The following is a 122,678-nucleotide window of genomic DNA, read 5'->3' on the forward strand; positions in this document are numbered from 1 at the left end:
TTTCCTATAAAAAAACAGCCGTGTAGTTTAGGAAAGTGCCAGGATGGCAGTTGAAAAGGAAAAGGCTTAAAAATGGCAACTTATGATAATTGTCTTAAAAGTAACCGGGGTATAGCTGGGAATGGGCACCGTATTTTAACAACATATGTGCATTGATTGGACATAAACTTGAAACGCCCACTGCTCCAGCAGTTGGTTGAACGGTGCATCCAGAACCCTCAGGACCAGCGTGCTCCAGGAGAAGACCCCAGTACTGTGTAAAAAGCCAAGTCAAGATGGCGGAACAAAACAGAGCCAGGCAGAACCAAGTAATTATAAAGATAGGCTATTTTATTGCAGACAGAATTCAAGCTATACACAACCATGTGCTATTTACAATTAAGTGAGGACTTTACATGGGGTTGCATTAGTAGTCTTACAGTGGCTTTTAAGAGAGAATCATCACTGTTCTGGCTCAAGGCGATTCAGGTAGGCTGGCTCAGACAACTGCAATGCCCTGGAGGGCGGGGCCAAGAAGGGTGACATCATCCATGGAACGGTAAAAAAAGCACCGGCGCCTCCACCCCTCCGGACTGCCGTGTTAAGAACAACTGCTGAATCACGTACTCCCTACATGATGTCTTGATCTTTAAAAATGTAAATATATAGATATACTCATTGATTAAAGTGTAAATCTAGGGTTCTAGGGTCTGGCCGACGCCCTCTGGGCGGGTCCTAGGAGGAGCTGGTCGTGCCCATGTCAGGCTGTCGGATGTCCGTCACGCTCTCGGGCACCCGCGCTGTCATCCCCTCCAAGGACTTGGTCAGGCAGATCTGGCAACCCAGACGAGATCTGCGGGACAAAAACGGGCAGATTCATGAAAACCACAACCCACTGGAAACACGGAAAACAACCACGTAAACTTTCACACAAACTGCCTGCATGAACAGTAATAATAAAAGATTCACACAGCTCTTCTTGTACAGAGCAGCTAAAATAAATGCAGAAAACATAAGCAGTTGGGAAGATGTTAATAAAAATATTTTATTATTTATCATTTAATCATTTATTTAGATATAAAAATACATTTATGAAAATTTGCTCTGTATTCTTTTCTATTGTACTCTATTCACTGTAAGAAAGTTTATGAAGTAAGTAAAAGTACACAGGCGTGAAATCCAGGGAGTATGCACAGCCATGAGGTTATTCAGCAAGGTTTTCCACAGTTTAGAAAGAGAGGTTGCCCTTCACCTTAATCAGAGGGAGACGCTAGTCCTCTGGGACACAGTTAATGAGACCTTTCTATCACAAGCTGATTGAAAGCTTCAGGAGAAGAGTTGCGGATGGAACATTTCACACTGCACAGTGAGCTCCATAGGAAAGTGGCACTGATGCTTCTGCTCTCCAGCTGAAACACAGCTTGTCTAATGGACACCCGGCCAACAGGGTCAGCCAGTGTGGTGTGACCCATTAGCACAACTGTCCTCTGCTTCAGCACCACTTTACTCTGTTTCAGCTATCAATGACTGATAAACCCAAATGGAGTGTTGTACTGTGGCGTCCTCTTAGGTTAGCTCTGTTAGCTTCAAATAAGTAGATTTGCTTGCTTTGCCTTTAGTTTCCACTAGAGGAATATGCTTTTTCCCCTAATTTAAATGTTTTTAAAAGCCACGTGTTTACATATCTTACCATATGTAACTAATATGTTCCGGTAGTGTTGCACTGGATCATATCCCCTGATACTCAAATTTTTCATATGAAATGCAATCTGTGAAGAGCTCCATACCCACTCTGTGTGAAAAATGCTATATCAAATAACATTTGACTCACTTGCCTAACTCACTGGCCTAAACCTCAAGCTCCACAAAACAGCACCAAAAAAAAAAAACAAATTTACCTTTCAGTATCTGACATTAGACACACATGGAAAAGGTCCTTTATAGTCATTTCATGTTCCTCTGTAATTTCCTGTGTGTAACGGACACTTCACAATAACTGGCAGTTCACCTAGAGACTGCTGCATTTCTGCAAAGTAATGCTGCCTTCAAAACAGTCCGCAAAGGAATAACACTGGTAATGAAAGAAGACAGTTACTGGATTTCTCGGCGGTGCGTTCCAGGGATCGTTACGGTTCTGCTGGAAAAGCCGGAGGCAGAGGCTTTTACCAGCCGCGAGTGGTTTAAAAACAAAAAACCTAATATATCGACCCTCGGTAACACTGCTCAAGCACAAACATGTGTGTGGGATAGACTGTGAGTGCTGCAAGCAGGCCAGCAGTTTCACCCAATACTGGCCAACGGTTTCCACTGCGTAACATTCAAGGCTGAATCCACAACAAATCCCCACGTCAGCTGAATAAAATCTTGTGGATCTTGTGTTGGACACGGGGTAGCGAAAAAAACATTTAGTTCGGCTACGTGGCCAGGTCAGAGCTTGTCCGATTTCAGTAACACTACTTTCACTGGATAGGACTCTAGTCCATTGTAAGGTCATTACCCACAGGGTACACATTCTGAATTACATGAGTAAATATACCATAATGGATAACTGGATAACGTGTAAAGTATGTGCTTTGTAACAGCCCTGGCTAAGCGTTGTTAGCAGTTAAACTGCTGATTTTTTTGAATATTTGATCTTATATTATCCATACTTCACATCTTTTTTGGTTGGTGCAAGGCCAAAGTAGCTTTAAACAGAGTCATGAGCAAGGCGAATGCACACAAGGAAATAATGAAGTTCTCGTTCAAAATCACTGTGTCTTGTGTGGAGTTCAGTAGTACACCAAGGGCATTTCCTAATCGAATAAATGCCAGAAATCGAAACAGTTCCCCCAATCATTCTCTCTAATGCTCAGTCTGTGACATCATTGCTAATGCTCCTGACATGACTCAGAAGGGGACTCAAAAGCTTGTACACGCAAACAACGTGCACCTCAAAGGTAACGCACAAGTGACGCCCGCCCCGGTCCATTATGACGGTGTTGTAACGCCACGGCGGCCGGCCTATGAGCGCGGTCGGTCTGCAGCGCGCTGTATCCGAGCTCCTCGAGATTACAGGGCAAATCCTCTTACGCGCTGAATCGCAGCGCCCCTGCCCCGCGCCCTAAAAACGCGCCGCTCCCTGAAGGTGCTGCCTTGGCGCATCGGAGCTTTTCCCCGTTTATGTAAGAGCGGCGGGCCTTCTCATTAACACGTGTGACACGGCCCTACGTCCGCCGGGCGTGACACAATGCAAGCTCTGCTGAACACCGCCGACGTTCGGATAAAGCGATTACGCGCTTTAAAATCCTGCTCCGTTTCTCTCTGCTTAAAACTACAATAAAGGTTAAGAGAATCAGCTCAAACTCATTAAAAGTTGTCAGAAGGCACAATGACAGTTTCAAACATCACATGCGCAATATCTTACCTAATACGATTAAAACAGTGTTCACCATGCAATCAGTTTACGGTACATATGAGTCTCCAATACAGATTATTGTTACATGGATTAAAGCTTGAATTTTACTGCCAAAATGGTCCACCCTTCCTTTTCGTGTGGTTGCCATCACTGCCATTCTCAATAGAGATCTGTCTCCATTTGTAAAAATTAGCCACTAGCCTATAGCACAGAGCTCCAGCCACTGCCCACAGTTAGCATGTGTCTTTTCACTCACTCAGTAATATGACAGCATCCCTCTGAACAGACCAGCGAGGTCCTCCCTCGCTGGTTTTTCCTCAACAATCTCGCCTGCTGTTGTGACTGATGACGGTGATGGACAGGTGTCACTCACGTGTCAGTGAGCCCGTAGGCCAGGTCCAGCATGTCCATCTCCTCATCTGTGATTGGTCCGAGCTGCTTGTAGACCTCCTCCTCGAAGATCAGGTGACAGGTGGAGCAGGCCAGCGTCCCCTCACATGCACCTGGGGGGCAGCAAGAAGAATTAATATGAGATTCGCTCACACGGATCTAACCCAGGATGAACCGGCCAAACATTTTACTCCTAAGTGCTGCTTTAGAGAACTAGAGAGGACTTTCCTTTTGTGATACTCAAGCCTTTGACACTTACATTTTGAGCCACAACTTCAAGTTCAGTCACATTAGTAGAAATTTATAACACAGTACCTTGTATAGCTACAAAAAAATGTAATGAGTGTTTAATGTGAATGATCCAGCACTATCTAATTGACTTATCTTGGCTAATGTACAACATGAGCAGTGAGCAAGATCCACTCTTTGTCCACTGTGTGGCAGTGTGGAGCAGTGGTTAGAGGAGAGTGACGGCCAGAGTGCTGTCCCAAAACTACACTCCCTGAAGCAAGGTATCTAATCTAAATCACTTAGGCAAATATTCAAGCATGTAAATGAATCAGTGTGCACTATGTGAATTGCCCTCGAGAAAGAAATCAGCTAAACAAACAAATAATGTAACAAACTGAGCCCTCAGTTTTTCACAACCCAGAGAGAACCCAGGGCTTTAGACAGAACACATTAGTACATTATTACATTAGGTATTTATTCAGTGGAGGCCCGTAGCCAGGAGAACATACAATGTTAAATATGCATTTATGCGAGGCGATATGGGTGATCTTCTCCCTGCCTGCCCCGAGGCTTTAAACAGGTCCTAAATCCCCTGGGAGGATCAGGGGAGGTTCTGCTCGGTGAGAGAGACTGAAGATCACTCTAAGCCCAAACGAATTCAATCCCTCCGCCTGGGTGGATCATCCGATCCGATGCGAGAGGAGTGAGTGGGCGGGCAGGTTCACGCCAGTCAGCGAGATGTCATCTAGAGTTCACAAAACCCGAGTAAGGCCTCTGCCTTCTAAAAAAGCGAGCGAGCCATTACATCGGTTTAACGAGCGGATAAGCAGGTTCAGCGCCTCCTGCGAAGGGAGGCAGAATGCCCGACTTCCTGGGAGTTTTTGCAGGCTGCCCCTGTGTTGTAATGAGTGGCAAATATGCAAAATCCAAACGGGGGGGGCTTCAAACACTAACAGCCTTTTCTTGTGTGGTGGTGCTTCCTGGACCACACACACACACACACTCACACACACGCACACACACACACGCCTGCACCAAGCAGTGGGCCTGGCCTCAGTTAACCCAAATGTGGAGCCGTCATGCAAACTTAAACTACTCGGCTGCGACATGGAGAAAGGGTTAACCACATCCAGGGCCATAACTACAGATTTGTGGGGAAGTATTTACCAGATAACGATTAAATCAAGCTATCTCATCATCTTTAATTCTGTTCCAAGAACACCAAAGTTACAACACACACATACACACACACGAAATATGCTAACAGCCACACCAACCAAGTAAACTTTGGATACGCTGACATACACAGAGCGGACTGATAGATATGCTGATAGATACGCTAGCCAAGCTACGCTTCATGCCAAGACCAACAGAGGAAGTGGATGTGAAAACAAAAGCTTGAGTAACTAAAACACAGCAGCGTGAGCACCACCTGTGCTGGCTAGTCTCCAGACAGGGAAAACCTCTTGGCCCCTCCATCTGCAGGGCTGGACCTTTCCTCTCTAGGATCTGTACTGCAGGACCCTGGCTGCTATGTACCGTATGAAATTAAACACAGGGCAAGACACAGAGTACAAGCTGCAGAAACGTAAGCGTTAGCAAGCTAGCTGTCACATATGTAAAAAGAGAGTGCTGCGTTAAGCCATATTGTGTGTTGCCCCATGCTAGAGGGACACATTTCCTTGCCAGCAATACTACAAAGTTACAGCTGTTGCACAACCTCATGGCAGCACTTAAGAGTGTAGAGTCCACAGAGGAGCTGTGCCCTCTGGGCTCAAACTGCCAAACGTTGATTTAGTGCTATCGGTGAAGGGGACATTTGCGTAAATCCCAATGTTCACTCAGTGCCTTTTCATATTGAGCACAGGTTAGCGGAAGACTGTAGCTACCTTCAGAATCTTATCAGGGACAGAGTGTCCAGTTATTTCCAACATTTACATACCCCACAGGCACACACCATTATTTTCCCATTTAGCAGCCATCTTCCTGTACAGACAAAGCCTACATGTATTACAATGCCCGTGAATGCAATGGCACATTTCCACTGAGAGTATCTTACTGAAGTACAGTCTCCATGAGAGGAGTCCAAACAATCTGAATGCTTTGATTCCTCCATTCCTAAATGACATTTCCCATCTTACCATTACATCACATTAGTGTCATTTTGCAGATGATCTTACCCAGAGTGACATACATTGGTTACACTTCTATCCATTTATACAGCTGGATATTTACTGAGGCAGCTCTGGGTTAAGTACCTTGCCCATGGGTATAGCAGCAGTGCCCCAGGGGGAAACAGAACCAGCAACCTTTTGGTCACAAACCCTGCTCCTCGCCGCTATGTCCCACATAAAAGAGGCCGACGTGAACCACCCTCCTTACCATCTCCTGCTGCTGTCAACTGTTTCATGTTACCGGGAGTGTTACCCCCCCCCCACCCATAACACCACCACTCTTCTCCCCACTGAACCCTTTTGCCCTCTCTGTTTCACCTTTGGCTCAGCAGTTGGGAACCTAGGAGCAGCACAGGTTGGCCTAGCCCTGCTGATGATCAGCTCACCCTTTGAGGTCTGGGAAGACAGTTCCGTGGGCCTAGCTTTCTTCTGAAGTCTCCCAGAACTCTGCGTTTCATCATTTCAATACCAAAATAGGACAGAGATGAACAGTGGCAAGATGACAGCACACACAGTGACGCGGCCTCGGGACTCACATAGGCACTGTATCTTAGAGGCCTGATATGATTGTGTCTCCTTATACAGACATTGAGATGCTTCAGAGAAAGCTGCAGATGCATCAGAGGGGAAAAAAATTACTACCATTCCTTAAAAACTTGGGACTGTGTTATCTGTTCTGTAGTGGTCACATTAATCCTTATAACTATTTCTGCTTGGGTGGTCTGCACGTAACGGGTCCTTCTTGATACCATGTGCATCACGATAACACACAGCCTGTCCAGTCAATTCCTCTCAACAAACAGAGGTGGTGCTCCCCCCTGTGGCCAGATGCTGCACTGCGCACACTTCCCTGTCTCAAACAATCACATGAGTAGAATATCAGCATAACTGATAAAATACATGATCCAATCCGATTTTAAATGTCTTTGAGTAGTTCCCTCTTTTCAAAGACAAAGGGTAGTCCACTGATTAAAATGATCTAATTAACTTCAGTTTTATCTTTCCAAGGGATAACTCTGATTCACTCATTTCTCTAGTTCTGAGATAAAAGTCAAGTCAGTTGTACATTTACCCCCCAAAGAAAAAGTTCCCTTGAATGTAGCATGTGGAAGATTATCTGCTAAAGATCAGAGCCCAGCTCAAGACACACTGTAACACCTGTCTGTGGTTTAGGCATTTTCCTCTACAGGGTTCAATTCAGGACAGTACTGTCAGTATGTAGGGCCACAAGAGGTAGCCTTTAGGGAGACCACAGAGGCAGTGTGTGGGTCTGACCACATCAGTATGGCGTACTGGTTGAAGGGCCAGACTGGTAACCTCAGGTGTCCTATGTGGGACATTTCTCTTGCAGTCCAGTGAGAAACCTAGCCTAATTTACTCCAGTTGTATACCAATTGGTATACAACTGTATAACCAATTGTATAAACAGTGTGTGTGTTGTGTCTGTGCGGGGTGAAGTAGCTCCATTATTTAATGCTGATAGCTAATTGGATTGCTCACATAAGTATTATGAACGTTTTTGACATGGGTGCTGAACTCAATTTTACAGTGACACTGCTCTTTCCTGCCAATTCTCCCATCACAACACCTGCAAATCGTACCAGCCCTTCCCTTCAGATACAGTGGAGTGGGACAGTCATGCACTGACTCAAGGGCATTACATTTACATTACTTTTTTTTTTTTATTTGGCAGACGCTTTTATCCAAAGTGACGTACAATGTGGCACTGTTGCTGCAGAGGTGCATTTCATTCAAATGTCAAAAAGACACCCTCTAACTAAATGAACGATCAAATGAAAAACAAAAAAAAAAAAACTGGATTTGTAATGTTAATTGACCTGTGCAAAAAAAAAAAAAAAATAGAAGAAAAAAACCTCCTCTGTACACAGAATTGTAGTTTATCTTCAGTAGTTCAGACTCACCAAATCCATCGAAATCTAAGTTCTGGTCGATGACAACGTCGAGAAGTGAATCGCCAGGGGAACCCTTCACGGTCATCTTCTCCCCGTCGCGGTTGATGAAATGGACGGTCACCTTGTTTTCCGACCTGAGAGGAGGAGCAGAGCGGAGAGAAAACGATGGGCTGAGTGACCCGTCACGCGCATCAGCCGTCCAGCTTCACCAGCAGACCTTTGGGTGCCTTCATATCTGACCCTGACCTCGCATGCGAAACCTGAGACGCTGTAAGCCATCCACCAAGTGGACAACTCTGTTTATCACTGCCTTTCAGTGACCACTGGTTTCTTCTCACAGAAAATACATTTTTTGGTTACTGCTGTAAGAACCACAAGAGAGAGAATACAGATACAGATACAATACAGAATACAATCATACCCTGTGATGAAATTTAAATTTAAATGCAAGGTGCAGGGTAAATGCAAACGCAATGAAAATAAGGCCTGTTGTTTTTTCACCTGGTATAAATGGTTAAGATAATGAAACATCCCACGAACATGCATGCGGTCATAAAATCGGCATTAAAATCGCAAAGCGTGTTATTTACATTATCCTTCAGATGCCAGCGAACATGGTGGTTTAATGTTAGCTTACTGCCCTCTAGTGGCCATTCAGTGCTTTCACAGACAACAGATACAGGTCAGTCATTTTTCCAGAGCAAGGGAGAAACGATAATATGTCCACAAGAAACTAAGATACAGCATGATGTCTCTTTATTTTCTGCACGTTGTACAGAGTAATGTAGGCCAACATAGGGTATGGCACAATGACAGCGTAGCCTAGATATTCGAGGTGCCAGGGTAAACTACCAAACCCTACCACACGAAAATCATACCTCTTGATGCACGGGTGCACTGTAAGGTAATGAGTGCTATAACGCCAAGGTTATAATGTTACACTGGAGTTCTAAAGTGTCTTCAGGAATTTTTTTTCTTTTCAGCCAAGGCCGTTCGTGCAAAATCTGCGCAGGTCCTGTACCCATGCAAGTCAGATTATCTGCCTTCAGGCTGTAATGCGTGGGTGTTCCAACTGTCGGGATCCTGAAAAAAATCCTCGAGTTACAAGCTTGGCTCACGGTTTTGGAAACAGAGAACAGCAGTACGGGAACGCTGTGGCCCAAGTACCTAACCAAAATCTCATCCAGGTGTTTGTCCGGACCCTGGAAATGGTGTCACACAATGAACAATGTTTCAGGATGCTTCATTTAGCCCTTGAGTTAGCTAGTATAGAGGGATGCAAAGACGCATGGGGTGCTTTGGTAGACTATGCAACATTTGCAACGACGTTTAAAACAACCCTTACTGCGGTTAAATGTGGAGATAACCTTAGAAGAGCTGCCCCGTTCCAGTTCACGCACCACGGATACGTCAACAGGACATGTTCCACGAGCAGATAACAGTGTTCCGTATTAAATCTGATTGCTACATTACAGTGATATTACATATGTTTTAAAAACGGCAAGAACATTAATAATTATAACATAGATAACTAGCAAGGTGCAATAGAGAGGACCAAAGTTCACACCATACTGTCATGCGTGGGCCAAGTATTGTGTAGCTATCTAAATATTTTTAAGACTGATCAAGCACGCGCTTAACTTACCCGAATTATCAGTAAATACAATCTGTTACAGTATACCTAGTTAACTTAAGTAACGTAGCTAGCTAGTCGGGTGTTTTTTCAAAGAAAGTTAGTCTAGCAGCTCTAGAGAAGCGTGTCATTTCGACGTTAGTAGTGCAGATTCCAACCGTTAGCAGAGTTACCACCTCGTTATACCGGCTTTAGCTTCCAATTTACCTATCACATACACATCAATGCAAGTTGGTAGCTTGTGCCATCAAAGTTCAAATTTTCAGGTAATGCAACTAAAGTTCAACAGGGGTGAGTGTACTGTTCCTAGCTATCTAGAGGTCCCCTTGAGTTAGCTAGGCTAACTACGTAAACCGCGTAACGAAATTACGAAACAATGTAACTAACAGTTTCAGTAAGATAAGGGACAGCACCAAGTAGGATAAACGTTAGGTTAGATTCAACTAAACGTAAATCAGCGAATTTTAGTTAAAGTTCGCCAATTTACTGTATAGGTAAGCATGCTAGTGTACTCGAATACACTTCAATGATCTATTTTGTAACAAAAAGGAGCTAACGTTAACGTCAGTCGCAAAAGTATGCAACGTTACACGAAATGCAATCCCTACACGAAATACCAAGAGAGCTAGCTCTTGCTACTTGCTAACTAAACACAAACCGGTCACAACGTTGCTTGTCTAACCTAATTCGACTTAACCCTATACTACCTAGCTACAAGCGATTCCATGAGGTTTAGCAAAGTTGAAGGTAATGGCAAAGCCCTTTCGGATGAAGGTTCATATGCAACTACGACCGAATGTTTCCTACCTTAGTGGCCGCGTATAGCAGCTGAACTGTCGGCTACGAATGCAGGCCTGGTCCCGGTGTCCGGTTAATGAAAAGGTCTTCAGTGAATTGTGGGCTGATATAGATCGTATTAAAACTTTCGAAGCCGAGGACAATCTATGTATTGCCGGTGCAACAGACATTGTTACAAGCTATTAAAATAATGAAGGGATTCAAATGTTAGCGTAAAGCAGTCCTTTCAGTTTTGAGCAACCTCCGATCCGTTCTTCCCAGTTAAAGGTTACTGTAATGAACTACGCAAACTCCGTACAGCGTACCGGGCATGACTCGCCCCCCCCGCAAATCTAATGCGTCACACCGCATGAAGTACAAGGTGCGTCTGAACTCTTGAACACACTTAAGCGACCTCATGTCTGTAACTGTTTTGAAAGGTCAGTTAATAACCTTCATATTCACGGTGTTTCCTGACAGCTTGCTGAGGGTCGAAATACATTGGTTAATCACATTTCTTTGCACTGTCTTTCAATATGGGGTACAGACATAAAGTCTTCTGACAATATACTCTCTGATTCTCATATTCCCAAAACAAATATAGAGTGAGAAAGCCAATTATCTCATATTAAGGGGGCTTAGTGGGGGTAAAATGCAGAGTACTAAGGGGGCGGAAAGGACAGAATGTGCTGTCGCAAATACACGATGGAACGCTTAATTTCATCAGCTAGGGGGAACTGAAAGGGGAGGGCAGAATGTGCATTTTAACATGTACAGTGTACGTGAGCCAAACATTTCACAACGTTATTACACAACATTATTACAACATTATTACTCTACGTGTCACATATATCAAGGCCAAGTAGCACTACTGCAGGTCGTGGTTCCTCTTAGTTCCGAGATTGATGTGACAATGAGGGATTAATCTAATTAAAACACACACACACACACACACACACACACACACACACACACACACACACACACACACTCACACACACACAGCTGAGGAATACTCCAGAATCTCTGTCTATTGAGACAAAACTGCAGGAGCTTTCATCAATGTGGAGAGTTTAAAGCCCTTGAGAGTAAGCCTTGAGATTTTTTTCATGACCATTTTAAGGCACCAAAATTTGCACAATCATACAATACAAGCAAGCAGCAATACAAAATTAAGATTTACAAATGTGCACCCTATAATACAATATAGGGCAGTTTTATTTTGGGTCACTGTGAAGAAAAAAATCAAACCTACAGGAGGTTTGTTACAGGAATCGTGTAGCTAAATTCCTCAGCCCCTGTCTGAAATGTCCCAGATCATTTACTAAAAGGAGAAGGAACATTAGTCACATTCATACCTACCTATCGAGTTAGAATTGATTAGAGTGGTTAGCCTTATCATATGTGAAATGAAGTTATCTTCACCTTGATCCAAACTACTGTAATTAAAATGGTGTCTATAAATTTTCAAACAAATTTTCAAGCAGGTTATAGGATGCAAAGTGCTCACCAGGGCTCTCTATTCATTTATGTTTCCATTGGTACTAGGCGGCTGGCAAATGCATATGAAAAGTTATATCTTAATATGCCATAGTTATCTACAGCACATTAGATTCTTCCCTGAAGAAAATAAACTCAGGGAAAATAATTGGTTGGATGTAACAAACATTTATTTATTTTTCATTTACTTGACCACACTTAATAATAATCTAACTATTCCTCACTTTCTGTGCGGTTTATCTTTAACAGTTATTACTTTGATTCTGGGAATAATATTAAGCTTCTAACAATATGTGAACTCATGATACTAAGGTGAACTCCAGTGTATCCTTTCAAGGGTGCTTTAATCTAGTCATAAGACTACTTTCTGAACAACTTCCCTACCCCCAGTGCTGTCATTTGCATAGAGGAAAATTGGGAAATTGAACTGACATGGGACTCCAAAAGTCACCAAACGCTGTCATGCTGTAACTGGTGCAGGAGTACGCAGCCTCCAAGTTCATGATAAAAGCCAAGTCCACTTTTCATTTTTGTTCTTTATTTTTGAACCACTTTGGTCCCTGACACACAGCACTGCATTTAAGGGATATTTAAACAAAACTGTCATTTATACGGTATTGGAAAAACAAATTATGTAAAAGGGAAAATCTGTTTTTCTTTGTTCTGTGAGTGTATTAAGGGGCAAATCGATATTTCTCTGCAAAGTAAACAGTGTGTGTTTTGTAGAAGGGCACTTGAGCTTGACCTCTTTCAATCATCTGTGAATTTCCTGAACATGTTAGAATATAAAATTTAAAAATTAATGAATATATTGGTAATGTGAATTTTAGAACATGCTATTTATTCAGTTCCATGTTGGTATTTACTGTAAATTTACATGTGTTAGATATAACATATTCTATATTATATGATACATTTGTACATATGAAAGTAGCAGTGTATTGTTATATTCTGAAATGAATGCAGTAGGCTTTTGTCTTTCTTGCCATGTTTGCCATATTTCATAAGGGTAATTGTACAGATACAAGTTCACATCCTGATAGTATGTAATGACTCTGTATGTAGGAGATTGTATGTAAATTTCCAGCTGAGATGTTAACAATAGCTCCATTTTGATACAAAACAGATCCTGGAAGCGCATTATACTAAACTAGCATGCTTGCCTTTAGAGTGAATTGACTAATGTTCACTAACATTCGCTACATACAGAATGAAGCCCAGAAAGTCAAGTCCTCCTCCTGATTGGTGGAAGGTAGGCAATTGGGCACGTAAATGTGTGGAGATGATGGGAGAAGAAGTGGGCTCATCAATTCTATAAGTGCAATGCTTAATTCCAGAATCCCTACACCAGCGTAGTCAATACCATTTCAAAAACATTTTGATCTGGGCAGTCACAGTCTTGGGGATTTTTGTCATTTGTCATTTAGATAAACAATATGCCCCATATTTCATTTGACTTTCTATAATCAAGATTGTGTTAGTTAAAAGGGTTGTCCAGGAAATGCCTCCTTCATTTAGTTTCACACAGTGCCAGTAATAGGATTTAGGTACTTAAGGTGTCCCTTTCTTCCTTCACACTGGCTGACCCTCACCTCCTTTCCAGCAACGCTACTTATCACCCACAAACCACACAACGATCAACTTAAACTCCTGAACCCACACAGAAACCTGTACCTTTTTGTTCCGTTCACAAAAGGCCTTATAATTCATTCCGGCTTAAGAGAGTGAACTATTCAGCAGGCTTTGTTCACAGAGAGAAGGCAGAGTGTCTTTTAATTTCAGAAAAAATGCAGGGAAGGATGAAGGAGAAAGAGCAAGGAAAGCAGGAGAGAGGTGTATTGAAAGAAAAAGAGAGAGGAATAGTGGAATGGGGAGAGGGATGCAGGGAGAAAGGGAAAGACAGATACTGAGAACCTCCTTCCTTATTTCTTATAAGATCTGGAAAAGTACAGGTCACCTCGGAGCCAAAGAAAAGATTGAAAAGAGCCTTAATCCTCCTGCCCAACAAGTGGAGCTTGTGCTCCTTTCAATCAAAGCACAGCCTACAGGGAAAGACGCTTGGCCCAGCTCACGTTCCAGATTGCATAAGCAGATCCAAAAAAGCTGTAGGAGGGGGACCTGTGACCCCACAAAACAATGATATTTCACTGTCAGAAGATAATGGTGCTTCTCCTGTTCCTGTTCCTCATGTATATATGCTTGCACATGTATTCCATTCATGCTTTATGGGAGAAATATACAATCTCAATTGTTTTCTGCATGTCTCAGATAGGGCTCTTGGCTCTGATCTTCACTTAAAGCAGTATCGTCATGTCGATAAACCATACTCTGTGTGTGTGTGTGTGTGTGTGTGTGTGTGTGTGAGAGAGAGAGAGAGAGAGAGAGAGAGAGAGAGAGATTGTGACAGAGAGACAGATGAGAAGAGAACTAGACTAAACCCAGAGGGAAATTAGCAATTAACTAAGGAGACTGAACAGACAAATACAGACCCCTCCCATTTACCCATTGCATGTAAGAATTTTGGGAATTACTATTTGGGTATTATGCTATTCAGCATTAAATGCAATACTAACAGGTTTCTTGGAGAAGAGTGGATGGAGCTAACATGTGACTCTTGTTAAACAGACATGCCCCTTTATTTCAGAACTAACACTGCATCAATCATTATTGAAAACAGTTGCACAATTAGCAAGATGCAAATCTCATATCATCCTGTATCATTATGCAAAAGCAAACAACAATATTGACAGCGTGGACAGTAAGTTATCTTGGATGATAAAGTAAAGGACAAAGTTCACTCCAAGTACTGTCAGATCTTGCCCACCCCAATTAACCCCCCAACCATTTAATGTAAAATTTTGATCTTTGATCTAAGATCAGTTGGGAAGCACAAAGTGTTCTTTGTGACCTCCTTTGTGACTTTGTTTATGACTACAAAGTTCTTCCTGGAGATGCATACAGCAGACATACAAACTGCTGTAGCACATTGACAGCACACAGCCAATTAATCACAGAGCAAATTCTAAACACAGACTAATTGCTCCGATGTTGACCGAACAATGAACAAATGCTTAAAGTTAATGAGAGGCCTGGCTGGCGGCCAGCGGGGGTTAATACTCTTTATGGACGAATCTCTTTACGAAGCCATTTCCAGAAGAGTTATATAATTACCAAGAAAGACATTAATCCAATGAACTGCAACCTGTCCCAAAAGGAAATCTGATGGTGCCTTAGTTTTACATTTTACTGCAAGTAGTCGACTCTGGTACATTTAACACATGTAGAGTAGTCGCCCACAGACTGTGGAGGCATTATCTGGTGCACCATGCCTCTGTTACACAGGTCTGGTCTGCAACCACTTCTGCTTTAGTACATTCCCTCCCAGTCAGGAACACAACGCCAAGCATGAAATAAATGCATGCGGCATTAGGTGAAGCAGGCTTTAGTTTATTGTAGAAATGATTTCTTCTGTCTCACAAAGAGTGCTTGTGCTTTATTTAATGTATATGCTTATTTATTCAGGGGAACTACAATTAAACAACGATACATTATATTACACAATAATCAAATGGTTTATGCTTTAGTGTGTGTAGCACAGCTTGGTTTCCAACACCAGCCCTCAGTGGAATGTTAAGAAAAATGCAGAGGAAAAGGGAAAAAATGAAAACCTATAGGGATTTTCTGAGTCCTTCTTTCTTTGCCCTTCCTTTGTACCAATCCACCCCCTAACTTCCTTTTTTATTGGTCATATTTAATTCAGGATTCAGTGATCATAATGTCTCCATTACCATTCAGAGAACATAATGAGTGTATTGCATCTCTTTCATTGGTCAGCCAGTACCAGTGAACAATGCATATTACTGCGTCTCGTTGGTCAGTATTCGGGAAACGCATGAGTTTGTCTCTAACTGGGCTTTCTTTTGGGAGAAGCAGTGTATGCATTGAAACTCATCACTTATAAGTCTCACAGCTTTTACAGATGACGAAAGATAAGCTGTTTTCATGTGCTTTTGTAACTGTACAGAACTGTAAAAAGAAATTGATCAAAATCATTTGAAATGATTTTTCTCATAAATTTTGCTCTTTGCCACAAATAGAATTCTTTCAGCTGTGTATATATGTCTTAAAGGAGCACAGTGATTTTGGCTCAACCAATAGAGAGGAACAGAATATCTAGATTCCTATATATAGAAGAGATTATATTCAATTCGCAAACAGCATTTCAACATAAATATATACTAACATTGGGCATTGCAGGTATTGTTTATTTAAGAAGGCTTTCACAAGGATTTACACTACAAAGTTATGAATGACACACATAGCTGATACCACCAGGGCCCTGATCTCTGAAAATTACTTTTGGGAGTTTGAAACCAGAGAGAAATTTGAAATTTAAAAATGAGGGAAATGTTTGGCAGACGATTAAAGGAGTACAGAAACTCTGACAGAACTTATTTATTTGAATCTGAATATTGCTCCTGCAGCTTCAATTTTCTGCACACCACACAGAATATCCATTCACCAATCAATGAGCAGTTAGCATAACAGCAGTTCGATATTATGTTGATGCAGTACGTTCCTCATGTTGTAATGGCATACGCCCAGTAGATGGCGCTAATACACTTGGCGTGTACCTCGACTCTCAGAGTAGCACTGCAAAGACAGTCACACAAATCCTAAGTGTACTACACTTAGAAGAATCACATCCGCCCAGACTGATTTCATTCTTCTTCACACTCTCAGAAGCAGAGACAATGACTTATACTGTTTTTCATTTCTTAAACTGAGAAATGTCCTTAACTCATCAAACATGGAAATGCACAGGTGAATGTACACTATGTTTACATCATCAAATAAATGATAATATGACCCACGTTTATATTTTGGAGTGTCACACTGCTAAATTATATGTATGTTAAGCTACAATGTTCTGGCAAAGTCTTTATCCTAAACTGTATTCTTTCAAATATAAAAACTAATGTCTCATGTTAGGGTTGAGTGTCTCTGTGAAAACTGGCACTGTATAGGCCACAGTGCAGTCATAGTTTGATCACAGACTCGTCCGGCGTGACAATCATCTGCCTCAATCACTGGTGCCTCACTCGTCTGCATTAATGCTTTCTTCTTTCTTCATGCTGCTCTCCCTGTCTTTCAGTCTCTTGGTCTGTGTAGATGGCGGGTTGCCCAATTTTTCTCTGGACATTTGATCGGTCTAAAGACTACCATAACACTCAAGAGGACAGTGTCAGGGCACTGAGCATTTTGACTACAATATGCTAATGATTTGTATACAAGTATGGGTAAATCTTATAAACGGAATGGCTTGCACTATGGGAAAAGAAGCCCATTGTTGAGCTCAGCTAATTAAGACTTCGGATAAATACACCAACAGGCATGCCTGTTCCTAGTACGATTGCTGCACTGTTGTGAAATTTGTGTTGTTTTTTTTTTCATTTAAAACAGTTCCAAGAAGTTTCACAGGTCTAGACTTGCTCGTAAAGCCTGTACTACGTCCTTCTTTCTTTGGCCTCACTGTTCATGAACCAGAGATAAATCCCGCTTTTTGGAAAAAAAACCCATCTCTAGAGAGTGCGGGATATATGGTTTCAAAAACTACCCCAATAGATCCTCAATCCTACAACAAGTCAGTGCCTTCCCATGCGATCTGTGCAGTCTGACCCCTCTTGTACACTGCGCTGCCCTGAGCAGCATGACCAGGGCACAGGTGTCAAGGGTTGGCAGACGAGTTAAGCAGTAGGCTTTAGCGCAGTTCATCAGGGTTCATGTAAGTACGTTATCTGGTTCCCCACCTCCCACTCGACTGAGCGTGATGTCACCACACCAGGAAAGCACGTCTGGGTCCCTCACATGAGCAAGAGGAGAAGCCAGTTAGAGGGTTACGGGTGGTGGGGCTGGGCCATTAATATCGGGTATCGTGATACTTCATGTCATCATGTTTACTGTTAGAGCACTGAGCAGCTGAGGGAGTAAGCAAAGTACCACACATAGAACAGTCACTGTTTATCACCACATGGAAGGGGAGGGGGAGGGGATCAAATTACACCATAACCGCTTGCTGTTTTGGCATCTGGAGGGAGTGTGGAAGGTGTAACTGTTGGGGTTTTGCACGTGACCTCAACTGGATAATACTGCATATAGACTGGATTGGGTGTCAATGAGGAGAAACAACTGCAGTCATGTGGCATTTTTTTTTTTTTTATGGGGGGGGGTGGGGCTGGGGGGGTCGTCAAACCTCTTGAACAAGGAGAGTCAACTGATGTCAACTATGTCCATCAAAAGATGGGAATATGGCAAACCTTCATTCTCGGCTGTGAGTTTATCATCCTTCTCAGTTTGTATGAAAGGGGTCAGGTACGGTACTGACAGCAGCCTTCTCAACACTGCTAATAAGTGGGATGAATTGGCGCCTTACAGTTATTTATGTTATTTACAAATAAAAAAGACATGGTTGAGATTTATTGATTCATTGTTTGTTCAATATTGGCAGGATAGTCAAGCCTCACTGTTAAAAAATGCACAGTTTAGTGATAAATCACAGTGAAAGTTGTCATCCTATGACAATCTTTGTAATATACTGTAGGCTCCCTGCCAACAACAATGTTTTCACAGGAAGATATGAGAATAGGAACATTTGGCCATCACTCTCCCTAACTCATGGGCTGGGACTACAGGGGGCATTAGTAAGGGTCTGGGCATGCCAGTGGAGTGAATGAATGAAGCAAGCGAGTGATTGTGTGTGGGAGTGAGTAACTCAGTGTGTTGTAATAGACAGTAAGTGGTGACTGTGTGTGCTGACAGAGTGTGTAAGTGAATAAGACTGTGCAAACTTGTGCATTAACAGTGTGGGCACACAATGAGCAATCATGAGTCATAGTATAGGTAAATATGTTTGTGAATGAATATGTGTGTTGGGAGTTTGTGGCAGGTCTGATTCAGGTGATGTTAAGTTGTGGCTTCTACAGCATCTTCTGCATTACACAACCTAATCTTGCTGGTGTGGACGTAGGTGTATGTGCAAGAGACGTCATCGTCAGTGAAACATGCTGCAGGTTGGAGCGTGTGCATGATCAATGATTTACACTTCCTGTTGACATGCAGACTTACGGGTCTCGACAATCCTGTAGCAAGTCCCCATTTCCCGTCCGGGTGAGCAGAGGACACGTAACAGACTGAGGCTGTCACAAGCCCAGACCTGTTGGAGTACGCTGAGGCCGTCTCTCAGCTTAAAGTGCTTACAGCTCTAGCTGATTAAAGACAACACGAAGAAAAGAAAAACACTGACGTGAGATTCACGACTGTTCCACCATGTTCCTCATGTCCACTGTCAACAAAATAAATTAATGGGAAAAAATGGTATCCAGCCTACTGCATGTAAACGTTCTGTTTTAAACATTGCAGTTTCTTTAAACGTTTAACTGAGCTGGTGCCGGTATCGCTTGTTCCTTTACAGTAGTCAAAAAGTTATTTTAATTCTGTTGGTGCATCATGTGTCACTTTCACATAAATATATGCACGAGCATGGACGCGTGCATCATTGATAAGATCAGAAGTAACAGCGAAGGCGTTTTGTTGCGGTGAGTATCCACTGCGGAAACACGACTGTTTTCACGAGTCGCATCAGCTAAACGGGTTGTTTAAAACGATATGAACACTGTAACTGCTGCATCCTTAGCAGATAACCAAACATTTTAGCTCCCTTACCCAAAAGTCAAGCGATCCGTTCATATTATTTTGTAAGTAGCTATGTTGCCGCGTCAGTTGGAACATTTTCGGACACGTTTGTCACTTCCACAAAAGCGTGCATTTGTCCAAAAGTGTAGTCACCGAAACGGCAGAAAAATGCGGTTGCTTTTTCAAGCGGCGCGCGGTCTCTCCCCCCACCCCCCCACCTCTGAAAGGAACCACGCCTCGCGCGCACGATCGGACGGCCATATTGACTGCATTAGCTCCTCGCCTAGTGGTGGAACTCACTGGTTTCTGTGTACATCATCATCAAGACACCGTGCAAGAGGACTAGCGGGGATCATAACGGCAAGAGAAAAGACTGTTCCTCCGTGTTTTTTTTCTCGGATCTATTAATAGCCCTTTCTGCCGGGGAGAGCCAGTGATCTGTTTTCAAGGCGCAGCTCTTCTTTGAGGTGAGTTTTTAGCCTTTACAGGTCGCGACTCCTCGATGGTTTTTATTAAGCTGTTTAGGAGAGTGGGATTTTCTCCGTGCTCCCTGCAACCTACCTCTTCTTGTGGTCTGCAGGCCTGTCTTTGAAGAAAAAAAACCACTTAAAACATTTGCAGTCGGCCTAATCGCCGTGAATATACCCTTGCAATCTCAAACTGGGGGTTCGTCCTAAAACAATTAAACGGAATTCTGCAACCATGGTATTTATGATGGGTCCAATATACGTGACTATGCTTAGCAACGTGTAGCTGTTTCAAAGGACTAGAGGCAAACATTTGGAAAAGTTTAAAGTTGTGAGGAAAATGATATTTTTAGGGAGGTAGCTAAATATTTTCAAGGGATTTAAAGACGATCGTAATTCTGTTGCAGCTGAGTGCACTGTGTTACGGGAGTAGTAGACTTGTGAACCATGGGCAAAATGGTCTAACTTCTGGACTAGCCAATTGCGAATTTACGAACCTGAAAGTTTTAGCCTTCACACAGTTTGCTGTGGGATATTTTGTGGTCGCATTTACACAGTATTAATACCAAACATGTTTTTTTTATCTTTGCCCCCTACATTTTTAACACCCCCATTTAATTACGAAGCAGATAATTAGTTGGCAGTCGAATGTGCGCGCCCAATGCGCCATGGCAAATGTAGTTACCACACTGGGTGAAAATATTGCGCCTCAAACATTTTGGTTACGCTAGTTGGCTACATGTCGCCCCCGCCACCGCTGAATGACTATGACCTCGCTAGGCAATTGTTGCATGTTAAGACACCACTTGGCTATATATTGCGAAAGCCTGTATCATCTGGAAGCATTTGAGCCTCGTCAGCTGTGTAAATTTGAGGAGCGATGTGTAGGCACTGCAGATTTTTAATTTAAAACTTTAATGGAACTGACTGACAGTTGTCTTGCCAACTAAACAACATGTTATTTAATTTGTCTTTATAGTTCTCGATCATTTACACGCGACCTGTTATTATTACAGTATTCGTTGAGGTTTTGCACAAACGAGCAGCAGTGCTGTCCATCAATATTAAAATTCCGCTATTCTGAACGGGCGCCAAACCGGATAACAGAAGTGGCGTGTAAACGAAAGGCTGTACGCAAAGCCCTTAGGCTACTATCCTATGGGATTAAATCCACGGTGACTCTGCGCAAGTTTGTTCAAGCATACAAAACTCTGCGAGTACGCAGGGCCGCAGAGAAGACTTGGCTCCGTTTTTATCATCGCTCCATCTGGCAGAAGCAGATGTCAGAGGACGCTTTTATAAATACTGATTGGTGGGTTTAAGGGGGTTGCTGTTCCGTGCTTGGCTGCAGTTTCAGTCAGTCAAAGTGTCTCTCGCGGAGATCCCTCCCACTTGAACTTGCCGATTCGGCGCTGCTTCAACGTGTGCGCCCCGCTGAGTGGATTGCATGGCTGTCAGTGCATGCGTTACGAGTAGCCTAATTTACAAATGGAGTCGTTTTAATAGAAACCTGTGAACCAGATAAGATCCCCACGTGCGGTGGTTTCATATTTCTTTGCGCGCGAGAATGTGCGCTGCAACCTTGCGTGAGCTGAGTCAGTGACTAAGAACCTACCCGTATCCTCATAAAGACTTTTAGCTGGTTTTTTATGATATAAATGAAAAGCAATTAACAGTTTGTTACCGTAGACCATTGTACTTCGAAGATGTATGATTATGTCTGTACTGTGGCAACGGTTCCCAGTATATGTATATGTAATGACTTTAGAAGCAGTTGCATCAACAATTGGCCTGTTTAAGGCAAATGCTTTTGGACGATACTCAAAACATAGACAATAAAATATGACAACACTTTATTCATTTTTGAAGAAGTCGTCCAGACTGTTTGTCAGGGAATTCCCATTCATTTCCCACAACTTCTCGGGCCTATTATAGTATGTGAGAATATATAGTAGTCTGTTACAACTGTCCAGAAAGCTCCAGTCTCCACTTTGCTGCCCAGTCTGTTGGAAGTTGAGTTTCCCCATCCATGATAAATCACTATTAGTTAAATAAACTTTTCTGTAGTTTTGTAGATTTTATTCTAAATGTATTTTGAGGTACAGACCACCTGTGTCCATGACATTTCATCCATAGATTTAGGAGATATTATTACTAGTTTTTATTTATTAATAGATTGTATTTATATAGCACCTTCAATTGCCCCTAAAGTGTAGTAGTTACATGGGTAATGCATGGCAGCCATTTTGAGCCAGAATGCTCACCACATGTCATCTTAGGTGGAAATGGAGGGAATTATTTTGTCAGTTAAATGAGGGGATTATTAGATGGACAGATTGAAGTTAGGAATTAGGATTAGGAATTTGGCCATAACACCAGGGAACCCCTTACTTTTTTGCAGTAGATGCCATGGGATCTTTAAAGAGCATGGTGAGTTGGGACCTTACAGGCTAGCATGGCTGCTGATGTGTATTAATTTAAAAAGCAAGCATTTATTTAAAAGTGTAGGTTGAGAGCTAGCACATATTATATTATGATTCTTGAAAATCACCAGTAGTTGCACTACACGTTAATCTGACACATCACAGGTGGAATACTGCAGAATTTGGGATTCCATGGCTGACCAAGATGCAAGCTTTATACTTCACCACCTCAGGACTCTACAACAATTTTAAAAGCTACATGATGCTGCCTACTAGTCACTGATGGTGTCTTATGACTTCAAGACACACAGTTTCAAGGTCTCTATCAGGCTATTAGGTTATTTAATTTGCTGCATCTTAAAGTATAATTCAACAGCAATTTCATAAATTACTTTGTTGTAAATTTGTTCATCACTTTTACAACAGTATTAATCCACACAGAAGAGCCTATTTTTTCTTTTACAAAGTAAGAAAATTAAGTGTTACAAATTATTTGCCTCCCAGAATGGATTTTGCCATCTGTCTCTCTCTTTCTGGCTGTATCCCAGTCCAAGAGTGGCATGAACAAGTCCATACTTAACATGACACGGCAAGTATATATTTGAGGATGTATGGGAATGTGTTATTTTGGAGCACATTTTGGACACCATCCGTTGTCATCATAAAACCATGGAAACGACAACAGTACTGTTTTTGTTTTAGTTCTTTTAAACCTCTTCAGAAAAGAGATATGTGGTAGTCTGCACCGATCTTTCCCATAAACCGCAAGCACTGTTTGGAAATCAAGGGACTGCAAGGAGGTAACGTTAAAAAAAATTTGGACAAAATAATGGCTTGTGGGGGAAGAAAACAGCTCATTACTTTAGAAGGAGCAAAACATGTCTAGGAGTGAGATTTTCCTTTTTAGTGAGATTTTCCTTTTTAATCTATTATTTTTGGGGGTTTAACATGTGGATTGTTAGATATACATGTTAAGGGCTTCCAGGTGTAAATCCAGCTTTATTGCAAAAAAGTAATAATTGGCATAAAATGTTTTGTTTCTCTAACTCTTAACAAATTACTTACCTTAATTATAAAATAAGTGTCATTCTGATTAAGATTAGTTTGAGCCTGGAAATTTTGTGACACAGTTTATTTTCACTTCTGGTGAAAATGCATGGGAATCACTTTGGGCAATGCAACACTGTTGAGTGATTGTGTGTGGAAAAAAGTTCATGCACTCAAATTCAGTACCGTCTGTGGTAAATTTGGTTAAAAATGGGGGGTTTTGTTACCTCTGTGGTTGAATGGAACTCGTAAAATTCTGTGCAAATATGTACCCTGGGGTATCAGATGAAAGGAATCCTGGGATATCCAACTAATTGTGAAGTGTATTTGTGTTTACATTTGATCAAAGGGAGTAGTAGAGGACAAGTTAAAGTCCTCTTTCTTATTTGGGACACCCTCAACCACATGACTGGACACCATTTTGAGTAGAAGTGCTTGGGGCACATCTGTGAAAACGCTGTTTGGGATGCCAAACCCAGAATGCATTTTGCCATCTCTCTGTCTCTCTCTCTCCGTTAAAATCTAAAATCACAGATCCACTCCTCCTTATTTTATTCACTTGATCAGGGCAATGGGGGCGGAGTGTCAGAGCGAATAAAATTTGAGAAATAAAATGGACAGCTATTTGTCCCAGAAAAAGTTCAGTGCAGTTCCTTTCGATCCCCGCTGCATTTGTTTTGCAGTTTGTTGCAGTGGTTGCTTTAATAAATTCCTCGTTCTCCTCGTGTATGTTAGGCTTGGCACTCTCTCACGTCCATTTCGTCTTTATTATTCCATGGCTTGTGCACTGATTTTTTTCCCTAGCAGCTCTACAAGAAATATGAAAAGGTTAGAGAAAATGCCTCTTTTAAAATTAATTAATTATTGTGCATGTTGTAATTATTGATTTTTTTTTTCTTAATTGATTGTTGGCAGTCCTATATCACTTGTGAAGTTCTGCTGCGAAGAGGAATGTGCAAAAATACCAAGCCTGGCTTGATATCCACTCTCAGCATGTAAGGCACACCACATAGTCCTAGGTATTAAGCAGAAATAGGATTTCATATGAACTTCTCCCATGAATCATGGCTGGCTTAACATGGCTATTAGAAGTGGTAAGTCTGGGGTAAGACTGGTGTTTATGTGTTAACTAGCCTTTAATGTTAATTATACAAATCAGATTTTTTAAAAAATCTCTGTTCTGAGATATTGGGCTCTTGCATTTGAGTGTTGACATCCAAACACAAATCCAAATGGCCCTTTCGTCTTGCTGTTAATCAACGTGGCAAGCTTAACTGCACCATCAGCAAAGTTTGTTTACTCCCCCTTGCAGAGACTCATAAGATCTTATTCATAAGTAGAAATGTTGCTTTATATAGGTCTGTGCCCCTGGTTTGCATCATTACAGGTGATAAATCATATAAACAGAATGATTATACTTGGTCCAGAGGCCAAGTGTACAGCTAAGGGAAGGTACTCACTCAGAGTACACATGCCAGCTGTTATTATCAGAATAAAGGATTGTGGGTATCAGCCCTGTACTTACACCTGCTCCATAGAGACTGACAGCAGCTGAGAATGTTGCAGGTGATGCATTTGGTTTGGGCTGTTTCCCCAGCTTCACTGGTATCAGTCTGGCTTTCTGGCTAAGGGTTTTGATATTTGTACCTTTGTACTTTGTACTACTTTTAAAAAGCAGCTTGAAATTACCACCGTCGTATACACTGGTGGTACAAGGTTTCCTTTTAAACCTGGATCATTTTCTTCCTTCTTCAAATATAATTTCTGATCGTATTTACAAATGAATTTACTGATTATACTTACTAATGAATTGTAATATTTGTTTGATCGTGACAGCAGGCCTCGTCTTTTGCATCTCGGCAAATTGGTTGGGTTGGGTTGGCCCCACATTCAGAGAAACGTGGGGCCAAAACACTTTCCAAACGTATTTCCCAGGGCATGAGGTTTAGGTTAAGCTTGGCCGTCTGCTGTGGAAACTCAGCCGTTGCTGCGTTCATCCAGACCTCTGATGAGTGTCTTAACAGAGAGCTCCGCTTCAGAGTCAGAATACCCACTTCCCTCCAGTTTAAATGTTTTTCCATACAGAATTAAGGGCCCTGTCTCTGTCCCTGCGTATTGGAACTCGGAACTTGATGGCAAAGAGACAGTATCAACATCTGTCTCTCAGTCGCAGTCTCCCTGTCTTTCCTCTCGTAGTTACCCCCCTTTCCCCACGCGTGTTTGGCGTTTTGTTGTTTTTTTTTGTTTGTTTTTTCAGGTGAAATGTAATAATCTTACGTGGTTAAGGTCCCTGCTCAGTTCAAAACACGTCCGTTGTTAAGAAGTCACAAGGCTCCAGACAAACCGAGCGTGGGGTGGCACCAGCTTGTGGCAGTGTTGTGGTGTTTGTGTACAACCCCGAGACACACAGACGCAAGGACTCTGCCTCTAACATTGGATAATGAACAGCTGGAGCGAGATCAAAACTGAAACTCTCTGGCTAATCACTCCTTTAAAGCACGGCCGCAACTGGCTGCCGTAAACATTCCATCGGATGTGAAAAACGGCTCCAAGCAAGCCTGAATTTATGAGAGTATTTGGGTTCTTTTCAGTTCTTGTGGTGCCCTGGTTGAACGATTGGTTTAGTGTTACTAGGCTGAAGGTAGACAGTTCCATATAGATGGTATTTCACTAACCCCAATTAGTTTGGGGTCAGAGCCATCTAGCCCTCTGAAACACCCCATGCAGAGCTGTGGACTGGCTTCACTAAAGCCTAGCACACATATCATGACTCTTAAAAGGTGGAAGCGAGTGCACTGGGACACCTGACAAACATCTCACAAGGGCTACTGCAGCGTCTGGGGAGTCAGGAATGACACACCGTGGGTTTTGAAATCGGGGAATCATTCTGTTTCACCGCCTGAGGACTCAGCGGTTGGAGTGATGTGGTATTGCCTGATGGCCACTGGTGCAGCCCTGTGTGGTCATTAAGTTCTTGCCCTAACTGCGGGACACACAAAGTCGCCAGCTGTTTCTATAAATCTGCCCAGTTATTACTTGTTAGCCTGCAGCTTATTCCACAACTCTTTCTGTGTTTTTGGGTGTAGGCCCAGACACAGTACATGAACGAAGGTGTTAAGGGCTTATTGTGCGCTGGGCACAAGGTGTAATAGGCTCTCTGTGGGACCTGCTGTTCTTGCCGGCGCCTCCCCACAGCAATTCAGATACAGACTCCTCCAGTAGCATATAATATAACATATATATATATACTGTACAATACGTTGTTGTGGGTTAATATTTGATGGTAATTGGTTGACTGAACTTAATGTTGGGATGTGTGTATGGAGTAATGCCAAACCAGTCCAAAACTCAACAAAACATTGAAGTCACATACATTGAGACTGTGTTGTGCTCAAAACTGATAATTTCATGCTTTTGAACATGGATTTTTTTTTTTCTCCTTCCTAATGTATGTTTACACCCTCCCTAGGTATCATTTATGAAGGTGGCACTGGTGAGAAGAATGCAGTGTATTTTCCTCCAGTTAGCTGCTGCCCCCCTAGGAATTATCACACTGTGTTACTGATAAATGCGTGAATAAAATAATTAAACCCTTGAGCCTAATGTCTTCATAAAGGATTGCCTTTTGAGTTTTGCTTTGGTTCAGGTCTCATTTTAGCATCATAGTGTTCAGGGTGTAGGAAGATAATAAAGGTAAGGTAGGAGAAGACCCTGGACCAATGCTCAGCGAATCTCTCTCCAGAGCAAACAGCACGCTATGCACGTGACCACACAACGTGTTTACACCTTAGCGTCGAGTGTGATGAGAGCATTAGCACCATATATCTGATTAATCAGACTGCTAGTACTACTAGTTAGTCAGCAGTACTCTCCGCTACTAAACGAAATGGCCAGTTTTGAGGTCCATGGGATTGGCAGGGGGGTTTTCTGGTTTTCTGAGGTTGCCATCTCAGCTTTGTAATTGTAAGAACCTCCTGTGCCAGTGTGTTTCTAAAACTCGTTATAGTTAAAAAATATTTTATCTCTGTTCTCCTCTCAGGCCGTGCAGCCCACAGTCGTCGTGCCGTCTGAAGACGGAGGGCGAGTTCCTTTAGTTTTCTTGGAGAAAGGGGAAGGGTGGTGAGGAAGATGCCGAAACCGGTAAGTGTTCCCAGCGCCTGAAAGTGCGCGTCTGACTGTGTGCATGCATGTGGTGATGTTTCCTGCCACTTCATAGTTGTGAATTTAACAGAGACCCGCTCTCTCTGAGTTATTAAGTAGGGATTTTTAGCTCTGTGAGTCAGACATGAAAAATGAGATAAAATAAGACCAGACCGGACCTGAAGCAGAACCTCCACCCATTTAAGGATTTAATGCTTTGGTTAAACGATTAAAAACTGAAATGAAATTTAATATACTATATTATACTGTACTGTAGTATTCTATCCCAATATGCTATACTATATCAGCCAGAGTATGGTGTACAATACTTATGGGAGTAAGATACACTATATGTTCCAGGGAAGTGTATAGTACACAGGGTTAAGTAACATTATGTTGGTGGTTTGAAGTCTATGACATTGTGCTCACAAAAGGGCACATAGTGCTGCTCTTTGAAGCATCATCAGGGCTCTTACCCTGACTCTCATTAATGTGTATGCATGTGAATAACAGTATGAATAGCCTCTGTACCACCACTTTCATGTCCACTTCATGCCAATGAAGCCCTGAATTGGCATTTATATTGTATATGTGATTTGGGGCTTGAAATGAAATTCTCTTGAAAAAAGCCATAACTGCAAGCAGTCCGATGTTATGGCGCTTCTAAAATGTATAAAAACGCTGCCATCAAATGTTTTACGGCACAAATCCGGAGTTAGGACGAGAGAGGCTTTGGAGTGAAGAATGTGAGGGGGGGGAACTGCGACAAAGATGATGAAAGTCTGAAGAAGCAAGTTATCTTTGAGTTGTTGTGTTGTCGTCTCATTTTTGACTGTTGCTTTCATTCAGTGAACCCTTGAGAAGGAACTGAGGAAGGTTCATTTTAACCTTTCGAATGTGTGTGCTGTCCTGCTCGGCCTTCAGCTAAGTAAGCACGTGTCTGTGATTTGCATCGTGCTGTTCATACTATCATACTGTCACCCTCATTCAGTGCATTTCATAATACTGGATAGGGTTCTTCACAGCTTCGGAATATATGATCAGTGTGATTTCTCGAACGTCGCCGGGGACTTACTTCCAGCTTAAATAGAACCGTGTCTGCGGCGGAAAAAAAGGGTCACTTCCTGCCGATGTGGCTTTTTTTTACGGCAGGGTTTCTGTGAACGCGTTGTCATAAAAGGGGGGCGAAACCTGTATTCGATGATCAGTAAGCATTTGGCGTGTGCTCTCTCTGCAGAAGTGGAGGGCCCTCACGGGGATGGCCGGTCACCGCTCGGTTCAGCCGAATTTGTTCAGAGAGCGGCTTCCAGCTCACCCCTTTTCAGCTGCACGGGCCTGGTGTCTAACGTGTGTTTATGTGAAGCGTTTATCCTCTGCTCTCTGCAGCCGCCTGATGTAGGGCTTGGAGAGGTGTGGGAGGGGGACTCTCAGACCGTTCTGCGGGCCTTTGAATGGTCTCAGTGACAGGCTTGCCGTAAATCTGCGCGGCCGGGAACATTGCATCTTTGTTTCCGAGTCGCACATGCGTCGCCCTTGTGCGACAGCGTTGGAGGAGATGCAGGACCACTGACTGCAAAAAGAATATGTTACATGGCACACAGGGGGGTTGGCGCTTCACGGACTGAACTGTGTGAACTTTCACCCTCTTTTTCTGCTGGAAGGAGCAGAGCGCAGACTGAAGCGGCAGCGCAGTAAGTTTCCATGCATGTGGTTCGGTTTAGCATTGCGCAATCCAGGCCGCCCGTTCTGATTTTTTTCTAATGCCGGGGCTTGTGTGGAAATTAGCCTTCGTTATGTAACGTAACTGGTAAATGCGTGGAACTCCTGCACGATTGCACCCCAGGCAGCCGAATGCATTCGTATTTATTGGAACCTGCGTGCAGCGTGCTGCTGCATCCGTGTGTCCGCCCCCCCCCCCCCCAAAACAACTTTGTTCAGTCCTCTGTTTTACCCCTATAAAATTGTTTATATTACACTTTCATTCCGAAAGCTTGTAAAGGATAATGACTGTTTGTTGGGTTGGACTGAATTAAAAAGATAAGTCACCTAAGTGAAATTTATTGTCTTCGTGCCAGTCATTTTCACCCGGAAAAGGCTGGTGGGGGTGGATTGCATTATTTAGATCGGTCGGTGCCATCTTTTTGCTGTAAACGTGAGCTCTGATCTGAACGTACTCGAAGTCCAGCTCCATGGACAGGATGTGCGTTTCTGAATAACGCTTCTTAAACATGTGACAGGGGAGAACTCACCCCCCCCCCCCCCGACCCTGCACAGGTTATTTATGCCCTAATGGACCCACAGGAAAAGGCCCTGTGGCTGTCTGCACTCATGCCTGTTATTTTTAGCAATAGAGGGGTTTGGGGGAGTATGAAAAGGTCTCTGAACATTCTGTGCGTTAGGGTGTAGGTGGTTCTGAAAAAGTTCAATTCTAATATTGCTCCAGGGTCAGCAGTAGGTGAGACTCCCTTGGCTGAAACAAGACTGCTGTCTTCAGCAGTCTGTCTTTTGCCACGTGTAGGAAAATAATGCAAAATTTGAGCTGAATTTGACACAGATCCTGAAATTCCGGTTTGGTGCTATGAATGAGCAAGCAATATGTGCCAGCAATTTGAAATAATCCTTAGACCTGAGTGAGGCCTGTAAATATTGATTTGAGACAGAATGATCCATCAGTTACTCGCTAATAAATAGCTTTGAATGGGTCAGGCTTGATTTCACCATTTCTCCTATTCTGTGCATATACTGGAACATCCCAATTTATTTTTCCATCTGAGAAAACCACTGTGGTTTATTTCTCAGCTGTAGTGGAGCTAGTTCACTATGTTTTTCGAGTTCACCATACATGGTGACCAAGATAAAAAAAAAAAAAAACACAAATAATATGGTGAAATTTTTAGGAAAAGTCAGAGTCTGAGTTCCACCATCTGCAGTCACAGCTGCGGTAGTTTGAGTGAATGGATATGAATGTATAGGAGCTGAGATGAATTCATTTAAATTCATATTGCGCACCAGATATAAATTCAAATCCTTACAGCAGTTTTTTTTCATGCAGTAGTTAAACTCAAAGTATTCAGAAAGCCAAGGAAAATAATCATAAGGTTTGTTGTATAACGTTGACATGCAATAAAGTAACTAGCTTCAAATTACAAAAAATGTCAACCCAAATACTGACTCAAAATTAGCCCTGCTGTTCAGCAGTTAAATGAAAACTAATGTTGGTTCTTTCTCCAGACGCACGCATAAGTGAAGCCGATTTTTGTACAGCAAAATTTATTTAGGAAATTAAAAATGATGGAATTACGGGAACGGGGTGGCATTTTGGACCGTTTTCTGACGAGACAGTACGTAAAAACCTAGACGTGCAGCCTAGATTTTAGATCCAGGGAAAACCCTGGCTTTGCTCCCGGTCCCAGTGAAGACTGACATGTGATTTGGTTGCATAACGCTTAATTGTTAAAGTTCATGCATATTATCTCGGTCTCTGGAGACACCACACAGGAGATTTCCATTAAGTAATGTGCGTTTGTGTGAGAGGCAAGTTAGCGTTTGGCCAGCTGTAACTGTTATTAGATTGTAAATAATATGAATAATGCACACTCCAGTGGCGGTCAGAGAATCTAAGGATGTATTTAATGCTCCTCAGAAATGTCGACTGGAAAATAGAATCCTCAAACTACTACAGCGTATGCCTTTCAGCACTACAGAAGAAGAGGTCTATTGCTCGGAACGCGGCAAACGGCATCTCTCAAGCGCACGCATATTTGTATGCGTTTGTGACTGCAGGCCATTGGGGGTGGGGATGCTTCCTCGGTCTGTCTTGTCTTCCGTGACCTCAGGTAACTCTGCAAATCCATGAGAGAAACCAGCAGCTTCCTGTGGGTCAAGCGAATTTCCTCTTTTTTGGTTGGGGTTATTCAAAAAGAAATTGCTTAGTCCAGTCAGCACTTTTTTAAAAGTACACAGTGGACTTTTTTTGGCCGTTTTGACCTCCTCATTTTTTGTCCGCCCTCAGCAGAAAGGCCTGGTGCGCGGGTCTGCACTCTGGATTTTGGGAGGCAGGGCCCGGCCCGGTCCAGAATGCGTGTAGGTGGGGAGTTCCCTCAGATGGTAATGAGCCTGGATAGACAGCTGCTCTGAGCCGAGCAGGATTACGCTGGGGGTGGGGTTTGTGTAATGCCTAGGTCTTGGGCCTTGAGTCCCTGTAAATGCCTTAGGAACAGCTGTACATTCAATTAGGGGGTGTCTGACCACAAAACTGTTTTCAAAACAGAGCCTGCTGCGCTTCGCTGGCTGCCGTCACCCCCCACAAAGAGGAGGCCCCCCCTGCCGCCCCCCTTCCACCCCCCACCCCGCGATACTCGGCAGTGTGTAGACTGGCCAGAAGGCTAAAATTAGTCCCTCTGTCGGCTCCAGCAGAGATTCACGGAATCACGCGTTTGGTGTGGCGAACCACCAAACCGTTTGGTGCCTGTTTGGTGAAAACAGTCGAATAAGAAGCAGCCTTTAGTTTGCGTCCCCGCCTCTCTGAGAGCTTGTGCTTTAGGAAAACTTTGTGGTATAATATGTCCCTTTGGTAGTGCACATTCATGCTTCGCTGTCTGAGGGGACCGTGTGACAAGCAGGAATGCATGAGCCCTTTGACAAACACACTCACTCCCCTCACGGTGAGCAAGATGCTTTGGGGTTCTCTGTCAGCGGGAGTCCTGCTGGAAAATTGCTGTGCTTGCACTTTGGGAGCCGTCACTAGCATTGATTGCTTTTTATCATCTACACGCAGCTAGTGTTCTGAATTACAAAATGTGTGTTTGGCGCAGTACTCTGGCAAAAAAATGCCTGCTGTTATATTGTTTGTAATTAGCGGTTAGCTGTTATCAGTGCTCAGCCATGCCTGTGTGTCTTGCGCTGTCCCGGCGTGAAGAATGCTTTGGCTTTGGCTTGGCGCTGTGCACTTGATTTGCCCGCTGTGTTTGGCTTTGGCTCGGGCACGCTGGCCTTGCCTGCCGGGCGCAAAGCGCTGCGTCCTCCGGTAATGAAAACACCGCGGCTCTCGCGTGTTGCGGCTCCCCGGCACCCTCCTCCCTCCCCAGCATTTTAATCCGCTCCTGTGCGGTGTATTAATCCTCTCTGTTGTGCAGCGTGGTGCCTCTGGGGAATTAAATTAAAAACAGCTTTTGACCGGGGCGGGCATGTTGTCAGCCGCCCGACCTGGCTGCTGCAGAGCGAGGACCCCATTCCCCCCCCCTCCCCTTCCCCCCTCTCTCCCCCTCAGAGGTCGTTGCACAGTAAGAGGGCTCACTTCCCTGCCTGTGTGCTCTGAGGTCGCCTTAGTTCTTCCAGTGAACCACTTCCCTGCAGATATTGACCATTGAACTGCTTGTTTACAAACTGGGGCCTCCTTGGGTTCCTGTAAATGAGTGTTTTTCTCTTTTTTTTAATTTTCAGTTACAGCCACAGGTCCCAGTGAGTCATTGTGGTGTTGGAGGTTCACTGTATGCAGTCATTTGGGATTATTCAGGCAACAGTGGGGTAGTGTGGAGGTTGCCTGTCCCCAGTGCTTCATCCAGGGGTGGCATCCTCTCTAATGCAGCTTAGCCTTTTTTTATGTGTCCCCGCCAGCTCAATACAGAGGAACCAACTCTATTTACCAGCAAGAGTGTAAAAGCAGCACCCTGAGAATGGAGTGTCCCCCTCCCCTTTCACATTCTGTGTGTGTGTGTGTGTGTGTGTGTGTGTGTGTGTGTGTGTGTGTACGCGCGCATAAGAGAGAGAATGAGAACCAGGGAGTAAGACAGTGCTTGTGATTGATAGCCACTCAGACGCTGTGTGTGTGTGTGGAAATGCCGCACTCCCACAGCCTTTATTACTGCCTGCTTATTGTTATAGCGCAAAGCCATCTCTTCCTCCCCTGGACCACGTTAGCACTGTAAACCTGCCTGCTCATCAATATTTAATCGCTGTTGTGCAATACAGCGGAGCGCCTATGCAGCTCGAAGACCGCAGCTCCTCTCCATAAAGCTTGCGGTTCTTCTTGTCCGTCAAACTCCACAGCGAGGAAAAGGGTCGTTATTCCGGCTGTGACCACACTGCTGTGCACGGCACGTTTATGCTGGAGAGAGACCGCAGCGGTCCCAGGCGAGATCCCGCTGCTGGCCTATGCATGCAGGTCTTCCGTACACCGAGTATGGTGGTCAAGGTCAAGGTAAACTTTATCGTCCCCAAAGGGAAGTGGGTTGCGCAAACATGTTACAATATATTACAAGACAGTTGAGGTTCAGATGAGCGTTGAATGGTGCTTCTGTCAGCAGCAGAATTAGCTGGGGAGAAGAAAAAGAAGAAGAAATAATTCCAGTCTGATAGCACTGGAGTAGATGAAATCCAGTGGGAATGGCAGATGCAGTTAAATCCCACGATTCATTGGAAGCACTTGTAGTTCAGATGCCACAAGGATTCGTGAGGATCGAAGATCCACCTAAATCAAAATCGTAGACGTTCTTGCAGGACCAACGGTTAAGCTCTCCAGCAGCTGACTGAAGGTCGAAGTTTCTCTGGCCAAACGATTAACATGACCTTCTTGGCATCGATCTGTCAGCCAAATAGAGACAGAAGAGCGCGTTTACAATACATGTATCCAGCGTTAAAGTGACAGCGATGTGCGCTGTGTGTACACCCTGACACAGAGCACAGTAATGTCATTTTGGCTTGTGAGAAATCTGTGAGTGTGGTTGACGGATGAGTTTGATGCTTTTGTCTGTCCCTGCTTTTCTCTGAGAATCTCATTCTTTGTCTCTCTGTCATTGTCACTCTTTCTCCCCACCTCTCTTTCCCTCCCTCCTTCCTCCTCTCTCAGCTGTATCTGTTGTGTGGCCGTAAGGGAGTTTGCGACCCTCCCCCGAAACCCGTGCCGTGCTGTGGATACTGTGTCTCTTCGCAGTCTGGCCTCTGTGCTGGTGTGAGAGGCGTAGCCCGAATTTTGCACTGCTGGCAAATATTTCTCAGGGATCATTTAGAGCAGGGTCATTACGGGCCATTGCACCAAGAAGCTGAGGGAGCAGGACGGGCTTTCGGGGTGTGTGTGTGTGTGTGTGTGTGTGTGTGTGTGTGTGTGCTGTGAATGTGCGGTGGAGCTGTTGTAGCGTGCAGTCCATCTACTGTGACTGCTGTACAATGTATTTAGTCTACTGTGACTACAGCAGCATGTAGTCTGTCTGCTGTGACTACTGCAGGAGGTAGTCTATCCACTGTGACTCCTGCAGCAGGTAGTCTATCCACTGTGACTCCTGCAGTGGTTGACTGCTGTAGCTTGTATTCTGTCAGCCGCGAGTACAGCAGTGCTGATCCACTGGGACTCGTTCAGTGTTAATATACACAGTGGATCCTGCACCAGTCGTATCAGTTGTAACTACCGCAAGGCCATGCTGCATCTGGCAGATATCCCGCATGCACACCCCTCCCATCCCCCACACCATGCTTCGGTCCGGTATGTACACGCTGGGGGCCCCGAGCGCACCGGTCCCCTGACCCGCCCACGGACCGTTCGCTCTGTGCTCTTTCCGCACCGTGCGGCTCTCTCTCCGTCCACTCGCGCCGTGTTTATTTTGCCTGTGAACGACCCGCGAGCGCCGTGTAAATACGCGGGAGTGTTGACAGAAATGGTGAAAGCAGCGCTGCGTGTTTTGATAGAAACCCCGGGCCGCGCCGGTGCCCCTCCATTCGGAGCCGGGAGCGCCCTCCTCCAGCCCCGCGTCACCGTCGTCCGTCCGTCTGTCCCCCATCCCTCCCCAACCCCCCCCCCCCCCCCCCCCCCCGGCCAAGAGAACCCGCCCCGGTGCTGCGAACACTCCGTTATTGAGCGCAAATTTGCTATGTGGAAGGGGAACAAACACACATTCATTCTCCCACAGAGCCTTGACACGCCGGTCGCAGGACAGAGGGCTGGCGTTAAAACGGCCTTTTGTCTTCCCCAGAGTCAAAATGCAGGCAAAATATTCTTTGTCCTCACTAAGATGCAGTGGGGTTTGGTGGCTGGCAGTTCGGCACCACCTGAACAGTGAAGTAAACTTGTGAAATGGCGGTGTGGGCAGACAGAGGAGATTAAACCTGTCACATCAAAGTCACATAGATACTAGGGATGCAACGGTACAGTGGCCCCACGGTTTGGTATGTGTCATGGTTTTTGGGTCACGGTAACGGTATGGCTTCGGTATCTTTATATTAAAGAAAAAATGAACATCACCCTTTAAGCAATGAACTCTTTATTTTGCATACAGACAAATAAAACTTTCCATTCAGAAAAATGGCAGCATGACTGACTAGGCCTGGTTTCTGTCTCTACTGTATAAAATCAAGGGGAGAAAAACATTAAAATAAGTGCTTCTTAACTTTGACAACCTGTAGGTGCTTTGCCTTCTCCATTTTAAATAAACAGGGTACATACTTGTATCAAGTTGGTACCCTATGTGAGATATCTATTCCTTTGTTTTTTTTTCTGGGATGTGTGCAAAACATCCAATGTGGGGCCCAAACCCATCAGCTTCACGGATGGCATTCACTATGTTTTGTGCGTTAACCGTAGTGACTGGGATTGTGATATCTGGTCTCTCTAGCTTCCACTCACTCGCAGCGTTCATTAACTTTAGGGCTAAGTGTGTGCTTGTATGACTCTCATACAGGGGACGAGTTTGCAACACATAGCTCTTCATCTCCCAGTCCAATACAGTCACAATGAGGTAGCTTTCAGTTGTTCTGGAGGTCCAACTATCAGTGGAGAGAGCTACATAGGGTGTCTGTGTCAGTTCGTTTTCAATTTCTCTCCATGATGTTTCTTAGAGGTGGGGAATTATGTTGCTGCTGAAATGTGTGCGAGAGAGGACACCGTAACAGCGTTCAATTTTTTTCATCCGGTGACGAAATCCCGAGTCAGTGACCACCGAATAGGGCTGCAGATCTTTGGCTATGAAGACTCCCACTGCTTTCGTTATTTCTTTTACGTTTTTCTGAATTTGTCGCAAATTGTTGTTGGACGGCAGCAGCGAGAGATTGTTGTGTTTTCGCTAACAAGTGGACTGTCCTTGCTCCAGCTCCACCTGCAAGGGGTACGTCCGGGTGATGGCGACGTACATGAGACATCACGTTAGAAGTGTTTCCACTCGAGTAGCCGACAGCGGCAAAGCAACGCTGGCAGACTTTACTTTGTTTACGGTCTTCTTACCCTCGTCGTTGAATCGAACGCTGGATCCAGAATGTTCCCACACAATGTATTTGAAAGACGGCGGTGCCTCTTCAGATTTGCTTCTCTCTGTCTCGCTAGCGCTCGCTATTGTCACGTTGGAGCTGAGAGAATATTTGTTTTAGTTTGCCCTCTCTTCTCCAGCTCTTATTTGCATACAGAGCACTGATAGGCTCCAGGGAAATTCTGACAGGCTCCAGAGATGTTCTGTGGATCTGAGTGTACAACGTGCGTGTTGTCTGCAGTGCAATAAACAAGTTTTTGGAAATTATAGGAAAATGACAGGCATATCGTAATACCGCGCTTTACCTGTGCGTATTGAACCGCAGGGGGCGTACAGAATGGTTCGACAACATACCGTGTCCCGTTGCATCCCTAATAGATACTGATAAATTCTGGCTGCTGTGAGAAACAGCCACACCTAACCAAAGCAGTAAGCCTCAAATAAAACGTGTGGCAGTGGTGTTTAAATGTCAGGGGTTACCTTTGTCATACATGGCTGCCCAAACTCTGTGTGAATGTGTGTGTGTGAGTGTGAGAGATAGAGCATATGCAGGGGGAATGATTATGTAACCGTGCTGCAGGTTTTATAGGCGATTAATAAAAGAGGACGGGGAGAGTATATGTGCTCTGTCATGTTTCATGGGTGAATAGCGAGGGAGACTAAAAGAGCAGATCTTATGTAAGCCAGGGAGAGAGGAAATGTTAGGCTCTGCTGGGGGAGAGAGTTACTGGTGTTCTCTGGCAGTGGGAGTGAGGTACTGTCCCTTAGTTCCAGTGTGGGAGAAAGTTACTGTAAGTCTCTGCTGGGGGAGGGAGGTACTACTACTCTGGGCCAGTGGGAGTGAGGTACTCTCACTCGGTTCCCTGCGGGGGGAGGCAGTGTCACTTGGTTCCACTGGGGGGAGAGAGGTATTGTTAATTGGTTCCAGTGTGGGGGAGAGTTGCTGTTACTCGGTTCCAGTCTGGGAGAGAGTTACTGATACTCTGTGCCACGGGGAGAGAGAGGTACTGATACTTGGTTCCATTGCAGGACAAGAACTTTTACCCTTCCAGAATCCTGATAACTTTTCACCCTGTGTGCCCTGTGTTCAGTTTATGGCAGGAACATGGGTTTTATTTTAGACACGGAGAGAGAGGCAGAGTCGAGGCGGGGAATTGTGTACGGCAGTGTTTTAGTGAGGGGAAAGTGGGGGCGGAGAGGGAGGTGTAGAACACATGAGAATGTTAGAGTGATGGTGGGAGTGGGGGATACACGCGGAGGTGTCTGTGAGGAAGAGTGGGAGGGAGGTTTGTACGGCAGTGACAGAGAGCATTAGCAAGGGGGTACATTACGAGAGCACATAAGGTAGGGTGGAGAGAGACCGTGTGACTGGCTGTGCCCCTTCGTACTCGCTGTGAAGTCAGTCGTGTGCCAGCGAGGCTCAGACAGCCCATAATGAGCACCTCAGTTCCCTGTCACCACAGGGCTATATTTAGGAAGTGGAGCGCTTGCCCTTTGAGAATCAGCCGAGTGCTCTCTGTGGGTGCAGTTCACATGCACACAGGCATGGTATCACACACCGTCCCTCCCGCTCTGTAAAATGGCAACACTTGTATTCTGCATGGAACTACGTTTTAATTATTCTTTAATTAGTCTTAAGAAATATGTATTCCCACTTTCAGATACTGTGAGATGAGGGATAGCAAAGAAAGCGATACAGCCGGAGAAATGCAGCAGAGTTAGCGGGGGGGAGTTTAAGTTTAAGCTGTGGTCTGCTGAAGTGGTGAAAAACCTAGCAATTAGATGGCTGTAGGTTTGATTCTCTGGTGAGGTACTCCTATTGCAGTCTTAAGTAAGGTAATTAACCTTCATTGCTACAAGAAATATCCAGCGGTGGAAATGTAATCGTTGCAAGTCTCCTTCATATATTCACAAATGCTTTGGGGGAAGACACCCTTCTGTCACATTACATTGAGAGAGGGAGGGAAGAGGCTGAGGGAGAGGAAAAGAGAGAGATGGAAACACATTGGAGCATATCTCCCTTCAGCCTGTTTAAGCCTGATAATCTGACTGTACTCCCTCTCACTCAGAGATGTGAGCAGCGCGCTGGAAAGGTTTGTCACTGTACACTGCGCTCCTCTGTCTTATTATTCAATGGAAAGATGGCGAGAAGGGTAGAGGCATTTTCTGCCAAGCCAGTGTTGGACAAGCCTGTAAGCTGTAAATATCTGTGACAGTTCTGTGTGTGTTAAGTCGCTTAGGCAGTTCTGTGTGTTGCAAAGTATTCAACTCCGGGTGTTTGGGGAGTTTCCTGGGCTGATTGCAGAGACACAGCAATGGCAACTCTCTCGCTTGTCTTTGCCATGGTCCCACCCATTATGGATTTGCTTGGCCCCGACAAATGTACATTTCTTCACTTTACCCATTATGTCTTTAAAGTGTTGTGAAGTGAGTGGTCATGGTGTTAATATAGAACTCCAAGGTCCAGACCTGATGGACATGTGGTCTAATCCCAAATAGAACGTTGAGCGTATGTTCCCCTGAGCAATGTACCTCAGTTGTCCCACCAGGAAATGTATTCCAGAATATATAATATATATAATTCCAGAATACGTTACAGTTGAGGTGAAAACATTTTAAGTGCAGCAAGGTGCCCTGGTTAAGGGGAACCACTGAGCAGAGGTGTAAAAATGTCTTTCTTTGACTTGCAGATCAATGTCCGGGTCACCACCATGGATGCAGAGCTGGAGTTCGCCATCCAGCCCAACACCACTGGGAAACAGCTCTTTGACCAGGTCAGTGTGGGTTTCTTCCATATTCAACCAAACATTGACCAGGTCAGTGTGGGTTTATAACATGCGCAGCTGAATATGGGCCAAGACTGTGGGTGTGTGCTGCTTAATATAAGGGGGAGAGTGAGTATGTACAGATGCAGCCAAACACTAATCAGGTAGGCGTTGGTCTTTAGCATATGCAGGCTAATATTGACCACAGCCATGTAGGTTTGTACCACACGAAGCTAAATATTGAACAGGCCTATATTGGTATATGCTGCATATGAGAGAGAGACCACGTGTATGTGAAATAGAGAGGTGTTGAGAGAGTTTGCGCGTGTGTGTGTGTGTGTGTGTGTGTGTGTGTGTGTGTGCTCGCACGCATGTGTGTGTGTTCAGTGGCCCTCACCTCCCTGCTCAGCTGTGCGGCTGTGCTCTCGGTGTGTTTGTGAAGAGTGTGTTTCAAGTCAAGCGTTAACAGCACTTTCCCAGAGGGGCAGCAGGGCTATCACTTCCATGTTTCTCCGGCTGTTTTTTCCCAAGCTGTGTCTACGTTAGCTGATGAATAAGGCCAGTGGTGAGGTCTCGGGCTTGTTCTGGTTCAGGTCACTTGCTGCTGGGCAGACAGGTGTGCATACAAGTGAGAGGAGAACCCAACTGATTCTCCCCAAGAGATGTCCAGCAGTTGGGCCAGGTGTCACTGCAGTGCATCAGAGAGAGGGCATCTATCTCACAAGGCAGAAGATGTCAGCTCTCTGCTTTTTCATTCTTATTAAAGAAATAGTCTGCCTTGTCATGTACACATGGTCTCTTAGTGCAGTGGTCTCTCCCCACAGACTGGGGAACTGAGGCCTGGTGGGACCATGTTCTGTATCCTTTTGATGGGACCTCAGTTGTGTTGGTAGGTTTAAGACTATAGGTATTGTTGGAGTGACCCTATCCAAATGAAGCTTACTGAATAATATGAAGGAATAAATAAACTGACAGGGGAAATAGAAGGCCAGTGGTGGAAGTCTCTCAAAGAGGGTCACTTTGCATTGTCACTGAGTATGGAAGCACTGAAACGTGGATAATTTTTCCTGTTCGGGTAGCCTTTCTTGGTAATTGACAGGGTGGTGTTGGGGTGGAGCAGCTGCTCATTTGAGAGGAGGAACTGTGGTGAGAGATGTTTGGGAGGTGGTGTTGGGGCGGTGTGGGGTTGAAGTAGATGTGAAAGCTGGTGTTTGGGCAGAGGAGATGCTTTGAGAACTGGCATTGGGGTGGAAGAGATTTTGAAGAAAGTTTGTGGAGCTGGAGTTGGGGCAGAAGAGGTGGGTTTGCTTTCCGCACCAGGCTACCGGAGTTCACTCGGAGCGTGTGGGGACACGCTCCTCAGCTCCGCCGTCACGCTGCGCTCACAAATCTTCCAGTCAGAGGGCAGCTCGATTCAGGCCCCATCCACTGTACTTTCATTACGCAAACGGGCGCTTTGACTCAGACGGCCCATTGTTGCAGACCGCACGTCGCCGTTTATGTTGAAGCAACGTCTGCTGGATGAGGCATTCAGGGACGTCCTGACAAGCCCTTTTTTGTGTTTTCGTTTCGCTTGCGCGGCCGTCAGCGCTTCCCCCGTTGAGAAACGGCGTCCTTACTCACTGCGTCTCCCGAGAGGACGTGTGTAGGAGTTGCCCTGACAACGAGCCGATGCCTGCCGATCGGAGACCAGTGTTCAGACTGGTTGATGAATGAGAGAAGGTGTTTGCTAAGGTGCGCTTCTGACTCTGTGTGTGTCTGTTTGTCTGTCTGGCTTTCTGTGTTGGTTGGCATAGCCGTTTGAAACGGTGTTCATGGAGGGACAGTTTAATGAAAGATGAAAAAAGGGTTAGATCATGGCTGTCATGGGCTCCCTGCAGCCATGGTGAGGACAGGGCCACAGTCACCTCTGCGACAGGAAGTGTATGCACTTTTCCCTGTGTTGTACAGTCCCGATGCAAACATGTACACATGCTGCAATATTGATGCCCTCTTCTGAAATATTCATATGATGATCTGCGCGGTTTGCGCAGTTATTCAGGACGTGGGCTCTCTGAGGAGGGGGCACCATTTCCAGGGGGGCTGGTGGAACTCTGGCCTAAGAGAAACGCATGGATGTCGTACAGTCCTCTGCTCTCTCTGTCACCCTCCCGGAAACGCCAGGGATGTTTCTCACGCAATGCCTTTCGTCTTTCACAAGAGCTTGCAAGGCCTTCCATTTGATTTATTTTGCTGCAGACTTGTGTGAGCATGATACAACACAATTCAAATTTCTGCATCATCGTCCAAATTCTCTGGAGTACGTGGCAACCCTCCCATATTCACATTGAAGTTTACTGTCCTGTGGAAAATGTAGCGATTTGGCTCACAACATGGAGCAGTGCATACTGTGGTCTGTTGGGGTCCATATTATTTAATATTATTCTCCAAATTATTTCTTAGAACTGGTGGCTCAGGCCAGCTTCCAGCTCTGGACGGACTGCACCAGTGAAGTGGTCATATTGAAAAAGACTTGGTGTAATTTTTGTTGGAGGAAACCAGAGTGGAAAGTTTTGGTTTTGGTTGAATCCTAGATTTTTTTTTATATTTTTTTTGAAAAAAAAAATTCTTTGAATCTCTGGTTTGTTGTGTGCGGCTGTAAAGCCGTCACAGTGAGGTTGCTGTGGACTGTGAGCACTGCAGCAAGCAGGGCATCTCCAAGATTAAACTCTTAATCACGTCCAGTGGCAGATTCTTAGTGGTACGGGCTCACATCACTGAACTTCAACGAGCACAATTAACACCTTGTGGGAGCAGCCTTGTTTCTGGGATCCTGAATAAAATATCGTGTTTGGGCCGAACTGTGTCTGAATTATGGATGTGCATTTTGTTTCATGTTATATTCAAATGTCCCATTGCTACCGAGAGTATGTGAATAATGTTTCCCTGCTTCCCCACCAAACACTCTGTGAAGCTCAAGTTATTTCTGTGGCTCTGTATTCACTTACACTTTTAGGTGAGACCATTAATCATATTAGTCTCTCTTTTTCTCTTAATCAGTTAAATTCCTATTTGCATAATGTACATGCTGTGTATACTGCCACAGCATCAAATGAATAAACGCAATGATTTTAATGAGAATAACATTAATAATATATGACTTATTTAGCCTTGCTTCAGTGGTCACCGATTGTCTTGTGTTGGGAGTAAAAAATCAGCAATTTCCTGTACACATTAAGGAAATGCAATGAAGACTAGAAAAAGAGCAAAATGTCTTCAAGTAGGAGCATGGTATGAGTTTGAGTCCAGGCTGTTCAACATTTACATGGACGAATTGGCTGCAATGTTGGAACATTCAGTAGCCCCAGTCTCATTTTATATTGCATAATGCATTAATGGATTACATTATTGTCAATTAGCAGATGCTCTTATCCAGAGTGAATTACGTAGGTTACAGTTTTTATGTGTTATCCATTTACACAGCTGGATATTTACTGAGGCAATTGTGGGTTAAGTACCTTGTCCAAGGGAACAGCAGCAGTGTCCCAGTGGGGAACTGAACCAGCAGCCTTTCGGGTACGGGCCCTGCTCCTCACCACTGTCCTACACTGCCGCCCCTACATTAAGCTGAAGGAAAATTTTTACTTTATGCAGATGATCTTGTTCTGCTGTTGCCCACTAACTCGGGGTAGAGTTAGAAATAAGCTTTGCTGGAGCAACGCTGCCAAACCTGGGTCCTGGCAGTAAAAAAAAAAAAAAAAAATTCAAATAATGACTTTCCAAAAAAGACAGCTTAACTCTATGCACAACAAATTGGGAAGGCAGTAGGCTTATGCCGGGTCCAAAATTTTACCACCAAAATGCAAAGGCCAAAAATGTTGCAGTTCTCTGTACTACCAGTTGTGGAAATAAGTATTACTTTTACCAAAATAGAGGCACAAATGAATCACACAAACCAGCTGGTATCTGTTGTAATAAAACACTTCAAAAAATAGCCTTAATACAAATATATTACATTTATCATGCCAGCTGCATTTATTTAAGAAAATAACTTGGCCCCATTTTTGTTTTTAGGGAGCAGAATAATTACTGTGTGAGTAACTTTTTATACACTGAAAGCATTTTTTAGAAAACACCACAAGCTACATGTAGAGTTGAATATCAGCTCAACAGCGAGCTGTAATGTGGTTGTAAATGAACAGCTTCAGTAAGCTCCGGAAGCTCACAGGGCATTTTATACCTTGAAAAAACGATTGCAAATGATTCATTTTTGCTCATTAGTGCTCATGAAGCAATGTTCTAAAACTCCTGCATAAAATAGCAGATAATCACCGCTGTTCATTTTCCTCCCTGAAAGTGTAAGGGGGTGCAAATCTTTCTGTCACTATTTCCACAGAAAGAACCGGAGCCTTCTACAGTGCTTGGTGGGGGAGGGAGGAGTGAGTTTTAATTAATCGAAGAGCAAATTAATCCACATGCACATGCCTTGTCGGTGTGAAAATCGCTAAAATAATGATACCTAATGTCTAATTCCTGCTGGGTTTTCTGTTACCGCAGTCCACAGACTGTGTCTCCTGTCACAGTGAATTAATGTAGTGCTGTGATTTTTCTGTCACTCACAGGTAGTGAAGACGGTGGGTCTGCGTGAGGTGTGGTTCTTCGGCCTGCAGTATGTAGACAGCAAAGGCTACAGCACATGGCTCAAGCTCAACAAGAAGGTGAGTTCCCACACTGGTATTGTGCAAACAGCAGGAGGGTCACACCTGTGTTCCTTTTTATGGGCCTCGTGTTAGAAAAGGGAGTTCAAACCTTGTGCTCGTCCCATTGTCCGAGTGTCTTTTCATCACTGAAGAGATGTCGGTGAGGCTCGTAAGGCCTCCTCTGCTGAAGGGCGGCCAGGGGTCAGACCAGTCGCGGTCACCTCTCGGAGCTGCGTTCTGTCGGGTGCTTCCTCAGAACGCACAGGAAGAGAACAGCATCCAGTGATCTTTTCCCCCCGTTCCCATTGGCTGCAGCAGCCAACCCTCCCGTTCCTCCCCCCTACCCCACCCCCCCCCCCCCCTTCCTCCCCGGTTGGCACGCAGTGGCCGGGCTGTTTGTGTGCTCGCGGAGGGGGATCTGGAAATCTCCCAGCAGGCCGAGCGGCGGCGCGGGTCTGTCAGGATGATCTATGGCAGGATTTCTTTAACAAGAAGTTCCTGTGGAAAGTTCCTGTGCGCAGCGCGGCACTCCGCCGGGCCCGGGGCCAGACTCCTGGGGATGGGAGCGCGGGGCGGCGGTGGTGCCGGCCCAAAGGAGCGCAGAGCGGACCCACGATGGCGATAATGACGGCGATGAAGTAGTTATTATTCACTGGACTTTTACAGTACCGCTGGCAGTATCCATTTCCACAGCGGGGTGCTCACTGCAACCAATCGGATTACGAGTATCAGCCGTATCCCACCCTGAGATTCAAACCTGCAATTTGGGGATGGGGGTGGTGGTGGTGGTGGGGGGGTCTATTTCCTGTTCTCACACAAAGTTTAGAATACACTTGGGGCTGTAGAACTTGCGCAATGTGTGCAGTTTTACAGATCAGTGTGAAGTCTTTAAACCTTTGAAAAAAACTACTGCAGTCACAAAGCTAATAACATAAAAACGTCCGTTACGTTTTCAGTCCTCACCGTCATCCTCGTCATAAAATAGGAGACCATTGCTGTCAAATAAAATGCAGTAATGGGTTACTTAAGCACATCAATTTCTTCAGGTTCTTCTGCAGTTGCCGTGTCCCGTCTCCCGATGTTGGCTGAGGTTCACCGAAAACAATGCGAACAGTCATAGCTGCATTGTCTGAGCTCTTTCTGAAACCAGCAAAATAATTACCATGCCGCTGTGGATGTATTTCATTCACCTTGTCTTCTCTGCTTTGTGTTTATGTGTGTGTGCGATTGTGTGTGCGTGTGCATGCATGCATGCTTGTTGGGGGTGTTGTCCTGGAGACAATTGGCATTGCTGTCAAAGTTTTTATGCTTGCGTAAAGTGTCCCGTCTTCATGCAGTCAGCCAGGTGTGCGTGAATAGAAAGAGACTTGGGACTTGCCTGCCCCCTGGTGTTCACTCAGTACAGTTGCATACATCAGCTAAATAGAAGCTGACTTCTGAAGGATTTGCTAATGCAAAATGATTTTCTTTTTTATTAAACTAGATACCTATAAAACGTATATATCAAATGAGAGGCTATTGGTGGTGTGAACATTACTACTGGGTTTGTGCTGACTGCACATGTCGTGGCCGTGAAGGCTGTGAATGACCCGGTGAATAACCGCACCTCTGAGGGACCTCTTGCTCTGCGCAAACCACAGGACCGGATTTGACCTACAAAGCCAAGTGCAGGGTTTTGAGTGTTGGCATGATGAGGTCTTTATTCGAAACGTGTTTTGAGTGGTTTTGTGCTGGGGAAACTGGTTTTTGATCCTCGTGGCATTCCTCCCCAGGTGACCCAGCAGGACGTGAAGAAGGAGAACCCGCTCCAGTTCAAGTTCCGGGCCAAGTTCTTCCCAGAGGACGTTTCTGAGGAGCTGATCCAGGAGATCACCCAGCGCCTCTTCTTCCTGCAGGTGAAGGGGGTGGATGACTGTAGCATTTTACCAGTGACCTCACTTTTGAAGTGATTATGACATCATTCCACCAATCACAGCTCATAGCGGTGCCTGTTTTATGCAGGTTCCTATTGGTTGAACCCCTGGAATTGGATCACATGCTAACCTGGCCAAACCTTCTGTTATTTTAATGCTCACAGGTAAAAGAGGCCATTCTGAATGATGAGAACTACTGCCCCCCAGAGACAGCAGTGCTCCTAGCATCCTACTCCGTCCAAGCCAAGTACGGCGACTACAACAAAGAGGTCCACAAACCTGGCTACCTGGCCAATGACCGCTTACTGCCACAGAGGTGAGGGGGTCCAGGAGCGTCCTTCTCTTTGGTCGCATTCACCGGTGTTCCCTGTTTTTTGATTACTTCAGCCGCAGTTTGTGGAGTTCGTAGGGTGACGCTAGCCTGTCTGACGTGCTGCTTTAGTTGATTTTAGGCACGGTTTGGTGAGCTCCTCCCGTGGTTTGTTTGTGCTGAGGGAAAGCATCAGGCTGTCTAAGCAGTAAATCAGTTCAGTCTATAATTAAATGTCCCTGGGCCCGGATAGGCTTTCATGGCTTTCCAGTAACTGGCCCCCTTAATTATATCTCCGTAAAAGAGTTTGCTCTGGGAAAAAGAGAGATGCCTTGCTTTTGTGACCCGCGCTCTTCTGGGCTCCCTTTGGTGTGGTCTTGTTGTGTTCCGTGTCTCTGGATCTGTCTGCGTGACTTCGTCTCTGGTTGTGTTCTGTGCGTGTGACCGTGTCTGTGGTTTGGTTCTGTGCGTGTGACCGCGTCTGTGGTGTGGTTCTGTGCGTGTGACCGTGTCTGTGGTTTGTGCGTGTGACCGCGTCTGTGGTGTGGTTCTGTGCGTGTGACCGCGTCTGTGGTTTGGTTCTGTGCGTGTGACTGCGTCTGTGGTGTGGTTCTGTGCGTGTGACCGCGTCTGTGGTTTGGTTCTGTGTGTGTGACCGCGTCTGTGGTTTGGTTCTGTGCGTGTGACCGCGTCTGTGGTTTGGTTCTGTGTGTGTGACCGTGTCTGTGGTTTGGTTCTGTGTGTGTGACCGTGTCTCTGTTTATGTCCCCTGTGTCGCACCATGTCTCTGATCATGTTCTGTGTGTATGACTGTCTCTCTTTGTATGTTGTGTGTGTGGATGACCACGTTTCTGCTTCTATTCTGTGTGTGTGACAATGTGTCTGATTAGTTCAATGTGTATGACTATGTCTCTGGTTATGCTCTGTTTTAATAACTATGTCTCTTTGTACGTTGCCTGTGTGGGTGACCATGTCTCTGTACGTTGCCTGTGTGGGTGACCATGTCTCTATGTACGTTGCATGTGTGGGTGACCGTGTCTCTATGTACGTTGCCTGTGTGGGTGACCATGTCTCTTTGTACGTTGCCTGTGTGGGTGACCGTGTCTCTATGTACGTTGCCTGTGTGGGTGACCATGTCTCTATGTACGTTGCCTGTGTGGGTGACCATGTCTCTTTGTACGTTGCCTGTGTGGGTGACCATGTCTCTTTGTACGTTGCCTGTGTGGGTGACCGTGTCTCTTTGTACGTTGCCTGTGTGGGTGACCATGTCTCTTTGTACGTTGCCTGTGTGGGTGACCATGTCTCTTTGTACGTTGCCTGTGTGGGTGACCGTGTCTCTTTGTACGTTGCCTGTGTGGGTGACCGTGTCTCTTTGTACGTTGCCTGTGTGGGTGACCATGTCTCTTTGTACGTTGCATGTGTGGGTGACCGTGTCTCTTTGTACGTTGCCTGTGTGGGTGACCATGTCTCTGGTTCGGTTCTGCAGGGTTCTAGAGCAGCACAAACTCACCAAGGAGCAGTGGGAAGAGAGGATCCAGACCTGGCATGAAGAGCACAGAGGCATGCTCAGGTGAGTGTGTGTACGTGTGTACGTATGTGTGTATGTGTGCGCGCGTGTGTTTGTGTCCCTGTATGTGTTTCCATCTCTTTTGTATCTCTTTGACAACTTAAGTCACTGTGTTAAATGCATATTGCCTTTCAGTTCCACAACAATATCTCAGAGTTTGTGTAGTTTTGCGATTGCTATTAAAACGTTGAAACACTGTTGATTTTGTTGTCTGTTAGAGAGGACTCAATGATGGAGTATCTGAAGATAGCACAGGATCTGGAGATGTACGGCGTGAACTACTTTGAAATCAAGAACAAGAAGGGGACAGAGCTGTGGCTGGGTGTGGACGCTCTAGGCCTCAACATCTACGAGCACGAGGACAAGTGAGTTTACCTTCTAAACCTAATCCAGGGGTATTAGCGGAGAACTGACTGTGCTTTACGGTTCTTCTGTGGGTAAAAAATGAGGGTGAGAGGCATTAAGAGGCTGTGTAGCCAGTCAACTGTGGAGGGTGGTGATGAGTTCCTTGGCTGAGAGAGACAGTTGGGAGTTTGACCAGGACATCAGGGTGAGCATCGCTATTCTTCATAAATTCTATAGGATTTTTAATGACCACAGTCAGTCAGGATGGCACCTCCATCTGCACAGTGCTCAGGACACCCACTACTGGCCAAACCGCACTGCTTCCAATAGCAACCTAGTGTTCAAATGAGGTCTCTCATACAAGTGGCAATTAGGCCCAGCCCCACTAAACCACAGCCATTAAGCGTGAGAAGGTAGTAGTGGTAGAGTGGTATGGATTTTACAAGGTATGCCTGGCCGCTGTTTACCACACCTACAGCTTAGCTTCTCTGGATCTGTGCAGTGAGTTTTTACTGCAGTATGAAGTAAAACTGTTTTGTTAAACAGTATCTCAAATATATTGTGGCGTAAAAAAAAGCCGCATTTGGTCCAGTAAGAATTTTTATGCATCCAAAGCCTTTTAAATTTCAGTTTCTCAAAATTCTGGGTTATGTTGTTATATATTATTAAACAGTGTTTTTCTCTTTAACATTTTCCAGACTAACACCAAAGATAGGCTTCCCTTGGAGTGAGATCAGAAACATTTCTTTCAACGACAAGAAGTTTGTCATCAAACCCATCGACAAGAAAGCCCCAGTGAGTCCCAGGCCAATTTCAACTGGAGTTTTTTATTCTGGAAAAAAAACAGGGATGGAGCTCTTTTGCTCTGAGTCATTCAGATGTGGGCACAGTGTTACTCAGTATCTCAAAATATTTTAAAATACAGTGTATTATTATCCAACAGTTAGAGACGATCTTAAAGAGGATATTTTTTACTTGAAACCCTTTCTCTCACTGGGTACAATTAATGAGGATACAAACAGGGCATAGCTACTTAAGGGCTTTTTTTAAATTACATTAGCATCTCATGTAGGTTTCTCATTTCATATAAATGATCAAAGGTTCTGATTTTAGGCCTGTCCATTATGTCTGCATCACATTTTATGTGTTGGATCCCTGCTTTGATGAGCAGAACCATACTGGTGTTTAGGTTTCTGTAGCAAGTCCCTATAGTGTGCTGTGGGATGTTTGAGGCATTGATCGAGGCACACAGTATGAATTTAAACCTATATGAACAAAAAGTGTGTCTGTGTGGGCAGGTGTGGCACAGATACAGATACACATTGTGTCTGGGAATGGAACATGGCTGTCTGTGGGCAGCTCTGCACTAGTGTGGTAAGACTGATGATGGGATATCAGTCTGAACTCAAGCTTTGTCTGAGGGGCTTTCAATGTCTGCACTATAAGATATTTTAGTAGAGTCGATTTGTATATAGCATAATTTCCCTGAAGGGAGTCAATGTGTAGCAAATAATGCCTTTTAGAGGAGTCGGTGTATAAGAAGCAATCTGTGATGGGAGTTGGTGTGTATGATATAGCGGAGTCAGTGTTTGTGATGCAATTGTTGAAGTGAATATTAATGTACTCACCCCCAACGCCCCACAGGATTTTGTGTTCTACGCACCCCGGTTGCGGATTAATAAGCGCATCCTCGCCCTCTGTATGGGGAACCATGAGCTGTACATGAGGAGGAGGAAACCCGACACCATCGAGGTGCAGCAGATGAAGGCCCAGGCCCGCGAGGAGAAGCACCAGAAACAGCTGGAAAGGTACTCCACACTGCTACACAGGTGTACCACTGCAAATCTCCAGGACACTGCTACACAACTCTACCACTGCAAATGTGCAGGACACTGCTACATGACTATACCACTGCACTATGGCACATTACTCAAGTACATAGCTACACCACCATACATCACTGGTACACATCTCCAAGACTTAGCTATTGGACTATACTACACAACTTTACAACACAAACAGAAAACAGCTTAACTTGACTAAGCAACAAGTTTACAAGTATACAATGCGACTGCAATGCACAGCCATACAAAATAACTACACACCTATATCACACCACTACACAACAAAACTATATATCTACACTACTCCAGTACCAAATCACCAGTGTAACAGAATGGAGTGTGGACACAGCATAATTGTGCTGTTCTCCACTCGGCCAGTAGAGGGCAGGCTTGACTTGAACGTGTTAAGTGGCCAGTGTCATTCTGGTTACCCTTGATCTTCCTATAACTTTGCATTGGTGCAGTTTGACTAATCAGACAACTGTCAAATCAAAGACTTTATTTTACTCATTGTGTTTTCACATTTGGATGCTATATTCAAGTTAGTGTTTACATCAGTTTTGAAATAAAGATGCTACACGTATGGACCACTTATGTCTTATTGTATTTGGCATAACTATTTTTTAGAGCTGGACTACAACAGACATGCACATAGTGAACAAATAAATTACACAAGAAAGTTAATTGAGATCAATTGGTTGTGGTAAAGAGTGATGACACAGGTTCTGTTGTGGGTCTCTCACTGAGCAAAGTAGGCATATGTAAATGGCCATATTTAGCTATCATTTTTTGACCTTTCAGAATTGTTAACATATATTTTGATGCCATTCCATTGGTTTGGTTTTGTGCTTTCGTGGAAGTGCTGGTAATTTTAGTGGACCAGCTACCAGGACAGTAGATGCTTCTGTTTTTGAGAGACTGGACCCGTATATCACTTTCCGTGTACTTTTAACAGTTCATAAGGATGCCTCCAGGATAGATTTATACTTCTCTTTACATAACGTTTTTGAATTGGAACAGTGATATAGGTAGCATTGCCGCTTTAAGATCACCTGCAGAATTTTAGAGGTGTTGTGCTGTATATCCCCATCCGGAATGGGACTGAAAGCCACTCCACTTACAGGACGATTACTTTATCCTGCTGTCTGCGAGAGCAGTCTGTCCACCTGTGGAATATAATATACCAGAACCCCATCCCAAATTAACCCCCCCCCCCCCTTCCCCCCTTTTCTCTTGTTTTTTTGCAGGGCACAGCTAGAAAACGAGAAGAAGAAGCGGGAGCACGCAGAGAAAGAGAAGGAGCGGATAGAGCGAGAGAAGGACGAGCTGATGGAGAGACTGAGACAGATAGAGGAGCAGACGCTAAAAGCACAGAGAGGTGTGTACTTATGCCAGCCTGATGCTCAGATCACCCACCCACCCATCCCTTCCTCGCCTCCCAGAATTCCTGTCCGTCGCTGGCGTCAGCACGTTGTCAGGGCAGCGGTGTGGAGCAGTGGTCAGGGCAACAGTCATGAGCAGTAATGTTCAGAGCGGTGGTGTGGAGCAGCAGCCAGGGCAGCAGTGTGGAGCAACTGGGCAGATGTCCCTGTGTAATTACTTAGTTCCTTGTACCGGCATCACATGAGTGAGTTTCAGCAGACGTGCGTCGAGAGCAGAGGGAAATTGAGCGAAAGCGAAATGAGGTCACCTGATCTTCCACACCCAAGCACCACTTCTGCTTAAGACGCCGCCATCACAGGACCACTTCCACCTCGTTTTAAATCTCATTTGGAGAATTAAATTCATTAAGCATAAGCATAAGCATTTGCAGTGAACTTTAGTCAGCGAAAGAGTTTTGGCAGACATGCAGTAGCAAGCACACATACCAATTCATCGGGTGCCCGTCTGTTGGATAGACAGCCGGTGTGCCAAACCAGAAAATTTTTTTTCCCCTCCCTAGAGAATGACCCCTTGGTGGTCCTTTCACCTCGGTGTGTGCCCCTGTTGTAGTGATGAAAGGAGCCTTGTTCTGTGTCGGTCATTACTGAAGTTAGTGCTAAGTCACTACAGCTGGGTTTGTGGGAATCGGTTCCTCCCATCTGAGTGTGTGTTCCTGTGTGTGGCCCATGCTGTTAGGCCCCAGAGGAAACGGGCTAGTAACTGGACATTGTTTTTTTTTTTTTCCCCTCTTCTTCCTTTCTGCTTCTGATGAAACATCTCTGTCTTAACTGTGATCTTCTGCCTCTTATAGGGCTGCTCTCAGCACCAGGTAAAGCTGAAACACCTGGAAACCCCTCTGCAGAACCCACCCCCTCCATAACACTAAGGCTGGGAGGACAGACCCTCGATTTATTGATTTATCATGCAACGTTGTCAATAAAAATATCCATCTTATTACTCAAAGTAAACAGTTTTTCCAAAGTCAGAAATTCAGTGGCATGCCTATGCAGTTTGATGTTTGTAAGACTTCAATGATAAGAAACTACAGTTTCAAAGAACTAATGTTCCGAAGAACAGTAAGACTGTGAATCAGTTGCAGGTTGGCACTGTTTGCTTATAAAGAAATCCGATGGTGAAAAAGTGTCAGGCGTGAATAATGCAGGTTAATAATACATTAATAGTGTTAACCTCAAAGACAAGCTTGTACATGCTTGTTTTTGTTTCTCAGTTTGTTAAACAAACTCCCTGCCTTTCTGAGTGCTGCCAGAATGCTTAAAGCGTTTGAGGGAGGAAGCCCTCAAAAATGCTCTGAATTCCGGAACATTACTCACACGCACTTACCCTGTCACTGGGAAGAACTGTGTCCTGTGCATTAATTGACTTATTAGTATTTATATTTTACTCAGATTTGTAGTGGGAGTAAAGACCCCAGGAGAATTTAAGACAGTCTTGAGCCAATGCAAGACAGGCCCTACAAACTGTAGGCAAAATTAAAGCCCACTTGGGCTCAATGACATGTTCTTGTCATTAAACTCCTGTGGCCCTATTTTATAAGACACCAAAAGCACAGTGTGTAAAGAGCAGTGTGTGATGGCCCTGCTGCAGATGGTCATTTAAATATGATGTGGCAGTCTGTCAGCTGCAATGAGTAATTGGCTGTTTCGGGTGTGATCGGCTATTTGAAAATAATCTACAAGATGGAAGGTACAGATAATCACAAATATGTGTGGGTAATTTTGGATAGCTGTCATCCCAGCCTTATGCGATACGGATCAGAGGTGTTTCCTGCCCGTACCCCAATCCCCCACTGCCTCATCATACCCACTCTGTCCCCCTGACCTGTGATATGTTACGCTACTAAGTTTTGATTCTGATCCAGGAACAGCTACTAAGGCCAAAACGTTTTGAATCAGTAAAAGGAGGGTATAAAAAGGTGTGTGTGTGTGTGTGTGTGTGTGTGTGTGTGTGTGTGTGTGTGTGTGTGTGTGCGCGCGCCTTCTGACATCTGAAAGAGGCCACCACAGAGGATCAGTGGGTCTCTTGACTATGAAACACTAAGGAAACTTTGAAGGAGTGTAGTTCTTTTCAGACTTCAGGCTACACTTTGCTGTTATCGTTATCGTTCAACATGGCTACAACTGGACTTTTAAGCAGCCTGCTCTATAAAAGGCTCAATTGTGCATATAAGAACACATCAACCTTGATGGCCTTCAGGAGGACTGTTGATATTTCCTCTTGTATGTCCCCCCAAACACTTTGTAACCGAGAGATTTGTGTGACTGGCCAAGTCATGAACGGAATGCAATTTGCTGGCTACATTCCTCCGTTAAGGGACTTTTATTCTTTGGCTTTTACATGGAGGCTTATTTCCAATCAGTAACTATCTGTAGGCTTTTTGTTAACACTTTGACACATCTTGGCAAGTCTTGAGCAAAGAACAGTGCTTTTACTTTAGAGGATTTACTTAGAACAGTTAGAACATAAAAAAATCATGATTTTTCTTATTTTGGAATACTTTGTTTCATTAAGGCACAACATTTCATTATTTTAGGAGGACACCTTTAAAAACAACAGAACCAAGCTGTAACATTACCCTGTCTGGTGTGGTGCTGATTGCTGTTTGCTTCCGAACAGTTCAAATTAGAGACATCAAAAAATATTTCACGTCCTACATGTGGGCATGCTAATAGCATCTACTATGGCCTCTAATAGTCACAGAAGCTTTATTTAGTTTTTCTGTGTGCGCTTATGTGTGTGTCTGTACTGTTCTTGCTGGAGAGAATGGGCTTTAAGGAAAGATGTGCTTTTTCTGTGGCTGAATGAGTTTAGATCATTTGTTTCTTTGGTTCTCCAACATAATGACTTTGTGTTGGCAGTGCTGGTGCTAGTGAGAAGGACTGTGACTCCTAGCACTGAGAGAACCTCACTTCAGCTTATTGTATTCCATTGAACTGTACGTGCGTCAGACATGTTTTTCCAAGCCAGCCTGTCTTTTATGGCTTACATTTTTACTTGATACCAATTAAAAACTTGAAGACATGCTTTACTGAAGCAGCTGAGTGCCCCATCTGGGGTTCAGACCTGGAACCGGCTGGTCATAAGTTCTGTTCCTTCACCACTACTCCACGTGTGCTAGTTTGGTGCTGTTGAGTAGCTTTGTGTGTGAAACTCCATATTTCCGTTGGTGTTTGACTACGCAGACTTTGAGTTTGTGTTTAATGTTAATTGTTTGTTTGACTGTGCGTACGTACAGGCGTGTGTGTGTGTATTTGACGGTGTGTGTGTGTGTGTGTGTGTATTTGACGGTGTGTGTGTGTGTGTGTGTGTATTTGACGGTGTGTGTGTGTGTGTGTGTATTTGACGGTGTGTGTGTGTGTGTGTGTTTGACGGTGTGTATCTGTGTATTTGACGGTGTGTGTGTGTGTGTGTGTGTGTGTGTTTGATGGTGTGTGTGTGTGTATTTGACGGTGTGTGTGTGTGTGTGTGTTTGACGGTGTGTATCTGTGTATTTGACGGTGTGTGTGTGTGTGTTTGACGGTGTGTGTGTGTGTGTGTGTGTGTGTGTTTGATGGTGTGTGTCTGTGTATTTGACGGTGTGTGTGTGTGTATTTGACTGTGTGTGTGTGTGTGTGTTTGACTGTGTGTGTGTGTGTGTGTTTGACGGTGTGTGTGTGTGTGTGTTTGACGGTGTGTGTCTGTGTATTTGACGGTGTGTGTGTGTGTGTGTGTGTGTGTGTGTGTGTTTGACGGTGTGTGTCTGTGTATTTGACGGTGTGTGTGTGTGTGTATTTGACTGTGTGTGTGTATTTGACTGTGTGTGTGTGTGTGTGTTTGACGGTGTGTGTGTGTGTGTGTGTGTGTGTGTTTGACGGTGTGTGTCTGTGTATTTGACGGTGTGTGTGTTTGTTGCAGAGCTGGAGGAGCAGACGCGCCGGGCCCTGGAGCTGGACCAGGAGAAGAAGCGGGCCAAGGAGGAGGCGGAGAGGCTGGAGAGGGAGCGGAAGGCCGCAGAGGAGGCCAAGGCTGCGCTGGCCAAGCAGGCCGCCGACCAGATGAAGAACCAGGAGCAGCTGGTGAGTGTGTGACTGTGTGTCTCCACACGCATGTTCTAGCACATTCATTTGGAGTTTCGCCTTGTAGTGATAACACAACTCTCTTGATATCCAAAGATTTCAATGAGCGTTTGAGAATTTGTCAGAGATGAAAATGAGTAATTGAATTTGAATTTAATGAAAGTATGAGCATGTGATGTGATGCCTTTTCAGTGTGTTGGATGAATGTCTTGTGCATGTCAAACTCATTTTATTCCGTGCTTCTCTACTGTGGCATCCTGTCAGAGACTCTCAGGAGACAGGCTGTACATTATGGCATTGTGTCCTTCACATCATATCCACAAGTCAAATCCATGACGAATTCACCATCAGTATAACAATCTGTCAATTGTATCCATCATTTAACGTTTAAGATGACACAGAAGTATCCGTCTTTTTCCCTTTCTGTCTCTGCACCATCATATCTCCACGATTTCTCTTTCTCTCTCATTCACTGAAATGCTCTACTTACTCTGTTTATAGTATGTGCCACTCACTGTAATGTTTGTTATGACTTATTATAATGTAATACTTAGTGTGTTGCCAACTGTTTTTTTTTTTTCCAGCACCTTGCAGGGCCTGTTTGCACTCTTCACTTGACGAGTTACTTTTCCCCTGACCCAAGTCCTAACCCCTGCGCTCACCTTAACTCCCTAACCATCGGCTTCCCCCCACCCTGTATCAGCGGGAATCACCGGGCAGGTTGTGTGTGAGCCTTGCTGCTGCCTAATCATGTTCCCTCGGTGAGGTGGTGTGTGTGTGTGCTTCTCGCTTGCAGGCGGCCGAGCTGGCAGAGTTCACCGCCAAAATCGCTCTGCTGGAGGACGCCAAGCGGAAAAAGGAAGATGAAGCTACCGAGTGGCAACACAAAGTAATGTCCCTTGCTCGTCTCCACGGTTACAAAGAGGAGGAGGAGGAGGAGGAGGAGGAGGAGTTGCCTAGCAGGGGTTCTCAGATTTTCCAGTCCCGCAACCCGCTTAACACTTGGAGGCAACGCTACTGTGACCCACACCTTATTAAAATGTAGCCAAACATATGTTCAAATATTCCTGCCTGTTTGGCAGAATGACTGCTTGTGCGGTGTGCTAGCCAGTGCAGTTTTTAGTATGAACGTCTATGGCAGGCTTTAAGGAGGAATAGTGTGATATTTTTATTCCACAGTCTTTCCCCTCATGACCCACCAGCATATTCTAACTCACAGTTAGAATGTAAGAAGCACTGGGTTCGCCTGTTGCAGTAAAGGGTCGCCGTGGTAACAGACGGTGCACACTGTGTGTCGTGGTCAGGGTTACGGAGGGTTATGGGCCACAGGGGAACTATAGCTCGAGGGGCATTGTTGTAAAGCGTGTGCTTGTGCGGTGTACAAGCGAGTGACCTTTCAGATGGATCACATACCTGTTCCAGTCCCCCGAGGGCGCATGCTTGATTGCATTTTTACATGCCAGAGCTGTCTGCACACACAATAGGGCTGTAGTTCCAGGTAAACGTTTGAAGCTTCTAACATGCAAATTTGCAGAGTAAACTAAATCCTTCCATCAGCTTATGCAAAGCTAAACCACAAACTACACAGAGTCTATTGCTCTGGTATGGTAATGTAAATCTCATATTCCTCAGTTGTTGTAGGGTTGTTTAGAAGTTAACCTCATAGTTGTAAACAGGAAAATAGTATATTTTCAAATATTTTCGTATTTTTAATATTGATGCATTGACTTTAGATTTGCCCCCCGCAACAAGTTAAATGTGTGTGTGTGTGTGTGTGTGTGTGTGTGTGTGAGTGAGTGTGAGGGAGTTTCTTTTTTGTGTGAGGTGTATAAGAGTGTGTATGTGAGAGTTCCTGCATGGATGTGTGTGTCAAGGTATGTGCCTGAGGCACAATGTGTGCGCAAGTTTCTGTCGTTGCGCACGTGTGTGTGTGTGTGTGTGTGTGTGTGTGTGTGTGTAAAAGGTACAGCGTATATGTGCATGTGAGAGTGCATACATATGTGTCTTAGAAAGGTAAAGTGCATGTATGTGTGAGTGAGGTACAGTGTATGTGTGAGAGAGTTTCTGTTGTTGCGCACATGGGCGTGTTAAAGTTGGAGTGCATGTGTGTGAGGGTAGAGCGCTTGTGTACGAAGGAGAGAGAAACCCATCTCCCCTCTGCCTCCAGGCCCTGTCGGCTCAGGAAGACCTGGAGAAGACCAAGGAGGAGCTGAAGACCGTGATGTGCGCCCCCCCGGCCCCCGCCGGCGGGCCCACCGAGAACGAACACGACGAGCAGGATGAGAACAACCTGGAGGCCAGCGCCGAGCTGTCCAACGAGGGCGTGAGCGACCTCCACCAGGAGGAGGACCGCGTGACCGAGGCCCAGAAGAACGAGCGGGTCAAGAAGCAGCTGCAGGTGCGACCTCTGACCTGGCCTTCCTCTTCCTCTCTGTCTCAGTTTCCCTCCCTCCGTTCCCGGGCGACCCTCCCGTGCGTACAGTTACTGGTAGAATTAGCTGTCCTGTCTCATTTCAAATGCTGATGCAACTTGGCAGCAACACGACGGCTTCTAACTGCCCTTCCGTAGCGGCCCGTGGCTTGTTGGGGCTTGTTGTTTTGAAGTTTATATTCAGTACAGCCGAATTTGCATAAGGCAGCTGGCCATGACCTCATTCTCCCCCGCACCGATTCTGTCTCTCCCTCAGTCTCTCGTTTAGTGTACTGAGCATGATAAAAGTGAGGGTTTTCTCCATGAGGGTAGCTTCTGAGCTCAGCCGTTGAGCCGTATTTGTTCTGAGCGGTGTTAACGAGGGTTATGTCTCTCTGTGCTTAAAATGGGTCAGCCATTGAGTGTCTGTGCCACTCTTCTTGTAAAGAATGAGGCCGGTATCCAGGCTCTCTGTGATTCTCTGACTGTATATGAAAAGCCTCATTACCTGAGGTAACCTCCAGTTTGTTTGGGGGTCTGCAGTGGGGTAAGAGTGGACTGACTTCTTTAGGGGTGTATCTGGAAAGAAATGTTTCTCTGGAAAAGGCAGAAGGGTGTTCTTATCAATATCTCACTGATTTTAAAAAGCATAATGGTCATTTTAATTTTTTGTGCTTTTTGTCCTCTGAAGTTTCATTACAAGTCATCTGTTCATGTATTACGTGTGAACAGATTTTCATCTTTGTTCATCTTTCTTGAAGATGAAGGCAACCTCACCCTCTCTTCTCTCCTGCTCTCAGGCCCTGAGCTCAGAGCTGGCCCAGGCCCGGGACGACACCAAGAAGACTCAGAACGACGTGCTGCACGCAGAGAACGTGAAGGCAGGGCGGGACAAGTACAAGACCCTGCGTCAGATTCGCCAGGGCAACACCAAACAGCGTATTGACGAGTTTGAGTCCATGTGAAGAGCGCCCCGGCTGTCGTGGTGCCTCGCTTTTCGTCTCTGGCTGACGTCCCCATCCCCCCCTCCCCCGACCCCGCAGAGGCTAGAGGGCCGTGGTTGACACGCCACTCCACCCCCCATGTCTTGCCAAAGCTCTATCCTCCTGTCAGCCAATCAGATTGCTCCACACATAGAGCTCAGCCCAGCTATGTCTGGAATTGTCCAATCAGGAGCAAGCAATGCATCTTATCAATATAAACTCTTTCTGGTATCATAAAGGATAATATAATGCTTGCATGTCTGATGTAAAAAAAAAAAAAATTGGAGAAAAACAAAATCTTGCTTTTATTGAAAACGGCCATTTATAGCTTTTTGATGTTGCTGGTAAACTTGTATGTAAAGCTTTAATATCTTACTACTTGTCTTCAGTTAAAAATTAAGTCTTTACTTTTAAAAGATCTTATTTTTGACTCTTTATTTTAATCTGTGTTTTAGTTTGTCCTAATTAATAACTGTGAGGGTTGGTCACCAAGTCCTGGTTGATGGTATCAATGAGTCAGACATTTCAACGTCAACCGTGCCAGCAGACGTGTTTTTGCATAGCAGCAGGTGCTGTGTAGTCCATGAGTTTGAATCTCTCTTTATTGGCAGGGAATAGTCACTCAGTGCCCAGGAGAAAGCATGAGTGCTTTGGGGAAAACCGAGGGGGTAATGATGGTTACTTTAGTGACCGATGCACACAGCGAGCATCAGCAATAAGCCACATCAGTCATAACCTGTCATTCTATTCCCTCTGAGCAGGAGCGACAGAGCCGTGTCACAGCCCTGGCATTGTATCCAGTCTGATAAGCTGAGAGTCAGAGCAGAGTCACAGCACCTAGTATTGTGTACAGTCTGAGCAGTTGAGATGGAGCAGAGTCACAGTCCTGATATTACCACCTCTGGGAGATGCGTGTGTGTGTGTGTGTGTGTGTGTGTGTGTGTGTGTGTGTGTGTGTGTGTGTGTGTGTGTGGAGTGGATGGTGTTGCTAAAAGTGGTGGGCGTTATGGTCTAGTGGAGTATGGAAATGCACTGCCAAAGGAAAAAGTTCAGAGGAACTGCCATAGCTTTCAGTTCCAGGCTCAGTTCTCCTCTGACTCAAACTGACTGGTTGCAGGTGTAAGAGGCCACAGAGACGCAGGGTCTGTATTTGCATTCACAGGCTGTGAAACATCTCAGTCAAGATAGTCTTCAGTGCCCCTAACTATCTGTCCTGCTCACCAACATCCACCACCCCCTCACCTGTCCATGACCCCGTCGCCTGTGTTTCATGCCCAGTCATCATAGATGGTTTTCTTTGCCTGCCTGCTCACAAAGGCCTGGGTGCTGACGGACACGGCTGGGACTTCTACAGAAGCCCAGGGCGTCCTGCTCAAACAGTCAGACAGACCGACAGCCTTTCGTCCGTCTGTCGGTCTAGTCTGTCGGTGTGTCTGAGGAGGCGGGGCCCATCAGGTGGGCGGTGCTTCCTCGACGTGCGTTAGTGTGGAACCCGAGGCCTTTCTGGCTGGGGAGCATATGAAAACATCAGTCCTACGAAGTGGACGGCTCACTACCTCATTACTGTTAGATGATGACTGGCCGATCAAACACTCGGTATGAATCCCCGCCCCTCCCTCCTCCCCTTACATCTCACTCTGTTTTCAGATTGGACAGCTGTCACAGCTGGTAGGCTTCCTCCGGCTGCTCTGCGCGACTTTGAATCAGGGTCTTAGATTTGATTCTGATCCCGGTGAGCACAGACTTCACTTCGGGCCGGAGTCGGTCTCTATTCAGACTGCTTTGTTGTGAGTGGTAGCTGCAGCGTGAATCCCACAGGCAGAGACCTGGCTCAGTATTGCATTTCAACAAGAAATGGTTCAGAATTACAGCCTTGCTACTTTTGGCCAGAACACCACCTAGGTGACAGATGGGGCCTTATGAATGGCATGATCATTGTATGATATGTATTCAAACCTAAGCAGTGCAATGTCAGTTTTGGGTTTTGAGATGAAATGAGTTCACACTCACAGTCAGGGGTTGTGACTAAAAGCTTTTCATTAGACATGGCGTAACATTGTGGAGCTGGATGTCCCTACAGATGTATCCTAGCCAACACCTGTCATGACATTGCTACGTCCGTGACACAAGAAGGAAGCTAGCTCATTAAACGAAACTGTCACTGCAGCATTTGGAAACATCGTGTTGGCTGGGTAGTACTCCTCGTAATGGAGTCAGAATCTGAAGGTTTGGTTTGCCTTCATTGAATTTTTTTTTTTGAGGCAGTGATGTACAAGTGTTTTTCTTTTTTGTTTTGTTTTTGATGTTCTGCTTTACCTTTTAGTAAGCTGTTTTTAAGCCTGTGATACACGTTAGTTCATTTTTTTTTTTTAACGTTGCTGCACACGTTGGACTGCACGCGTGTTGCCTTTTCGGCAGAGGAAGGCTGGATGATGGATGTGGAAGGGAGGCAGGGAAACTGCTCAGAGCGAGAGATGATCCCTCATTGGCCACATTGGAGATGATCCATTTCCCTTGTTTTGAAGCTAGCGGATGTAGACTTTCACCCCACACCCCAGATAATTTTTTTTTTTTTCTTCTTCCTTCATAGGATGGCCAAGGAAGATCAGTGTACAGTTGTTATTTCTTAATCTGCCACTTCGCTCAGCAAACGGAGCCAGTCCTTTGCACTTAGTACTCAGTGTAAGAATGGAATATGTGCTGTAAGTCTGGGTTCACCTCACTCAACAGCTCCGATATGTTTCACTGCTCTTCCATGGCTATCCTATGGGGGTGGGAGGGGACTCTCCCCCTCGGTCAGCACGCCAGGCCCCCCTGCAGTCTCGGGCAGACGCGGAACGCGCCCCTCCAGGCTGACACTCCCTTCTCTCCACTACAGCTTTCCTCTCTCTCTGGCTCCTCCTTTCATCCTTGTCCTTGTTGTTTTTTGTTTTTACCTGGAGCTTTAAACTCACTCAGAAGGGACCCGCCCGATTCATACCGGCCTTATAACCGCCACGGTGCGGCGACAGGCCGACTGACAGGTTAGCCAACTGACAAGTTCCTAAAAAAAAAAAAAAAAGAGAGAGAGAGAAAAAAGACCTGTGGTGTATGAGTCTGGAACTGCTGAATCAGCTTGTGCAAAAGGGAGCGACCCAACCAACTGAGAACTCGCACGGGGTCTCCCTCCATCGTGAGCCAACAGGTTTCAGCAGGTTTAACAGTCTGATGATACTGCTTAAATACCGGAACGCCCCCCCCCCCATATTCTTGAATGTACTGTTACAGGAGAGGAGCTCTTTTTTCCTTTTTGTAATTGAGGCATGATATTATGTCACGATTGTCATGCTAAAGCCAATGGCGGCTGGTTGAACCTGGTGGCTGAAGGTACCGTGGTGAAAGGGCACGGCGGTGTAGCCTTCGGGAGCACCCACCTCGATGTGGACGAGCCTGGAATTTTGGGCCGCCGCCTGGTCCAAGAGAACCCCCTGCAAGCGTCACAGATTGCCATAACAAATGAAATGCTGTGCTTCCAACTGGGCACTTTTGTTTTCTGACAAAGCAGAAATCAAATGGCCCACGTGCACTAAAAACGTAAGGTTAAGTTGGAGGTTTTTACACTCAAGCAGTAACTCCTCTCTGGAGGAAGAACTGAGGGGAGAATTTCACTCGTGCAAAGGCCAGAAAAATTATCACGTGTCCTGTGATTCTGAAAAGATTAGTATTACCATGTTAATCGATGACGTGGTTAATACAGTTAGTTTTCCAGGAAGCCCTGTCAATGAAGTGAAAATGTTGAATCAGTGTCTATTTTTGCTCAGTAGCTCTGAGAGAAAAACCTCCAACAGTAACATCACTATTTAGGTCTCAGTGCTGGAGCCAGTGGTCATGTTTGCTGTCCATGTTTTTGTCTACATTTAACTCCGTTGTATAGAGATCGCATAATGGAGCTTAATCCGTTAACAATGATTGTGTGAACAATTTTCTAAGCAGGGAAAATATTTTCATGTGGGTTTTTTTTTTTTTAGTTGGTGTTCTCTCGTTTGGGAAGGGGTGAGGAGATTGGCACTAAATAGTTTTACATTTTGAAACAGCTTCTCACCCCACCACCAACATAGTTTGTCTTGTACGATCAGTCACAAACATTTTCAACATCTGTTGGTTAAGAATAAAGGTATCGTACGACTATCTGCTGGTTTTGGTTTCTCGAGCAACAGCTGACAGCTGGTATATGTGATGCCCCGTTTGTTCCAGGTAAAACCAAGGATTAAGTGTTGCAATGAGGGATTCATTCAAAATAAACAGATTATCGCCCTGTTTGTTTTCGCCTGCTTTTATGTATAGGGCCCGGCACCACATGCTGTTCAGAAGTGATGTATGTCTTATTGGCATTAGTGGGCTACTTTTCACTGTTGGGAGTGTATCCAAGAAAGACCATACGCAGAGATGTGGAGGAAAAAAAAAGTTTTACTTTATTCTGAAAAGCCCCAGATTCACATTACAAGATTTCTCTTTTCTTTCCATAAACACCTCGGAGGAAGAAGAACGCACCCACGTTCAAAGTGCTGCAGAATTGGCCCGCGTGCACTTGCAGCGCTTTGCTTGCAGGTCAGTGTGTGGAGGTGTCTCAAAACCTGATGGCAAAGTGTTCGCCTCCCCCACCCTCCTCAGAACTGATCCCAGCTGGCCTGCTGACAGCAGGGTTCATATTAGTGAAGGGAGAGGCACCTCAAATCTCAATGGCAGAACTCCTGGCTATGTGTCGTCAGATATTCCTGTGAACCAAGGACAAGAGCTTGCTCTCAATACCAAAACACTCATCTGTTAAAATTGGCGGTTTGACATCTTCACCCATTGTGGGGAACTTGTTCAGTTGGTAAGCAGAAGAACACTAAGGCAGCAGCTGATTGCTTAGCTCTGTACCCGGTAGCCACTTCAAATTGATTGATTTGAATTTGAACTGGTGTACAGACTGGTGTTACAAGAAATAATTCCCTTATGATGGTTTTATCAGTTAAAGCCAGCAGCTATTTATTCAGTGTACCTAATTTGTTTTCACATAAAGTGCCCAAAGGTAAAAAGGTAACACTATCACATTAGGTACAATCAAGTAAAACGAATCGGCTGCTACTAGGTGAGCTTTATTTGCACTACCTAGCTGGTTAATCACAGAAAACTATTAATAGCAGTAATCATCAGTCCCCTTATTATATCAAGTATTATTAGTGGGAGGGCATTTATGTCCCGCAGCTGTGGAATCCCACGCAGTCAGGTAATGACGGAGCCCAGACTCCGTGACACATGGGCTAGAGTTCTCAGAATGACGGAGGACACTTGCTGAGCCACTTTCGAGCCCTGTTATTGTCTTCGCAAACACCACCATTATCATCAATTTACACATTACCCAATACAGTACAGCAATGCCCCGTGCCCGGAACCTAACCTGTGACCTCTGGATTAAACGCCCCTCTCCTGATTAAGCTATTCCCTCATTTTCAGGGAACAAGATGCAGCAACACTTCACAAGTACTCGTGCTTGATCTCCATTTCCTTCAAAGCAAGCAGTTTTACGTCCACATGGACAAGACCACAGGCACAAGTGGTCAATATATCAGCCCAATGCAAGGAAGAAAGAGAGGAGTGTTGAAAACATACGTATATATTTATATTAAAAAATCCCCCAAATTTCTAACAGCTTTGGTCTATAAATATGTCCCTTGTATTAATCTCCTTTAAGAAAAAGGTAGTTCCATATTGCATCAATAAAGCACACCAGTTATACAGGCACAAATAAATTCTACATTACAGTGAGAGGAAAAAAAATGCATCTTTACATTTAAATGACAATCTGTACACCTTTTTAAACTTGCCATGTCAACACCACTGATGCATGCATTGCACTGTAACATAGTGAAAATACATACATTAGTCACCACAACACAGTGGCTTATGGTTCAAAAAGAGTAACAACCAATAAAAAGAAAACTGCAGAACTCAAGGCAAAGCCATGGTTAGAGTTAGGTCAAGCTGTTCATGGATTTTACACAACCTCAACAGTAATAAACATCAAAAGAAGAATAAAATACGATGAATAATAAGTTCCTGAACACGGTTCAGATTCTTACGGGTTATCAGTAAGCACAATGCTAAGTAGAAGCATTTACTTTTAGGCCCACGCCTCTGTCCACGCCAGCACACAGTGCCTCGCAGCCAGAGAGATGGCTCTTCGTTTAAAAAGCTGTGTTGGCATCTCACCCGTTTCACCTGCACGTCCATTCAAGAGACAAGAACCAAATGGCTGCAAAATACCGGTAAACAAAAAAAGTGGCTTTTCTGTCCAATGCGTTTCTATTTTTAGTGGAGACCGATTTGCTGAGAGGCTCATCTGCAAACCCAGAAATCCCCTAAACGTCTTTATGTACTTCCATTTTTGATAAACTTAAGGGAGATTTCATTTCTAAATGACAAATGTTTTGGTAAATTATGATATTTACCAAATATGGTATTAAGAGGCTACCAGGAGGACAGGTATCCCCCCTCTCTTTCAAAGTTCTTGAAAGGTACTATGTAAATGCAATCCATTAACTGATGCATGAAGACACATTCCTATTCACATGTTTGCCCCCAAGTGATGTCCGTCAGTTGCTTTGACAACAGTAGAGCTTTGCATGATGGGTAATATAACTTGGGCTCCTCAACACTGACAGATCTACTGATCAAAAGCTGCAGAGACATGTCAATGGTTGGTTATCTTCATCTGATTGCCACCTGAATAAAATTAAGAACAAAAACTTTAAAAAATTCATATTTTTTATATTTTTATATTTTTAAAAATCATATATTGGGATGGAATTCTGTTTTCAGAATCTTCCATCCCAAACCCATCTGAAATCACCCACCAAAATCTCTCATGTTACAAATGTGACTAACAACTGAATTTATTCATATACATATATAGAGTGTGTATATATTTTGTCATACATTTGTGTACATACATACATTTTTCATTACAGATAAATGATACAATTTGTATCAACAAACAAAGGAATTCCCTGACTCTCAAAGTTTGTGCTGGTAACTCCAACAGGAAACAGCACAAGGTAACAAGGTCTTCTCTTCTAAATGAAAGGTAAGAGCCTGCTCTGTTGAGAGGGACCACCACAACACAGAGAACCCTTTAAATGTCCCACTGAACTACTGTCAGGAGAGGATACTCTACTGTAGGCTTTTCAGTAGACGACACTCTACTGGTAGGCTAGAGGTCAATCTACTGTAGCATACGAAACTCCCCCAGTAGACTTTTCTTTAAGTTATGTACTTGATCTCAGAAATTATTCCAATAGTTTCTGGCAGATGTCTCCAAAAAGGCAACACAGTCCAAGTGATCCTGTCCACAGACGTACCACCTTTTGGCTACTGTCTACAAGTTTTGGTTTTTGTAAGGTCAGGGCCTTTATATTCGTGGATCAGTTCTCTGTGGGCAAGGCTGCCTTCCTGCACTGTGGTCTTCAGGGGCTCCCCTCGAAGGCGGCGGCTACACACGCAGGCCAGACCTGCCATTTGCAGGACCTCCAGAGAAAAGAGCCACGCGCATCCCTTACTAAAACTAAGGTACACAGACACTCCACCCTGCGTCTATTTCTACGACTACGCCTACGGCAGCGACTACTTTCATCAGCGGAAGGAACCGTCCCGCTGTCGTGTACGTTTTACACATGCAACGCACAGAAAAACAAAACAAAGAAGGAAATAATAAATTAGATAAATAGTTAGTTGTACACTACAGCACAACAACTGTACTATTCTGCATATCATCAACAGACCATTGCGATTTCAATGGTGTCTGATTTGTTTTTAGGAGAGAAGCATTATGAATGAAAAGGCACGCTGGACAAGCCCTGAATGGGAAAGAGGAAGCCCGTCTGAGTTTCAGAAGACAGGTGGGTTTTGCCCAGAGGTTGCACGATCTCACTTCCATATGAGAAAAGCACGGTGCATCCAAGGATACTGACTGAAACAGTGGCTGCAGAGAACAATGGTCAGGGTGACTGGCATCCTCGCACCCTGGAGCGAAAACCAGACGTGACTTTTCTGACGCTGTCCCTCATGGAGGAGAATCACTTCAAACAGCAGCAGTAACTTTGCTGCCGCTGATGGCAGGTCTGCTGCAGGTTTGCTGCTGCTGAAAACCAGGAGGCAAATGCATTGCCGATCAAACGCTGCAACTGCGATAGGATGACCTCTGACCCCTACAATACAGGCACAGCAAAGTATTTGCTTCTCACCATTTCTCACCATTACAGCCTTTGGCTTCCTCACTGACCAGGCCAATAGTAAGGATATCTCTGTTTATATGTCTGTATCTCCTCATTATCTCCTGTTACAAGCTCTCGAATTTGGGCTTCATTTCTGAGGCGTTCTGGCAGTTTTTAAAACTTTGGCTTGAAACGGTCCATCAGCCCCAGCACCTTGTCGCCAATCATTCGTGTTGTGAGAGTGAGGATTTATGAATGCCAAAATGGATGGTTTTACTGTCAATTACTGACCTATACAAACCAATCAGAAGACGTTCTTTCCATCGCAAAAACACTGTGGTGATAGCTCCACCCATTTTGAGATTCATGAAGCCTCATGCTCCAGTCATTACTATTCAGCCATCTAACAAATACATCAATCTAGTAACACTAGCCTCTACTTGCCTGGGACACTTCCAGCCCACAACCAAGGATGCTTACATTACCACAATTGACTTGATTGACTGTAATTGTAATTATCTTTTATAGGTGCAAAATAAACCAAACCAAAACACCACACAATAACCTGATTCAAACACCTACTCGAATAAATCAACTTCAAACACTACACAGCCCTCATGAATCCACTTAAATTATGCAGTTAATAGGATGAGTAATGATTGCGTAGGCATGCCTTCAATACAGAAAAATATCAACCACAGTAGAGTTCGGCTGCCAAATTTAGACGCAGGTAAGTGCTGTTGGTGGTCTGTGCGATTGCACAAAACAAGGTACAAACACCAGAATTTCATCAGCATTTCTGGCAAAAATTCCAGTTTGATTTAAAAAAAATTCTTTTTGAAAGAAAAAAATAATGGTTGAACCTATTTTCCCCAGTGAAATGGAGAGGATTTTACAGTCCAGTGTTTCCCAACAGAAAACTGGAACCATAATTGGGCTTGCCAGGACTGGATTTTTTAACAGAAGTCCTTGTAAAGATCTTTGACTTCTCTCATCTCGCACTACTAGACAAAAATTCTTTCAACAGTAATTTTAATTGAACTACAGTACGCATTTAAAAATGAGAACTTCAAGGGAAGTGATGTGGTAAATAGAACACTAGTGGCTCCCAAAAGGTGGCTCCTGAATGCATTGCAAAAATGAACAGACAAACACAAAGTTCTGACCAAACGAGTTTCGGATCACCCTGTCGGGAGCAACGAAAGTTACACGATTGCTCCCGTCATCCATCAAAACTGAAAAATCGAATTCTGGCAAGCCCAATAATTACACCGCCGTTCGCAGGCTGGCTGCCACAGCGCACCGGCGACTTCAAAGAGCGCAGGAGGGCCGCAGGGAGAGAAACCTGACGCTGGGAATGCGGTCAGGACCCGCTGTGCTCCTCCTGTGCGTAGCCCCGGGCGAGTCACTCCCCCCCTCAGTACTCCAGCTTGGACTTCTCAGCCAGGATGGCAGCGGCCAGCTGCTGGGCGTCCGTCATGTGAGGGTTCCGGCCCATCACCAGCCGCACCAGCTCCTGGGGGAAGATGTTGCACAGGTTGACGAACACCTTCTCGCGCACGTCCTGGTAGCGGCTGAGCTCGGGTGCGGGGTCCGGCTGCTGGGGGGCCGGGCCGCGGGCCGGGCCGCGGGCGGGGCAGGCGGAGGGGTAGGTGGGGTGCCCCCAGGGCGGGCGCCAGGCCTGCTGGTGGCTCTCGGGAGCGCTGTGGAAGGTGTTCTGGTGCTGGTGCTGTTGCTGGTGGTAGTGGTGTCCATACCCCTCCCAGCTACCCAGAGGCGCGTGTCCGGAGAAGGGCTTCCTGGGCCGCGGAGGGGGCGAGTCGTACACGCAGGCGTCGGGGGCGCGGCCCGCGGGGGCGCCCTGGGAGTGTGGGAGGCTCTGGGGGAGAGGGGGGTAGTCGCCGGGGTAGCCGGCGGGGGGCTGAGAGTGTGGGGGCGGGTAGGGCAGGGGCGGGTCCGTGGGGAAGACGTGCGCCCGCGGGCCTGGCGCAAAGGGCCGGGGTGGGACGCGGCTGTGGGGCGGGGCGTGGGGGTGCCGCGGGGGCAGGGGCGGGGAGCAGGGGTAGTGGCGATGGCGGGGGTGGCGGTGGCACTGCAGGTCGTCCTCCAGCAGGGGGTCGAGCGGGCTGCCGCAGGGCCGCTCGGCCAGGCCGGCGCCGTACGAGTCCGAGCTGCTCCCACAGCTCATGCTGCCCTCGCTGCTGCAGTCCGACGCCACCGAGCTGACGCAGCGCGGGCCCGACACGCCCAGGCCCCAGTACGCCTTCATCATCGAGTAATAGCTGGAGTCCGGGTCCGGCTCTGCCTCCGGGTACCGCTCTGTGGCGGCTGAGGGTGTCGTCCTCTGGATTTTGGTGGGCGCACCTATAGGGGGCGCCTTCTGCTCCTGAGGGTGACCGTAGCTGGCTGGAGGAGGAGGAGGAGGAGGGGAAGAGGAGGCAGGACCGCTGTTCCCGCGTGCTTCGACCTCGGCCCTCGAACTCAACCTGTCTTCCACATTGCTGTAGGACTGTGCCCGGACGCTGGGGCCCGGCTGCCTCTTGGGGGCGCTGCGTTTGGCCTCGGACCCCGCCTCGGACGCCCCCTCGGGCCGCGGGGCAGAGGGCAGGCTGTGGCTCTTCACCAGCGCCGTGTCGCCGGCGCTTTTGGCGGCGCTGCTCCTGGCGCTGGCCCGCAGCTCGTCCGCCACAGAGCGCTGGGGCTGGGGCCCTCTCTCGGGGTGGTAGAACTTGCACTTGTGCCCGTAGGTGCACTTCTTTCCTGGTGGGGGCAGTAGAGAGCAGCACATCATTTTCAGTGCCCTGTACAGCCCTGAACCCAATCACCGTTCCACACACTCAAATCAAACCGCACAGACCATCCAACAAATCTCTCCTACTAAAAAACATTAACCAGGCATATCAGTGAAAGGTGAGACAACAAATTCTTTTGCTTAGGCCCCATGAGTTCAAACTACAGTTGGGTAAAGGATGTGAGGAGGTGGATGGGCAGGGCCTTATGGAGGGGACAGTATTGGGTCAAACAGGGTAGGGAACAGGGGGCCGGGACCCACCGTAAGGACAGGGCTGCTTCTTGTGCTCTGGAAGGACAGGTTTCTTCCGCAGGAAGTTCTCCAGGCTGGGACCATAGCGCCCGAGGGGGTCATCTGGCGGCATGAACCTGCACATCCACGACAAACCCGCCATTTCACTCGTGAGACACACGGGGGGGGGGGTGAACACTCCCTCACACTCACAAGACTCACAGGAAGTCTGATAAACCCAACGCTGCAGCTGTACCCACATTTGCAAGCGTATTCGTTTGACGGTTAAGCAAATCGTTTCATGTCACGGCTTGCTGTTCCTCGCCCCCTCTCATTTTGTGAATATCCACGTCCAAAAACGGAAAGGTCCCTCCCTCTGTTAACCCCGTGTCAGGTGGTTTTTAAACCAGCCCATCTCCTTGCTGCCCTGGCGGTCTCAGGACAGCTCCGAGCGGGCTGCGTCTGATTACCCTGTATTCCTGTGCCCGTGCACAGCTCGGTCACGCGTGACATCATCATCCCGCGCCTGTTCTATGGATTCTGTACTCACTGCTGGAAGCTGAACTGATGGAGGGTTTGTCTCGTGCGGATAAGAACCGTGCAGCGTAAGTTAGGGTGGAAAGTCAAAGGCCACAGAGAGAATGACACAAATGAGGCCTCGTTATAGCACCCCTCCACTTAAAAATGATCATTTTTGAAAATCATGCACAGTCTAGACTGATTTTGACTTTCCAATGTAAGATAAGTACATTTCAGACTTCATAAGTTCAATTCATAGGCTTCATTTCACAGAAGTCAGATGGTTTCATTATATGGCTTATTTTCTAGGCAGAAAGTCTTATTCAGGTTATATTACAGGTTACATTTACTTTTAATATATTACTTTTACATAAGGTTATATTTACTTTATTATATTTACATATCATTTTATCTATTGGTTATAATATACTGTATTATTTACAATGTACTGTCTACTACATTGTAGTGGATATCATAAATAAATAATATTTACTTATTTCTATTTGTAAGATTGGACATCAAACATAGCATTTCAGTTTATGTGCCTTACTCAAGTGCATTAGAGCAGTAAAACCAGGATTTCAAAAACCCCTCTGACTGGCTGTCCAGTTCCCACACCACACCCTCCCACACTCTCCCCATTGGGCCGCCTTACTTGTCATTGACGAATGAGTACATGAGCAGCCGCTCATCGATGAACTTCTTCCACTCCGGCTTCTCGTTGGCCAGGTCCCTGTAGTTGTCGTTGGACACGATGATGCCGTCAGAGTCGTAGGCGAGCTTGACAATGAAGCGGTCGTCGTAGCAGACCACCCGGCGGCCCTGAACGCGGCGCGACGGGGTGAACACCAAGATCTTCTCCTTCTCCAGCTTCCGCAGGACCTCTTGGTCTGCGGAGAGGGGTAGACCGTGAAAACCGCATTGCATCGTGGGATCACACATACAATGAAACATCCCCCGTGTCGTACTGCGGTAGTGAAATACCAGCGCAGTGTCTAATGGATACCTGTAATGAGCGCGTCAGGTCGGGACTGCTCCTTCCTCCAGGCAGGCACGAACACAGTTATGTCTTTGTGGCCGCGCTCCAGGAACCAGTCCACTGCCAGCTTGATCCCTTGGCAGGAGAAGACCTCCTTGCTCCCGTGGCTGTAACGAAGCACAGGGCCAAAGTCACTCAGAATGTCCAAACAAGCATCAAACATCTGCAGACACGCTTCGGACAGCATCTCTACACACGTGTCAAATGTTCAACTCCAACAAAACCCCTGCCCCCACCTCATGGCCACGTTGCTGCCGTCCACGACGATGGGCCGCAGGTTGTCCTTGATGTCCGACTCCGGACGGGGCGGCGTGTCGGGCCTGTGCGAGTCGGAGGCAGGCGGGAAGACACAGGAGGGCAAAGAGGCGGATGAGGAGGAGGAGCAGGAGGAGGCCGAGAGGGAGGGCGGGGCGGACGCCGCTCCCGCTCCCGCTCCCGCTCCCGCGCCCTGCTCGGCCTCGGCCTTGCTGCCCAGCTTCACCAGCTCCCCCAGCACGTCGTTGATGAGAGCGTCGGGGCCCAGCTTCCCCAGCACCAGCCGCACCAGCTCCTCGCCGTAGCCCAGCTTCAGCGCGAAATCCATCTTGGTCCGGTACTCCCTGAGGGCGTCGGCTCCGGGGGGGCGTGGCTCCGCCCGGGAGGCCTGGGGGGGTCGGGGCGGGGGCGGCTCGGAGCGCTCGGCCTCGCCGTCGGACACGGCACACTCCTCCACATCCCCGGAGGAGGAGCTGCTGCTGCTCTGGGCGCCCTCCTCGTCCACCGCCCCCTCCGCCACACCCTTCTCCATGGCGGCGGGCCTGCGGGCGCTCACGCCAGGCTGCTGCCCGGTGCTCTCCACATGGAGGTAGTCGAAATCCAGCCCCAGGTCCAAAATGCGGCCTATTTCTTCATCCAGGCGGTCCTTCAGGCCCATGAAGCTGCCGCACGCATCCAGCGTCACGTTGACAGAGCTCCTCCCCCCTGCCTCTCTGATCGCTCAAGTATCGGATCCTTCAATCCTGAGGGAAAACCGGGGGCGAAGGTTTGTAAGTTCATTACCATCCCGAAGGCCCAAAACGGAAATAAGCATGCCCAAACTACGCATGGATTGAAGCCATAATTCTCTCTAAGCCAATAAATGTCAGCGTACAACTTTTTTTCTCCACATTTGTTTAAACATTTAAACAAACAAGATTTCAATGTTTTCCTCCTCACAAATGGGCTTTATGTGCACAAACAAAGCAGAAATGCAAAAATTGGGTTTCACTAATTGTTCTGAAAAAGAAAATTATGTATAATGTTGGATTATGTATAATTGTATGGCACTGGATTTATATAGATGGAATTACATATGATAAATGACTATAAAATTCGAACCAAAATTCACAACATACAAAACTGCCAAGTAACACGGCAGCATGTACAAGAACCTAGGCGCTTGTTACGATTTTGCTCAGAAGCAATCATACTGCAACATTAGCTGGATAACAGCCTCTCATATAACCAGGGGGAAAAAACCCCACAAGACATACACACCTTCCACCATAGCACAGCACGTTCAATCACAGGTAAGGTTCCACCCTACCCAATCCGCCCGGATGCTGTTCCCCCAAGAGGTTTCCCTCTGTCTTTCATACCAACGTCCTCAAAAGCTGAAAAAGTGCTTCGTTGTGGCATTTGGGTATGAATGACAAGTCCGAACAACAGAGAGTCCTTCACATCGCCTGGAGATGAACACATCTTCATAGAAGGAGACGGCCGCAATTTATAAGGTTGCACTGTACCAACAACCTGTTCATTTGCATTTTAGTAGCACAGTCATAAAGACGTGGTGGCCAATTTCAGCACCAGCCAGGAGCAATTACTCAAAAGAACACTTTCTGCAGTCTAGCCCCGCCCTCACGCCTGGCGAAGGCCTCGTGATCGCCTCCTGTCTCATAACCACCACACAACCCCAAGGCCTATGGAGACCTACAGCCAACAACCAGTTGAAAAAAAGGCCCAGTCAGGAGCAGTGTACCACTCGGAGAGCCAGACGCTTAGTGTATTACAATACCACACGCCATTTACTGCAGCACAGGTACAGGCACAGGTGCTGTATGTTTAAGGGAACTCCTCCCAAAAAAGAAACACAGACAGAGATTCAGAATGATGATTTTAACTGATGAAGTTTAACGGCCAGATGTAAAAAAAAAAAAAAAAAAAAACCTTCATCTTCAAATAAATACCATTTAACAAGCCCCCTCTCCCTCTGAGCTGCAGATGTTTAAGTTCCTGGTAGCACAGACAAGGCCTGTCCCAGCTCTGCTCAGACCTACACATTTTTCAGATGTTAAATGACTGCAAAATGTGGTGTCCAAGTCCTATATGCAAGTAACACACACCCACACACCTTTTTCAGAAACATCCACCAGTTTTTGCGAGAATGAAATCACTGACTTTATTACAGAACAGTTATTTACTCCATAATCTCCAAGGTATTTTTTTTCTCAGACTCTCAATGTCTGAGATGCATGTACAGTGCTGTAAATCGCCTGATGACACAAATTACTTTCTGCAGCCAGGGCCACGACCTTCAGCTCACCCAGGGCCAGGGGCCCCGGAGAGACATCAATTGGCCGAAACAAAGGCCGACTGTTCTGCTCTGCCTCCCGCCAGATTGCTTGATCCCCCGCTTTTTAAAGGCGGCGGAGCGATTACAAAAACAAGTGTCAGCGCCCATTAACCTCAGTAGGGTGAGGGCGAGGGTGAGGGGCACGCCTGCGTGCTGCACCCCCGGCGGGCGAGCTCTCGCCCACCAAGCCCCCGGGGCGAGCGGCTCCCCTCTCCCTCAGCCCCCTTCACACCGGCGCTTCAGCTTCTACATTTAAGACGTTTTTTTTTAATAATCATTTTAAAGTCCATTTTACAACCACATTCCTGTTCCGCTGTGCTCTGTTTGCGGGTGCTGTTAACCACCTTCCTCAATCTACTCAAAATTGAAACTCGACTGAAAAAGTTAATCAATTTACAACTTTCAACAGAGACACACTATCATTAATAACCGCAAAAGTGCTTGAGAAATTGCAATTAGGTCTAAATACTGTCTGATTTGTTGTTGTGATTGCGATTTGTTGGCCATTTTATTTGACGAATGAATTCACTGACTCCTGACAATGTCATTGACTGGGTAGATGGAATGGTGGCTCTCAGGTGGTGAGAGGTGCATGGAGGTTTGTCCATTTTTTGTAAATTTAAATTATCCCGATCTAACATCACTCCAGCTACTGCTCACAGGTCTGTGATCTACAAGGAGATTTAAGGATTTTTTTTTTCCTGTAGCAGTGGTACGTCACACCTACTTAAGAAAGTCATAAAGGCATACAATCATATAATCATTGGCTTTGGGCTGCCGTTAAAACCGCGGCCTGAAATTTGTGTACTGAATCACAGCACAGCATTCAGTATACAAAAAACTAAGGAACAGTCAAATCTGGCACAGAACAGGGTTTGGCGCCCAGTGGCTTGTGTCTGCCGGGCCTGCAAAACAGCACAGAGGTGTAATAAATCTGAGAGGAACGACCATATACTACTGCTCTTTGTTTGAAAGCTGCTCTGACAACTCACAGAGCAAGGTTATGTAATATTGTTATGCCACACCTGGAAACTAGAGCAAAAAAGATGATGAAGACGAAACTGAAAGAAAGAGGGCTGGAAAAAAAAAAATGCAGGTGACCTGCCAATTAAAACGACCACCAATGACAGTCACCACTAATTCCATTACCGACTGCTTGGCCTCCAAGACCAAGGTCTACCCCTCCTTTTACAACAGAAAAGATGTGAGTGTAGAAAAAGGACCTGGAAGAGAAGGAATGGAAGGTATGGCCTCTGTTACCAGGTTTGCATCCACCCAGCCCATCCCCTCTACATTACATTATTACATTATTGGCATTTAGCAGACACTCTTATCCAGAGCGACTTACATCAATTACAGGTGTATTTTTACAATGTTATCCATTCATACAGATGAGTGCCTTGCCCAAGGGTACAGCAGCAGTGCCCCTGTGGGGAATCGAACTGGCAACCTTTCGTTACGAGTCCTGCTCCTTAACTACTATGCTACACTGCCGCCTCTGCATCAGGTGGTGGGGCTGGGCTGGAGGAGAGCTGCTTACCAGCGCGTGTGTACGGGCTGTGAAACAGTCTGCGCAGACGGAGGCCTTTTGCGCAGCCTGCACACGCGAGCCTTCATGCCGAGCCTTCATGTCACAGCCAGCTCCCCGAGCTAGTTGGGTGTCAGACACCTGAGCAGCTGCGCTAACCGACGTTAGCATGTCTGGCCTGGCAGTCTTCCACACCTCTCATTTGCCTATCTTGCAGGATGTGAAACTGGTTTAAGTGAGTTTATACTGTCTACATGTACACATTTCTAGCTCATGCTAAGGAGCTTAGGTACAATTATCTTTAATTTCCCGGCATTTTGATTATCAGTCTCTCAAGTGGAATGTATTTACAGATTTGATACAACCTCTCCTTCCTCGTCACATGTTTCTGAACAAGTCACAAGTTTGCGTGAGACGATTCACATTCCACTATTGTGCCACAAGTACGCTGTGTGCCCACACCAGAATAGTGTAAAAGAATCAAGCTGAAACATACACTATAGGGCCAAAAGTATGGGGACACCCCTCCTAATTATTGAGTTCAGGTGTTTCAGCCACACCACTGTTAACAAGTGCATAAAATCAAGCACATAGCCATGCAATCACCATAGACAAACCTTGGAAGTAGAATGGGTCGTACTGGAGAGCTCAGTGACTTTAAATGTGGCACTGTCATAGGATGCCATCTTTGCCACAAGTCAGTTTGCGAAATTTCTGCCCTACTAGATCTGTCCCCGTCAACTGTAAGTGCTATTATTGTCAAGTGGAAGCGTCTCGGAGCAACAACACCTCAGCCACGAAGTGGTAGACCATGCGGGGCCCCCCAGTGCTGAAGCAAATAGCATGTAAATGCTATCACGCTTCACTATCTGGCAGTCTGATGGACGAATCTGGGTTTGGCGGATGCCAGGAGAGCGCTACCTACCGGAATGCACAGTGCTTACTGTAAAGTTTGGTGGAGGACGGATAATGGTCTGGAGCTGTTTTGTACAGCATACAAAGACATTTTAGACAATTGTATGCTTCCAACTTTGTGGCAACAGTTTGGGGAAGGCCCTTTCCTGTTCCAGCATGATTATGCCCCTGTGCACAAAGCAACGTCCATAAAGACATGGTTTGACGAGTTTGGTGTGGAGGAACTCCAGTGGCCTACACAGAGCCCTGACCTCCACCCCACTGAACACCTTTGAGATGAATTAGAACACTGATCGCGAGCCAGGCCAACATCAGTGCCTGACCTCACAAATGCCCTTTTGGCTGAATGGGCACAAATTCCCACGGACACACTTCAAAATCTTGTGGAAAGCCTTCCCAGAAGGCTAAGGGCTGTTGTAGCTGCAAAGGGGAGGGGGGGCACACCATATTAATGCCCATGGTTTTGGAATGGGATGTCCAACTAGCTCATATAGGTGTGATGGTCAGGTGTCCACATATTTATGGCCATTTAGTGTATATGCAGGTTGGTCCATGTCGTGCTCATCAATTGATATGACAGCAGTGTAATCAATCAGAGCAACCGCATACAGCAATAAGTTTCCACGCTGGTGGCAGGTGCCAGCATGGAAAACCACATTGACTATCCTGGATTGTAATGTTTTCCTGCTTTTAAAATCAAGGGAAAAGCATCCATTCCAGTGGCAGCCCTGTAGCACACCGGCTCTGGCTAGTGTATGGTTTCAAGGAGCTTCTCCTTTAAAGAACATCGCAGTGGTTACAGGCCCTGCGCAGCCCTTCTGCAAACGAGAGGGGGGGGAGAGGGTCCCAGGGGGTTTGGGCACAATTGAGCCATGAGGAGAATCTGCCGCCAGTGTGGAGAACAAAAAGACGGATGTCCCACAATGTTCCAGCCAAGACACAGGCCACTGCCAGAGGGGTGACAGATGTCCGCTGCACCCACAGGGAACCAGCTACCACTGCCCTGTCTGTCTCCCAGTACCCCAGCCCCGCCACTCCCCTCACAAATGAAACCAAAAGGAAGAGGAAGCATGGGACTTAAACCAACAACCAATAGAGGTGTGATGAGGAGGAAAACGTGTGATGTGAAGTGGTTCCCCTCACAGTTTATTATACATGTGGGTTTCCCTGAAGGAGATCATAACAGACCTCTCCCATAAGACATATCCCTGTCAGGAACTAGAAGGTTCTCACCGTCTGGAGAGAACGGCACAAGAGCCAGATCTTTAGGCTCTGAACCCATTAACACAATATGACATACATATTTCCATCCAAGTTCCTCACAGATATTTCATACAAGTCCTCTGTGAAATAAAGCTATAGTGATGTATTTGTGTAGGCACAGAAATGTCTCGATTTTTGTCTGTTAATCTATGCTTAAGCAAATTCATAACCAAATTACATTCCAGGAAGTTGAATAATTTGAGCCAATTTTACTTAAGGCAGATGCTGACAAATATTCCCAAAAATAACTGAGAATCTATTTTAGCTATTACTAGCACAAAAAATCTGCCTTACAGAGGACGTCTGGGAGATATATATCAAGTGAAAAATGTAGATTAGCATTAAGTTACAGTAAGAGCTCGATCAAAGCAGGTATACTGGACTTGCTTACTGGTTGGAATGCGAACCTGCCAACACAGTGGGGGCCCAGGACCAGTGCTGACTGGAACTACCTTACGACACAAAACCTCACGTGTAACCACAGGGGTGAGAAGGGACAGGTTTGCTGTAGCCTGCAGTCACAAAGAGGAGTTCCTTGTATTTTTATAATCTTTGCCTAACCGTCCGTGGCAGCACTGTCCCACTACAGGGCTTCAATGATTGGCTGAGACGCGAAGCAGAGATCTCATTCTCCCTTACATCCATGTCACAGTGCTTACACAACATGCACCACTTTTGCTGGATTTTTTTTTTTTCTTCCCAAAAAAAGTCCGCTTCCTGTCACCCTCGAAGTCACCACAAGTTTCTTCTGCCACACGATCACCCAGCTTGGTTACACACCTGCAGTACGGCTTTCTGGTGGAAAAAAAATCATCACTTCTCATGGACCAACCGGTGGGCCTGTTCTGAAATCACTTATGCTAATGTTATTCTGATTTGGACGCACATTGTGAGTATCACTGCAGTTACAAACCACCTGCAGTAGGCAAACTTTGGCTTGCGAGCCCTGTCAAAACTCAGCTTCAAATAACTGCCATATCAACTCACAAATGTGCAAAACCAGGAGGGGTTATTTCAGAGGCTGGAAGTGCTTATCCAGCTTTGTTTACACAAAAATCAAACTGCTGAATCATGCCAAATATAAATATTATTCAATCAAACTGAACTGCATAAAGGAAATTTACAAAGGATACAAAAAATGGCTTGTAAATTCAAGACTAGGAAGCTGAAAATGCATTAACAAGCAGCTTCACAGACTTGCCACACTTCTTATGGTCTCATTAATGAATATTTAAGCAGAACCTCCCGCTTCATTTGAATGTGGAACAAGATACAAAGCTCTGAAGTCCTGCTCCCTCCAGCCAAGTCCTCTCTCAGTTCCTTAAGTGGCAGTAAAATTTTACATTGTACACCCGAATGCACAAGCTGCAAACAAAAGTCAACCAGTCAAACTGCAGTGCGGCATGAAAAAGACAATGAAATCCACACTCACCGCTAGCTCCTTGTACTAACACTAAACACAAGGAAGCTCTAGGGAAGCACTCTCGAAAGCAAGACCTTTGCTCATTTCTGCCGATAAAAAAAAAAAACTTTGTCAGCGTCTGTCAACTCTTCCTGGCTCAGCTGTTGGACAAAAGCAATTAAAGCCGCGTTGGCCTTCTCCTCAGCCCTGCGTTTTCCGAAGCGTAAGCAGAAAGACCCGAGCGCTCGCAGGAAGGCGGTGTTGTGTCGCTGGCTGGTGCGGATCGCACTCTCCCGGGGGCAGGCGCGCTCAGCACTGAGAGGCTGAACAGATGGAGCTGCAGTGTCTGTGCCTTCCCCGTTAGCCAGCGGCCAGCTGTCGACCAATGGGAGCGCGGGGGGACATAACAATGAGCCTCGTGCAGCACACAAGGCAGGCAGATGCACGCAAGACCACCCCCTCCGGCACACGCACACACGCGCGCACACATGCATATAAATACACACACACACACACACACACACACACACACACACACACACACACACACACACGCACACACACGCACACACACGCACACACACAAGGCTCGCTCATTCAGAATTCTCAGATAAGCAAGCAGCGGCGTCTCCAAAGGTCTCCTTTGCACGGCCTATGAATCACGGAAGGGTGTGTGCTAACAATGAGCGAAAACAAAGGAGGCTGGCTGGCAGCTGCTGCGCTGGGCCTGAGTCATTAGGGAGCAGGGCAGCAGTGAGGAGCACCTGGCTAGTGCTGGACTGCTGCCCCTCTCAACTCTTTGTCTTTTTTCTTTTCTTTAACTTGGGTGTGTGTGTGGGGGGGGGGGTGGAAACAATGAACTGAATTATGTTAAAAGTATTGCACATTCCTCAGAGCACTGTTAGGAAGAAAGGGAAAGGAAAGGGGGGGGGTGATGGGACGGTGGGTGGCGGTTGGGGAGGGGGGCTACCCAAACCTTATGTAGAAAAAGTGCCCCCCCTCCTAATAAAAGACACATCTCCATTATTCTGCCACACGCCTACGAAATGACTTGGTTTTCAAGCCAAACAACAGCAGGAAGACACTTCAGACTGGTGACTAAGAAAGAGAGACATTAACCTAGGTAAACATTTGCCTGGATTCCTCAATGGGTTCTAGGGTTTGCAGTCAAAGCCTAGAAAGACATTTAATAGGTACTAACTGTGGTCGAATGTTTTTATGTGTTTACGCCTGTGTAGTTATTTTTATGAACAGCAGTACTCCATAGTGAAACCAGTACGACCATGAGTGTCATACACCATGAATGTGGTGAAACATAGCTTTTGTATCGATAATAACAAACGTTTGAGACCACCAGTGTTAACACGGCTGCAGCTGAACAGTGAATGGCTGATATTTGTAGATACAAAAACTAAAAAAGCAACCCTGGGGAAAAAAAAAAACTGGGATAAAAACAGAACATTAATATCCTTTACTTCCCCAAAAGCAGGACGTATTCATCAAGATTAAGTCTCTGAGGTGTGAAAATGCTCATGCTACCATGCTTAAAACAGCATCGTACAAAGAAGAAACCAAAAAAATTCAAAAATGACACAACTAGTTTTTCCACACTCATAGCGGGATGGTACTTTGCATATTGGATGAAGCTTCTGTTAAGTTTCCATATCTTATGTCATTGTTTTTTTTTTTCCTGCATTGCTCATATAAGGCACATTCTTTCAACGGGAAGTCTCAGAAATATCTGTCAGATGTCTGCAAAGTGTCAATGTCAAGAATAACTCTGCTTCGGGACTGAATAGCAGAGGATGGTACAGTGACGCATCTCAGCAGTGAAAACAGCTAGTTTCTTCCTGCTGTGGAAAATGGCTGATGAGTTCCTCTGGTGAATTCAAGCGAAGGTGCAGAAAGGAGACCGAGGCAGGCGGAGCAAACAGCGTGGAGCGAACTGCTCCACAGACATCACCCACAATGCACTTCAGCCCTCCACTCGGGTGTCTCTACGGTGACTGAGGGAACCACGATTGGTGGTACTGAGTCGGGTGGGGTGAGAGGGAGAGCCAGGTTTAGGGGTGCTGAGTCAGGCTGGGGTGAAAGAGGATTAGGGGTGCTCGTGGGTTGGGGTGACAGAAGGGTTTGGGTGCGGGGCCAGAGGTGCAGGGCAAGGCTGGGCTGAGAGGGGGTAGGGGTTTTGGAGTGCTTAAGCGGGACCCCAGTTTCATATAGACAATCTGCTGCCACTGGCCCCACTGTGAGCAGGTGTGCTCCTCGGCAATTAAGCAAGTTTTTTTTTAGCTCTTACTTCTGATGTAATCCCACAATAGTCTGTTCCTACTGTTCTTGCTGTGCAGCCTGCAGCCTTCCAAACGACCTGCCAACTGGTTCTGTCTGCAGGCGGGTCGAGGGCATGCTGGAACAGCTAGCCGAGAGGTGTAATCAAATCAGCTTTTACTGGGCAAAACAGTATGCAAAAAGAGGGCACAGTCACAGAAAGACACGCAGGTCAAGATGACAGAATTGTGGGTCCTCTCTTGTGGGTTCCTGCTCTTGCCGATCAGAGGAATCTTATCGTCAGATCAGGCTGACAGGAAAAAAAACAGGGCAGCAATGCGTCACGGCAACCAGGAAACTGGGTGTGTGACCAGAAGATTGCAGGTTACCAACCCAAAGCAGGTCACTTCTGTGCACCCGAGAGAGAGGTGTTTAAATTGAACTGCTTCAGTTAATATTCAGCAGCATTATAATGAGTAAAATACTCAATTCAAAAATCACCCTGGCTAAGAGCATCCACTGAGATAATGACAGCAACATATCAAGCATCGAATACAGGTTCAGCACTTCCCAACACAACCTAGAGAAGCCTTTCAATTCCTTAATTGAAATCTGAGGTATAAACCTGCAATGCTTTAGCATTAGGCCTGTACGACACTACGTGTTGCAAATACCCAATTTGCATTTCTGAAACCTTAACTCCACACACAGACAATGCTGATGAAGCTGAACAGGCTGAACCATTTCTGCAGAAAGCACGGCTGTTCTGTGGTTGGCTGGCGGCCTGCATGACCGATGAATGACTGCGGTGCAGTAAGGTGCTTCGTTTCACTTCAACACCCAGCTAATGTACTCCTATGTAAAGCAGGCTATGTTCCAGAGCAGTCTCAAGACTAAGCCCGGCGCTTCCGCTCGGCAGAGCACATTTGGCGGTGAGCGGGACAAGGGGCATACTCTGGGGTGGGGCGAAAACTTTCAAAGAAAGGAGGGCTGGGTGGCTCGTGGGACACCGCCAGCTGTTAGGCCAAACGCCAACCACCCCCCTCCACCCCGCCCCCCCCCACCCCGCCCGCATTGTGTGTGCTGGATTCTGCAAGAAGCTTTAAAGACGTCGGGGTCACGTCTGGGGCTCATCACAGCTGACTGAGCAGAACAAACACACACACACACACACACACAGCTAGTGACACGCATGCACAGAAGAACACACAAAGAGACACACACGCACTGCGTGCACACATTTACATGAAATACACACACAAAGTCAGTGATACACATGCAGATACACGCAAAATGACTGACATGCATGTGTACAAACGCACGCACGCACGCGCACACACACACACACACAAACACACACACACACACACACTCACACACACTCACACACACTCACACACACTCACACACACACTCACACACCATTGTCACATGCCTGCACTGCACCCCATCACAGCACCATCCCCCAGAGCAGACAACACTAAAGGAAGGAAGAGCCTGAGGCCCCGCAAGGGGCCACTCTGAGCAGGCCACTGGATCAGAAATGACGCACTCAGCACCCACTGCTGACGCCTCCTCTTCCATGGTGAAAGAAGCACAATGAGGGCTACCACACCACCACGGCATTACACACACCCAAAGCATTCGAACATGCATTCGCATGCACTCAGCCTGCAGACCGCGCAGCTAATGCAAACAGCAGATAACCATCTGTTAATTTCCTAATTGTCAGCTGACTTGAAACTAGTCCTACAGACTTCTGATTCCTACTACGATTATAAATGAGCTCACAACTAAAACTCTGACACGACTCATTCTTTCACTCTCTGCTTTGACAGGCCTCATCACCTGTGCTTGTACCTATTTAATCACTTTCAGTCTCACAGAAAATGAAAAAAAAAAAAAAATTACAAAAAAAGTGCCAAACAGATGCCACTCAAACTCAGCGCTCAAGCACTAATCTTTTGTTGTTCTGACTTTCCTCAGGCTGCATTTGGAGTAGAAGGCATGACAGTAATGAATATTTGACTGGTGGCAAGCCGTTGGCTTGACTTAACCTTGGAAGCAGGTATATACTGAATCGAGGAGCGAGTCCCAGTCAGACAGGCACCATGGCCCACTAATTCGTTGGAGCATGTGGGAGCTATTCGTATGCCACTACTTTTGCGTCTGTGTCACGTGTAGAAAGGTTACCATGATTGAGAGAAAGCCAGGTTATACAGAAAACATAAAAGCAACTGCTTCAATAAACCTAATTAATTATACAATTTTGCCTTAATAGCTGCATCAGGCCAGGTGAAATGACTGTACAAGTATCTGCCCCAACTTTCAAGTAGCCTAAATCAAAAGTCATGGCCAAATCCTAACTTGCTTGGCCCGCTGACATCCACTCTTACCAAAATGCAAGCCTCTCGTAAACTTTTTTCCCCACATGTATATTTCCATATTCAATTTTTTTTTTCACACAAATATTCAAACAGTTCCAGATTTGTCCCACACAAGCGTTCCCATTTTTTTCAGATTTTCCCACATGAATTTTCTTTTAGTGGCGGCAAGGGCGTAATTTTGCATATGGACGGTAGGGACATGTCCCTACCAATATTTGAGCAAACTCATTCGCGTTATCTTTGGAGTGAAGTCATATTACATAATTCCAATGTCCCCTCGGTTGTTGTGTCTCTACCAATGTTGAGGCCAAAACTACAGTACAGTAAGCGACTGCGGCAAACTACTGAAAAAGCGTTCACCTAAAGTTTCCGTACACTCTCCACCATCCAGTGACAACTACTTGCAGTCTGACAAAGGTTCTCGTTTGCCCGTGCACATTCATTGTCAAGAAAACAAATGGTACAATATGAGACATTTGTTTAAACCTCCAGTAGACACCGGTGGCACATATAGGCTTGTGGCACACAACAGTAGCAATCTATTATTTAGCATTATCCTTGGCAAAAGTGTATTTAATAACAGAATCAACTTCCAAGAAGTTCCAGAACTGAACAAGGAATGTCTGTTTTTGTCTAACTGTAGGCCTACACCTATCTTACTGTTTGTGCATAGAATAAGCCCACAGTCTGTGTTCACAAAAAGGCATTACTGTGTGATAGAGAAGAAATAAAAGATTTGTCATCTATGCGGTACTGATATGACACTGTAATGACTATTTTTAGTATTACACTATTTTGTAGTTTCCCCTCAGATAGTGTACGGCGATCAATCAGAAGAATCTGTTAAAAGTGCGTATCAGTCAAGCAAAGCTTTTCACTGCACATTTGGGGCACCTCTAATAAGCAGACAACTCTTCCAAACAGAAAACAGAAATAATGTGTCTTAACAGGTATATAGCTAACAGCATTTGGTAGGCTAAAAGCTTGCTATGTAACGCGATTGACAGATGAAACATAGCTCCACTGTGTATCGGAAAACCGTTTAAAGACAATGGCTCCATTTCCTCTGGGGATGCGTAACTGCATTATAAAAGTGCTTATCCAATTTGCTAATCCTCCATCTGTTTGCTAATTAAATTTTTGGACCTGAAGCAATCGATAGTCCACCTGGACTTGATCTACGAGTTCAACACTGTCGCATGTAATGTCTCGTTTTGCTACCTAGCTGCTTCTCCAAACTATATACTCGCAAATGCCACCAGACAATTATAGTTTAAAGCAGTTTATCACGATATAACACCGCGGATGCCAACGAAGACGTAAGGTTAGCCATTGTAGCTATCTGAAGCTAAACTACCGAGCTAGTTGCAATCGCTCACCATTTCCAAAAAGTGAAGCTGTAGGCTACGAAGTGAATTGTCATCTTTAGTGGATGCATTTATTTATGTGCTAGCAGTCACTTACAATTAAATTCATGCATTTTGTTTTCCCATCAAATAAAACAATAACAAAAGTTACTTACGTGTATGTATTGTGCCCGCTTTCGCTGTCCAGTCGACCCATCGGGCAAAGCAGTGAGGTTATCTTGTGGGTCACTCTTCAACTTGAGATCGGGGTGTAAAAGTCAAGCTAGCGAGGGCCTAACCATTTAAACACATAACGGCGTTACACAAGGTTTCATTCTTTACATTGAACACCGGTATGCTGGACCCAGAGACACTTGCTAGCTTGCTGCATTAGCTATAGTTAATAAATCAAGCTGTCAATACTTTCGCGAACTCGGTTTCGTTTAAATGAGACGTAGCTAGCTAGCAACGCTAGCCGGCTAACGTTATAAATATAACTTTGCTAGAAACAACTGTTACAAACTAAAGTAACTAAAGCTGCACGGGGTTGTGTCTCCTGACTTGCCTGTGACACTGAGTCGAAAGACGTTTGGATACAGTTATCGATAAATCCTACAATCCTATCCATTACACGTAGATACTTTTGCCACAGTTCCTGAATTAGCTGAGTTACACCCATTTCTAGCTATACTCTGCTAACTAGCTGTCGTAGCTACTTCTCATAGACTACAGTCTAGAGTAAAAAAAATCTCAAAAAGTATAACCACGCAGCCATTGAACTACCTGTCTTTAGAGAGTAGCGTCAACATTTGCCAAATGCAGACATCTGCGTAGAAGCAGGACACATTCCGTAACGTCTTTCACAGGTGATCATTTCCCTGCAACTCGCCACTTTCCGAAATCCTTTAAGGTGCAGGTGCACAATTCATACGCTCTGCCCATGTGCCTAGTTAGATGGTATCACAGGCAGCAACAACACTAAGAGAACGCAGTTTCACGGCCATCCGGTGACAAGTGTCAGTGTATCAAACGTTACTGTCATTAAGCTTTAGTTTTTAATACCTGACAGCACAAACAAACATCTGACTCAAAGGCACCAGCCAGCCGACGGTCATGCACCAAGCGGTCGCATATCCTGTTTAATCGATTTGCATCCATCTCGGGAACTTGTCGCCGCAGACCCCAATCAGCGCCGCTTCGATCTAATGAATGTATTAAATTCATAATATCAATCGTTTCCTACCAAATGTGTATTTGACAAACGACAGTGTGATGTTCTGGCTTGAAATCAGTTGCAGATTCAATTTACAAGTGGGTAAGTAGTATGAGCAATGAGAAGGGTGTCTGTCAAACAGACAATAACCACTGAATCTCAGTCGCATATTATTTGATAAAGTACACAGTCATAGTCATAAACAGTCTGAGATTAAAATAAAATAAATGGGGTACAATTCCATGTCATTGTTTTAAAATATTGCTTTAACTGCAAGAGTAGGGACCGTATCCATCTTGGTTTGGTGCTGAAGATTTTTGTACGGACAGCAAGGGGTGTATATTTAGTGGTAATCCAATATACTGTGACCCCCAATAACTGAATAACATTACTCTACATTTTCCCCCCAAGCCCGATTGATATTCATTGAAAAGAGGAGTGAATAAAAAGAGGTCAAAGAGCAAGTGAAATATGCAAAATCTGTGCATGTGGATCAGTGTGATATATGTTGAAGATGCCTGACATTTCAAAAAGAATTGTGTCATCAGATAACAGAGCACAATCCCCTCAAGTGTGTTTGTAAGTGAATAACATGAGAAGGGGTGAGTGCTGAACGGTAGAACAGAAGGTTGGGCTGGTATGTCATCATGCCTCATTCTCTCAATCATAGAGAGTGAAAGTATATTCATTGAAAAAGAACTCACTGACTGATTGACTGATTGATTAGTTGAATAATATTTTGTCATCTTCCATTTTATTTCTGGTGTATGGGACAATGCAGTGGGGAAGTGCTTCTTTGTACATACTGAACACTGTGCACATCAAACAGATGGTCTGTTGTCTCAACCCATTCATTATGTTTTGAGATGTTTCAGAGGAAATGTCCAGATCAGGAACCTATGACATATTTGGCTGGAACATCCATTACCGCTCACAGCTGGAATTCAAAGTAAGGGGTTCATGGATGGTGTTTAAACAAACGGTCTGGTAGGGCACAGTTGGACAGAGGGCACTGGCATCATGTGTCGGACATGCTTCCAGAACCTGGAGCTGGGAAACCGACTTCCAGGAGCCCCATGCTGACCTGAGGAAGGTGCACTTCTGGATAAGGTGCTGCAGCCCCTGGGGCAGGTGGTCATAGCCATCTAACCTCTCTGTCTTGATCAGAAACATTCTCCTCCCTAAGATCCCCGGCCCCAGGACCTGGTGCAGCCCCAATCGCCAGTCATAGTCCTCAGGAGTGAAGCCTGACCTCTGGCCAGCCTCCTGCTAAGCTTCATGCTGATCATGGTGAGCTCCAAGCGGTCTGGCATATAGGGTGGAGTAGAGTCAGAGACACTAGAAACTGCCAGGTGAAAATGTCACTTTAAGTGCGATTGCAAATAATATGTTCTACAAGGAGACTCCACTGCTATGAGGCATAGGCAGGCTTGTCTTAGGCCTGAGAGGCCTACTTCAGCAGTCTGGTGTGATGACAAAGCACATACATAAAACTATACCATAAAGAGCAGGTCTACTTTTAACATGATCCAGAAATATATAACTCAAAGGCTGAGGTCATATTCACACACCAAGCTATACTGACCCTCTCCTGGCAAATCATCTCTCCCTTGGACGGTCAATACCCGCATTTCTCCTCGAGTACAAAAAAAAAAAAAAACCCAAAAAACACTGAATTACATAACGCAATATAAATGCACATTCAAGGCCAGTCAAGACACACTCTCACAAAGCCAGGGAGGAGGAGGAGGGGCAGGCTTCTGGGGATAGGGAAGCAGGAGAAAGAAAAGAGGAAGAGGGAGAAAGGGGGAGGGACAGGAAGCATAAGGGCCGAACGGTTTGGCTGAGGAAACTGCTGCTGTTTTGTTGAGAACGTTTTTTTATTATTATGATAATAATAATAATAATAATAATAATAATAATAATAATAATAATAAACTCTTCTGTTTCTTTTGACTACAAGCACATCACACAATAAACAGTAAGGCAGAACAATATCTCGTCTATTTCACAGAAATTTGGCCCCTGTGAAGTCTTTATATTTCTACCCACAGTGCCTTGCTCCCAGAGAGTTAACAACAGGCTTCATCTGACCATCCACTGAATGTCAGATTTTCAGTCTGCCTTTGACCACATGATGTGGAGTACACCCAGACTCTGTCAGGTCTTCTCCTGATATAGCTTAAGGGAGAGGCTGTTTCATGCCATTTTTCAGGTGGACAAAGTGATTCTGAGACATACAACATACCTCCTACAACAGATGGCATCAAAATGTAACACACAGTTTAATATCAGAGACAAGCAAATAAATATAGTGCAAAACTAACACCAATTCTTTCATAGAAAATACACTTGTTGGAATTCTCTTTACCTTACTTGACACTGCTTTGCAAATGCATATAGGTAACACACAAGTAACTTGTGGGAAAAGATGTGACAAGCCCAGTACCCCTTCTTTTACACACCCTCTCACTGCACTTGGTGGATGTGTGCATACCACTGGAGCTCTGAAGTGAGAACGCAGCTACTAAATGCAGACATGTTGGTCACGTGATTTCTGCACATATTCGGGGCACTGTGGCATGTTTGCAGAGTTGCGTCCTGCTGGATAAAGAGATAAGACCTCAGAGGTCAAGAGGTCACAAAGTGACCCAACTGAAAAACGGGACTTCCTGCCCATTTGAATGGTCTGTCCATTCTGAAGTAATGTTTGGCATTCCAGGAACTAACCTGGATAGTGTTCTCACAGTCTCTAGATAACAATTCAGTGATGTTGTTATAATGTCTCAGCACCTTCACACATTTGCTGAATGAGCCCCGAAGGTTAATGTAGGTGTGGATCTGTGAGAGGGAAGGCGTCCGTCACCATGGGAGTGGACACTTGACTGCTGGTTCCCGGGCTCCCTGTTCAGCACCATGGCTCGTGGGTGCGCCAGGGGGCATGCAGTACCTCAGGTACTTCCAGAAGCGGTAGTTGGGGGGTGCCGTGGGACTCCCATGGGTCGGCGTCCACCTCAAAGCCCCTTGCTTCTGCTTGACATACCGGACCGACTCCGGGAATAGGGAGTAGTCTATATCTTTTCCGATCTCTACAAGGATGACTTTGAGGCTGTTCTGGATGAGGGCATCGTAGAGACCGATCTGCCGTTCAAAATCGGGCTGGTCCTCGTTCTGGTTCTGATCCAATAAAACTGGGTCCTCGGGGTCCTCCTCCGACGAGTTAGTGGCCGAGAGGACAATGATCAACCTCCTGCTTCTGCTGATGGCATTGGAGATGACATCATGGACCCCTGCAAGGGAGCATGGGAGTCAGTCAACAACACAGCAGTTACAGCACAACCTGCCATGGTGCCTGGGAGCGCTGGCACAGGTGCATTCTGGGAAATGGTACAAAAGTAAACAACAGGGGTGCACTCCACACTCATGCTCTTGCTGGGTATGTTGTGCATCTTAATGCTGATTGCCACTGACAGCAGGCATAGTACCAAGCCCCTCCACCAGATGTCGCCAGAGTATTATAAAAATAACTGTTGGGCTACAAATTTTGCAGAAATAGAGAATGTTCAGAGCATGTTTGTCAAGATTGTCAAATCACACATTTACAATCCTTAAATGTTTAAATCTTTGGAATTTGCATGGAAAGTAATGCTATAAACGCTAAATATTCTTTCTCCCCAACAGCTCAGTCCACAAAGGCATGCATTCCGAGTCTAACTTCGCAAGTTTGTGTCATTAGCTGGCAACAACCAGGAGCCTACAGTGGCAGAACAATGTGAGCAGGGTCCTCTTCTTGCACTGTTCATTATCTGCACTCTCTGATGATTTGTCAGACACGTATGTGTTGATCAGAAGAGATGTGCCTATCCCTAAATTGGCATTCGCTCTCTTGCGGTGCACAGTGTGACCCTCAGAGTGAAAAACAGTTGTCGGTTTGGGTGCGAGTGATTTGGTGGACTGCGTTTGTCATGCTTCCACGAGAGGGCAAAGGATATGGCAGTGAGATGAGCTTAAAACACAATATAACAAATATGACATATATGACGCATTTTTACCTTGGGCTGCTCACTGGCTTACTAACTCAAGGTTACATACACATAGTGTCCTGTGAAGCATATGAACATATGACTAATGTGCTTGTGTAATGGAGGTGGGTCAGCTGCAGTTATTGAACCACAGCCCTCGCTGTCTGTGTGAAATGCCAAGTACACCAAGCGGTACAAATAGGTCAGCAAGTTAAAGGCCGAGGTCTCATTGTGGCTCCAGCGGGCCACCGTCCAACTGAAGATGTTTCTATGGCTCGCTTTAGCTGCTGCTGTCTGTCACGCTCAGTGTGCCTTACCTTCCCCCGGCAGGTCATCCCTTCCTCTGATGAAGAGCTTGTACCCGTGCTGCCGCTCCAGCACTGCCGGCAGAACCTGCAGGCAGAATCTGGGGGAGCACAGTGCCTCGCTGTGGAGGTAGCTGACATAGGCATCGTACAGCTTGCCATCTGCGTCTGCACGACACCGGCGAGAGAAAGCAAAGGACAGAAAGAGGAGGGGAGTGGGAGTGAGGGAGGGAGACAGAGAGATAAAGAGAGAGATGTGTGCATGTGTCATTCTGAGACTGAGGTGGAGAGGTGACCCAGAATCGTTCTCTCGCAGAATCATCTGCCAATATAACCACTTTCCCCCACCCCCTTCAACCTCACACGTCATCTGTACCCGCTTCAGTGGTTTTGTGTCTATCCTGTGCTCAGAGGGATAAGTCATACTTAATGCTTTATAAATGGTAAAAACTTCACCTCTGCTTTCCATTCAGCATTACACAGATGGATTATGGGTAGCTGCCTTTCGATAGACTGACATCCTGTCTAGGGGTTGTGCTGGTACATCGGCTGCTTTATGCCAGTAAAATTTGGAGATTCCACCACCTCACACCTTCCCTGTACAGTACTGTTTGCTCTTTGTTGCAGAGGGATTAAAAAGCTGTGTTTCTGCTCTGCTCTTACCCGTCTTGCTGGCCACAAGGGGGCGAAGTCCTCGAAGTGCCAGAACTATGTCAACCTTGAAGACATGATACATCACTGCCCCAGTGATGACCACAGGAACAGCCATGCAGATGATCAAGTTGATGTGAAAGTCTCTGTGATTCGCTGAGGGCAGAAGAGGAGGGACTTACTGGGCGAGTTCAATCTCAGACAGTGACAGCAAGTGAACTTCAAACAAGGGGAAGGAGACATTATCAAGCCTGTTGGTTTTAGCAAGCATCACCAACTCAGTTTTAACTTGTGCCTGTTGTGGTATCACCTAACTTTCACACTTCACATTAAATCCTTTCATTTGCAAGAAGTAGATCAGATTACATTAAACGAGTTTGATATTAACAAACAGAATGAATATCAGTCACTTAATATTTAGAAAGGAATCATAAGATGTTTGTTTTTACTTGGTGGTATGCTTGTTAAATCCTTCAAAACCGCAGGATAAAAATTCAGGCTCATTTTCAGGGTATTTCTCTGTCTAGTCTCTTTTCTCTCTAGCTGCCGTTATTGTCCTATAGAGATGTTCTGGCTTATTGCTTACACAAAAAAAAACCCATTTAAAGACAGATAACTGAGCTTGCAGAATGTTTTTTTTTAAAAAAAAAATCTCTCCTACCATGCTTCAATAGGACCCTGTACATCATTTAGCACCTGCGTTAGTTAAATTATGTGAGACCTAAGGCATTTCTTGTCAGAAATGGCTGACTTATTTTATTGGTCTGTAGATTTATGCTGCTAGGAGTCAGTGATAAACGTGTGTCATTTTTCTGTCAGACTGAGACCAGCTCCCACAGTCTGTGTGCAGTCGCACCTGGAACGAGCCACACCACCCCACGGTCTCTGTGCACAGGGCTGCAGACGATGCAGCTGAAGGGGACGTGCAAGAACTCCGGCCGAACCTCCGAGATAAACAGGCTGGAATACCCATACAGCCCTTGGTCCTTCATTTCACTGGAGAATGACACTGTTAGTCCGTGCATCTCAGACACACACACACACACATACTACATTACATTATTGGCGTTTAGCAGACGCTCTTATCCAGAGTGACTTACAACAGTTACATCAATCCATTTATACAGCTGGATATTTACTGAGGCAGTTGTGGACAGACACAGACCAGCACACAGACATCCATGCATGCACACAGGCACACCCATACACCTGCAAATGCGCACTCACAAACGCACACACTGCGCACATGCAAATACACGAACACATATGGACACATGTATTTGCATGCACATACACACACGTACAAAGACGCACACACAAAGAAACACGCACATAACCCCACACACGTACACAGTAATAATGTCTACTGTGCTTTTCCAGAGCCGAGACTATTCACAGACTTAAGATGCGCTTTAACTGCTGCGGTCCTCCGAAATAGAGTTTACTCACAAGCTTGTGCTGTGTTTTAACTGCTCGTAATTGTCAATGAGGGAGTTGTTGACAGTCCAGTAAACTGAGGTTTCGGTCTCAGAGCCCTCATCCCTTCCAACAAACACAGTGCACTTGAACTCAGCTTTCTCACCTGAGGGAAAAAAACATGCAAACACTCAGAAATCTCCTAACAAGCACATTCTCTGGCAAAACAACGCACAACAGAACACTTTTCCAAGATGAAATGGCCAACCAGACCAGAAGAATATTCACATTTGGCAAACATGCACTTCACTTCAGCTGTTGTCAGGTACAAAGGCATTCGAGAAGTGCTCCTCGGTTCATGGGCCTCAGTATACTGCCTGTTCCTAACCAGCGTCTAGCAACAGTCTTTTCCCAAGGGCTCCCATGATTTCAGTACTGTAACCAGCACCATCTCAGGGCTGGCTTATAAAAAAACTTCCATATAATGCAGCTCAGTGAGAGTTCTAGGTAAAGGAAATACACTTTCCACATTGACAGACTTGCGGTGACATTGTGAGGCATTGACGTCACCACTACTTGCCTGGCTCAACCTTAATGGTTTCGTTTCGTGGTTCAATCACTGTGGGGTCTGTCAAAGGTGGTTCTGCCAACAAGGACAACAGACAGATTAGATACTGGCTGAGAAGCCAAAAAACTATTTACACTATTTAATTATTTCACATGCAACATAGACATATATCAATATACAAATGAAATATCGGACACACCAATACAGTTCTGTGTAATTTTCCTGTATTTCTCTCCGTCATTGAGAGGAGTGAAAAATGCATTGTTCATCAGGGTAAATTGTACACTATTGAACAGTTTAAGCTTGTATTTCAAATCATGGTGCAGCACAGTGGTAAGGAGCAGGGCTTGTAACTGAAAGGTTGCTGGTTCAATTCCCCACTGGGGTGCTGCTGCTGTACCCTTGGGCAAGGCACTTAACCCATAAAAACCTCAGTAAATATCCAGCTGTATAAATGGATAACATGTAAAAACTGTAACCTATGTAAGTTGCTCTGGATAAGATCATCTGCTAAATGGCAATAATCTAATTTATTGTATAAGATGGCCACAGTGAAAGAATAAAACATTACTCTCATTTGCTTTGTAACAACATCACGAGTGAGACGGCTGAGTTGAAGGACCTGACTACGGTGAATCCGTCTTGGTGTGTTTGGAGCCGCAGTATAGCAGAGGGGCAGTGTTACCTTTCTTAACATCCAGCAGGATTGTCCTGGAGGCGTGGAAGAGCTTCCCCTCGAAGGAGAACGTTATCATACAGGTGTAGTTTCCTGCATCCCTGGTGGTCACATTTGAAAATCTGATCCTTTCTGTATGAAAACCTAGGGGGTTGCAGTCCTAAAAAAAAAAAAAAACAGAAATAAGAAATATTTTGTGTGTAAAAAATGCATCCTCAGTTTAGTGTGCCTGTTATTTATTGTGTGTACACGTAACACACTTGGTTTCACCGTGAACATAAACACTGTTTCAAAGAGCACATTTAAATCATTCTACCCACACTCTGGTTTCTGTTTCTGGAGTCAATGTCCTCTGAATGATCTACTTAAGATATCTGATGTTTTTCTTTCTATGTAACGACTTAACCATAAACCACAATTAAATTTCACAACCTTATTTGTGGATCCTGCACTGTTCTTTCCTGTGGATCTCTCTGTGGCGATGTCCATACAAACTGCATACAAAGAAACTGATTGGCTAAATGACTGAGTAGAGATGTATTACCTTCAGCCAGGTGATTTCTGCTGTCTGGTTGAGAGTGAAGATGTCCTCCTGTCCGCAGATGAGCCTGTCATTGGTCCCCGGCTTGGCAGACTTGATATCACTGTGAGGAGGACACAAGCTGCTCTCCACAAGAAGGAGCATTGTAATCTCCTCATCTTCTGAAGGGCCACTGTTTCGGAAAATACAGGGTTTGGAGCACACTGAAATGTTAGGTGATCTCGGGGGGTTTCCACATCTACAGCATTCTGTTTTCTGTTGAATGGATTCATTTTTTTTTTTTTAGGATTTGATGGTTTCTATTCCAGTTTGCTTCTGATTCCATGAAAAAAAGACAAAGCGCAAATGAGACTACAGAAATCAGAATTTGGCGGTTTGGTAGTAAGTCCACTTGGTGGCAGCACTAGAGTATTCATTTAGTCAACAAGCACAACACAATAATATTTATTGTCCCAGTGGAAAAAATTTGGAGTGGTGGCTTGAAAGCAAAAGCAAGGAACCTCACATAAAAAAACACAAACACAACACTTACTACACTACACTTACAGGAAAAGCCACTACTCTTACGCCATTCATCCAGGCTTCTGATCACATGTTCAAACACAGAACTAAGCTAGAAGGAGTAATTTGAGTAACTGACACACAACATTGAACAAAAGACAGTTACATAAGAAAAAAAACTACCATCAATAAATTTGAAGCTGTGGAGTTATGGAATCGATTACAATGTATATTCCCTGGAGCCTGCTCCATTGTCAGGGACTACACCCACCCCCAGTGCAAACTGTTCACACTTCTACCCTCTGGCAAGAAGTACAGAAGTGTGAAATGCAGAACATCCAGACTAAGGAACAGCTTCTTGAATGGGTCAAATACACAAATAACAAATACACACCTCCCCGGCCTAGCCCATGCATACATTCACACATACACACCCACACCACAACCAACTGTGCAATGGAATGGAATTGACATTGCATCAACATTGCACATCCTTCACTGCACTGATGTCCTTTTTGCACATTTAATGTATATATCCTTTATTTATTTATTTTTTCTTACACTCTCAGACCTTTTTTATATATTTTCTTTCTTAAATTCTTGTGTTTTCCTGTGTTTTACTCTTAACGGCATTCATAAGTGGAAGGCAAAGGAATAATTTCATTGTACAGGGAACTTGTTTCTTTACTGTGCATATGACAATAAACTTTGAACTTTTGAACTGAACTGAACTTCTGTTTCCCTTCCATTCCCTCATTCCGTTCCAAAGTCTCTCATTCTTGGAATGAGCCACTTGAAATCAAGAATCAGTTCTTTCCTAACCCTTGGTTTAGGGTTAGAGTTAGGGTTAGGGTTAGGAATTGGTTCTGCATCCCTGGTATGTGATGTCCTTCCTGCTCTTTTCTGCTCTTACAGATGCTATCCTGTCTTTTCTACCAGGCTCTTTAGTTTCTAAAGGTTAACAATATAGTTAAGCCTACTTCCTTTCACGGATGTAGTATCTGTTGTCTTAGCATTTCTAAAGGCAAGGAGCTTTGTAAAACCAACACAACACTTGGTTGAGTATCACACTATGTGTTGGGTGTTAGCCCAAAATGATTCTTTTCAGCAAGGTTACACAAGTGCTGTATTTTAACAGCTTTACTGTTTTTACTGATATGGTGCTGCATCTTTTGTTTGATGAGTTTCTAAAGGTTCATATCCTGATAAACCAACCTGCTCTTAAATGTACAGTACTGTGTCTTCTATCTAGAGACCTGTTAGTTTGCAGCATTGTTAACTTACCTGCTCTTACAGATGTAGTACCCGCTGTCTGAGATCTCCACAGGTAAAAATAGCAGTGAGCTGTTTGTCTTTCTAATCCGAGACATTGTCAAGTCCAGGGTATGGTTACTATCTCTGCTCCAGCTCACAGGTGTGTCATCATCTCCGACATCACATTTCAGCTGGACGAACTGACCTACAGATGCATGGTATGTGTCTATCTGACCTGAAAAGACAGGGGACGTGGAAATGCGTTGGGTGGATTTCAGACATTAGGAGGCCTGTCCATGTTGCAGAATGTAGTGAGATCGAGAATGATTATAATCATTGACCTCTCCAGAGCTACCACACACGTCTTGATCAGTCTTCATAAAATGACACAAGGAGATTCAGTTCTGATGTCACAGTGACACTTCGATAACTCCAGGGATCAGACCAGACATCACATTACATTATACATGACATGCATTTAGCAAATGCTCTTATCCAGAGTGACTTCAAGCACAACAGAATGTAAACGAATTAACCCAATCAGTGTGCCTTGTGCCTTTTTACAAAAGGTGGACAGTGCAATGTTCGAGCTGAATACTAGAGCTATGGTAACCTGACACATCAGGAGGGTTGCATTTCGCCTGATTGCATTTAGAGAAAGACCAAGTCACGGGCAGATCCGACCTTTGTCACTGACAGAAAAGTACACCATAAATCACAAAGCTTGTGTCACAGCATAAGTATAGGTGTATATAAGTGTACCCCTGGGCGTGCTGCATTCAAACAGTGATAAAGTCGCACACTTCCTTATTACTCTAGGAATCCCCCCTTTCCCACAGAATCTAATCTGCTGGCTCTTGTTCAACATGTTGGTTGACACAGTATGCTGCAGTGCAGACAGGTGTGTGTGTGCATATATATATATATATATATATATATATATATATATATATATATATATATATATATATATATATATATATATATATATACACACACACATCTCCTGTTCTGTTCTTGAGTTTCCACATGATGACAAAACATAAGAATAATGCGAAAATGTATTATTTGTACAATTTTGTACAATTGTGGCAAGACTCAGGAAAGATACCATTGTATAGAATGTTTCTTGTGGGTTTTTGTCATTTAAAAATGAGGACAGTGGTTTGCAACACACCATGACCTGATTAACAGTGTGTTGCCTTTTCTTATTACTGTTTATTCTGCACTTGCTCTGACCTACTTTAGAGGGAGGGGGCAAAAGACAAGGAGGGCAAAGGACAAATATTGCATACCAAGGAGGACAAAGAAATCAAGAAAGTAATTAATAAGCATTTGAATCCTATTATAAATGAAATGAATATTACATATGTATTAATGTTACATAAATCACTGTTATGAATCTGCGCTGCAGATGCTGTTATGCATGGTGATTTACAAAGCATTAGACAACAGTGGGTGAGATATAAATATAGCATACAGAAGAAGAAAATGAGTCTTCATAACTGATATTGCAGTGATATTATTCCATTTACTTGTCTGAGGGAAAAAGTGAATGGTCTCTCTATCGGAGGATTTGTTTCCATTACATTACACTATTGGCATTTATCAGACGCTCTTCTCCAGAGTGACTTATATAGGTTGCAGTTTTTCAGAAGTGTATGCTTTTATACAGATAGATATTTACTCAGGCAACTGTGGGTTAAGTATCTTGCCCAAGGGTGCAGCAGCAGTGCCCCAGTGGGGAATCGAATTAGCAACCTTTCTGTGTTTGCACAGAAATACCTGCTGTTTCATACTTGGAGAAGAGCAGGTGAGTGGCTTTATTCAAACACTCACGCGCATGGAATATGAATACGTGGAGTGCACACCAAATTATTGCCCAGAATTACCAGTCCATGTCACATTATGTAAGCATGATATTCATGAATATCACGACCTGGATATATTATCCAGGGCAATCTGCATAACTTAGATTCCCTACATTTATTATGAATAAGGTGATTATTATTAATAATTATAATCATAATAACAACAACAACCAAACAACTTCACACAATCCATTTTGCGACTTACCATCGCCCTGGCAAGCTGGCACCAAGAGAAGCCCAGTCATGAGAACGCAAAGCATTTTCCCTGTCATTTTCTGCGTGTGGAGGAGACAAATACGGTCAATGAAAACGGCTTTCTGCCTCCACCGAACATGTCAAGAAATCACACGGAAATTAGCGATGTTGACAAGCCGGTAAACGGGCTCGGTGTTGAAATATCCTGAGCGATAGCCGCAGTTGAACTAAATGGAATTGAGGGGAAGTGAAACAAAAAGCGCTGCGTCTGCGATATGACTGATCATAATGAAGGAGCCAAAAAATGTCTCATAAACACGTACACAGACACCGAAAACCCGGGGAATCGCCAGTTGTGGTAGATGGAACTCACTCTTCAATGTGTTATGCGTAAATTGGGTAAAGTTGTGGTACGAGGTAAATTTTAGCAAGGCTGAAAACACACAGAATTTCATTTCCAAATACTGTCCATCTTCAGCGATCTCAGCTTGCTGAAAGAAAAAAAAAAATACAGGGATGCGATATCAATATATTCTACCAATCGCATTTCGAAAAAAAAAAAAATCAAATCAATAAGATTCTGACATAGACATGCCACTGTAGGCTTTGTTGCCAGCTGTTGTTGGCAAGAATAACCATAAACTCCTTATACGGTATTTAATCATTCGTTTGGCTTCCATGTGTACTGTTGATGATAAAAGCCAGAACCCTCGCCCACAATTATAACCATTATCAGCAAATCTTGTCGTACATCAGCAGTTACGGGCAACTTCTGCCTGGCGCTCTTAAAATGTGATAAAGTAGCCTGCCACATACAGTATATTAAATATAAACGGAATAATAAAACCACACAAGCCAGTGGTGGTCCATGAGCAAGAAATACTGTAGAGGAGAGGGACTCAACTTACCTTTTCGTTTACTGTAAAGCCGTCTTGAACTCGTTTTTTGAATGAAAGATACAGTCAGACGTTCATCAAAATTCTGACTGATTATTTCAGATAAATCGTCTCACTGACGTTCGAGGTTTCTCTCATTTTGCTCAGAGTTTTGCTCTGCGCGGTCGGTGTCTCGGGATGATTACGTACCTGCCTTACGAGGTCACGGCTGTGCGGAGTTTCCTTCACCTGTCAGCAAAACTTTCCGCAAACCAGCGAGTAACTCGCGATGTCAACGCAGTTGGACATGACTGTATTCATTTGCTTTTCCATTAACGGTGTGTACTGTACTTCTCTCATATAAATGACTGTCGCTGTACATGTTGCCTTCTTATCTTAATGTGGCAACGCATGGTTAAGGGTTTTATGGTTTTGTGGAACCCTTCATTCTTTCGTGTATCATTTGATTAAAGAATCGAACTCTAGTTTTATCTACATCACAAAACACCACCAACACCCCCCACCCCCCAATACGATCATTTCAAAGCGACATCTTGGTTTTTGAAGACCTCAGGTCATTTTAACCTGGAATTTCCAAGACAAACATCCACTAAAGCTGGGATATGGAGGCTGCATTTCGTATGCACATTTCTCCAATTTAATTCATTTAGATTACAGATGAGATCCGTCCGTGCGTCGTCTTTGAGATCCATATATAAACGCAATTAATTATTATTAGATTCACTGTCCTCTACTACTGTTCAATAACAATGGAGTAAAGTTTTCTCTCCTTTTACCTTAAATTATAAGTCCGTTGAGTCAAGTCAAGTCCGTTGAAAGTAACATTGTTGCGCTACACTCACTATGTTCATATATTTCTTCAGGGCATTTCCAAACATGTAAGTGAGAGGTAAACATCTGTGTTCAGGGCTAAACACACACACACACACACACACACACACACACACACACACACACACACACACACACACACACACACACACACACACACACACACACACACACACACACACACACACACACACCTGTGGTATTTACAGTAACCAACACATACGACCAACACCACGATGACATGTGACGTTACATTCCACTACTAAAGAACAGCACTAAGTAAAGATCTTTCAATAGATGACGACTGAGACAGGCATTCTGTGCTATGTGGGGTAAAGTGTATCTCCATGCAATGAAACGAGGAGGACTGCATTCTGACAAGTGTTCAGTACAGGTCAGGCAGGGGGGATTTTGAGACATGTGCTGTCTTGCCACGGAAGAGAGACCAGTTCTGCTTCTTCATAGCCTGAGGGAATTTTCACACAAAGCCTAGACTGGTGACCTAGACTTTTGAATGCACTTAGGGCATCATATTACATTAATTCATATTTTACACAATATTTTTGGCTTTTTGTCTCGCAAGAAACCCAAAAAAAGACAAAAATGGTGTGCATGTACCCAAATCTAAAAAACATTAAAAAAAAATCTGCATAACCATGAAAAAGGAGGAACATAAACTCCAGCACATCGAGATAATTATCATAATATGGTTTAATTAGTGATCAGGGAGGAAGAGGTTTAAGAAACCACGGCAATCATTCTACACAAGCCAGCTGTCTCTCTCATATCTCCAACACTGTCTGTATAACAGCATAGCTTCACTGTACTTTGACTGATGGATGTGCCCAGCCTTCAGTTCCTCTACTAAAACTCATTCAGTTCATTTCCTGTAGTACGTGAAAAACAGTGGAGTGCTCATTATGATTTAACACACTCAAGAAAGTGAGATGTTGTCAGTCCAAACATCACACCAGGGTCCCTATTTTCACACTGTTGCGCTTCCTGTTGCTGTACTTGATGTGACAATCGGGCCACGCTTCCTGTCGCGTTCCACCCTGCATGCTTCTGACCAACAGCAAAGGCGTGGGTGACCGCTGTGGCTTTTCCCCCCCTCTCCTTCACATCGGCACGCAACAGCAGCTCTGATAAAGAGCAGATGATTCACCGCTTCAGTTAGACACGTAGGCTGACAGCTTTACCACCAGTTATGGTGCATTCCACTTGAGTCTGATGTATAACTTTGGTTGAATCACACGTTTGAAAAGAGCACTGTGTTCCAGCAGAATTCCCTCCTCTCACACCCGGAGTGGGGACAGCCCACCATTGTGTGCCTTTAAGCCAGTGATGGCAAACTCAGCTCCACAATGTAAGCTGACTTTCCTTGCAGACAGCTGCACTTCCTTAATGCATCCCATAATTAATTATTAATATTGGTCACATGAGTTGTCTTCATCTGCGAAATATCATTTCATCACAAATGCCACTGCTTTTGACGACCGTTGAGCATGTGAAAGCAGACAAACCACAGAGGCTTGTTCATTGTGTTCTTCATCTAGATGTAACTCATTACAGTAATTCACAGACCACAGACCCCATTTTGCAATTATACACACAGCTGCATGTCTGTGGGAGCAATCAAGGTTAAGTCACCTGCATAAGTATGTAACAACAGTGGCCCAAGATTCAAACTGGGAATCCTCTAGTTACATGATCGGTTATTTAAATGCCACTTCACACTTCACCGATGTGATCCAGCTCATGTTCAGATCAGTGGTGCGCTATAAAGAGGTAACATCATCATCGTCATTATCATCATCAGCAGCAGCAGGACATATTTCAGGGCCACATGTGCCACTTCCCCAAATCCCCCATTTTTCAGTTTGGTTCAGCTTTATCACACAGAGACGTAGGGACATCTCTGGGACAGGCAGTGTTTCACTCTAGTTTACAGGCTTTGATTTGGGGCAGGCATCGCATGAGAAACCAAAGGCTAACCTCTGAGCGTCACTGACGCGTCTCTATGTGCCTGGAGTGTTGCCGTGTGCTTCACCTCATTCCACATGCCCCAGTCAGGACAGGTGATGAGCAGGACGGGGCCGCAGACCCCCTCGGCGGCCTTTTAGAGGCTCAACAAGGAGTTCTTTTCCAAACACGCCGCGTGGCCGCCCCTAACGGGCATGTTGTAGCGGACCTGCTTCCAGAACCTGGAGGACGGACAGAGCAGCGAGCTCTCCCGTTGGCCTCCGCGCCTCCTCCACCACCGGATGGCCCCCTGCTTCCTCCTCAGGTGCAGGACGGACTCGGGGAACAGCGAGTAGTCTGTCACCTCCTCCAGCTCCACGAGGATGACCCGGATGGTACCCTCTACAAGGGCGCTGTGCGTGCCCGTCTGCTGCTCGAACAGGAGCGCCGAGCTGCTCTCCGAAAAGGTGGAGGCCGTGTACAGGAGCAGGAGCCTGCGGCTCTTAGCCATGTTCTCCTGAACGCTGTCCACGATAGCTGCGGGGAGACAGAACGTTAAAGAGGCATCGAAGAAATGTGTTTTTTTCTAACAGGAGAGACAACAGGGACGCAAACATTCCCAAAGCACAGCCATCAACACATTACACTAAATTACATTACATTACATTACATCATTGGCATTTAGCAGATGCTCTTACCCAGAGTGGGTTACATAGGTTACAATTTTTACATGTTACCCATTTATACAGCTGGATATTTACTGTGGCAAGTCTTGGATAAGTACCTTGTCCAAGGGTACAACAGCAGCAGCCCAGTGGGGAATCTGGCAAACGTTCCGGTTATAAGTCATGCTCCTTACCACTATACTACACTGTTGCCCCACAAAGTATTTCACAAAAATAACATTGCTGCAACTTTACAGAAAGGTAGTAATGAGGTGTATTGGCTAAGAAGGGGAAGTTATTACGGGAGGAGGGGTCTGCGAAGGCTGCAGGGGAAACAGCGCAACAACCATCCTGAGAATGCAGCGGGGATGATGTTGTGGGGATTCACACAGCGCTAAACACGCCTAACCACTGCTTTGCATCCACAACACAGCATTCTGATTGGGAGAGAGATCAGCCAACCGTCAGAGGAGCAGTCAGCCCCTGGTGCTACACTGCGATTTAGTGGCAACAGCATGGCATTGTGGCTACAGACTCTGGGTTGTAACCCATTAGGCTGTGGGTTTGAATCCCAGGTTTGGCACTAATGTTGTACCCTCATGTAAGGTCTTAACGCAACTTGCTTCAGCAAACATCCGGTGGTATTGAGGTATTGTACAATAGGTAGAATGTGGGCCATGTTTGTTGCCATGGAGTAAGTAAAAAAAATGTAGAGGTTTAGGGAATCCACACTCGCCATCAATAAAGGTAGCTCACGAATAAACGCTTTGCTCAATTATTCCCCAAACATATATGCATCACTGTACAGAAAACCATGCCAAAAGCAAGAGCACGATAATGCATTTACCTTCCCCCGGAAGGCTGTCCCGACCAAAGATGAAGAGTCTGTATCCACACATCCTTTCCAAAACGTGGGGAAGGGTGTGCAGGGCAAACGCCTCCGCGGACCGGCAGGACCCCCCCTCGGACATCCTGGGGTACACCACGTACGCATCGTACACCTTCCCATCAGCCCCTGGGGCAGGACGGAAAGCAGGTCAAGAAAAAACAGCACTCCATTAAGTACAAGAGAGTAGTCCTAGCCGCTACTGATTGTAAGAGACTGTGATTCTCTTCCTGCATACATTTAGAGAGTGCACACAGTATTGGCTAAAGCATGGATAAGGGGGAAGCACACCGAACCTGCAGCAACAAAAATACAATTTTTGGAATGTGAGTATAACACCATATCTATATGGTTTCCTCATCATTTTTATTTCGCTGTGTTTCTGAAAAGGAAGAGGTGTGGAAGGTGTTGCCTCTCTCTCTCTCTCTCTCTGTCTTCCTCTCTTTTTCGTGGAAGAGCACCATTTCCCGTCAAGGAGGATGTTAGCTTCACTGAGATATCTTTTTTACGTGGTACAGAAAGACATGGTCTGTGTATACCATTTCCAGCGACCTGAAAGCTGGTTTGACCTAATTGTGGGAAATTGGGTGTGTGTATTTCTGTGTAAACGTGTGCACGGATACATGTGGCTATTTTTTGAACAAGGTCCTGAAGATTATCATTAGCTAAATTATATTCTCAAAACACATTTAAATCAATACATTACTTCCTGTGTACACTCCGTTTATAAGAATAAATGATTACTAAGAACCAACCACATACAGTGATAAAAAACACAACTTTCTCATACTAATGCCGTTTATATACTTTTTGCTTGAAAGAATCACTTTGGGCTCATTCACAACATGCAATATAAATGATGTCAATGCAGAATGTGCTAAAATGCACAGGGATTTTTTGTATTCTTACTTTACAAAATACATAATTATACCAGAACATTCCATTTCCCACAATCCCCTCTGAGGCAGAACACTGGGCCATACCTGAGCCTGTGTAGAGATAAGGGAAGGAGCTTCTGCAGCACAGAACAACATCTATCTTCAGTGTTCTGTAAGCAGCAATGCCAACAAAGAAGGCCAGCACCAAGCCAGTGAACAGAATAACAAGAGGAATCCTGAGGTCGGGATCTATTCATATGAAAGCAGCAAAAAAAGTGGAAAACAATTACATGGTTTAGTGCAACAGTGGTATAGGTTCTTGCACTGCATGAACCTGTCGATGCTTATATAGAGAGCATTTATACATTAGCATTCGTACAAAAGATATCGATCATGACATGACACTGTTCTATCAATGATCTTTATAAATGAAGTACACTGCATGTAAATGTAGGCTGACTTGCATGGTGACCCCCAAATAAAAGGCAAAAAGAGGGCATGACATAACATTTCTCTCTATCTTTCCCTCTCTTCCTCTCTCTCTCTCTCACACACACACACACACACACACACACACATACATATGTATAATGCACTTAAAATAAAAGGAATGCCAGTGATCCCTAAATCAAACAAAGGTTGCACTGCCACCTTGTGTATGAAAAAGTACTGCAACCTGAACCACAAAGATGACGGATGAAAATTCTTCTTTGCAAAGTAAATCTCAGTGAAATACAAAGAGGAAGGGCATTATCTTAATTGGTAAGATTTGTTGTTGGTCAAAGGTATGATAATGAAAGCACTGAAAATATCCTTCAGGCGGCCACAGTTTCTGTGTTCTCCATGACTACTGCTTTTTATCTGTATTTTTATTTCATCTGCATCTGTATTTCGTTTTTGTTCTGCAGGCCCAATAGAAAAATCTCAAATGTCTTTTCAGCACACGTTCTGCTCTGAAGCGTGTCGGCTTAGTGCTCACCAGGCGGCTGTAAGGTGAAGTTTCCGGTGATGAAGTCTCTGTCACTGATAACAACACACAGATACGTGTGGTTAAAGTCCTCTTCCTTTACCACTGTGAAATTCAGCAACACCAGCACCCACTCTCCATTCTCACCTTTCACTTTACTGTGAAAAAAAAAAAAAACAAACAGATTGGTTAGGGACACGTAATAAATGCAAGAAAGACTTAGAAAAGCTTAAAAAAAATCAAAATTGTGAATACTTTTGAAAGTTAATTTATTTCGGTCTGAATAAAAAGTGGCCTGTAAACATTAACGTTATTGTATTGTAATTTCTGTTCTGGAATGTTCCATTCTGATTTGATTTTTTTCACATTTCACACGCGCAGCATGTAGACAAAAGTAGTAGTGAAAGTACAGAATAATCAAAAGTAGTTAGGTAAACTAATTAGGTAATTTGGGTAAATCAATCCCATTGTATTCGCAGAAAACTCACACCACAGACAGAGATAAATGTTTTAAAATGGCTCATTGTAACGGCAATTTCATGATGGAATGGTGGGGCTGTCAGAATTTTTAGTAATCAATTTTAGTGACACTTTTTTCAACCTACACATTAAAATGCCTGTATGACAGGTATTGCTTTCATAATATGTCACAAGATGAGGTAAGAATGGATTCATACATTCATACTGTAACTGCCATTCACAACCACCACCAACTGTAACTACATCTCCAGGTCTCCAACAGAGACTTGTGCCAGCTGGACACGGCGAGACTCTCTCCTCAGAGCCCATATTTCTGAAGAACATCATGTGGATGGTGTCATATGCTTCAAGCCTTTGCATGCAATCTAGCTGAATGTAAGAGTCCATCTCAGAGTAATATTAATCTCCTTATCTATTGACTTCAGGAAAACAGTCTCTTACATTATTTTTTCAAGTCACCACAAAACTCTACAATTAGCAAGAGTGTATGCACCAAGACGAGCGGTTATTAGGCATGAACTTACCTTAGATGAGTCTGGTGCACACGGTCTGAAGCATCAGTGGAAATCATATCAAATTCGTCATACCAGTACACCTGTACCATGTGATTTCCCTGGCCAGGCACAAACACCTTGCAGGTTTTACTGAAGGGTGATCCTGCATGAGAAAAACAACACCTGCTTAATTCTAAAATAATACTAACAGAACAGTAGCATGGCCGCAGAGGTGCCCGCTTCACCCGGCCTTTTACAGAAGAATGACATCCTGCCTATGCCATCTTTCAGAACCAATGACCAAAGGGCAATATAGCAGGAAGGGCCTGTGATATCAACTCACTGAAAAAGTATTTTTAAAATGAAAGGTCATTAATACAGAGGGAGAAGCCTGTCTCCCCTAACCTCAGTTGTTTATGGACATTTATTTTCAAAACATTAAACTGTTCATTTTACCATCATTGGTTTCTTTAGACCAATAAGAAGATATCTGATGATATGCTGATGAGTTACAACACTTTCCTAACAGATTGATACACTGTAACTCAAAATCACTCAGCATCAAGAACGTCAGCACTTTTAATGCCAACTAGCCAGTTATCATTTTTGAGATAAAAAAACCACTCACCTCAACTAACAATTAAGGAAAAAGTCACATGAGCCAAATGAAGGTAAAAGGTAAAAGAAAAGAGCAGCACTGTGACTCACCTAAATGAGCTTTGATTGTCTCATTAACTGGTTCAGACATCCAGGGCCTCAAGTTCCACTCCTCTGTGAAAGATTAGGACACTCAGTTAAGTTTATCTGTACATCAAAAAGGGTCTATGTGTTAGCTGCTGAGTAGGTTAAGGATAACATGCAGATGTGCCATCAATATTGCTGAAAAGCTGAATGGATGGGGTAAAGGCTCTAACCAGCCAAGGCAGATGAAGTTGTTGCAACCCCATTTTGTACCAGCAGAGGGCATGCAAAACTTCTGCCCATAAGCCCAATAAGTCTTTACACCATGCCCCTTCAAGACTGTTAATAATGTGTCAGTAAAGCAAAACAATTATAGTACAGCTTCAAGAATGGGAGAAACAGAACTCCCAATGTGAAGAACACAGAATATCTGGTCAATATATTGAATATCTATCTTAAATTTACAGCCAGATTCACTCACACATGTGTAAGCAGGTGTGAACATGTGAGAGGACTATCTCAGTATCATAAACCCTTCAGACTAAATGCTATTTAAACATAAATGTATATATAGACATTTATTTAATGCATTTATTTTGAATACATTCATTTAATTTTGATTACATTTATGCACAGATATGAATCTCCCATGATACAAGCCTAAATTACCCTCAGGCAGCAAATGAGCTGCTATGTTCTGGAGGTATAATACTATATTATGAAGTATTTAAAAGTACAAATAAAAAGTATAAAGTATAAACAAAACCTGTGCAGTATACACACAGCATGATGCCCTAAATCATAGCCATAAATACAGGTTGTAAGCTTTACCTTTGACCTGACAATGGATGGTCTCGGCTGTGTGGGCGAAAGTCCCAGCCAAGGAGAAGGTCACCCGGCAGGTGTAATCCCCTGTGTCGCTGGGAGAGACGTGCTGCACCAAGAGCTTGTTCTGATCCACATAGGTATACTTGTGTCCATCCTGGATGAGATCACAGCCCTGCAAGTTAGAGGAGACACGCGCTGTCAAGTGACAAGTGATCTGAAGAGACGGGTGCAGTTCACTTTTAACCAGAACTCCCACATGCATCACTAAATTATTCCCCCAAAATGATTCTGTTTAACATACAGAGGTGAATTAAATCTAATGATTATACAGTATGTCAACTATGAACCTTCTTTTGACTCTTTTGTTTGCTTTTTCACATAAAATGTTTAAGTTCTCAATTCACTCATACACACTCATACATTCTAACTGTACTGGCCTGCCTATTTGACTTCCTCTGTTTCAGAGTTGGTAAATACACAGAAGAAAGGGCACAATCACCAATTATTTAATTGGTACAATTTGTCAGTGCCAATGTTCTGAACGCTACTGTTTTAACCTCACTTCCTCACAATGCCCCGAAGAAGATGAAGATCAATGTGGTTGAAACACTCTTTTCCTCTGCTCATTAATAAATCTTTTTCTAGGAGCCTCCTACTACTGTGCTAAGCACATAGATTACCAATTGATGTACTGATGGATTTCTGAACAGCCCTGTAGGGTTGGCATAATATTCTTTCAGCATCACTGTGTGAGTTGTTGTAGCAATCTGCAAAGGCTGTCGCAATCCAGGTGTGAACTGCACAAGGTAGACAGGAGAGTACAGACTCCCAGCATTGTCATTGCATTCATAACCTTTGTGCACTTCACATGGTAATGCCACCACATGATATGAAATCACGAGGAAAAGGAGACAGCTGCAGACGGGTGGTTCTCATGACTGCATCCTAAGCCGGCCCTAGTCTCTGGGCCTTGCTGTGAGTGGCCGTCTGTGTTATGATCTGCAGGCTTCACAGTAAGGGCTGCTGAAGGGAGACGAGTTTAGGCCAACAGAAGAATTTCTGACAGAAGAGCACAGCTTCATCACCTGTTTGATTTATTAAAAGAATGTGATGAAAACGAACTGAGCAAACATGGACCGGGAAAGTAGTGGGAAACATGGATGGATACACTTATGTTCGGTTGCGCTGGAAGTCACTCTGAACAAGAACGTCTGCTGAACGAATGTAATGTAATGTAATGTAATGTAATGGCCCGTTAGCTTTCTAATGCAATGGCATTCCAAACTGTCTAGGAGCTGTGTGAATGCCTGCACTTCCATAGTGAACTTTTCCCTGCATATCCATCCTGTGGACTCACCTTGTACCACTTTAAGGTATAGCTGTCCGCATGGCTCATGTAGGTGAATAACGGGCAGGACAAGTGTCCATTAGCAATCACTGTCAGCATCTGAATGGCTTTGTTGGGTCGACCGCAGTCCCCCGGCTTGGTTTCACGCACCATCAGCACCGAGGTTTGTTTGAAGCACTGGTTAGAGGTTCTGTTTGTATTACATTAAAAATCATCAGAAATCATTAAACTCAAGACCAAAGAGCTGCAATCACAAGTTAACACTCCTTGCTATGTTGTTTCAAGGATTCAGAAAGGACACAGAGGCCAGGTTTAATCTTTCCTGGAAGTGTCACCCACACAGACATTTCCCCCACCCCAACATGTACCTGAGAACACACTCGTAGTGGCCAGCATCCTCCAGTGTGCTGTTCAGGAACCACAGCATGGTCCCCCGAGCCCAGATCCGGCCTGCCACTGTGGACAGCTCCCTCCCGGTCCGCTGCTCGTACCAGGAGATATTGTAGGGGGTGCTGCTGAGGTCAAAGACATCTGAACTTGCCAGCGTGCAGTTGAGAACTGCAGCTTCCTCAGGAACTGTGAAGACCCTCTCAAACTGGACCTTATAGTCTCTGCACTCCTCTGCAGTAAGCAAACACACACACACACACACACAAATAAGAGAGAGGAGGTCCTTCATTCCCCTGTTCGTGTGTGTGTATAAATATGTGTCCATATATATGTGTGTGTTTGGTTTCTAAATAATTTACCTATTCTTAAGTTACCGTGATAAAGTGTCATACTTACCGCCAGCTGCCACGGTGACAGTGCTGAGAAAGACTGCAGACATGAGGAGGATCAGTGACTTTAGGCCCATAGCTGTACCTGGAGACCAGGGACAACACACACATCAGCCACACACTGCAGCAGCAAGGCACTCTTAGGCCACACTGTCCTTACTATTAAGTGGGAACTACAGTACACAGTAGACAGCAGTACACAGCAAATACTCTACATAGAAATTACATATATAAGCATTACAAACCTACAGCAACCAGTATAGGATTCTGCTACAGCACATACTTACATACTTGGACAATTACTAAAGGAAACTGGGGTTAGTTTTAGGTTCAGGTTCAGGTTAAAGGTTAAAACATAGACCTGGCATATGTTCAGCAACATTACATACATTGCAAAATACATTCTACAAAACATGCATAAAAGGGCAAATATGGACATGATAATTATTGACACCTGTTCTGCTATTCTATATACATTCTATATACATTTGACAAAAAGTTATTACAATATAAAAATATGTATAGTTTTATATGCTACACTGATTTATAGCACTGTTTCATTGTACTGAAGTGTGGTGCAGTCCTTGTTCTAGGAAGTGTTTTACAGATGCCTTTCAACTAGCTGCTGAATATCACTTGATATAAGTGTTTCAAAGTTCCCACCCAAGCAGTGGCTCCAGCTAAGTAATTAAGACCTGACTTGGACAGAAGATGAGAAACCTGCCGATATCCAGAAGACAACACTGATGTATCCATCACTAGAGACAAAGAAATCGCTATTTCCTCCAAGGGAGAAGAAGCACCACTGGTCTGTGTACCTTTCTCAGGGATTGAAAGCTCAGCCTGCAGAGCACCTATTACAGGAAGTGAGGCAGACCTGCATGCCATGCATGTATGAAGAGGAGTGAGACAATTCAGTTTGGTGTTTTTCTATCAAGGTGTGGTTTGTGGGAGGCGCAGAGAGTACCCCCCACAGGAGAGGGGGTTTACCCTGTACGGGGAAGTTCCTCCCATGATTCTGTGCTCTCGCACCATACACGGAGAGGTCATTAAACGGCTTAGCTCCATCAAGGCCATCCCTCCTGGCCAAATGACCGTTGTACTGTAGTTTCTCTTAGCCCAAGTTTTGGCTGTAATCCCAAGCAGAACACTGCTGATGCATCTTAAAGCAGGGAATATTATATGCGCAAAATATGAAAGTCATCCAGGATAAAGGTGTCTGTTACATAAATTATTTCTATATTTATTTTGAATAATCTGACAGTCATTGCTTCAACAACCCCAAATCCACACCTCCTTGTTTCATTAAGTATTGACTAGATTTGGACCAGCCTGAGGAGTTTGCCACCGGATTCATTACTGGGCTCAGTTCAGCCCATTAGCGACACACAATCTGAAAGGGCCTGTGCTGAAGAGAGTGCTCTGAAGCCCTCGATCGCTCGGCCAGGGTAAACACGTTTCGTAACAGCTGAGGATGACCCGCCGTTCCTTCGTCTCTCTCCCTGTTTACTCTGGAAGGTTCAATTTCCTGAGGCGTTGACATTGCAGAGGCGCCTCTGACCTCACTGCTTATCTGAGCGAACAGCCATGTGCAGCATTAAACTTTTTCACCCCCCACTCTGGTGAGCCATGTGAATCAATACACACTTCTCTGCTCTACTCTGTTTGCCCATGTAAAGCAATACTTCATTTCATCCTCTGTTCCCACTGGCCATGTGGATTATGACAATGACATCAGCGCTCTACCAATATACGTGCCCATTGCACATCCACAGCGCACTCTATGGATACGTACCTGGAATTCTTCTTTTCCATTCTTTTCCATCCCTCACATAGCACTCACACTATCAAACGCAACACCTACCTTGCCCAGACAGCAGGTTACATGGACAGCATTACCAGCCAAATCACCCCTTTCATTTAAACTGAATCCATCCCTGAAGAGCAAACACATGCCTGAAGAGGGAGCGGACGGCACAATGTCCTCTTGCACAGTCAGAGTGTCACATATTGCACATATCTACACTTCAGTTGCTTTGCCTTCATTGTGGATTCACCTCACTAAATATCCATGTTTATAAATGGATAACATGTAAAAAAGTCATTATAGTTGGGAGTGTTTGGTAGCAACCGTAATGCATTTTTATTGTTGCTAAGGAAATAGTGGCTTTCATAGCCTATTCTTAGAAAGAGATGGTGCTTGGAAAGAGATAAAAAACAGATGACAACACAGTAATTTCCCTCATTGGTCTGATTTTAATTTCAGTACATGTTTATCTGAGATTTCAGGACAACATTAAGACAGGAATTATAATTAAGCAAAATGTCGTCTTCTCTTTTGGCGCTGCCGTATCACGTCAAATAGCAAATTTATTTCACAGCCTATTAAATCCCCTTTGCTAAACTGTTTTTGTTTTTTTTTCCTTTATATTTCACAGCAACCTCACAGCGTTGACTTCAAATACAGTTTTGGAACGTGATGTGCATAACAGGGTAGCAGGGCAGCCAATGCATAATGTACCTGGAAAACAGCTCCAACACTACATCCGCATTATAAATATGGCACAGACTATAAAACATTATGTGCTATGCGCTGACTAAAACTGTTTACCATTTGAATCCGCCAATTGTTTCACAACTGCTCCTGGCTGTGGCGGCAGTTTCAGGAAGTACAGTGAATGTGTGTGCAGGAAACAGCACGGCGGAGCCGTGCAGCGGAGACCACAGACGGGTGTGACTCGTGACTGGACCTTGTCCCCGTATAGCCGTCTCCAGTCAGAGAGAGAGAGTGCTTTGCAGTCCAGCAGGAAATCAGCTCTAACACATAAACTGCCAGTTCGTGCTTAATTCGTCATTCATGAGCAACACCATCACGTCGGTTATTTGCTCGGCAAATGCCCATATCGAAGGCCGATTTACAGGGCTTACATTTTACATCTGCATTGTGCTCATGGGGCCACAGCAGCAGTGTCCCACCTGCGAATCAAACCCGCAACTGTCTGGTTACAATGCAAATTTGCAGCATTCCATATTTCAGGTGGTAGGATCTATTCCCTCATCAGCGACGGTCACAGACACTCAGTGAGGGGGAGCCCCCCGCTTGCTGCTCTGACACCTCCAAATCACAGCAATGACAACGCCTGTGGTGAGCAACCTGCCGCAAAATGCCCCGTATTCACCCAGGTGGGGGCTACACATTTAGCGGTTGAAGTGAATCACCCGTTTCTTTAATGTAAGGCACTCTGCAATCACTGAAAGCCGTGGAAGGCATTGCAGAAATGCAATTCATTAAGCCATTCATATCCAACAGGAACAGAATCTCATCTTCCCACGGTAAAAATAACTACTCAGAAAAAAAAAACTGTGTAAACATTTTTTCCACTAAGAGAAATGATGATTGTTACCATAAATAGGCTTCTGCTTACCCCTTTCAGTATAGCACAAAGTACCATTTCCTACCATTACAGAGGGACAGTGACTGACATTACAGACATATATTCCCATGGTTGATCCCGCCCCCTCCGCTTAAAGTATGGTCCTTGAAGGAAAATACTGAAAAGCAAATTCATCACACTCATGACCTGTCAACCTCCCTATGCACAGAAAGGCAACAAAACAAAAACATAAAATAAACTTTCAGAAAACTTTTCCAGTGTTGCTCATGATCAGGTACCAGACGATGCCTTGCCTTCAAAACCATAAAGTTCAAACAAGGCAGCAACACCACACACCTTAAAACCCTGATCGTGGCATATTAACAAACACCAATACCTAGGTAACAATACAAAAAAATATGCTGAAGATATATTCCCAGTACCAACGCTCACATTTAACATCAGAATATTAGGTCTGTGCTGAAGGTTTTCTAGCTGACATCAAACAAAATGCTGCATGAGAAATGTCCACAGCAAAAAGAAGAGACAGAGAGAGAGAAAGCAAGGGATGGAGGGAGAGAGAGGAGGGGGGGGGGGGGAAGGACCTAAAAACAAATGAGATGTACTGACCTCACCTCAGGGAGAACAGAGTTATCCAGAACATTAAGCACTGTACCTGCTGTGTGCTCGTCTTACACCAGTAACTCCAGTCCTGGGAAGCTGCCTGTCTCATTAAAACACTGCTGCACCAAGTCAGGTAAAGGGAATTTCCCAGTGCACCACACAGAAATACCCCTACACTGTATTACCGTCCTTCATCAGGCTTGTCAGGCGTAGGTGCGAGAGCGTGACAGTGGAGCTGCTCTGCAAAGTGCGCTGTGATCCCCTCCACACCTGCAGCCAGGGAGGGAGGGGACCAAAGAGCTTACAGCGGAGCTGCATGTAGGCAAACGAAACTCATCAAATCCAAAAAAAACGTACATACTGTCTACAGACCCTCCGCAAGTTTTAACTTGGACATACTGGCTGCAACAAAGAGTCACAAGAGATTTAACATCCTTCAGCTGTCATACTCACAGGAGTGGTTCTGAATGAAAAGCCAACAGGGATCTTCTTGCTGCGTGCTGATATAAAGAGGGCACTGATACTTTCCATCCTTTCTTTAGCAGTGAGGGTGCGCTGTGGGAGGGAGTGGGGGAGCCGCTGGATGAGGAGCAGAAAAAACCCCAAGTTTGGACTCCACCCACGCATGGAGTCCTCGTTCACCGCTCTGGCAGGAGAGAGGACTCACCCACGCTGAGCTCAGAGCTCGTGCCGCTACAGCTACAGAAATGAGTACAGGAGAATGCCTGCGGTTCTGTCCCTCCAGCGGCTTGTGGCTTTCAGTTGCGCTCTCAGAAAACTTGCACAGAACGCTGCGAGGCTTGCTCATAAATGTTTACCATGGAAAAAACGTCCATCCACCACAAAAACATGGTTTGTCAGAGTTCACTGCTTTTTAGTCACATGCAGACTAAACTGGGGCAAGTCTTTCTTAGGTATTCTCTCACTCTCTTTCATATACTGTAGGCACGTTTCCCAGTAAACTATCAACCATTAAATATCAACCAATCTCTAAATTACTTGTATCTCGCATGGAAATTTTATGTCAATCATAAGACAATTATATATTTATGTATAAATATTAATACCTACAACACCTACACCCATGTCTAAACTAACCATATCCCTGTGCCCTTAACCCTGTGTGTGTGTGTGTGTGTGTGTTGGGGGGGGGGGGGGGCATTAGGACTGGCATTACTCTGGTTTTGAAATCAGGGAAATTACACTGTGTGTCATCACCTCAATACTGGGCAACAATTTACACAGGCGTACAAGGTTATAAAGCACTTACTGTAATTCCAGAAACCGCAAGGTTACCATCTGATTCTATCTAGCTGCACGGCTATTTCTTTTAATTTATCAAGCTGTTGCTGTTTGTATTTAGGTTAAATAAACCCTTACTGTTTACCCCACAGCTCTCTACTTTTTGCTCTGATTCTACAGAACCCACTGGATAACCAGCTGGATTCCAAAAGTGCTAAATTTCATCGTCCCATCCTCTATGACCCCCCAAAAATAAACAGCAATGTGGAACAGATTTTCAAAGGTCTGTGACATACGCCCCTACCCATGTGTTGCATCCCATGCTAAAAACACATCTGTCCTGAAGAGGAAGTAATTGACGGTATTTAATTGAACAAGTAGCTACTTTCCATTCCCACTCACCGCGTCCGGTACCTCCTTCATTTATCGTAGCATCTCTTCCTCATCTCCTCGATACGTTTAGGCGAGGACTCGAGGAAGAAACGCGAAGACTTGTTTCTAAAGTAATGTACTACCCTCCGTATGTTGCTGCTATCTCACGTCCCAGTGCTGTCATTACAAGTCAAAGTCAAGTGCCATGAACAACGAAAACGTTCTTCTCTTAAAACTATTAGCTGGCAGGATCTGAATGTACTACAAGAAAACAGGAAAATATTAACAAAATCAGCAAATCGAACCAGAGCGATATAACGTAAGGGTGACTATTCACGCAGGCATACCAACAGCACAGTCCATTTGGGGGATTATAGGGTTATGTAATATGTATACATTACAATATGTATTTTTTTCTAAAAGAGATATCAATATGATACAATGTTTAAACACTGAGATAATCAACAGAACGAGCGATTAAGACAGTAGTCGCAAGAACAAAGTTAGATTTTCTTTCTTTCAACTGCGATTGAATTAACTGACTCACAAAATTAGTATGTTAACAAACATTTCTTCGTACTGCTTTGCAACGCTCTCAGTCATGCACAAACACGAGTGAAATACTGCAAGCTTCAAAGACATGATCCCTCCCACAGTTTTGCAACAGGCTACACCAATCACCTTTTAAGATACAGCGAGGTGAATTTAGACACTTTTTGGCCGATTAAGGTGTTCAGATCTATATTTGGACAAAGGATATATTGTCCTAAAGTCGCGTAAACGAATCAAAGAGAATGTATACCTACATGACAACTTTCCATCGCACAGTGCTCTCCTGCCAATCGCCACGAATTCAGCCTTTTCTCACAGAAGAATCCGCGTATAAATCTGTGATGCAATTTCCTTTCGAGCAAAAAAGGGACAGTCTTTCTCTCTGTGCACAGTCAGAGAAACCGTCTTCGGGATGGTGTTGGGCAACACAACAGGACGGGGCGGAAACATAGCGGGAGGAAACCTCGGCGGTTTTGTTTTTCATGTCCTCACGTGAGAGACGTGGGCATTAAACACATTTATACTGCACTGTTTACCTTACATGTAAACACTCGCATACTGAAACGGGGATTGTGTTGGTATGCCAAAATAAATCATGAGCAGCGTCATTTCAGTGGGATACGCTGACCTTTTGACATGTTTTATCAGCAAAAGGTTAACACAATTGTATAGGACCACCATGTGTAGGCTACTACAGTTTATTTGCTCGTTAGCTTCAGTGTGTTACATGACAATCCCTTTCTCACGAGTGCTTTATAAATAGAATAGAATTTATTGACATTTCGCTAGTAGTGTTGCAGATTATTGGACTGATAACAAATTAAAATATTAGAAATTCTGCTTATCAGGTCAAGCTTTCAAACGTGGTGTGGGCTTTGTCAATGCTTTGCCGGTGTTTGAGAAATGCTATCGAGCAAATAGTCACAGAATTTAAGCATAACAGTTCATTTTAGGGCATCCTGCTTACGAAGCAAAATTGCCATTTTGCTTTCCTCCTGACCGCACCGGGTATGGATAATCCCCAAAGGAACGTGCACTGGAACATTATGTTTCTCATTAAAACGATTCCCATCGAGTTACGGAAGGGATTCGGACATGTCAAATGGTTGGTCACTGACTGGAATGCGGTTAGATCACTGGTTTACGGTAACTTGCAAACTTTTAAAAATTGTGACGTTTAATTAAAGAAAAACTGACCTAAATCTGTGACTCAGAGTAAGTATATTAATTTCTTAAAAAAAAAAAAAAACGGAAGTGGAACACACACACACAGGCAGAGAGATACACAGAGAGAGAGAGAGAACGAACGAACTCATCTTAGAACTTGATTGTCTTATTCTAACCACAGCGTGTTAAAGGCGTGATGGTGATGATTGGTGTCAAAGATTAAATCCCTAAAACCGCAATCGCTACTACAAAAGTAAAGAGATTGGCCTATCAGATTACGACACAACAGAATTTCAATCACTGCGGTACATGTAGGCTTGGATACGTGGTTTTGTACAAATCGTCAGACAATTTATCAAGACCAGTAATCAAAAGAGGAGTATGCACTTTAATCTTCAAGAGAGAAGTACCATTGTAGAGAGAAATAGTGTACAATATTGATAGGGACATTAACAAGTAGCTGACTAAAATGGGTGCTGATGTCCAGTATATTTAGTGTCCAATTCATGGTATGATCGACTAAACAATGGCATGATTATCACACAACTGTAATCGCAGCTGGGAAAACAAAATTAATTTGTACAGACTGCTGAATCAAATTTTAAGAACACCCGTTAAACATGACAAGAGGTTTTTGCGATTTTGGAGCATGTGATAACTTTTTTGCAACTTCACAGGGATGTTACGGTAATGCTATGTGACAGATGAGTGACTCACTCGGCGTTAGACCGGGTATGACTCGGCAACCGACGTTGCCACTGCTTTCACGATGCGCTCCATGTGTGGACTTGAAACACGGGTTGCGGAACGAGTTTTATCTACATTCTGTTCAGTTGTTAAACTGTACAAATATCGGTACTGGACTATTGATACGTGGTCGATATGGCAACCAAGGGTTACTGTCAAGGTGCTACCATTGTCATAATATGCTGTCAATGTTAATGTGCACGTTATCATTTTACAGCTTTAAAATGACACAACATCAATGGCTTCAGGTATATACCGCATGGTGATTTTCAGCAATAGCACTCTGATGTGTGTCTTTGGTGGGAGGTAACGTGTAAAAAAAGAATTCGTATTCACATTGGTTAAATGCTATCCGTTAGCTGCCTGACGACAGATGAGAAGTAGGCTACATTAATATTAATTTTACAAACACCTTTATGTGCGTACATATTGGAGTATCAGAGTACCCATCTAGTTTCAGTGGTATGCACTGACACACACAAACACCCGATGTCTTGGTATGTTTGCATATTTAAAGGTCTTACACGCTGTTGGTGACCACATATCCAAGATCAGGAAAATCAGAATTTGATAAGACGTTTGGAAACGTTTTTGAAGTTGAAGGCGCAGTCATTTGCTCATACTGTATGTGGAATCATTGTATGTGGTGGGGGACATTTATGATGTGGTCCCGTTGTCAGATATGAACTGAAATCAGTCAGGGTCAATAATATACATATTGACATACATAATCCTGGTCAAGACTACATTCAACCCCCTGGTGAAGCAGTGTTGTCTAATTCAGCAAAGCCCTGACTTGCTTCAGCAAAACATTCAGCTGTATAATCTGACTTTGATGTTATCAAAGTTATCAAATGCGTCTTATATGAGCAACTGCTAAACAAATAATGTAATTATGTTTAGATATCTTTGCATATGCACCTGCATGAGGACAAATACTAAAAAAATAATTGTGTGATCTCTGCCAAAGGGTATTATGAGGTCTGTCCTAATGTGACCTCTGACAAAGGGTATTACACGTAAGGCCCATCGTAGTGGACTGGTACAGAATTTAATACAGTGTTTGCTTTTGTTTTCTGTGAGGAGTATGTTCAGATTAGCGCACTCTGGATAGTTTCACATCATTATTCTTAGAAGGTACAATATCAGGGTCAGCAAGAAATTTAATGACGTACTTGTGGTCACTAGGGTGTTGCCGTTTGTCTCAATGAGCTGTTAGGCTTGAGCTGTTGCTAGGAACAAAAACAACACTGAAAGCTTCATGATAAGTCAGTGTCAATTGAAGATCATAAATTACTTTTTTTCTGAAAATGAGTGACTGGATGAAGCCACACCAAAGGCATTTCACACACTTTTAGTAATGTGTGGGTAACTGAGCGTTCTGTGCGTGTGAGAGCATTGCGTTTAGGCCAATTTACTATTGCTACAGTATCCCAAATTGTGTAAGACATTGTGGAATTTGTGAAGATATTGCTGCCTGTGACTGAGAACTGAGATACCATTTTGGCCAGGAATGAAAATCTTTCCAAAAATGACACATTTTTAAGGGAATTTTGTTTAAAAAAAAATACAATTTTCCCAGGGGTTTATTCCAGTAGTGTCAGACAGACAAAAAACACATTTACACTCCATTATATTACTTTAAGTTTATTCCAAGAAAAAAAAACAACCTTCAGGAAAACACAAGAACTCCCATGATGCACAGAGAGGACATAAGTTAATATAGCGTGGCGGAAACGTCAGGAAAACATGTCACATGACCCAGTTCACACTGTGCAGCAAGAGAGAGAGAGAGAGAAAGAGAGAGAAAGAGAGAAAGACCATTGATGCAACATTGCTGTAACATCACAGCGATGCTGAGAGAACGATGAGTAACATCTGGTAGTCCAATTCACGATCTGTCCTTTGTTATTACTTCTGTGATTTAAAAAAAAAAATCAATAGCTGAGGGCTACTGACAAAAATGACCCCGGTAACAATACAAAAATGTACTCAAACAGGGAAAACAAAAGCATTTTCAAATGAACCATAAATACGATGCATGTAGTTTTAACAAAACATTGCTCCTGTAAACATTTACTTAACATAAATTGTGCATTACAGTAAGCCCCTGCAGTCATATGATTATAATTTGGGTTACAATTACAGAAACAAATGAAACTATCCTTAGGTTTAACTAAATCTAGAACTTGAAATATATATGATGCTAAAAGATCTTCAATGTTCATGTTAACGTAGTGGTTTTGCAATACTGCTTACACGTGTAATTTTGCCATCTTGGCATTAAAAAAAAAAAAAAACAGCAAGAGGCTGCTTTTCACAGACTGCAGAGAAAAATGTTTGTCCATTTGAAAATTCGACAAGCATTCCATTAACGATAATAAAGTCATTACTGAAAGGACCTGATGCATCTTAGCATCAAGAAAATGAGAACCAGTCAGTATTCCAGAGACTTATTAACACACGAACTTTGTTTGCACGCATACAGGCAGGCACACGCGCGCACACACACACACACACACACACACACACACACACACACACACACACACACACACACACACACACAAACAAGCACACATGCACACACATACACACGCACACAGTTTTTACCCAACATTCAAGTGAAATCGGATCATGAACACTTGAGACAAAACAAGAGCAGGATGCATCAGCAGGTCCTAAAAGACCACGTTAAGTCAGGAGAACCGACCATCAGGGCAGTCCTGCCACAGGGCTCAGAAACATGTCCAGATCTATGGTCAAATCCCTTTTTAGTTCAGTATTACTACAGAGGCTTGCCTGCACTCCCGTGGGGGCCACTGGAGCAAATGGTTGTCCTTCTCCACGGTGTGGTGAACCACAGAACCGCGCGGTCATCCTTCTCCATAATGTAGAGACTGCTGGACCGCACGGTCATCCTTCTCCACACTGTGGGGACTGCTGGACCGCACGGTCATCCTTCTCCACAGTGTGGGGACTGCTGGACCGCATTATTGTCCTTCTCCATAGTGTAGAGACTGCCGGACAGCACGGTCGTCCTTCTCGACAGTGTGGGGACTGCCGGACAGCATGGTGAACCTTTGTCCTTCCCTTCCAACCAAGAAAACTGATTCCAGCCGCTTTCCTCTGACTTTATTCCTGTTGACGCCTTCAAACAATTAGGGTGCATCATTTAAATTCAGTACAAAGGAAACCAGTCAACAATTAAAATGTTTCTCACAGAAATAATAATAAAAAAGTTATGAACTGCCATCAAGAAGCTGAACGTGTAGTACACAGTTCAGAAAAGAAGCTTCCCTGCGATGGGCAGTCATGATGTTTCACAAGCCCTAGTCAAAGCCCTATTGAAACCTCTGACGTTCTGTTAAATCCACGAACATTATTTAAGGCAACTGCAGACGCACAGTATCCAACAGGAGCCTAGCCAGACAGTATTAGGGGAAATTCACAGGCTCCTTTCCAATGTGCTGTGCACTTCACGTTTCTCCGTTTGTGAAAAGGATGCTTTGAATGAAGCGTTGAGAGTCAGTACTAAAACGCTACAGCAAAAAAAAAAAAAAAACAAGGCTCCTGCCTCTTGTTCTTATCGTCAGCAGTTTAAAAAGCTTCAGGGCCTGACGGGGAATCAGTGTCAAAGAAACTCAGGGATAAGCCATTGCACAGAACACAGTACTTCTCTTCTACATGTCCAATGACTTTGTGTTATGCATTCAAGCAAATAATATATATATATATAGAAAAACAACAACAATAAAACAAAATACAGCTGGTTTCCTAATTATATACTGTTTTGAGTTCTAGCAAAGTTAAACCTTCTGCTATAAAAATGGAATATTTTAGGTCAAAGAGTCACCATCTTCTGTGTTTGT

The 122,678-nt window shown here is 44.7% G+C and overlaps 5 protein-coding genes and 1 long non-coding RNA gene across 9 annotated transcripts; 1 reads left to right on the forward strand and 5 right to left on the reverse strand.

Moving 5' to 3' along the window:
• Positions 1-329: 329 nt before the first annotated feature.
• Positions 330-10,800, reverse strand: fdx1 (ferredoxin 1). Its single transcript, XM_036545319.1, has 4 exons — positions 10,525-10,800; positions 8,094-8,218; positions 3,750-3,879; positions 330-832 (listed from the first exon to the last, which is right to left on the reverse strand). Exons 1-4 carry the CDS (start codon positions 10,683-10,685, stop codon positions 715-717), a joined length of 534 nt encoding a protein of 177 aa, XP_036401212.1. The 5' UTR covers positions 10,686-10,800; the 3' UTR covers positions 330-714.
• Positions 10,801-19,964: 9,164 nt separating this feature from the next.
• LOC118789048 (radixin) lies at positions 19,965-60,198 on the forward strand. 2 transcript variants are annotated; one of them, XM_036545342.1, is made up of 15 exons: positions 19,965-20,153; positions 27,663-27,763; positions 39,684-39,767; positions 44,360-44,455; positions 46,210-46,332; positions 46,515-46,666; positions 48,147-48,230; positions 48,446-48,592; positions 49,271-49,367; positions 50,217-50,380; positions 51,664-51,794; positions 55,751-55,911; positions 56,708-56,800; positions 58,079-58,309; positions 59,122-60,198. In XM_036545342.1, exons 2-15 carry the CDS (start codon positions 27,752-27,754, stop codon positions 59,284-59,286), a joined length of 1,740 nt encoding a protein of 579 aa, XP_036401235.1. In that variant the 5' UTR covers positions 19,965-20,153; positions 27,663-27,751; the 3' UTR covers positions 59,287-60,198. The 2 variants fall into 2 exon arrangements, with proteins under 2 accessions (XP_036401235.1, XP_036401236.1); XM_036545343.1 differs by lacking the exons at positions 19,965-20,153; positions 27,663-27,763; positions 44,360-44,455; positions 46,210-46,332; positions 46,515-46,666 and having other exon boundaries at positions 39,709-39,767.
• Positions 60,199-68,955: 8,757 nt separating this feature from the next.
• On the reverse strand, positions 68,956-86,736 carry LOC118789234 (probable ribonuclease ZC3H12C). The gene is made up of 7 exons (XM_036545580.1): positions 86,604-86,736; positions 85,997-86,114; positions 72,355-73,116; positions 72,086-72,225; positions 71,735-71,969; positions 70,591-70,697; positions 68,956-70,298 (listed from the first exon to the last, which is right to left on the reverse strand). Exons 3-7 carry the CDS (start codon positions 73,029-73,031, stop codon positions 68,956-68,958), a joined length of 2,502 nt encoding a protein of 833 aa, XP_036401473.1. The 5' UTR covers positions 73,032-73,116; positions 85,997-86,114; positions 86,604-86,736.
• Positions 86,737-89,421: 2,685 nt separating this feature from the next.
• Positions 89,422-97,192, reverse strand: LOC118789379 (interleukin-1 receptor type 1-like). Its single transcript, XM_036545771.1, has 9 exons — positions 96,998-97,192; positions 95,216-95,384; positions 94,681-94,831; positions 94,008-94,070; positions 93,461-93,593; positions 92,868-93,007; positions 92,024-92,167; positions 91,373-91,528; positions 89,422-90,323 (listed from the first exon to the last, which is right to left on the reverse strand). The coding sequence occupies exons 1-9, from the start codon at positions 97,081-97,083 to the stop codon at positions 89,896-89,898; spliced, it is 1,470 nt and encodes a 489-aa protein (XP_036401664.1). The 5' UTR covers positions 97,084-97,192; the 3' UTR covers positions 89,422-89,895.
• Positions 97,193-99,053: 1,861 nt separating this feature from the next.
• Positions 99,054-100,804, reverse strand: LOC118789583. Its single transcript, XR_005005459.1, has 3 exons — positions 99,942-100,804; positions 99,407-99,524; positions 99,054-99,113 (listed from the first exon to the last, which is right to left on the reverse strand). It is a non-coding gene; the product is annotated as an uncharacterized LOC118789583 (long non-coding RNA).
• Positions 100,805-101,456: 652 nt separating this feature from the next.
• LOC118789515 (interleukin-1 receptor type 1-like) lies at positions 101,457-117,259 on the reverse strand. 3 transcript variants are annotated; one of them, XM_036545980.1, is made up of 12 exons: positions 117,147-117,259; positions 115,180-115,281; positions 110,736-110,813; positions 110,318-110,570; positions 109,959-110,139; positions 108,605-108,773; positions 107,801-107,863; positions 107,123-107,255; positions 106,131-106,276; positions 105,257-105,400; positions 104,235-104,402; positions 101,457-103,259 (listed from the first exon to the last, which is right to left on the reverse strand). In XM_036545980.1, exons 3-12 carry the CDS (start codon positions 110,803-110,805, stop codon positions 102,880-102,882), a joined length of 1,707 nt encoding a protein of 568 aa, XP_036401873.1. In that variant the 5' UTR covers positions 110,806-110,813; positions 115,180-115,281; positions 117,147-117,259; the 3' UTR covers positions 101,457-102,879. The 3 variants fall into 3 exon arrangements, with proteins under 3 accessions (XP_036401873.1, XP_036401875.1, XP_036401872.1); XM_036545982.1 differs by having other exon boundaries at positions 115,180-115,305; XM_036545979.1 differs by lacking the exon at positions 115,180-115,281.
• Positions 117,260-122,678: the final 5,419 nt, after the last annotated feature.

Source organism: Megalops cyprinoides, chromosome 14 (assembly GCF_013368585.1).
Source record: "Megalops cyprinoides isolate fMegCyp1 chromosome 14, fMegCyp1.pri, whole genome shotgun sequence".
NCBI classification, from domain to species: domain Eukaryota; kingdom Metazoa; phylum Chordata; class Actinopteri; order Elopiformes; family Megalopidae; genus Megalops; species Megalops cyprinoides.

What these genes read in the sequence shown, in the direction of transcription:
- fdx1 (XM_036545319.1), bottom strand. Translation starts at nt 10,685, where the DNA reads ATGTCTGTTGCACCGGCAATACATAGATTGTCCTCGGCTTCGAAAGTT. An exon ending in TGCTATACGCGGCCACTAAG is followed by an intron (nt 8,219 to 10,524) that starts GTAGGAAACATT and finishes TCCTCCTCTCAG; the next exon opens with GTCGGAAAACAAGGTGACCG. An exon ending in GCCTACGGGCTCACTGACAC is followed by an intron (nt 833 to 3,749) that starts GTGAGTGACACC and finishes TTTGTCCCGCAG; the next exon opens with ATCTCGTCTGGGTTGCCAGA.
- LOC118789048 (XM_036545342.1), top strand. An exon ending in GGAAACAGCTCTTTGACCAG is followed by an intron (nt 39,768 to 44,359) that starts GTCAGTGTGGGT and finishes TGTCACTCACAG; the next exon opens with GTAGTGAAGACGGTGGGTCT. An exon ending in GGCTCAAGCTCAACAAGAAG is followed by an intron (nt 44,456 to 46,209) that starts GTGAGTTCCCAC and finishes ATTCCTCCCCAG; the next exon opens with GTGACCCAGCAGGACGTGAA.
- LOC118789234 (XM_036545580.1), bottom strand. Translation starts at nt 73,031, where the DNA reads ATGGGCCTGAAGGACCGCCTGGATGAAGAAATAGGCCGCATTTTGGAC. An exon ending in GGCAGCAACGTGGCCATGAG is followed by an intron (nt 72,226 to 72,354) that starts GTGGGGGCAGGG and finishes GCTTCGTTACAG; the next exon opens with CCACGGGAGCAAGGAGGTCT. An exon ending in TACTCATTCGTCAATGACAA is followed by an intron (nt 70,698 to 71,734) that starts GTAAGGCGGCCC and finishes GTGGATGTGCAG; the next exon opens with GTTCATGCCGCCAGATGACC.
- LOC118789379 (XM_036545771.1), bottom strand. Translation starts at nt 97,083, where the DNA reads ATGTCTCGGATTAGAAAGACAAACAGCTCACTGCTATTTTTACCTGTG. An exon ending in CCTTGTGGCCAGCAAGACGG is followed by an intron (nt 91,529 to 92,023) that starts GTAAGAGCAGAG and finishes GGTGTCGTGCAG; the next exon opens with ACGCAGATGGCAAGCTGTAC. An exon ending in GGATGACCTGCCGGGGGAAG is followed by an intron (nt 90,324 to 91,372) that starts GTAAGGCACACT and finishes GCTCCCTTGCAG; the next exon opens with GGGTCCATGATGTCATCTCC.
- LOC118789515 (XM_036545979.1), bottom strand. Translation starts at nt 110,805, where the DNA reads ATGGGCCTAAAGTCACTGATCCTCCTCATGTCTGCAGTCTTTCTCAGC. An exon ending in CACTACGAGTGTGTTCTCAG is followed by an intron (nt 110,140 to 110,317) that starts GTACATGTTGGG and finishes TAATACAAACAG; the next exon opens with AACCTCTAACCAGTGCTTCA. An exon ending in CATCCATTGTCAGGTCAAAG is followed by an intron (nt 107,864 to 108,604) that starts GTAAAGCTTACA and finishes AATCTTTCACAG; the next exon opens with AGGAGTGGAACTTGAGGCCC.